At 43.3% G+C, this 144,179-nt stretch overlaps 1 protein-coding gene across 1 annotated transcript; it reads left to right on the top strand.

The window, feature by feature from the left end:
* The first annotated feature begins 9,143 nt into the window (after positions 1-9,143).
* On the top strand, positions 9,144-11,588 carry LOC125520141 (chaperone protein dnaJ 10-like). Its single transcript, XM_048684975.1, has 10 exons — positions 9,144-9,391; positions 9,481-9,540; positions 9,653-9,735; positions 9,831-9,987; positions 10,075-10,204; positions 10,294-10,452; positions 10,532-10,713; positions 10,806-10,886; positions 11,007-11,132; positions 11,221-11,588. The coding sequence occupies exons 1-10, from the start codon at positions 9,305-9,307 to the stop codon at positions 11,293-11,295; spliced, it is 1,140 nt and encodes a 379-aa protein (XP_048540932.1). The 5' UTR covers positions 9,144-9,304; the 3' UTR covers positions 11,296-11,588.
* The last annotated feature ends 132,591 nt before the right edge of the window (positions 11,589-144,179 follow it).

Below are 144,179 nucleotides of genomic sequence, written 5' to 3' on the forward strand. Positions count from 1 at the left end.
TTGGGTGCCAGCAGCTTGACTCGTCGGTCGACGATTATTGCATGCGCCTCAAGAAGCTTGTCGACGAGCTCCGTGACCTCGGCGAGAAGGTCTCTGACGAGCTCCTCCTCAACACTCTCATCGCCGGCCTGAACGAAGACTTCGGGAACGCCGCCTCCAACATCCCTCTCATCACCAACCCGACCTTCCCCAAGATCGTCGCGTACCTGAAGCTGGAGGAGAAGAGGATGCGGATGTCGCGCGCCCGGGCCACCCATACGGCTCTCACCGCCGGAACCCGCGGCGGTGCGCCGCCCACTGCTCCGGCTCCCCCGCCGCGGCCCGCTCAGGGGCCCCTCCACGTGCATCCGCCGCCCGGGTTCCCATATCCCGCGCCGCCGTAGGCCCCTCCGCCACCCCCCGCCGAGCAGGAGCAGTGCCGGGGCGGGCGTCGCGGCCGAGGTGGCCGCAAGCAGCAGCAGCAGCCGCCAGCTGCCCATGGCGGGGCGCCGCGCCAGCCGCAGCACCCGCTCCCGCCGGCGCCTTGGCAGGCCGGCCAGAACCCCTGGACGGGGGTTGTTCACGCATACTTCATGCCCATACCGCGCGCCCCCGTACCCGGTGTTTTTGGCGCCCGCCCGGCCCCTCATCAGGCTCTGTACGCGGCCCCTCAGGCGTATCCGCCGGCGCCGCTCTACGGCCCCTTGGCGGCCTATGGGCTGCCTCCGGCCGGTGGGCTCGTGGCGCCGCCGCCACAGCCTCTGCCGTCGGCCCCGGCCCTCCCGCCGGCACCATGGGACCCCGCGCTGCTAGCGGCCCTCCACACCGCCCCCACGCCACAGCAGTACACCGGCGGTGGCGACTGGTACATGGACACCGGAGCCACGACTCACATGACCGCCAACCCCGATAACCTTCTTATCGCTCACCCTGTTCACACTGCTGCTCGCATTACCGTGGGCGACGGTTCTATCATGCCCATCACTCATGTCGGCCATGCTACTTTTCCTTCTAACTCCGTTCCACTACATCTTTCTAACATACTCGTTTCACCTGACATCATTAAAAATCCTGTTTCTGTTCGTTCTCTTACACGTGAAAATCCTATCACCGTTGAATTTGGCATGTTTGGCTTTTCTGTTAAGGATGCACGTACCCGGATGGTGCTTCACCGATGTGACAGCCCCGACGATCTCTACCCGGTCCACTCCTCCACATCCTCCGTCGCTGCACCCATGGCGCTTTCCGCTGGAGTGGACCTTTGGCATGCTCGTCTCGGTCATCCCAATCCTGCCACCCTTCGTCATATTCTTCGCAGTTTTTCATTCATGTGTAATAAGATCGACGATCACACTTGTCATGCTTGTCGTCTCAGCAAACATACTCGTTTACCCTTTAGCACTTCCTCGCATGTTGCTTCATACCCATTTGAGTTAATTGATAGTGATGTTTGGACCTCTCCTGTTGCAAGTAACACGAGCTATCTCTATTATCTTGTTGTCCTTGATGATTTTTCGCACTATGTGTGGACCTTCCCGTTGCGGCGAAAGTCGGATTCTGTTGACACTCTCACCGCATTCTACTCCTATGTCTCCACGCAGTTTGGTCGCCCCATTCATGCGTTGCAAACAGACAACGAGAAGGAGTTCGATAATCTTGCAATCCGCAACCTTCTCGCCACACACGACACGATTTTTCGTCTCACTTGCCCATACACTTCGCAACAAAATGGCCGCGCTGAGCGCGTGCTTCGCACTCTTAATGACTGCGTTCGCACCCTCCTCTTTCACGCCAATGTGCCACCACGTTTCTGGCCTCGCGGGAATTTTGCTCCTCATCATCTTTTGTTCGGCACGCCACCTTCCTACACCGAGTTTCGCATTTTCGGTTTCTTGTGCTACCCTAGCATCTCTTCCACTACTTCTCATAAGCTCGCACCATGGTCCGTGGCCTGTATTTTTCTCGGCTACCCCCCCAACACCAAAGGCTACCACTGCTATGATCCTACTCACATCGGGTCATCACTTCCCGACACGTTTACTTTGATGAGATGGTTTTTCCGTTTCAGCAGGTACCTTCGGATGTTGCGGCCTTGCCCGCTCTTGGTGACGGCCGCTCGGGCGCTTCTCTCGGGCCGCCTCCTGGCTTTGAGGGTGCCCCCCGTGCCCCGGGTCGAGTTCCTCCCCGGCCGGTTTCCTTAGGGGCTGCACCCCTCCTCGGCACCCCCCGCGCCCTCGCCGGCGGCCTCGCCCACGGTCTCACCCGCGGCATCAGTGGCGGTGGGCTCTTCTTCGTCCTCGCCCGTCGCCCCGGACTCGCTGTCCCGCCCGATGACTCGCTCTTGGGCCGGTACCTTCCGCCCGAGTACGCGGTACACCAGCGATGAGTATCTTCTCGCCGCTTCCGTCTCCGAGCCGTCCCCTCTCCCATCGTCAGCTCGAGCCGCCCTTCGGGACCCTCATTGGCTCGCTGCGATGCAGGAAGAGTTCGATGCGCTCCAACGGAACCGCACCTGGCAGCTTGTCCCTCGGCCACCTCGTGCCAACATCATCACGGGCAAGTGGGTCTTTCGGCATAAGACTCATCCCGACGGGACTCTCGAGCGCTACAAAGCTCGCTGGGTGGTTCGAGGCTTTTGGCAATGTGCGGGCATGGACTTCACCGACACTTTTGCTCCGGTTGTTAAACCGGGCACGATCCGCACCGTGCTTCAGCTGGCCGTCTCCCGAGCTTGGCCCGTGCATCAGTTGGACGTCTCCAACGCCTTCTTGCACGACCACCTCGCCGAGCAGGTGTTTTGTGAGCAGCCCACCGGCTTCGTCGACGCCACACATTCGAACCATGTGTGCTTGCTCTCCCGTTCTCTTTACGGGTTAAAGCAGGCGCCTCGGGCCTGGTACCAGCGCATCGCTGCCTTCCTGCAGATGCTCGGATTTACATCGACCCGCTCTGACGCGTCCCTCTTTGTGTACCATCACGGGGTTGACACGGCCTACTTGTTGCTCTACGTCGACGACATCATCCTGACGGCTTCCACTGTCGCGCTTCTCCAGCGGCTTACTGCTCGTCTTCGCGATGAGTTTGCCCTGAAGGACTTGGGGCCCCTCCACTACTTCCTCGGCATTGAGGTGGTTCGACGGCCAGATGGGTTCTTTCTGCACCAGCAGCGTTACACCCATGAGCTTCTCGATCATGTCGGCATGCTTAACTGCAAGCCTGCTCCCACGCCTGTTGACACCAAGGCCAAGGTTTCAACTCTGGAGGGCTCTCTCGCATCCGACGCGGCCTTCTATCGCTCCATTGTGGGTGCCTTGCAGTACCTCACTCTGACGCGCCCCAACTTGTAGTATGCCGTTCATCAGGCCTGTCTTCACATGCATGCTCCGCGTGACTCTCACTGGACCTTGGTGAAGCGTATCCTCCGTTACATACGCGGCACTACGTCCATGGGACTTACACTGACGGCCTCCGCCTCTACCGACCTCGTCGCCTACTCTGATGCGGACTGGGCTGGCTGCCCGGACACACGGCGCTCCACTTCGGGGTACTGTGTCTACCTTGGGCCGTCTTTGATCTCTTGGTCTTCCAAGCGACAGCCCACAGTCTCTCGCTCAAGTGCCGAGGCAGAGTATCGGGCAGTGGCTAACGCCGTTGCCGAATGCTCTTGGCTTCGTCGGCTGCTCCAGGAGTTGCTTTGTGATGTTCACAAGGCCACACTCGTTGTAACGCCCCGAGACCGATGTGCCAAGTGTCGATCAGTTATTCGCTGTTGTTGCTTTGGCATGGCTTGCGTGTCATGCATTGCATATCATGTCATCATGCGCATTTCATTTGCATACGTGTTCGTCTCATGCATCCGAGCTTTTTCCCCGTTGTCCGTTTCGCAATCCGGCGCTTCATTCTTCTCCGGTGGTCATTTCTACCTTTCTTTTGTGTGTGGGCATTAAACATTTCCGGATTGGACCGAGACTTGCCAAGCGGCCTTGGTTTACTACCGGTAGACCGCCTGTCAAGTTTCGTACCATTTGGACTTCGTTTGATACTCCAACGGTTAACCGAGGGACCGAAAAGGTCTCGTGTGTGTTGCAGCCCAACACCCTTCCAATTTGGCCCAAAACCCACCTAACTCTGCTCCATCATCTCGGTCGTTCGATCACGATCGCGTGGCCAAAAACCACACCTCATTTGGACTCTCCTAGCTCCCTCTACCTATAAAAGAGCACCCCTCCCCGAAATTTCGGATCATTTCGCAGTCTAAACCCTAGATCCACTCCTCCCCGCGCCACCGGACGCGTCCGCGCTGCACCGGACATGTCCGCCCCCGCGCGCCACCTCACTCCAGCCAATCAGAAGGCGTCACATCAGCCCCGCCGCCCCTATCCTCCAATCAGAAGCCGCCACCTCACCTCCCCTACGCCCACTTCGCCGCCGGCCCGCGGGGCCCAGATCTGGCCCGCGCGAGCCCGACCGCGCCGCCACCCAGCCCGAGCGTCGCCCGTCGCCAGCGCCTCGCGCCTCGCTGTCCTTGCTCCACCGCCGTTGAGCTCGCCGGCCGGAGCCGCCGTCTGCCGCACGTCGCCGTACCTCCACAGCCTGGCCCTGGCTGGATCCGGCGCCATCCTCCTCGGATCCGCAGCGCCCCGAGCCCCTCCAGGCCATTCCCGTCCGTCCCTACCTTCCCCGCTCCTGACGCCGGCCGCCGTCGCCGGATCGAGCCACCACCGCCGCCGCCATGGCCTCGCTCTTTCTCCTGTCGAGGAGGACGACGAGCGCGTCCGCCGTTGATCGCGACCTGGTCCGGCCCAGCCTCCGCACCAGGCCCAGCTCCCCTTTGTCCGGCCCTTCATCGCCGGCCTGCTTCCCCGACCAGCGCAGCGCAGCGCAGCGCCAGGCCAGCCGGGCCAGATCCGCACCGCGCCGGCCCAGTCGTCCTCCCCGCGGTCCAGCCTCGCTCGCCTCCGGCCCAGCGCGCCTCCCCTTCGTCAGATCCGGCCTGCCGTGGCCTCTCCAGCGAACCGGGCCAAGGCCCACTGGGTGAGCCGACCCCAGATCCCCCCCTCCTCTATTTTTTTTCCTCGCTGTTGGGCTTCCTCAGATTCGGCCCGATGCATGTTTTTTCCAGCGTCTGGACGATTTGTCTATTATCCTGAGACAGTAGTTTTGCAGTTTAGACCCTCATATTCATGCATTTAAAAACTCACTAACCGTGCATCGGATTAAAATGTTTTATATATGAAACTTGCTCAGAATTTTGTGTAGATTAATAATATCCAACCTTCATCTATGTTTAAAATATTTAAAATGCTGTTTGCATTAATTTGCTCCTATGCCATGTTAAAATGATTTTATTCATAACTAAATAACCGTAACTCGGATTTTAATAATCTTTATATGTAAATGGGGTAGAATTTTGCCTAGTTTAACATGGTGGCATCATCTTGCATGTTTAACAACTCTAAAATTGTGTTTAGGGCAGAACAGTACCAAATTTATAATGTGCTCATGGGGAGTTTCCGGAATTGTTGTTCGTTGCTTCCGGCCTCATTTAACCTTGACTAGATAGGTAGTTTTCATTTGCTTCACCCTCTTGCCCTGTTTAATAACATTTAATATTGTTGGGTACATAAACAAGAGAGAACTAAATAATTGATGTGGTGTTTTGTCAATATGCATCCCGATGCATATTGAGCTCCAATTAATTTGTAGGATTGCTTGTGCACTTTGCCATGACATGCATCATACTTGTTTGTGCATCATGCCATGTCTATGTGGTGGTTGTTTACCATGATTGTTTGCTTCTTTCCGGTGTTGCTTCTTCGGGTTGGTTCCGGTAACGTCGTGTTGTGAGGATCCGTTCGCTACGTCCGTTTATCTTCTTCATGGACTCGTTCTTCTTCCTTGCGGGATTTCAGGCAAGATGATCATACCCTTGAAATCACTACTATCTTTGCTATGCTAGTTTGCTCGCTCTTGCTATGCCAATGCTGCGATGCCTACCATTTGCTTGTCAGCCTCCCAAGTTGCCATGTCAAACCTCTAACCCACCATGTCCTAGCAAACCGTTGATTGGCTATGTTACCGCTTTGCTCAGCCCCTCTTATAGCGTTGCTAGTTGCAGGTGAAGATTGGAGGCCGTTCCTTGTTGGAACATTTACTTACTTGTTGGGATATCACTATATATCTTATTTAATTAATGCATCTATATACTTGGTAAAGGGTGGAAGGCTCGGCCTTATGCCTGGTGTTTTGTTCCACTCTTGCCGCCCTAGTTTCCGTCATATCGGTGTTATGTTCCCGGATTTTGCGTTCCTCACGCGGTTGGGCTATTATGGGAACCCCTTGACAGTTCGCCTTAAGTAAAGCTTTTCCAGCAATGCCCAACATTGGTTTTACCATTCGCCACCCAGCCTTTTCCCCTTGGGAGTCGCGCATCCCGAGGGTCATCTTTATTTTACCCCCCCCCCCCCCCCCCGGGCCAGTGCTTGTCTAAGTGTTGGTCCAAACTAGAGCCCCTTGCAGCGCCACCTCGAGGAAACTCGAGGGCTGGTTTTAGTTGTACGGATTGCTTATCCGGTGTTGCCCTGAGAACGAGATATGTGCAGCTCCTATCAGGATGTCGGCACATCGGGCGGTGTTGCTGGTTTAGTTTTACCCTGTCGAAATGTCTTGTTGTAGCGGGATACCGAGCCTGATCGGAACGTCTCGGGTGGAGGTCTATTCCTTCGTTGACCGTGAGAGCTTGTTATGGGCTAAGTTGGGACACCCCTGCAGGGATTTGAACTTTCGAAAGCCGTGCCCGCGGTTATGGGCAGATGGGAATTTGTTAACGTCCGGTTGTAGAAAACCTGAACTTGACCTTAATTAAAATACATCAACCGCGTGTGTAACCGTGATGGTCTCTTTCCGGCAGAGTCCGGGAAGTGAACACGGTTGTTGGAGTTATGTTTGACGTAGGTAGTCCAGGATCACTTCTTGATCATACTTTTATCGACCATGCTTTGCCTTCTCTTCTCGCTCTCTTTTGCGAATAGATTAGCCACCATATATGCTAGTCGCTTGCTGCAGCTCCACCTCATACCTTTACCTTACCCATAAGCTTAAATAGTCTTGATCGCGAGGGTGCGAGGTTGCTGAGTCCCTGTGGCTCACAGATACTTCCAAAACCAGTTTGCAGGTGCCGATGAGACCGTGCAGATGACGCAATCAAGCTCAGGAGGAGCTCGATGAAGATCTTGTCCTTTGTGTGGTTTCGTTCTAGTTGATCAGTAGTGGAGCCCAGTTGGGGTCGATCGGGGACCTTTTGTCGCATTTGGGGTTCTTCTTTTATTTTGGCTCCGTAGTCGGGCCTTGAGTGTATCTGATTGATGTAGTGCTTTGTTCATGTAATTGGGTGAAGTGGCGATTGTAAGCCAACTATGTATCTCTTTCCCTTATTATATTACATGGGTTGTGTGAAGATTACCTCACTTGCGACATATGCCTTCAATGCGATTATGCCTCTAAGTCGTGCCTCGACACGTGGGAGATATAGTCGCATCAAGGGCGTTACACTCGTCTACTGCGACAACGTCTCCGTCGTGTACCTCTCCGCCAACCCGGTCCATCATCGACGAACGAAGCACATTGAGCTCGACATACACTTTGTTCATGAGCAGGTGGCCCTTGGGCGCATCCGGATCCTCCACGTCCCGACGGCGCAACAGTTTGCCGATGTTATGACAAAAGGACTGCCTACTTCTGTTTTCGAGGAGTTCAGGTCCAGTCTTTGCGTCTCCGGCGACGCTTCGACTACGGGGATTGTTGAATATATGGTTTGTGCATGTATATTGTATAGTCCGGCCCACCTCCTAGTCATTGTATAGTTGAGGTTGTGGCCCACCTTGTACTCCATATATACATGCGCTATGCACCGATCAATACATCGAGTTGCATTGCCAAAATATTCGTTTCCAACACGGATCCCGTGTTTCAAAAGTAGGAACAATTTGGCATGGTTTATCTTGATGAGTTTAGATGTATTAGGGCACGGCGTATTCGATCCGAAGCCCGAATTTCATCCAATGTCGATCCTTATCCGTCCGCGGAGCAGTCCGGATCATATTTTTTTACAAACTGAAACCAAGCGTGGGGGATTGCTAGAGTCCGGACACGAAACACGTCAGACGCTGACACCCCTGGCCCACCCAAAAGGAAGGCGGAGCCCGCACTTTTATAGCTGCCCGCCCTGTTTTCGCAGCAAAACCCCCCACTCTTCTTCCATCTCGCCGCTCTCCACCCAATTCACATCCTTTTATCCTACCTTCCCTCTCACATCGACGCTTGGAATCGGAGCATAGCCTGCCGGAGTTGGAGGTGGTGGAGGTGCAGGAGGATCCGAGCATCACGTTAGGCCGGAAGATCAACTCGGCGATGCGGCAAAATTGTCGTGTCAAAGTGAAGGCCACAAATAAGGAGAAGCTCAAGAAACAAAAGACCGGTGGAGGGCATGCTGGTGGCGGACGTGGCGGTGGGCGTGCTGGTCGCGAACGAGATGGAGGTCGGGGCTCGTGCCGCGGTGCCCCGATAGTGTCGCCCACCGTACATACGCCGCCATGGCTGAAGCATTACAAGGCTCAGTACTTGTACGCTGCCAAGCAGCTTGGTAGGAAGTCCACGACAACATCGTAGTGCAAGTGCCTTACATCACCGACGTAAACGCGGCGCCGCTTCTCTTCTCGGAGTTTTCTTCGCCTCGGCTTGTCCGGATGCGAATGGCGGGCGGGGAGCAGATGAATGCCCGGACTTTACTTGAATTTCAAAATGTCATTTACTGGCAGGCATAGATAAAACTGCATTAGATGGCTGGTTCTCGCATCAGCGTTTGCGGACTGGTCCTTCATTTACGGACGGATGCTGAAGCGATGCCCTTATTATTATTCCTTGCGCACAGCTTCAATTGGTGTATATCATTGGTTTGCAAATAAGTTCTGGTCAAGCAACGACGCATGAATAAGAGTAGAATGAACTCTTGATCCGGTGCTCCCCGGAGAAAGAAGGACATCTCAAGAAATAAAAATGCTATGCCACGTTCCATTCCACCACCACTGCCGCCCGGCGATTTGTTTAATGCTCCCCCCGGCCGCGCCGCGCTGTGCGTCACTGGAAAGATAAAGATGGCCCGGTGGCCTGTGGAGGGTGGCTCCCCACCTCGTTGCGCAATGAATGGTGATGATGCGGCTCTCCTTTACTCTTCTTCCTCCACCAGACCACCACTTCCATCCTCTGCTCTGGTGGTTTCCTGTTCCGTTCCGGGAGAGTTCTTCTTTGACAGGGAGCGGCGGCCGCCATGGCGAAGGAGACCGAGTACTACGACGCGCTCGGCGTCAGCCCCGCCGCCTCGGACGACGAGATCCGCAAGGCCTACTACATCAAGGTCCCCCTTTTACCTGCCTGCCTAGCGCATTGTTGTCGCTTTCCGCTAGCTTGCTGATTTGGAGGTTTTGTTTCCTGTCTTGTCTTCAGGCGAGGCAGGTGCATCCTGACAAAAACCCCGACGATCCGCAGGCGTCCGACAAGTTTCAGGTTCTTGCTACGTCTGGCTCGACTCAACTCGATATTGTAGCAGGATCGGTTGCTTTGATTTCTTTAGTGGGTGGGTGTTGAGCTTCTTGTTGTTATGGTGCTATATATGTAGGCTCTTGGAGAGGCCTACCAGGTCCTGAGTGACCCTTTGCAGAGAAAGGCCTACGACGGCTATGGCAAGACCAGCATATCCAGGTGTCTGCCTGCCCCAGTTGATCCAACCCCAGATGAAACACAGCTCGGAAGCAGCAATTCAAGCTTCACTCTGACAACATTTTTCTGCTTTTCAGGGACAACATTCTAGATGGTGCTCTGGTCTTCACCCTCCTGTTCGGGAGCGAGCTGTTCGAGGACTACATTGGGCATCTTGCAATGGCAACCATGGCTTCCTCAGAGATGGCCAGCGGCGACAACGGCAGCGCCGAGAAGCTCCAGGACAGGCTCAAGGTAGGCACATACGTATCTGTGGTAGACGCCCACTGTTTTGCCCAAACCATTTTGTATCCCACTCTGAAAAACACTGCTCTGATGAAGGGTGTACAAAGGGAACGAGAAGAGAAGCTAGCTAGATTCCTCAATAAATTCCTCTCGCAGTATGTGAGTGGTGACACGGAAGGATTCGTTCATCGTGCCGAATCTGAGGCGAAAAGGCTTTCCAGCACTTGTCAGTATGATGATCCATACAAACTACAGTTGTGTTCTTCTCTTGATGGGTTTCATCTGAATCTTTGTGAAATGCTTTGCTGCTCACAGCATACGCACTGGACATTCGTCGCACCATCGGATACGTTTACTCCCGACAAGCCGCCAAGGAGCTCGGCAAGAAGGCCATGTACCTGGGAGTTCCATTCCTGACCGAGTGGGTGAGGAACAAGGGCCACCTCTGGAGATCACAGATCACGGCAGCGAAAGGTGAAAACTTCCCCAATTGTTGCCATGGCTGTGATGGTTGAAGTTGCCGACTGATTAAGGGGCGAAAAGAACAATGCAGGAGCTCTGCAGCTGCTGCAGCTGCAAGAGGAGGCGTGCCGGCAGAGCGCCAAGGACGGCGGCGCTGCCACCGAGAAGGACGTCGACATGCAGATGAGAATGAACAAGGACCTGATGATGAGTTCAATTTGGAAGCTCAACGTTGTGGATATTGAAGTCACGCTCCTACATGTCTGTGAAATGGTATGTGCGTCTTCCTTACTGAAATACTCCCATATTAATCTGTTACTAGTAGTACAACAATATGATTTGACAAGTTTTTGACTTCTTCACAGGTGCTGCATGAAAATAATGTCAAGAAAGAGGATCTCAAGGCCCGTGCAATGGCCTTGAGAAATCTCGGAAAAATATTTCAGGTACATTTGTTTCACGTTTTCTTTCCGATAATTCCTGTGCTACATGTGTAAATAAACAAACCTGAATTAAGTATATTTCATTTCATAAATTCCATCTTTGATCAACTTGAATGAGAATAGAGGGAAAAGGAGGCATTACCAGGGCCATCAAAGCCAACCATTCTCGACGATGACAGCAGCTCTGATGAAAGTTCAGACGAGGAGGCATCACAGACAGTGACATATCGGACTCCCGCGCTTACTCAGGCAATTTTTCAACAACCATACAAACATATGTATACGTTACACATTCAAATATGTTTAGTGAGATAAGTTCAAAAATGTTGTTGTACAGGGAATTGGCAGGCTATTTAGATGCTTATGCAACCCTGCATATGATGTTGACGATGACTTCGAACCCCGGAAATGAAGCAGGGACACTACGAAACCTTTCGAAGATACCCGAGTTATACCAGATATATGATTCAGAACAGCTGGGGTCATGCACCACCATCCTTCAGTTACCTGAAGGGTATGGATATATGTTTATATGCTGCTTCAGCACTGGTGATCAGACCCAACAATTAAAGCTTTAGATTACCCACTTTTCACTCGCATGACCATAGCCTTTGAAATAGACCATACCTGATTGTGCCGTGCTTTCTGTAATTGTTCTATTTTGGTGTTTCTCCGGAAATAATAATACAAAATCTGTTTGTCTTAGATAAAGGGTCCTTTTTATTGACTCATAATCTAGCGTGAAGGGGATACAAACAAAAGGCCCGGATGGCGCAAACTGGCAAAAGAAACAGTACCACCAAAATCTAACATTGTAGACGTTGTGATGATACCACACCTCCAATGCAAATGTGTCGGTGGTTAACCTGGGCATGGCCGTATGCATCTCCCAGATGTGGCCGTATGCATCTCCCAGATGCAGAGGCCGGGGGTCATCCTTCTTTTCTAAAAAAAAACACCACAAGCCTTCACCGCGGGTTTGGCTCCTCTACTGTTGCGTTAGGGCTACTCTAACCAATTCCTTATATTCGGTTAGGGGAGTAAAAAAACTGTTTTACTCCTCTAACCGGCACCTAGCCGATCCCCAATAGTCATCCTCAGCCATCTCCGCCGCGTCTATTTTTAGTGCCTCGCTCGGCCTTGGAAGAAAAAAAATCACCTCCACTCCGCTGCCTACCCGCCCTGCTCCCGTGCTGCATCTACGTCAGCATCGTCTCTCCCACCCCCGCGTACCACCGCGGATGCCCGTAGATTCCGCCGCGGTCCTTGACCGCCCGGATTTGTGCCTCTCTCGACTCGTCGCCGGCGCATAACCGGTAGGTCTGAGGCTGCGCCGCCGGATTTGACGCATCCGCCCACCACCGTTTGCGCCTTTGCCATGGATTGGTCGGATACAGGACCACACAGCCCCGACAACGCCTCTGCGCCGCATGCAGGTATTGACTCGGCCGTCTCTCCCACCCCCCGCCTGCCACCGCGGATGCCCGTAGACTCCGCCATGGTCCTTGACCGCCTGGATTTGTGCCTCTCTCGACTCGTCGCCGGCGCACAATCGGTAGATCTGAGGATGCCGCCGCCGGATTTGACGCATCCGCCCACCACCGTTTGCGCCTTTGCCATGGATTGGTCGGATACAGGACCATATAGCCCCGACAACGCCTCTGCGCCGCATGCAGGTATTGACTCAGCCTTTAGCCGTTCAGATATCTCCCGTCGGCGGTTCGCCGGCAAAGAAACGCCTGGCCGTCGCTCGGGTTCGGCGCTAGCCCGGCATCTCGTCGGCTCCCCATTGCCGGTCATAAAGTGCGACGACTGCCCGCGACAGGTGGTGCGCCGAGTTTCCGCCGTGCCGGAACATCTCAAATGGGTGTTCTGCAAGTGCAAAAAAGATTGGGTATGTGCTTCTTTTGATTCGGTTGTTCACCAGATTCGGTGCAATTTGGGTAGCTCATTGCTTGCTCAAATTTGTGTGTAGGATGGATGCAAGTTTTGATATTGGGAAGAAGATTACACTGATCCATTGATAGCACAAAATTTAATAGATACTTGTGCATTGGTTGCTAGAATAGAGGCAAGAGATGAGACTAGATGCGAAGCAACGTCGAATTTGTCGGAATCGAGTAAGAAAGAAGTGTGCAATATCGAGTAGCCAATAGAGAGAATCAACAATAAAAACGTAGAGATGATATTAAGCCAACTAGTAGAAGCAATTATGAAAGTTGGATATCTTTTAAAGTGTCTAATTGTGGTTCTTGTTTTCTTTGGTTTTGCTCTCGTAGCGAAGAACTGATGAATTGTGTACTCCAATGTATCAAAATATCGTTAAATGAAATAATAAAGAAGCAAAGAAATGTGTTTCCGTGGCCGAAAATGAAATGCAAAATGAAAAAAACTACTCCATTATATATAGGATTGGTTAGGTCCGGCAAAAAATTAGTGAAATAAAAATACTCCATTATGGATTTATTCTTCGGATTATCCACTATTTTTTAGGGGATCGTTCAGGGTTACCCTTATAACTGTACAAGTGTTGTTGCTCATAAATCCACCGTACGTTTATTCCAAATCCAAAGGCTTTCGTTTCTCTTCCTTCATTTATGTTAGCAATAGAAGAAATGCACCTCTCTGACGGCCACGGCGGTCCTCAAACTCCATACGCACCATCGGTAGGTGATCACATAAACACCCGATTATATCCAAGGAGGATGCATCCGACGCAAATAGTCAAAGGGTGGCCCAGGCCGATGACTTAGAGACCTCCTATAATACGGGGGCATCATCACCTTGAGTATAAGAAATCTATATCTATATTTATTCTATATCTATACTTCTATATCTATATCTATATCTATATATCTATATCTATATCTATCTATTTTTTCAAAAACTTTTATTTTTTTTCAAAATTGTTTGAGATTTTAAAAAGAAAATCGCATTTAAAAAATGCCCCAAATTCGGAAAATATTCTTGTTTTAGTGAAACTTTCACCATTCAAAATAATATTAAAAGATACACATTTTCAAAAAATGTTATGAATTTTCAACACATGTTCCCGTTCTACAAAAATATTCAAAAATTCAAATAATGTTCATGATTTATTAAAAAAAGGTTGGTGTTTTCAACAATTGTTTGTGAATTTTAAAAGATGTTCCTTTTTAAATTTTTTTTTTGCATTTTTCTAAAAGTGTACACAATTTAAAAAAATCTTCAGGATTTAAAAAATGGTTCATGTTTCGTACAATATTCAGAATTTATAATTTTTTCAAGAACTTTTATTGTTTTTCAAAATTGTTTGAGATTTCTAAAAAGAAAAGGGCAATTGAATAAATGCTCCAAATTCGGACAATAATCTTGTTTTAGTGAAATTTTCACAATTCAAAATAATGTTAAAAGATACACATTTTTGAAAAATGTTATGAATTTTCAACCCATGTTCCCGTTCTAAAAAATGTTCACAAATTCAAATAATTTTTGGTGTTTTTAAAAAATGTTTGTGAATTTCAAAAGATGTTCCTGCTTCAAATTTTGTTCGTGTTTTTCTAAAAGTGTACATGATTTAAAAAAAACTATTTAGAATTTTAAAATGGTTCATGTTTCGTACAATACTCAGAAACTTTATACCTTAAAATCTTCTCGATTAAAAGGAAAAAGTAGATTGAATAATTCATGGGCCTTCTCTGGCGTACGATGACGTAACAAAACTGTTAAATGCCCTCGATCAATGAATGAAAAATAGCGGATTGGTTACTTCACACCCCGCGAAACTGAGAAGCTAAATGTTCCTTATTCACATGCACACATGGTTTTGCTTGCACATATAATTCTCACTAACTTTAAATGCATACTATTTTTTCTCCTGTTGCAACGCATGGGCATATGTGCTAGTTACTCCTATAAAGGGTGTTTGAGTACCCGCCTTCTTGGGGCATCCTCACTCGCGAGTGCCCTTCTCACCATTCGATCCACGTGCATCTCGCGTCGATGCATGTCTGGCGCCCTCCCCGCTGTCTGATTGGCCATGGGTGCTCCTCATCGAGCCAAGGTCCTAGGGGGTCCATGACGTGTGGGTTGCGGGCGCGCTCGAGGTCACATTTTGTGGGGGTTTTCATTGTGTTTGCCTGTGCGTTTCGTGCTCTGGTCCGCATGCGTCGGGTGATCCCAGGTCACATGTCAGCATCGTTCATTTCATGTCGTGTTGTTTGGTTTGCGTGAGCCGGATATGCGAATGCACCGAGATCGGATGTTGCATGGCTGCCCTTGCTGTGTGGGGTTGTGAGAGCAGCCCGGGCGACCTTGTGATGCATAATAGACAACTTTATTCTTGTAGACTCGTGTTGGGCCTCCAAGCGCAGAGTTTTGTAGGACAGTAGAAATTTTCCCTCAAGTGGATAACTTAAGGTTTATCAATCCGTGGGAGGCGTAGGATGAAGATGGTCTCTCTCAAACAACCGTGCAACCAAATAACAAAGAGTCTCTTGATTTTTTTAATAGGAACAATAAAAAATAGCAAGGTAGCAAGTAAAAAAAATTGAGCACAAACGGTATTGCAATGCTTGAAAATGAGGCCTAGGGTCCGTATTTTCGCTAGTGCAATCTCTCAACAATGCTAATACAATTGGATCATACAACCATCCCTCAACGTGCGATAAAGAATCACTCTAAAGTTCTTATCTAGCGGAGAAATAAGTAGAAATTGTTTGTAGGGTACGAAACCACCTTAAAGTTATCCTTTCCGATCGATCTATCCAAGAGTTCGTACTAAAATAACACTAAGTTATCCTTTCCAATTTATCTACCTAAGAGTTCGTACTAAAATAACACCATATGATACACATCAACCAACTCTAATGTCACCTAGATACTCCAATGTCACCACGAGTATCTGTGAGTTGATTATACGAGCATCAAACAATTTCAGATTCATAATACTCAATATAACACAAAGAATCTCAAAAAGTGCCCCAAGATTTCTATCAGAGAAACAAGGACGATAATATGCATCAATCCCTATGCATAGATTACCCCAATGTCACCTCGGGAATCTGCGAGTTGAGTGCCAAAACATATATCAAGTGAATCAATATGATACCCCATTGTCACCACGGGTATTCATAGCAAGACATACATCAAGTGCTCTCAAATCCATAAAGTTATTCAGTCTAATAATAACAAAATCTCAAAGGGAAAACTCAATTCGTCACAACAAGATAGACAGGGAGAAACACCATATGATCCAACTATATTAACAAAGCTCGCGATACATCAAGATTGTGCCAAATCAAGAACACGAGAGAGAGAGAGAGATAGATAGAGAGAGATTAAACACAAAGCTACTGGTACAAACCCTCAGCCCCGAGGGTGGACTACTCCCTCTCATCATGGTGGTTGCCGGGATGATGAAGATGGCCACCGGTGATGATTTCCCCCTCCGGCGGGGTGCCGGAACGGGGTCGAGATTGATTTTTCGTGGCTACAGAGTCTTGCGGCGACAGAACTTCTAATCTAGGGTTATTTCTGTTTTTTTTAATATATAGGATTTTTGGGCGTCGTTTTCACGCGAAGATGGGCCACAAGGGGCCCACAAGACAGCAGGGCGCGCTAGAGGGGGCTGGCGCGCCCTGGTGGGTTGTGGCCACCTCGTGGCTCTTCTGGCCCTCCCATGAAGCTTCTGGTGCCTCTTTTGTTCCAAAAAAATCGTCAAAAAGTTTCGTTGCATTTGGAGAACTTTTATTTCTGCACAAAAAACAACACCACAGTAGTTCTGCTGAAAACAACGTCAGTCCGGGTTTGTTCCATGCAAATCATACTAACACAATATAAATTTGTTGTAAACATGTCATGAATACTTCATAAATTATAGATACGTCGAAGACGTATCAGCATCCCCAAGCTTAATTCCTACTCATCCTCGAGTAGGTAAATGATAAAAGAAATAATTTATGAAGTGTGAATGCTAGCAAAGTGCATAAGTTTGATCAATGGTAATTTCAATCACTTTTCCTAGCATCATAACAACAACTCTTTCTCATAAAACTCATGATGATAAATTTGCAATCAATTCACATGTTACGACTCAAACAATGCCTTCTCTTGAAACTTAACAACCTATATTCTTAGTCACCAAACAATTGCAATTCAACTTATTCAACAAAGTCTAAGTAAGAGCTCCACATACTCAATCATAATATAGTCTTCTATGATTGCTAGTACTCAAAACATATTTTTAGAACAAATGGCATCCATCGAACACAGAGAAAGATAGAGGTTGAATGTTTCGCCTCCCAACTCATTTATCATTGAGATAATTGTCAACAATAATAAATCATGATCAAATATATTTGACTGGCCATATGTGCCTAGATCTTTCCCCACCACATGATGCTTGCTAACTAGAGAATAATTGAGGTTGAAATGAGAATGTATACTATTGACTCTTGCATAAAAGTAAACACTGAAAAGTAAAAGATAGGCCCTTCGCAGAGGGAAGTAGAGGTTGTCATGCGCTTTTCATTTTCGGATGCCCAAGCTCTTAATGCAAAGAAATGTCATGTTATATTGCCCCTTATGATAGAAACCTTCATTATGCAGTCCGCCACTTTTATTACTTTGCCATCACAAGTTTGTACAACAGTTATTTTCCCTTACAATAAAAGATCAAACATATTTAGGAGCATTTTTTATTACTTTATGCACCGATGAAAACTTACTTGGAGGATCTTATTCAATCCATAGGTACGTATGATGGACACTCATGGCAAGATACTAGGTTTAAGGGTTTTTGGATGCACAAGTAGTATCTCTACTTAGTACAAATTTTTGGCTAGCAAAAGATCATAAGCAGACACCACATGTTGGAGGATCCATAACAATATAACTTCTATACAAACATACACAACCATAACTCATTACGATGTCTTCCTTGTCCAACTTCAACTAATTTTCTCAAGTTTGAAAATAATTAATGAGTATTCACAATCATAGAAGATGTCCAAGATAATACATTTGTATGTGGAAGTTATCTTCCTTATACTAATCATTCATGAATTGCTTGTATGACCAATTGATAACCCACAAGTATAGGGGATCGCAACAGCTTTCGAGGGTAGAGTATTCAACCCAAATTTATTGATTCGACACAAGGGGAGCCAAAGAATATTCTCAAGTATTAGCAGCTGAGTTGTCAATTCAACCACACCTGGAAACTTAGTATCTATAGCAAAGTGTTTAGTAGCAAAGTAATATGATAGTGATGGTAACAGTAACAAAAGAGTAACGAAAGCAAAGTAATGTTTTTGGTATTTTGTAGTGATTGTAACAATAGCAACGGGAAAGTAAATAAGCGTAAACCAGTATATGGAAAGCTCGTAGGCATCGGATCAATGATGGATAATTATGCCGGATGCGGTTCATCATGTAACAGTCATAACATAGGGTGACACAGAACTAGCTCAAATTCGTCAATGTAATGTAGGCATGTATTCCGAATATAGTCATACGTGCTTATGGAAAAGAACTTGCATGACATCTTTTGTCCTACCCTCCCATGGCAGCGGGGTCCTAATGGAAACTAAGGGATATTAAGGCCTCCTTTTAATAGAGAACCGGAACAAAGCATTAGCACATAGTGAATACATGAACTCCTCAAACTACGGTCATCACGGGTAAGTATCCCGATTATTGTCACTTCGGGGTTAACAGATCATAACACATAATAGGTGACTATAGACTTGCAATATAGGATCAAGAACACTCATATATTGATGAAAACATAATAGGTTCAGATCTGAAATCATGGCACTCGGGCCCTAGTGACAAGCATTAAGCATAGCAAAGTCATAGCAACATCAATCTCAGAACATAGTGGATACTAGGGATCAAACCCTAACAAAACTAACTCGATTACATGATAAATCTCATCCAACCCATCACCGCACAACAAGCCTACGATGGAATTACTCACGCACGGCGGTGAGCATCATGAAATTGGTGATGGAGGATGGTTGATGATGACGACGGTGACGAATCCCCCTCTCCGGAGCCCCGAACGGACTCCAGATCAGCCCTCCCGAGAGGTTTTAGGGCTTGGCGGCGGCTCCGTATCGTAAAACGCAATGAATTCTTCTCTCCTATTTTTTTCTCCCCGAAAGCAGTTATATTGAGTTGGAATTGGAGTCGGGAGGTCTCCAGGGGGCCCACGAGGTAGGGGGGCGCTCCCTAGGGGGAGCGCCCCCCACCCTCGTGGCAAGGGTGTGGGCCCCTAGTCTTCATCTTTGGCGAGGATTTTTTATTATTTATTGTGAGATATTCCGTGGAGTTTCAGGTCATTCCGACAACTTTTGTTTTCTGCACATAAAACAACATCATGGCAATTCTGCTGAAAACAACGTCAGTCCGGGTTAGTTCCATTCAAATCATACAAGTTAGAGTCCAAAACAAGGGCAAAAGTGTTTGGAAAAGTAGATACGACGGAGACGTATCAACTCCCCCAAGCTTAAACCCTTGCTTGTCCTCAAGAAATTCAGTTGACAAACTGAAAGAAATAAAGAATAACTTTTACAAACTTTGTTTGCTCTTGTTGTTATAAATATGTCAGGCTAGCATTCAAGTTTTCAGCAAAGATTATAACTAACCACATTTGCAATAATTCTCAGGTCTCATGATTACCCATATCAATAGCATAATCTACTAGCAAGCCATAATAATAAATCTCGGATGACAACACTTTCTCAAAACAATCATAATATGATATAACAAGATGGTATCTCGCTAGCCCTTTCTGAGACCGCAAAACATAAATGCAGAGCACCTTTAGAGATCAAGGACTGACTAGACATTGTAATTCATGGTAAAAGAGATCCAATCATAGTCACACCCAATATAAATTAACAGTGATGAATGCAAATGACAACTGCGCTCTCCAGCTAGTGCTTTTAATAAGAGGGTGATGACTCAACATAAAAGTAAATAGATAGGCCCTTCGCAGAGGGAAGCAGGGATTTGTAGAGGTGCCAGAGCTCGGTTTTGAAATAGAGGTGAATAATATTTTGAGCGGTATACTTTCATTGTCAACATAACAACCAAGAGATGGCGATATCTTCCATGCTACACACATTATAGGCGATTCCCAAACAGAATGGTAAAGTTTATACTCCCCCTCCACCAACAAACATCAATCCATGGCTTGCTCGAAACAACGAGTGCCTCCAACATACATCAGGTCCCAGGGGGAGTTTTGTTTTGCAATTATTTTGATTTAGTTTGCATAAAGCATGGGACTGGGCATCCCGGTGACCAGCCATTTTCTCATGAGTGAGGAGCGGAGTCCACTCCTCTTGAGAATAACCCGCCTAGCATGGAAGATACAGACATCCCTAGTTGATGCATGAGCTATTCGAGCATACAAAATAGGATGATTATTTGAAGGTTTAGAGTTTGGCACATACAAATTTACTTGGAATGGCAGGTAGATACCGCATATAGGAAGGTATAGTGGACTTATCTGGAATAACTTTGGGGTTTAAGGAATTGGATGCACAAGCAGTATTCCCGCTTAGTACAGGTGAAGGCTAGCAAAAGACTGGGAAGCGACCAACTAGAGAGCGACAACAGCCATGTACATGCATTAAAATTGATAAACATTGGATGTAAGCATGAGTAGGATATAATCCACCATGAACATAAATATCGTGAAGGCTATGTTGATTTGTTTCAACTACATGCGTGAACATGTGCCAAGTCAAGTCACTTAAATCATTCAGAGGAGGATACCACCCTATCATACCACATCATAACCATTTTAATAGCATGTTGGCACGCAAGGTAAACCATTATAACTCATAGCTAATCAAGCATGGCACAAGCAACTATGATCTCTAATTGTCATTGCGAACATGTTTATTCATAACAAGCTGAATCAAGAACGATGAACTCATCATATTTACAAAAACAAAAGAGGTTGAGTTCATACCAGCCTTTCTCATCAGTTAGTCCATCATATATCATCATAATTGCCTTTCACTTGCACGACCGAACGATGTGAATAATAATAAGAGTGCACGTGCATTGGACTAAGCTGGAATCTGCGAGCATTCAATGAACAAGAGAAGACAAAGCAATATGGGATCTTGGTTAAATCAACAATAAAGCATATAAGAGCCACTTCAACAATTTAATCATGGTCTTCTCCTACTGACCCCCAAAGAAAAGAAATAAAACTATTTACACGGGAAAGCTCCCAACAAGCAAAAGAAGAACAAGAAATATTTTTGGGTTTTCTTTTTAATTACTACTACAAGCATGGAAAGTAAATTAATTAAAAGATACAACTAATTTTTTTGGTTTTTTCTTAAGGTTTATTAAACACACAAGAAGAAAGCATAAAAGGAAATAAACTAGCATGGATGATACAATGAAAAAGTATGAGCACCGACATCTAGCAATGAGTGCGTGTGAACATAAATGTAATGTCGGTGAGAAATACGTACCCCCCCCCAAGCTTAGGCTTTTGGCCTAAGTTGGTCTATGGCCACGGCTGGCCTGGCTGATATCCATAATAATAGTTGTTGGGGTCGTACTGCAATGAGGAAGAAGAAGGCTCCGATTGCCACTGGCTGACAATCATCTCCGGATCCCACTAATAGTTAGACTGTCGTGAAGGATCAAATTGTGGTTCCGGTTCTGGCTCCTCGGCTGGTGCAGGGTTCCGGTAGGCGTGAATAGCCGTCAACGGAACAAGGTACGTGCCTACAGTCAAATCAAACAAAGAAGGAGCAGGCAAGGTAATAGTCTCAGGATGATGTTTATTAAAGAACAATTGATATTTAAGCTCTCCTGCCCTATTCTTAACAATAAAATGATGTGCCACCATACTTTTATAATCTAAATAAACACGAGGCAGCACTTTTTCTTCCTTCTCAGCATGCCTAATAGGTATGTTAAAATGTGCAGCTAGGCATGTAGCATAGATGCCTCCAAATATGGGACCCTTAGTACGGTTCATACTTAACCGTCTAGCAATAATGCCGCCCATACTAAAAGTGTTATCACTATATAAACGTTGGAGCAAAATAATAGTATCAGGGATACTAAGGTTTCCACAGTTTCCGCGACCAATTAAGCAACGACTAGCAAATAATGCAAAGTAACGTAAGACAGGAAAATGTATGCTAGTGATTCGTGCGTCGGAAACCTTCCTAGTTTCCCCTACAGTGATAGTATTAATAAATCCCTCCACATCATCACGATGTGGTTCTTTTGTCTTGCCCTCAAAAGGGACTAAACAAATCTGACAAAAATCATAAAGTGACATTTGCTTATGCTCATCATATAAATGAAACTCCACCGTAGGTGGTGAGTTCCTAGAATGAAAATGAAAGTTTTGCACAAAGGTATTTGTGAGTAAGAGATACTGATCACATTGGTCATGGAGGAAAGCGGTGAGGCCTGCATTATGAGCCAATTCATGAAAATCTTCATAAATCCCGGCTGCTCTCAAGAAATCCTCGGAAGGCCACTCACACGTCTGAACCTCCGCGGTGCGCAGCAAATTATACTTAGGCTTCAGTGACTTTTCCTTCGAGCTTTGGCTCGATGAGCCCCTCAATAATCTCCTCATCATTTTCTGAAAAATTCTGAAATTTTTAGTAACTTCAAAATAAAAGTAAACCAAACTCAATAATATTGATAGCAACCACTCCTACAAGTGCCTAGAACCTATATCATGCATCAAAACTACTTGGAACCATATAAATTTGACATGCAAGCTCAAGAACAGGGTCACCTAAGCAACAAAAACTTGCAATGAATAAAGCACTAGAACAAAAACTAATTGGACTAATGGAGGAGTCACATACCAAGGAACAATCTCCCCAAGCAGTTTTATGAGAGGTGCTTTGAGCAAGGAGATCGAAAATTACAGCAAAGAGGGCTGGAACTCGTGCTTGAGTTGGTTTTTCGTGTTTGTGGGAGGAAGAAGAAGAGGATGGGTGCAGGAATAAGTGGAGGAGGGCCACCATGGGCCCACGAGGTAGGGGGCGCGCCCTAGGGGGGTGGGCGCGCCCTCCACCCTCGTGGCAAGGTGGTTGGCCCCCCTGGTGTGTTCTTTGTTCCATAAATCCTCAAATATTCTAGAAAAAATCATATTTAATTTTCAGGGCATTTGGAGAACTTTTATTTTCGAGGTATTTTTATATTGCACGGATAATCAGATAACAGACAGAAGATTATCTATTTTTACTTTAATTCAACTAAATAACAGAAAGTATAGAGAGGGTACGGAAGGTTGTGCTTCTAGTTTCATCCATCTCATGTTCGTCAAAAGAAATCCACTAACAAGGTTGATCAAGTCTTGTTAACAAACTCATTCCGATTAACATGAAACCGGAGAAATTTCGAATAACACTAGGTTACCTCAATGGGGATATGCACATCCCCAATAATAAGTATATCATATTTCTTGTTGACAGTAGGAAGAGGAAATTCAAAACCTCCAAATATAATCGATGGAATTTTTCCGATAGAATTGATACTATGAAGTTGAGGTTGTTTCCTCGGAAAGTGAACCGTATGCTCATTACCATTAACATGAAAAGTGGCATTGCCTTTAGTGCAATCAATAACAGCCCCTGCAGTATTCAGAAAGGGTCTTCCAAGAATAATAGACATACTATCGTCCTCGGGAATATCAAGAATAACAAAGTCCGTTAAAATAGTAACATTTGCAACCACAACAGGCACATCCTCACAAATACCGACAGGTATAGCAGTTGATTTATCAGCCATTTGCAAAGATATTTCAGTAGGTGTCAGCTTATTCAAATCAAGTCTATGATATAAAGAGAGAGGCATAACACTAACACTGGCTCCAAGATCACATAAAGCAGATTTAACATAGTCTCTTTTAATGGAGCATGGTATAGTGGGTACTCCCGGATCTCCAAGTTTCTTTGGTATTCCACCCTTAAAAGTATAATTAGCAAGCATGGTGGAAATTTCAGCTTCTGGTATCTTTCTTTTATTTGTAACAATATCTTTCATGTACTTAGCATAAGGATTCATTTTGAGCATATCAGTCAATCGCATATGCAAAAAGATAGGTCTAATCATTTCAGCAAAGCGCTCAAAATCCTCATCATCCTTTTTCTTGGATGGTTTGGGAGGAAAAGGCATGGGTTTCTGAACCCTGTTGGGGATCGTAGCAGAAATTTAAAATTTTCTACGCATCACTAAGATCAATCTATGGAGTAATCTAGCAACGAGGGGAAGGAGAGTGCATCTACATACCCTTTTAGATCGCTAAGCGGAAGCGTTGCAAGAACGCGGATGAAGGAGTCATACTCGTAGCGATTCAGATCGCAATTGATTCCGATCTAAGCGCCGAACCACGGCGCCTCCGCATTCAACACACGTGCAGCCCGGTGACGTCTCCTGCGCCTTGATCTAGCAAGGGGAGAAGGAGAGTGTCGGTGTCAAAACCGGCGGATCTCGGGTAGGGGGTCCCGAACTGTGCGTCTAGGAAGATGGTAACAGGAGACCGGGGACACGATGTTTTTACCCAGGTTCGGGCCCTCTCGATGGAGATAAAACCCTACGTCCTGCTTGATTAATATTGATGATATGGGTAGTACAAGAGTAGATCTACCACGAGATCAGAGAGGCTAAACCCTAGAAGCTAGCCTATGGTATGATTGTATATTCATCCTACGGACTAAAACCCTCCAGTTTATGTAGACACTGGAGAGGGCTAGGGTTACACAGAGTCGGTTACAATGGTAGGAGATCTACATATCCGTATCGCCAAGCTTGCCTTCCACGCCAAGGAAAGTCCCTTCCGGACACGGGACGAAGTCTTCAATCTTGTATCTTCATAGTCCAGGAGTCCGGCCGAAGGTATAGTCCGGCTATCCGGACACCCCCTAATCCAGGACTCCCTCAGTAGCCCCTGAACCAGGCCTCAATGACGACGAGTCCGGCACGCAGATTGTCTTCGGCATTGCAAGGCGGGTTCCTCCTCCAAGTACTTCATAGAAGATTTTGAACACAAAGGTAGTGTCCGGCTCTGTAAAATAAGTTCCCACATATTGCCATAGAGAGAATAATATTTACACAAATCTAATCTGCTAATGTATTCCGCAGCGTGACATCATACCACGGCCAAGTCTTTATTCGAATCGTTTTACTATCCCACCTCAGCGCGTTTAGTGAGGCGGTTTCCTTGGCACGTCTTGTCAAAGCAGAGATCGTGTCCCCTTATTCCAGGATTCTCATCAATACGGCGTGGGTAACCCAACCGCACCATTGATTACGGCGCTGGGAAGATAAGCGAGTTTTACCAGGATGGTGGGGACGCATAGTCACGTTCGCCCATATAAGGGGATAAGGATCCACCTTTTCATCCATGCCTTCTTCCTCCTTTGCCTATCCATTTCCGCGCACTCGAGCTCCAGCGCCCAAGTCCGCACACCCCATCTCAACCTTCTCCAGCCATGTCCGGAGTGGGAGGCAAGTGGATGGTCTCCTCCATCACGGAGGGACACATAAAAAAACTGAGGAAGGCCGGATACTTGTCTAACGACATTGCGCACCGGCTTCCCAAAGAGGGGCAGCTTATCCCCACCCCTAGGCCCCATGAGAGGGTGGTGTTCCTCCCCCATTTCCTCCGTGGACTGGGCTTCCCTCTCCACCCATTTGTCCAGGGGCTCATGTTCTACTATGGCCTGGATTTCCACGATCTGGCCCCGAACTTTGTCCTCAACATCTCGGCGTTTATCGTCATGTGCGAGGCTTTCCTCTGCATCCGCCCCCATTTCGGCCTATGGCTCAAGACTTTCAATGTCAAGCCGAAGGTGGTGCGCGGCACCCAGGCGGAGTGCGGAGGCGCCATGGTGGGCAAGATGCCCAACGTCCTATGGCTCGAGGGCTCCTTCGTGGAGACCCTAAAGGGGTGGCAATCGGGGTGGTTTTACATCACCGAGCCGCGCGACCCTGAATGGGTTGCAGCCCCCGAGTTCCGATCCGGACCCCCTACGCGGCTCACCTCCTGGAAAGAGACGGGCCTGTTGTGGGGTAAAAAAGGAGAGCTGACCGGACTCCAAACACGCGTCCAAACCCTGATGGACAAGAAGCTCAAACTTGTCAACGTAGTCCAGGTTATGCTCATCCGCCGGATCCTCCCGTGTCAACAACGGGCTTTCAACCTGTGGGAGTTCGACCCGGCGCAGCACCGAACTCTGAGCAGGCTCTTCGACACGACGTACGAAGATGCCTGGAAGGTGCTTTTCAAGGGCGCCGAGGCCCCCGCATCCACTACCGAGGATCGCGGATTCAGCACGCAGTGTCACGCTAGCGCGGTAAGCTGTTTTTACCTTTTACAGGGTATTAGATTTTCATAGTTTGACTCCATGCGGGATCTAAGCTCCCTTACCTTTGACAGGATTGGGAGGAGACGTCTGGACAGATCAACTGTCCGGCTCCTTTGCTCGAAGGCCCAGCGGACGCTCGCTTGGCGAAGCTGCTGGCTCCGGCACCCTATGTGGTGCCGGAGAAGAAGGCCAAGAAGAAGGCCATGGGGACTCGAAAGAGTGCCCGGCACCTGGAGGTGTCGGATTCATCATCCGACGACTCCAAGACGCACTCCTCCCGTGAAGACGAGGAGGAGGAAGAAGAGACCTCTCCCCCTCCAGCGGGGGGAGGGAAGAAAAGGAAGGCCGCCCCAACTGGGGAGGCCGAAGGGTCCAAGAAGGGGAAGACCCTTCCTCCGGACTGCTCCACCAACGCCGACGATGGCGAAGAGGAGTGGCCGCACAGGGCCAAGCCCCTGGCGAGATCGTAAGTATTCGGACACCAGAGCAATTCATGGTGTTCCTTTCTTGCACAGCCCCTCCTTACGCCGAATATGACTATGTAGTCCGCCCAAGGCCGGGCTCGACGAGTCGTCGAGTGGCTCCCTGGATTCATCGCACGTGAATTCTCCTCCGCCCGCTACCTCCCCCCACCCTACGGACGACGCCGAGGTGCTGTCCCAATAGGTTCCAAGCCAGGAGGAGGTGGTCCTGGAGGCGCCGCAAGGCGACCTCCCGGACTCCAGGCGCAAAGGGGATAAAACCCCCAAGGGCTCCGGGTTTGGCCTTGAGCCGGACACCGCGCCGGAACCTTCAACGGTTCCGGACTCCGGTCGGCAGCCTCCTTCCAAGAGGAGAAAGCCTACCGAGCCGGTGACCTCCGTCCAACCGGAGGCACCGGACAATTTGCTGGAGGTGCTTAACGGCGCCTCCATCGATGAGGAGCACCGCACTATTATGAGTGCGGTGATCCAGAAGGTTCAGTCCGCCAAGAGCGGACTGACTGAAGCCTGTGCCAGCCTTCTAACAGGCTTTGAGGTAAGTAAAAGATATGTAAAAATATTACCGCATAGACAGTAGCCCCTGATGCTCTGTTCGACGTTCGGAAAGAAAAGCCGAATAGAGGATCCACTAACATTCGCAGGAGTCTAACATAATCAAGTCAATATGCGTATGCAGGCTTCGCTGCTGGCCTCCGCCGCACTGACTGCGGAGGTGGATACGCTGAAGCAAAACCTCGCGCGGTCCGAGAACGAGCTCGGCCATGCCAAGAGGCAACTTGAGGAGAAGGAAGGTAAGTAATACCTTGCGCAAGTATATAGAGAAGATGTGGTTGCAAAAAATGACAGGATCAACGTGCTATTATAGGGGCCACGACCGAGGTGGCAACCCTTAAGAAAGCGCTGTCCGAGGCCGAAAACAGAGCGGTCGCGGAGCGCACAGAGAGAGGGAAGCAGGAGGCGCGGGTGGAAGAGGTGCAGAAAGAGCTCCAGGCTCTCGTGAAAAAACACGAGAGTTTGGAGCTTGACTCAAAGACGCAAGCGTTCGAGCTTGCGGCAGCCCTCGAAAGCGCGAAGTCTGCCAAGGCCGAAGCCCAGAAAGCCCTCCAAGAAATTGAAGCGATGAAGAAGATAGCGGCGGGTAAGGCATTCCTTATGCAAAGCAAGCACGTGAAAGTGAATTACTTGTTACTTACCCGAGTCCGGAGCTCTCCAGGAGCATTCGCAGATTTGCCCTGCAGTGCGTCTGATGCCGCCGCCTACTACCGAGCCAAGGAGGGGAGCTCGACGGAGAAGGTGCTCTGGTCTCAGTATGCTGAGGCCGGACACCTGGTGCCTTTGAGTGACTAGCTGAAGCAAATGGTCGAGCTCCACAAGGTGGCCGAACAGGCCATAAAGGGCCTCATAGTTCGGCTTTGGCCTAGAGAGGCTCTACCTGGGAGCTACTTCGGGCTGGTGAGGCGGCTGGTGGATGCCTGTCCATGGCTTGAAGTAATCAAGCGCTCGTCTGCATCGAAGGTGCCCGTAGGGCGCTTGCCCATGCTAAAGTGCACTGGGGCAAGATGGATGCGGAGAAGCTGGTGAAGGACGGGCCGCCGCCGGGCAAGGAGCATCGCGTACTGGAAGCGTATTATGAGGGCGTCCTGAAGGGTGCCCGCCTTATAGTGGATGAATGCTCCAAAGATGTAATTTTTGAGTAAGCTCGCATTTGTGATCCTGTACGCTGAAAACTTGTTCATATGCGCTAAGCAACGCTTTTGAATTTAAAATATTACCTTCTGTGTGGCCGTTTATCAAATTTGAGAGATGGCGAGTCGTCGGCTTCTGCCCCCATGCCACGAGTGCTGGGGTGTTCGGGATAAACATGAGCGCTCTTTTTCCCATTCTTGGGTCCTTCGAGGGAGGTTCTCAACACAACGAACAAGGCAATCGTACTATAATGCTTGAACACTCTCACTTAGCCATATAATTCTATAATTTTAAATTTCGGCGAAGCCCCTAGTGTTCGGAAGACCGAGTTCGGGGCGCTATCCACGCCTAGGCCGGACAAAGCTGACTCCTCGCTCTAAGCGGCATAAGTCTTTAGGGACTCAAAAACCTCTCGAACAGCGACCAGCTCTCGCCTCATCATGATGGTCAGTTTTAGCTTTCTCTACTGAGGTGCTTAGCCCAGCTCAACTGGGGCACAATAGCAGTAGTTCTCCTAGTGCTACCTTAGCCAATATAACGGAACGTAAGGTACCAAAACATAGGAGCCGGGCAAACCCAACTATTGACCCAAGACATGATTCGGAGCCGATGCATATAATGCTATAAGTTCGGGGTGCCGCACTTGTGAAAGTGTTCAGACTTCTCACACCGTATTGTGGGGTACTTAAGCCCCTGGCGTATTGGCCGTACCAAAGTGTACGGGTGCAACATGTCATTAATGAACATATATTCGTAAAAAAGAGTAATGCAATAATAAATGAAAGCTATGCATTGTTTATTTAAAAAGGCTGCGATCAAAGCAGAACGATACAAATGGTGCGATAAGAAAAAGATGGGACTATTTAACATGTCCTTTCCAGGGGCGAGCTGCGGAATGGTATGTGAAACAGGTATACTGCTCGTTATAGAGACCACCTTAGAGTTCCGTAGTGCGGCGTAGCTTTCTTCTCCCCTGGTTGTTGTATCGTTTGTGCGGCAATTGTACTGCCGGACAGGCCTTCCGAAGAGTGGAGTCCTGAAAGTAAGAGAAAATGAAGAAGTCGGCAGCCCCTAGTGCGGTTTAAGCCGTGTTTTGGGCGTGCCGTGATGGTGCCCCTCCCCCTTTGCCCATGGTATTTCCAGAGCGTAGTTATGTACGGCAACACTGGTTTCGCAAGTTCGCGAGGGCTGGGGTTGGGGCCGCATTGCTACGCTTGCTCAAAATGTGCCAGGTGGTCTTGTTGTAGGTTACTCCGGGCGCGCTTGACGGTGTCCAGACATTTAATGGCCGGACTGGAGAATTGCCTTGAGAGGCTGCTTTGTACTTCCGCTCCGATAGCCGTCGTATGCTCCTTCGTCCAGAGAGAGCGTTCGGTGTTTCCATTGACCGTGATGACTCCTCGAGGGCCTGGCATCTTGAGCTCGAGGTATGCATAGTGCGGCACCGCATTGAACTTGGCAAATGCGGTTCGCCCGAGCAGTGCGTGATAGCCACTGCGGAACGGGACTATGTCGAAGATTAACTCCTCGCTTCGGAAATTATCCGGAGATCCGAAGACCACTTCAAGTGTAACTGAGCCTGTGCAGTTGGCCTCTACACCTGGTATGATGCCTTTAAAGGTCGTTTTAGTGGGTTTAATCCTCGAGGGATTGATGCCCATTTTCCGTGCTGTATCCTGGTAAAGCAGGTTCAGGCTGCCGCCGCCGCCCATATGGACTCTAGTGAGGTGAAATCCGTCAATAATTGGGTCTAGAACCAATGCGGCGAATCCGCCATGATGGATGCTAGTGGGGTGGTCCCTTCGATCAAAACTGATCGGGCAGGAAGACCATGGGTTGAACTTTGGGGCGACTGGCTCCATCGCGTATACGTCCCTTAGCGCACACTTCCGCTCCCTCTTGGGGACGTGGGTTGCGTATATCATGTTCACCGTCCGCACTTGTGGGGGAAAACCTTTCTGTCCACTGTTGTTCGGCGGCCGGGGCTCCTCCTCGTCATCTCTATGCAGCCCCTTGTCCGTGCTTTTGGCATTTAACTTGCCTGCCTGCTTGAACACCCAACAATCCCTGTTGGTGTGATTGGCTGGTTTTTCGGGGGTGCCATGTATCTGGCATGAGCGGTCGAGTATTCGGTCCAAACTGGACGGGCCCGGAGTATTTCTTTTGAATGCCTTTTTCCGCTGACCGGGTTTAGAGCCTCTGAATCCGGCATTAACTGTCGTATCCTCAGCATTGTCGCCGTTAATGCGGCGCTTTTGCTTGTTGCGACGCGACCTGCCACTGCTGTCCTTGGTATCCGAATTACCAGGGCTCTTGGTCATGTTATTGTTGTGAGCTAGCCAGCTGTCTTCTCCCGCACAGAAGCGGGTCATAAGTGTCGTGAGGGCTTCCATAGATTTTGGCTTTTCCTATCCTAGGTGCCGTGCAAGCCAATCATTGCGGATGTTATGCTTGAAGGCTGCTAGGGCCTCTGCGTCCGGACATTCAATGATTTGATTTTTCTTGGTTAGGAACCGTGTCCAGAATTGTCTAGCCGATTCCTCTGGCTGCTGAATTATGTGGCTGAGGTCATCGGCGTCTGGTGGTCGCACACAAGTGCCCTGGAAATTGTCGAGGAATGCGGTTTCCAAGTCCTCCCAACAACCAATTGATTCTGCTGGCAAGCTATTAAGCCAATGCCGAGCTGGTCCTTTAAGCTTGTGTGGGAGGTATTTGATGGCGTGTAGGTCATCACCGCGGGCCATGTGGATATGAAGGAGATAGTCCTCGATCCATACTGCAGGATCTGTTGTGCCATTGTATGATTCGATGTTCACGGGTTTGAAACCCTCGGGGATTTTATGATCCATTACTTCATCTGTGAAGCATAGTGGGTGTGCGGCGCCTCTGTATTGGGCTATATCACGGCGCAGCTCAAACGAGCTTTGTCTACTGTGTTCGGCCCGGCCGGATTTACTGTATCCGGAGTGACGATTACAGTCTCGTACCGTGGGGCGCCCACGTGATCCGTAGATCGATCTTGTTTGCCTTGCCTTGTCCTCCAATATATCTCGCAGGTCTGGCGTGTTTTCCCGTGCCTTGGTATTTTTTGAGCGGCTCCGGGGTGCGGCTTGAGTGGAGGGCCAAGAGGCCTCTCTGTCGCGGCCACGGGGTGGCCGGTCGGCCGCATCATGCACTGGTGATGTAGGTTTAGGTGCTTCCTCCTCTAATCGGGGTAGCAACCTGCGCTTTGGGTAGCTCTTGGAGGGGCGTTCGAGTTATACTCTTTGGCCGCAAGGACTTCAGTCCATCTGTCGGCTAGCAAATCTTGATCAGCTCTAAGCTATTGCTGTTTTTTCTTGAGGCTGCTCGCCGTGGCCATAAGCCTACATTTGAAACACTCTTGTTCGACAGGATCCTCCGGCACGACAAATTCGTCATCGTCGAGGCTTGCCTCGTCTTTGGAGGGAGGCATATAATTATCGTCCTCGACCTCTCTGTCTGCCGCTCTCTCATGAGGGCTGGCTTCTCCATCCTCCTGTGCTGAATCTTGCTGGAGGTGGTTGTCTTCGGCACTGTCCGGGGTGTTATTATCTCCTGTGTCGGAATCACCGTTTTTTCTTTGACGGGATTTAGGGCGGCGCCGCAGACGCTGGCGCTTAGGATGCTTCTTGGAGGGGTCATCCTCCGCTGTTCCATCGCCATTGCCTTCTTTTGGGGTGTCCACCATGTATATATCATACGACGAGGTGGCTTTCCAGTGCCCTATAGGCACTGGTTCTTGATCGTCTCCTGCATCGGCGTCCATACCATCGATGTCTTCGGAGTCGAAGTCGAGCATGTCGGTTAAATCATCGACAGTGGCTACGAAGTGGGTGGTGGGTGGGCTTTGAATTTCTTCATCATCCGCATCCCAACCTTGCTGACCATAGTCCGGCCAAGGCTCTCCTGATAAAGAGAGAGACTTTAGTGAATTCAGAATATCGCCGAAGGGCGAGTGCTGAAAGATGTCCGCGGCGGTGAACTCCATGATCGGCGCCCAATCGGGTTCGATCGGTAGGGGCGCAGAGGGCTCGGAGTCTGGAGAGGAGTCCGGCTCCTTGGAGTCACGGGCTTCGCAGAGAATAGGGCTGGTGTTCGGCTTGATCGCCGTAGAGATTGCAGCCCCCGAGGCGGTGTCCAACCACCCATCCTTGATTGGCGCAGTTGGCTCCGAATTAAGGGTCGGAGCTGATGCGGGTGCGGCCTCCAGGGCACTGTTCGGCGGCAGAGCTAGATCATGCCCATCGTGACAGTGCGGTGCGCTCGGCTGCGGCTCGAATCTGTCGAAGATCAAATCTCCGCGGAGGTTGGCCGTGTAGCTCAAACTTCCAAATCTGACCTGATGGCCAGGGGCGTAGCTTTCGATCTGCTCCAGATGACCAAGCGAATTGGCCCGCAGTGCAAAGCCACCGAATACGAAGATCTGTCCGGGGAGAAAGGTCTCACCCTGGATCGCATCGCTGTTGATGATCGGAGAAGCCATCGGGCCTAAAAGTGACGACACAGAGGAACTCTCAATGAAATCACCAATGTCGGTGTCAAAACCGGCGGATCTCGGGTGGGGGGTCCCGAACTGTGCGTCTAGGCGGATGGTAAGAGGAGACCGGGGACACGATGTTTTTACCCAGGTTCGGGCCCTCTCGATGGAGGTAAAACACTACGTCCTGCTTGATTAATATTGATGATATGGGTAGTACAAGAGTAGATCTACCACGAGATCAGAGAGGCTAAACCCTAGAAGCTAGCCTATGGTATGATTGTATATTCGTCCTATGGACTAAAACCCTCTGGTTTATATAGACACCGAAGAGGGCTAGGGTTACACAGAGTCGGTTACAATGGTAGGAGATCTACATATCCGTATCGCCAAGCTTGCCTTCCACACCAAGGAAAGTCCCTTCCGGACACGGGACGAAGTCTTTAATCTTGTATCTTCATAGTCCAGGAGTCCGGCCGAAGGTATAGTCCGGCTATCCGGCCACCCCCTAATCCAGGAATCCCTCAGAGAGGTTGGGAAGACTCCGTCCAGCAGCAGCACGACGGCGTGGTGGTGGTGGAGGAGCGTGGAACTCCAGCAGGGCTTCGCCAAGCACTACGAGAGACGAGGAGGGAGAGAGGTAGGGCTGCGCCAACAGGTGAAGAACTTCGTGTGTTGGGCTGCCCCTTTGCCTCCAATATATATAGCGGGAGAGGGAGGGCTGTGCCCCCACCTAGGGTTTCCACCCTAGGGGTGGCGGCAGCCCCAATCCCCATCTGGGGTGGCGGCCAAGTGGGGGGAGAGGGAGGCGCACCAGGCATGGGCCTTAGGGCCCATCTGCCCTTAGGGTTTGCCCCCTCTTCTCTCTAGGCGCATGGGCCTTGGTGGGGAGGCGCCCCAGCCCACCTAGGGGCTGGTCCCTTCTCACACTTGACCCATGTATGCCTCCGGGGCCCGTGGACCCTCCCGGTGGACCCCCGGACCCCTCCGATGGTCCCGGTACACTACCGGTGATGCCCGGAACACTTCCGGTGGCCAAAACCATACTTCCTATATATCAATCTACCTCCGGACCATTCCGGAACTCCTCGTGACGTCCAGGATCTCATCTGGGACTCCGAACAACATTCGGTAACCGCGTACATACTTTCCCTATAACCCTAGCGTCATCGAACCTTAAGTGTGTAGACCCTACGGGTTCGGGAGTCATGCAGACATGGCCGAGACAACTCTCCGGTCAATAACCAACAGCAGGATCTGGACACCCATGTTGGCTCCCACATGCTCCACGATGATCTCATCGGATGAACCACGATGTCAAGGATTCAATCAATCCTGTATACAATTCCCTTTGTCTATCGGTACGATACTTGCCCGAGATTCGATCGTCGGTATCTCGATACCTTGTTCAATCTCGTTACCGGCAAGTCTCTTTACTCGTTCTGTAACACATCATCCCATGATCAACTCCTTGATCACATTGTGCACATTATGATGATGTCCTACCGAGTGGGCCCAGAGATACCTCTCCGTTTACACGGAGTGACAAATCCCAGTCTCGATTCGTGCCAACCCAACAGACACTTTTAGAGATACCCGTAGTGCACCTTTATAGCCACCCAGTTACGTTGTGATGTTTGGCACACCGAAAGCACTCCTACGGTATCCGGGAGTTGCACAATCTCATGGTCTAAGGAAATGATACTTGACATTAGAAAAGCTTTAGCATACGAACTACACGATCTTGTGCTAGGCTTAGGAATGGGTCTTGTCCATCACATCATTCTCCTAATGATGTGATCCCGTTATTAACGACATCCAATGCCAATGGTCAGGAAACCGTAACCATCTATTGATCAATGAGCTAGTCAACTAGAGGCTTACTAGGGACATGGTGTTGTCTATGTATCCACACATGCATCTGAGTTTCCTATCAATACAATTCTAGCATGGATAATAAGCGATTATCATGAACAATGAAATATAATATAATAATAACTAATTTATTATTGCCTCTAGGGCATATTTCCAACAGTCTCCCTGTCACAGCCCTAGAGTACCTGAGTGAAATTGTTGCATCTGCACTCATGCATTATGTCTAAAATTTCTGAAAGTTGAATTGAGGTTTGTTGAAACCCTCAGAAACCAGTTCAAAAATAATCAACATTAAAATGTCTTCAAAGAAGTCCAAGAAAATGTTCCTCTTAGTCTCTGAAAATATTGGCAAGAGGTAAAATTCAAACCAATGTTTTTGGTATCTCAGAAACATTTATTTTGGGCCTTTGAATTAATTCAATAACTATTTGCATTGGATATATATTCTTTATATAATTAATATATGTCCAATAATTCTGGAACATTTTATGTGGTTTTGGATATTTTAGTTCTAGCCACATAATTATTTTCAGGATTTCATAAAATGGTTTGGTGTTAAAACTAAACCCAAAACAATTACAGAAAAATAGAAAACAGAAACAATTTAGAAAACAGAGAAGAGAGAGAGAGCTTACCTAGGCCACTGCTGGCCCGACACTGTGCCAGCCCAGCCGATTGGCCAGTGCCAGTCACCCCCTACCTCGCGCCAGAAGGCAGGGGCGCGTGCTCGCCGCACGCCGGCCACCTCCTGCCTCCCTGCCTGCCTCCTCGTCGCTCTGGCCCTCCCTCGCGACGCCACGCATCCTCCGACCTCTCTCGCACTCTCCCTAGCCCTCATCCCCTCCTCTGTCTCTCTCTCACGCGCACGACCGAACGCGGCCGCCGCCGCCGACGAGAACCACCACGGCCACAGCTACCCCCTCGCCCCTCGGTTGTGCCCACGAGTTCCACGACGTCGTCCTCGACCCCCTCACCGAACCATGCCCCGCCGGAAGCCCTGCAGCGTCGCCTTCGAGCTCTTCTTCAACCTTCGGCCGCCGGCGACTTCGTCGTCGATTCGCCGGACCCCGTGCCTCCCCTGCCTCGCCAGCAGCACCAGAAGAACTGCGGTGAGCCTCTGCACCGTTTCCCCCATGCCCCGTTGCCTAATTTGCGCCCTAGCTAGCTCCACCACCCTGCCCGAAAGCTTGCTCGCCGCCGGCCATGTCGCCGCCGTGGCTAGAGCCCACAAACGTCGCGTCAGAGCATGTTTTCGTCCTCAGCGCATTCCCAGGAACCCAGAACACCTACCCACTCGTCCTCCCGTGCACCGTAGCACGCTGTCCATCTTCACCGAACTCCGGCCGCCGCGGAAGCGGACACCGCCGTCGATCTAGGTCGTCTCCGGCGACCCCGCTAGCACCAGCCGACGCGGACGAGGCTCAGGGTCCCAACGGTGCCATCCGCGCCTCGAACCATGGCCTGTGCTGCGATTCCGCGCATCGTCGCCGTCTCGGACCTCGCCGGCGGTTAGTCGCCGGCAGGTTTGACTGAGTTGACCCGGGGGGTTGACCCCGTCTGACCAGGGTTTGACCACCCTGGGTCACTGACGCGTGGGGCCAGCCCTGCTAATTAACCCAGGTTAGTGTTAATTTATTTAGTTAGTTTAATTAGCCTCTGACATGTGGGCCCAAGCCCCTAATTAGTTAACTCGAGATTAAGTAGAGCTAACCAATTTAGTTAACTAAACTAGACACTGACATGCGGGCCCCGCCCTACTAACAGCCTGGTTAGGGTTAGTTTAACACTAACTAACTTGGTTAGTTGACTGGGTCACTAACCAGTGGGTCCCACTGGTCAGGTTTGACCTGGCCGACCAGTTGACCCGCTGACATCACCCTTGCGCAATGCTGACGCTGTAAAGCTTTTCTGGGATTTTAAATAAATCAGAAATGATTTATTTATTTCAAAAAATAGCTAAAACTTCTAAAAATCATAGAAAATCAACCGTAGCTCCAAATGAAATAAATTATATATGAAAAATTATCAGAAAAATTCAAGGAATCCATTTGTGCCACTTTCATGCATGTTAGATCAACTTATACCTGCTGATCATGTCAAATCAATTAAATGGCATTTGAATTTCACATATGGAGTTTGAATTTGAACCTAGGGTTCAAACCAACTCCATTTAACATGTTGCTAGTTGCATTAGCTCAAAACATAGCATATTGACATGTCATGATCATGCATCATATTGTGCATTGCATTGATTGTGTTCTTTCTCTGTTGCCGGTGGTTGTCCCCTCTCGATAGACGTTGTACCGACGCTGTGATCGTTGACACTGATGAAGACCCAATGATATATTCAGAAGTGCCAGGCAAGCAAAACCCCCTTGTTCATTCCGATACAATCCCACTCTCTCGCTCCTGCTCTCTTTTACCGCATTAGGACAACAACGATTCAACTGTTACATGCTGCGGTAGTTGAACCCCTTTCCTCTGCATGACCTGTCATTGCCATCGTAAATAGTTGAAACCCACTAGCATGTGTAGGATCTGATTGAGCCATGTTGTGTTCTTGCCATGCCATGCCTGCTATTGCTTAGAGTTGTGTCAGGTCTGATTCATCGGGAATGAATTGGAGTGGTACGATATGTTCTGGTGCTGAGAGTTAAGCGTGTGAACATGATTTGGTAAAGGTAGCGGTGAGAGGCCATGTAGGAGTACATGGTGGGTTGTCTCACTGGAACCGTCCTTAAGAACTGAGTTTTGTGTAAGTTGTCCAATGACTAGTTACTACCACACATTGGGCTCCGGGCGCTCCAAGCTCTCTCGATTTATTAGCTAACTTGATCTCTGTCCAGGAGTTGCAAATAGTTTCTGGTGTTTGTAGGTATTGTTAGTAGTCTACCAAGTAGCACCCGACCAGGTGGGCTTGGGACAGGCTAGGCACAAGTGGCACGGTGTACCAAGCGTAGATCCATCCGGCGAGGTGGGCTTGGGAACCCTGCACACATCATTTGGGGCCGTGAGCGACACCCCGGCCGGATCTCCTTGCGGATGGAACCCGAATAGGTGATAAACCTGGACCAGAGTCTTGTGTGGTTAGTCAGGTCGTGGCCGACACCCTCGCCAGGCTTCCGCTTGAAGGTTGCCGAGATACATGACGTGTACATGGTGATAAGTGGTGAGAGCGTGTGTGAAGAAGTACACCCCTGCAGGGTTATCATGATCTATTCGAATAGCCGTGTCCTCGGTTATGGACTTCTTGGATGCTTACGTGGTACATAGACAACTTGAAGTGGATACTCTAAAATGCTCAAGACAAGTGTGAGTTCCATGGATGGCCTTCTCGTAGGAAGACGGGAATGAATCCATAGTAGTGTATTGACGTGGTGATTAGTGGACTCGTGTGCGCCACCTCAAAAGAGTTGCTTGTAGTTGTAGTTCAGGTTAGCCACTGAGTCAAAGCTGGCTTGCTGCAGTTAAACTCCACCACCCCCTTTGTTGATACCGATGCATATGTAGTTAGTTCTGATGTAAGTCTTGCTGAGTACAATTGTACTCACGTTTGCTTAACTTATGTTTTGCAGAGAGGTTTCAGTCTCACTAGTAGTTCCGCGTGGACTTCGACGTTTAGCTTGATACCTCAGCTACGATCTTGTGCCCTCGGCAGGATCTGGTAGATAGTCAGGCTTCTTAGCCTTTTTCATTTGTAGATGTCTATTCTCAGACATGTTAAGCTTCCGCATGTGCTTTGACTTGTATGCTATGATTGTTGGGTCATGAGACCCATGTTTGTAATATCTCGCTCCTCGGAGCCTAATGAATAAATACTTGAGTTGTAGAGTTATGTTGTGATGCCATGTTGTATTTACACATATCGAGCATATTGTGTGTATGATTGAAATGCTTGGTATGTGTGGGATCCGACAATCTAGTTGTTTATCCTTGGCAGCCTCTCTTATGGGGAAATGTAGTCTAGTGCTTCCATGAGCCATAGTAGTCCGCTACAGCCCGGTTCACCGGAGTCCTGTTAGCCCAGCACTACTGCTCAGGACACTTGACTGGCCGGCATGTGTTTCACTTCGTTCCTGTGTCTGTCCCTTTCGGGAAATGTCACGTGGTGACATCCGGAGTCCTGCCTAGCCTGCTATAGCCCGGGTTCCCGGAGTCCTGTTAACCTAGTGCTACAGCCCGGATTTACACGCTGCTGACCGACATGCTTGATGTGATTCATGTATGCCTGTCCCCATAGGTTAGTGCCGCTTTGGGTTCACGACTAGCCATGTCGGCCCGGGTTCTCTGTCATATGGATGCTAGCGACACTATCATATACGTGAGCCAAAAGACGCAAACGGTCCCGGGCCATGGTAAGGCGACACCCGTGGGAATACCGTGCGTGAGGCCGCAAAGTGATATGAGGTGTTACCGGCTAGATCGACGTGACTTGGAATCGGGGTCCCGACACTCCCACTTGCACTAGTCAATAATCTAGTTCACATTGCCATTTGATTAACACTCACAGGTCACATCGCCATGTGACCAACATCCAAAGAGTTTACTAGAGTCACTAATCTAGTTCACATCATTATGTGATTAATACTCAATGAGTTCTGGGTTTGATCATGTTATGCTTGTGAGAGAGGTTGTAGTCAACGGGTCTGCAATATTCAGACCCCTATGTATTTCACAAAACTTTATGTCATATCGTAGATGCTGCTACCACGTTCCACTTGGAGCTATTCCAAATTGTTGCTCCATTATACGTATCCGGTATCTCTACTCAGAGCTATCCGGATAGGTGTTAAGCTTGCATCGACGTAACTCTTTACGTCGAACTCTTCATCACCTCCATAACCGAGAAACATTTCCTTATTCCTCTAAGGATAATATTGACCGCTATCTGGTGATCCAGTCCTAGATCACCTTTGTACCCTCTTGCCAGACATGTGGCAAGGCACACATCTGGTGCGGTACTCAGCATGGCATACCGTATAGAGCCTATGACAAAAGCATAGGGGGTGACCTTCGTCCTTCCTCTTTCTTCTGCCGTGGTCAAGCTTTGAGTCTTACTCAACTTCACACCTTACAACTCAGGTAAGAACCCCTTCTTTGACTGATCTATTTTGAACTCCTTCAAAAACATGTCAAGGTGTGCGTTCTTTGAAAGTATCATTAGGCGTCTTGATCTATTTCTATAGATCTTGATGCCCAATATGTAAGCAGCTTTATCCAGGTCTTCCTTTGAAAATCACTCTTCAAACAATCGTTTATGCTTTCCAGAAATTCTACATTATTTCGGATCAACAATATGTCATCCACATATACTTATCAGAAATGTTGTAGTGCTCCCACTCACTTTCTTACAAATACAAGTTTCTAGCAAACATTGTATAAACCTAAAAGCTTTGATCACTCCATCAAAGCATATATTCTGACTCCGAGATGCTTGCTCTAGTCCATAGAAGGATCGCTAGAGCCAGCATACCTTTTAACATCCTTAGGATCGACAAAACCATTTATTGTATCACATACAACTTTTTCTTACGAAAACTGGTAAGAAAACTTGTTTTGACATCCATCTGTCAGATTTCATAATCGAAAAATACAGCTAATGCTAACATGATTCCGACGGACTTAAACATCTCTATGGGTGAGAAAATCTCATCGTAGTCAACTCCTTGAAGTTGTGAAAAGACTCTTTCCCACAAGTCGAGCTTCATAGACGGTAACATTACCACCCACGTCCGTCTTCTTCTTAAAGATCCATTTATCTCAATGGCTTGCCGATCATCGGGCAAGTCCACCAAAGTCCATACTTTGTTCTGATACATGGATCCTATCTCGGATTTCATGGCTTCTAACCATTTGTCGGAATACGGGCCCACCATCGCTTCTCCATAGCTCGTAGGTTCATTGTTGTCTAACAACATGATATCTAAGACAGGATTACCATACCACTCAGGAGTAGTACATATCCTTGTCGACCTATGAGGTTCGATAGCAACTTGATCCGAAGCTTCATGATCACTATCATTAACTTCCTCTTCAATAGACGTAGGCGCCACAGAAAACATCTTTCTGTGTTGCATCACTCTCTGGTTGAAATAAAGGTTCGACAACCTCATCAAGTTCTATCTTCCTCCCACTCAATTCTTTCGAGAGAAACTCCTTCTCGAGAAAGGACCCGTTCTTAGTGACAAACAATTTTCCCTCGGATCTGAGATAGAAGGTGTACCCAACTGTCACCTTTGGGTATCCTATGAATATGTGTTTGTCCGCTTTGGGTTCGAGCTTCTCCGGCTGAAGCCTTAAGCATCGCAGCCCCAAACATTAAGAAACGACAACTTTGGTTTCTTGCCAAAGAAATGTTCACACGATGTCGTCTCAACGGACTTAGATGGTGTCCTATCTAAAGTGAATGCAGCTATCTCTAATGCATAACCTCAAAATGAAACGGTAGATCGGTAAGAGACATCATAGATCGCACCATATCTCATAAGGTTCGATTATGATGTTTGGACACACCATAACCCAGTGGTGTTCCAGGTGGCTTCAACTGTGAAACAATTCCACAATGTCTTAAGTGATTGCCAAACTCATAACTCAGAAATTCTCATCGATCAGACCGTAGGAATTTGATCTTCTTGTTATGATGGTTCTTAACTTCACTCTGAAATCGCTTGAACTTTTCAAACGTTCCAGACTTGTGCTTCATTAAGTAAATATACCTATATCTACTCAAATCGTCAGTGAAGATGAGAAAATAGCGATATCCACCGCACACTTCAATTCTCATTGGATCACTCGCATCAACATGTATGATTTCCAACAAGTCACTTGCCCGTTTTATTTTACCTAAAAATGGGGTCTTAGTCATCCTGCCCATGAGGCATGGCTCGCATGTGTCAAGCGATTCAAAATCAAGTGACTCCAAACATCCATCGACATGGAGTTTCTTCATGCATCTTACGCCAATATGACCTAAGCGGCAGTGCCACAAGAAAGTGGTACTATCATTATTAACTCTACATCTTTTGGCGTGAACATGTGTATTACCACGACCGAGATTCAATGAACCATTCACATAGGGTGCATGACCATGAAAGGTATTATTCATGTAAACAGAATACCATTATTCTCTAACTTAAATGAATAACCGTATTGCAATGAACATGATCTAATCATATTCATGCTCAACGTAGACACCTGATAACATTTATCTAGGTTCAATACTAATCCCGAAGGCAGATGGAGCGTGCGATGGTGATCTCATCAACTTTGGAAACACTTCCAACACACATCGTCACCTCGCCCTTAGCCAGTCTCCGTTTAGTCCATAGCTTTTGCTTCAAGTCACCAATAATAGCAACTGAACCGGTATCCAATACCCAGGTGCTACCAGGAGTACTAGTGAGTACACATTAATAACACGTATATACTTTGTTGAAGTTGCCAGCCTTCTTATCTACCATGCATTTGGGGTAATTCCGCTACCAGTGACCGTTCCCCTTATGATAGAAGCACTTAGTCTCGGGTTTGGGTTCAACCTTGGGTTCCTTCACTTGAGCGGCAACTGGTTTGCCATCCATGAAGTTTCCCTTCTAGCCCTTGCCCTTCTTGAAACCAGTGGTCTTGTTAAACCATCAACACTTGATGCTCCTTCTTGATTTCTACCTTTTGCGGTCTTAAGCACCGCGAACAGCTCCGGGATCAACTCCATCCCTTGCATGTCATAGTTCATCATGAAGATCTAGTAGCTTAGTGATAGTGACTAGAGAACTCTATCAATCACCATCTTATCTGGAAGTTTAACTCCCACTTGATTTAAGTGATTGTAGCACCCAGACATTCTGAGCACATGCTCACTAGCTGAGCTATTCTCCTCCATCTTGTTGGCAAAAGAACTTGTCAGAGGTCTCATACCTCTCAACACGGGCATGAGCCTGAAATCCCAATTTCAGCTCTTGGAACATCTCATATGTCTTATGGCGTTCAAAACGTCATTGGAATCCTGATTCTAAACCGTAAAGTATGGTGCACTAAATTATCAAGTAGTCATCAGGATGTGTCTGTCAGGTGTTCACAACATCCACAGACGACGTTGTAGGGGTTTGCACATCGAGCGGTGCATCAAAGACGTAAGCCTTTTGTGTAGCAGTGAGGACACTCCTCGGACTACGGACCTAGTCTGCATCATTGCTTTCAATATCTTTCAACTTAGTCTTTCTCTAGGAACGTATTGAAACAGGGAGCTACAACGTGAGCTATTTATCTACAACATATTTGCAATGACAATTTAGACTATGTTCATGATAATTAAGTTCATCTAATCAAATTATCCAATGAACTCCCACTCAGATAGACATCCCTCTAGTCATCTAAGTGAAACATGATCCGAGTCAACTAGGCCGTGTCTGATCATCACGTGAGACGGACTAGTCAACATCAGTGAACATCTTCATGTTGATCGTATCTTCTATACGACTCATGCTCGACCTTTCGGTCTTCCGTGTTCCAAGGCCATGTCTGTACATGCTAGGTTCGTCAAGTCAACCTAAGTGTATTGCGTGTGTAAATCTGGCTTACACCCGTTGTGTTCGAACGTTAGAATCTATCACACCCGATCATCACGTGGTGCTTCGAAACAACGAACCTTCGCAACGGTGCACAGTTAGGGGGAACACTTTCTTGAAATTATTGCGAGGGATCATCTTATTTAAGCTACCGTCGTTCTAAGCAAATAAGATGTAAAACATGATAAACATCACATGCAATCAAATAGTGACATGATATGGCCAATATCATTTGCTCCTTTCGATCTCCATCTTCGGGGCTCCATGATCATTGTTGTCACCGGCATGACACCATGATCTCCATCATCATGATCTCCAGCATCGTGTCTTCTTGAAGTTGTCTCGTCATCTATTACTTCTACTACTATGTCTAACACTTTAGCAATAAAGTAAAGTAATTACATGGCGTTTATGTTGACACGCAGGTCATAAATAAATTAAGACAACTCCTATGGCTCCTGCCGGTTGTCATACTCATCGACATGCAAGTCGTGATTCCTATTACAAGAACATGATCAATCTCATACATCACATATATCATTCATCACATCCTTTTGGCCATATCACATCACAAGGCATATACTGCAAAAACAAGTTAGATGTCCTCTAATTGTTGTTGCAAAATTTTTACGTGGCTGCTATAGGTTTCTAGCAAGAACGTTTCTTACCTACGCCAAAACCACAACGTGATATGCCAATTTCTATTTACCCTTCATAAGGACCCTTTTCATCGAATCCGATCCGACTAGAGTGGGAGAGGCAGACACCCTCTAGCCACCTTATGCAACTAGTGCATGTCAGTCGGTGGAACCTGTCTCACGTAAGAGTACGTGTAAGATCGGTCCGGGCCGCTTCATCCCACGATGCCGCCGAATCAAGATAAGACTAGTAATGGCAAGTAAATTGACAAAATCGACGCCCACAACAACTTGTGTTCTACTCGTGCATAGAAACTACGCATAGACCTAGCTCCGATACCACTGTTGGGGATCGTAGCAGAAATTTAAAATTTTCTACGCATCACCAAGATCAATCTATGGAGTAATCTATCAACGAGGGGAAGGAGAGTGCATCTACATACCCTTGTAGATCGCTAAGCGGAAGCATTGCAAGAACGCGGATGGAGTCGTACTCGTAGCAATTCAGATCACGGTTGATTCCGATCTAAGCGCCGAACCACGGCGCCTCCGCGTTCAACACACGTGCAGCCCGGTGACGTCTCCTACGCCTTGATCCAGCAAGGGGAGAAGGAGAGGTTGGGAAGACTCCGTCCAGCAGCAGCACGACGGCGTGGTGGTGGTGGAGGAGCGCGGAACTCCAGTAGGGCTTCGCCAAGCACTACGAGAGAAGAGGAGGGAGAGAGGTAGGGCTGCGCCAACAGGGGAAGAACTTTGCGTGTTGGGCTGCCCCTTTGCCTCCACTATATATAGGGGGAGAGGGAGGTCTGCGCCCCCACCTAGGGTTTCCACCCTAGGGGTGGCGGCAGCCCCAATCCCCATCTGGGGTGGCGGCCAAGTGGGGGGGAGAGGGAGGCGCGCCAGGCATGGGCCTTAGGGCCCATCTGCCCTTAGGGTTTGCCCCCTCTTCTCTCTAGGCACATGGGCCTTGGTGGGGAGGCGCCCCAGCCCACCTAGGGGCTGGTCCCTTCTCACACTTGGCCCATTCATGCCTCCGGGGCCCGTGGCCCCTCCCGATGGACCCCCGGACCCCTTCGGTGGTCCCGGTACACTACCGGTGATGCCCGGAACACTTCCGGTGGCCAAAACCATACTTCCTATATATCACTATTTACCTTCGGACCATTCCGGAACTCCTCGTGACGTCCGGGATCTCATCCGGGACTCCGAACAACACTCGGTAACCGCGTACATACTTTCCCTATAACCCTAGCGTCATCGAACCGTAAGTGTGTAGACCCTACGGGTTCGGGAGTCAGGCAGACATGGCCGAGACAAATCTCTGGTCAATAACCAACAGCGGGATCTGGATACCCATCTTGGCTCCCACATGCTACACAATGATCTCATCGGATGAACCACGATGTCAAGGATACAATCAATCCCTTATACATTTCCCTTTGTCTATCGGTACGATACTTGCCCGAGATTCGATCGTCGGTATCTCGATACCTTGTTCAATCTCGTTACCGGCAAGTCTCTTTACTCGTTCCGTAACACATCATCTCGTGATCAACTCCTTGATCACATTGTGCACATTATGATAATGTCCTACCGAGTGGGCCCAGAGATACCTCTCCGTTTACATGGAGTGACAAATCCCAGTCTCGATTCGTGCCAACCCAACAGAAACTTTCAGAGATACCCGTAGTGCACCTTTATAGCCACCCAGTTACTTGTGACGTTTGGCACGCCCAAAGCACTCCTACGATATCCAGGAGTTGCACAATCTCATGGTCTAAGGAAATGATACTTGACATTAGAAAAGCTTTAGCATGCGAACTACATGATCTTGTGCTAGGCTTAGGATTGGGTCTTGTCCATCACATCATTCTCCTAATGATGTGATCCCGTTATCAACGACATCCAATGCCCATGGTCAAGAAACCGTAACCATCTATTGATCAACGAGCTAGTCAACTAGAGGCTTACTAGGGACATGGTGTTGTCTATGTATCCACACATGTATCTGAGTTTCCTATCAATACAATTCTAGCATGGATAATAAATGATTATCATGAACAACAAAATATAATATAATAATAACTAATATATTATTGCCTCTAGGGCATATTTCCAACAAACCCAAGGTTATCTTTCTTTACCATATTTCCTAGCAACAAAGTCTTTCTTATCATAACGTTGATTCTTTGATTGTGGGTTATCAAGATCAACAGCAGGTTCAATTTCTACATCATTATCATTACTAGGTTGAGCATTATTATGAACATCATCATTAACATTTTCATTAGGTTCATGTTCATTGCCAGATTGTGTTTCAGCATCAGACATAGAGATATCATTTGGATTATCAGGTGGTTCAGCAATAGGTTCACTAGAAGTTTGCAAAGTTCTATCATTTTTCTTTTTCTTCCTTTTAGAAGAACTAGGTGCATCAATATTATTTCTCTGAGATTCTTGCTCAATTCTCTTAGGGTGGCCTTCCGAATACAAAGGTTCCTGAGTCATTCTACCAGTTCTAGTAGCCACTTTAACAGCATAATCATTTTTCTTACTATTCATCTCATTGAGCAATTCTTTTTGAGCTTTAAGTACTTGTTCTACTTGAGTGGTAACCATAGAAGCATGTTTGCTAACAAGTTTAAGTTCACCTCTAATATTAGCCATATAATCACCCAAGTATTTAATCATATTAGCATCTTGTTTTAATTGTCTACCAAAATAAGCATTGAAGTCTTCTTGCTTAAACATAAAATTATCAAACTCATCCAAGCATTGACTAGCAATTTTAGTAGGAGGGATTTCAGCTTTATCATATCTATAGAGAGAATTTACCTTTACTACCTGTGTCGGGTTATCGGGGTCTGGAGGTTCTTCAGTAAATAAAGGATCAAGATCATATGTTTCTTCGACAGGCGGTAAATTAAGACCATGTATTTCTTCAATAGGAGGTAAATTCTTAACATCTTCTGCTTTAATACCTTTTTCTTTCATAGATTTCTTTGCCTCTTGCATATCTTCGGGACTGAGAAATAGGACACCTCTCTTCTTTGGAGTTGGTTTAGGAATAGGATCATTAATTGGAGCAGGAGCTGGCTCAGGAGGTGCCCGATTATTTTCATTTGTCAACATATTATTCAATAAGGTCTCTGCTTCATCCGGTGTTCTTTCCCTGAAAAGAGAACCAGCACAACTATCTATGTAATCTCTGGAAGCATCGGTTAGTCCATTATAAAAGATATCAAGTATTTCATTTTTCTTAAGAGGATGATCAGGCAAAGCATTAAGTAACTTGAGAAGCCTCCCCCAAGCTTGTGGGAGACTCTCTTCTTTAATTTGCACAAAGTTGTATATTTCCTTTAAAGCAGCTTGTTTCTTATGAGCAGCGAAATATTTAGCAGAGAAGTAGTAAATCATATCCTGGGGACTGCGCACACAACCAGGATCAAGAGAATTAAACCATATCTTAGCATCACCCTTTAATGAGAACGGAAATATTTTAAGGATATAAAAGTAGCGAGATCTCTCATCATTAGTGAACAAGGTGGCTATATCATTTAATTTAGTAAGATGTGCCACAACAGTTTCAGATTCATAGCCATGAAAAGGATCAGATTCAACCAAAGTAATTATATCACGATCAACAGAGAATTCATAATCCTTATCAGTAACACAGATAGGTGAAGTAGCAAAAGCAGGGTCAGATCTCATCCTAGCATTTAGAGATTGCTTATTCCATTTAGCTGTAGCGACCTGACCCGAATGGATCAAGTCTCTGTGCTTAAGTGTCATCCCTGGATCGGTATGCTGACACACACAGTACTCGAGGATTTATAACAGAGGTAAATCACATGTATAAGTAATGTAAAATACCATTACCTCAATCCAAAATAGCGGAAGTAACAAGGTTGTGGATTACCATCAACACCAACGGCAAAGTTGAGTGTAGAAATCGTAACCCTAACGTATCACTTACTCGTCGTAAGATAAACCTGCAACATGAGACGTTGCAACCACAAAGGGTCAGTACATTGAATGTACTGGAAAATTCACACCATAGAGAATGATGAACAATGGCTATCACTACATGCATATTTGGCTGGTGGAAAGGCTCTAAGGTTATAATGTTTTTGCGAAAAGCCAATTTTTCCCTACAGCAAAGGAATACATTTTAATTAACTATCATGGTGGTTGTTGAACATTGAGAATGGTTGACAGCATTCTCAATCCCAGTTAAGTAACATCATTAAACCCAACAACTTAATTTAAAGTAACATGATGAGATTCACATGATAATCCACGTACTAGATACTCAAAACGTCCATAACCGAGGACACGGCTAATCATGATTAGTTTATACACTCTGCAGAGGTTTGCGCACTTTTCCCCACAAGACTCGATCTCCTCCGTTGGATTTCTCGCACTACATGGTGTTTGAGAAACGGATGACCGAGACATAGTCTTTCAGAAGCATTTGCACCTTACGATGGGTAGACCGTACCAATTACAACCCCTACATCTGCTAGTCTACCACTGTAAGAGTTCACACGACTTAATCAACTATGGTAGAGCCCATAATAGCTTGTGGCTGCACACGGAAGTTTCTAGTATGAATAGTCTCATGATCCCTTTGAGCCTGGGTGGCGGTCCAAAAGAAAACAGGCAAGTCCTGGAATACCCAGGTGCCTCAATCCACCCAGATGTGTGTTTAAGTTGCCACCTTAGATAAACCATTAATTAACAATCTCACATCTGTCATGGATATCACTCACCCAATCCACGTCTACTAGCATAGCATGGCATAATAAGCAAACGTAAAAGTAACTCCCAAAGGTTTGATAATAAACAAGTAATAGGTACTACCTTAACTACTTCCCATCCCACAATTTAATTAGATCCTAATCATGCAATGTGTGAGGATTGATCTAATGCAACAAAATTGGGTAGTAGGAAAGGTATGATCAAAGTGTTACTTGCCTGCAAGTTGATGAAGATGATTCGCACTCAAAACTCTTGATAGCTCTACTCGTCACACTCTGGTCAATCTATCTTAATCAAGCAATAGTAACCACACATAAGCAATCACTCAAAAGATCAAAAACAACGAAGAAGACGATTCGAAAAACTTCAAAACCAAGCAAATAAATCTTGCAACATAAAACAATTTCTAACAGTACCAAAATTATGTGAATTTGGCCTTATTATAATGTTTAGGTCAAGAGCTTCGATTTGTAAAAAAATCAACTCAAACAGAGCTACAGAACTCAAGTTATGATCAAACGAAGTTTGAATTCAAATCCGATCTAATTCAAATTTTAAAATTTCCAAAAACATGTTTGGGTTGGATTATTGGATAGAGCAGATCATAATGAAGAAGTGGGCGTTGGTTTCGTGTGATTTGGATCAACGAGTAAAAAGTTGTGCTTGTTTGAAGAACAGGGACTATTCTGTAAATAAAGTACTCACATCTAGGTCCCTGGCCAAAATTACAGAAAAAGAAAAAAACTAAAAGGCGAACGTTCGTTTATAAGATCTAAACAGCGGACGTTCTCTATATAATTAAACCTAAACAAAACCGGTTTTAAACGAAAACTAAACTAAAAGAAAATCGGCGGACCGGGCGGTTTTACTCGGGTTATACCGGTTCGGGGTAAAAGTCCGGCGGCGGCGGCGGTTAACTCCGGCGGTCGGCGTGGCGAGACGGCGGCTCCGGCGCGGCAGCAGGCGACGGCGGATGCGGCGCGGGACGGCAGCGGCAGCGAGGCGAGTAGGCGGGGCGCGGTGCGGTGGCGGTGGTGCAGCGGCGGAGCGCAAGCGCCGGCAGCTTTCGGCGGCAGCGGCGGATTTGGCCGCGGCGGCGGCGATGCGAGATGCGGGCGAGGCGAGGCGGCGCGAACGGCGAGGAGGAGAGAGAGGGGGTCCGGGCGGCGCTATAAAAGGAGGGGAGGAGGCGGCCTTGGAGGAGGGGCGACGACGCCGTGGAGAGGCCGGACTCCGGCGAGTCCTGCTGAGGCACGCGAGGAGGAAGGCGGCAGCGCGCTGGCTGGGCTGGGCCGTGGCCTATTGGGCCGGCCCAGCTCGGCGGTGGAGGAGAGAAGTTTTTTTTAACATTATTTTCCAGACAACAAAAATAACAAAACCAAAATAAATAAAAATATTATATAGGCATATAATATATCAAAATTTTCAGAAAAATATTTTCTACACGGTGAACATTTTTATAACTTCAAATAAAATCCACACAAATTCAGATAAATCAAAGAGTGCCACTGGTCTATTAAAATCTAACAAAATCATTTAAAAAATACCAAAATGATTTCAAATTAATTTTTCTCCAATTTTCTGTTGTAGGGAATCATGTTACCCTATTTTCCATATATTTTATTTTTGGAGAAAAATAATTTGAATAAAACTCAAATAACTCCAAATTGTAAATAATTTCCAAAAGGACTTTGAATTTGATCCTTTTAAACTTCCAACTCATATTTCATATGTTTTGAAGAAGTCATTTTATCTTCTCTCATGAAAATCATTGAGTTGCTTGAAGTTTATGAATTTGAAATATTTTCAAACGAAATTCAAATCTTTTTCAAAACCCCTTTTCATTTATTTTAAATGGAAGAAGTCATGTCATCTTCTCTCTAGGGTTTTGTGTTGAAAAGAATTTGAATTCATGGAGATCACGAATGAAAGATGAAAGTTTGGGGAAGTCCTTTTATTCTCTCTCATTTAAATTTCAAAAAGTTTCGAATTTCACTCACTTTCAGTCAATCAATCAAACAGTCAATCAAATCTATCTATTTAATATAACATTCCAAAATTTAGAATTCTGGGATGTTACAAACCTACCACCCTTAAAATGAATCTCGTCCTCGAGATTCGGAGAGGCTAGCAAGAAATGGGTTAGGGTTTGGGGGTCTCCTCAAAATCCATCAATCATCACCGGGGTCTGGGGTGCTACCACCCTTAGAAGCATGGTTACGGTTCCATCAAAACTCATATACTTCATCCATATTGTTAACAGTGTCGGTCTTCTCAGATCGTAAGGATAATTCCTTCTTTGGGCTCTTCCGGTAGTGGCATAACCTTTTTCCTCAATTCTTTTGTATCCTTTCATCTTGGTAAGGTTATTCCAAAACTAGGTCTTCTTAGCTGACGGGTCTGGCGCCAAAACTAAACAACTATCGATATCTTATGGTGGTCAACAATTTATGGTTTCTCCTGCAGGAAATGGGTCTGGGTTGATCCTCACCGTATAACCTACGGTTGGCAAAGCTGCCTTGTACAAGGGAAAAAAATACATATACCATTCTAAGGCTTAAACAAGGTTTTGATCGTCGTCTCTTTACTATAGGTAAGTCACTCAGATTTACCATCCCATATAGCAAGGCGAATAATAAGAGTAAGTCAGTATGGTGATCAATCCATCCCGCACCCAAATCATTACCATGTATACAGTTTAGCGAATCTCGCATACTAACACTCAGTCATCCTCACAAGCATTGCAGAATTTCTCTTGTCGACGAACTAAGTTCGGACAATTCCATGGATTCTGCAAGCCAAACAAACATCTATCGTTCCTTCACAACTCTCAGGTTTTGCGTTAACTCCTATAAAATTGTCTGCCGATAACGTCGTATCTTCCTCCAGGGTTCTTCCTTCAGCAAGGATGTGCTTGCTTCTTGGCAGGTCCTGGGCCTGTGGGTTATGGCCCATCTTATTACTTGTAATCTTTGAACTCATCCTCGGGTAGCTGATCGTTATTCCAACATCCAACTTCCAGCTTCCAAGCGTACTTAAAATCCATCCAATTGTATTGTCTTTCTTCCTTCTATTGGCACCAAACTAAGACATGATTACTCAGACTCATCATGGAGTTTCCATTGATCCATATTTCTGACATCATACCTCCTTTATCTCCAATAGTAACTTATCTCTTCATCCTCGTGGAATATCCCACTTACCGAGATAAAAACTTATACTTATGCAATCCATATTCCACTTCGTGGAACATCATTATCCTTTCCAGGGTCAAGCGTCCTTACAGGGGAATATTGGCCATCTCTACATGGCACTTCTTCAACTGGGAAACGTGAAACACATCATGAACTCCTGACAGTCCTTCGGGTGACTCCAACTTGTTGGCCACTTCTCCCATACGCTCCAAAACTCGGTATGGTCCTACAAATCTCGGGGCTAACTGTCCCTTAACTCCAAATCGTTTAGCTCCTCGCAGAGGGGGCACACGAAGACATGCTCTGTCTCCAATTTTCATAGACTACCTCCTTGCGTTTTTGGGTCTGCATAACTCTTCTGTCTAGACTGAGCTACCTTCAGTCTATCTTGAATCAACATAACATTCTCTTCTGACTCCTTGATCACATTTGGTCCAAACAACTGACGGTCTCCAACTTCATCCCACACACTCTTGGGGTATCACACATATCGAGACAAAACTCGTATTCATTTTGTCCAAAATCCACTCAGTGGAGTATCCTTATCTTTTCCAGGGGTCAACGGTTCTTACAGGGTACTACCACCCTTAAAATGCACAAATCTTCCATAGACCATATTTCTCTTATCCTCAAAAATGGTCAAAATCCTTCTTCATAGAGTAACAACTCATGAAATCCCTATCAGTACCAATGATGCTAACTTTATTTATTCTCCAATGATTACAATCTCTCGCTCTTCCATTACATGTCTCAACTCAACACCTTGATACAAAAGAGTTGTTCTCACTTCTACTACTATACTTCTCACAGACTCAACTATTTATCACAAGTCTCCTTCTCTTTGGGACAATCTCTGGCAAAGTGCCCTGCTTCATTACAACGAAAACATATTACTTCTGACAAGTATCGAGGTTTCCTTTTTGGGCAATTGTTGAGGTAGTGCCCTGACTCCTTGCATCTGTAATAGGTGATATGACTCAGGTCCTTTCTGGACTTTTCCGTTCCAATCATGGATTCTATTTCTTGTGGGTCATACTCTACTTCCTCCGTCGGGAATTCTACTAGATCTCCATTCGAACAATTCTGGGAGATGTGTCCTTCTTCTCCACATGAATAGCATGACTTGGTGCAGGGTTTAATTGGTTCTTCTTTGGGTGTGTCCCCGACATCTTCCTTCATCACGGGTTCTTCTAAAATTTCCATAAGGGCTCCTTTCTTTACTTATTTCTTCTGCGGTGCGGTTCTTCGTATCATGGGGTAAATGTGACACTGAGAAGGATAGTGGGTAGTCCCTTCACACAAGAAACAAGTAATCTCCCTAGTTGGGCATTCTTCAACTCGGTGACTTCCTTCACAATTAGGGCATTCCTCCTTGTGTTCTTTATGGGTGTGTCCTATTTCTCCACAAATCTTGCATGCACAAGGTTTCCTCATATCCTTTCCATAAGGCTTCAACTTCTGGGACACAAGGTGAGATCTTTGCAGAGTCAACTTAAATTCTCTCCAAGTGGTTACTCCTTGCCATCCATTCATGGTTTGGTACATTCTCCACCAAGTAGAAGCACCTCTTTCAAAGCACTGAAAAGCATGCTGGGTCATATCCTTTTCGACTACAGGGTTATTCTTCATGTGATCCTCCATGTTTTGAATCCATCGGTCTGTCTCCAACTGACTCATCGGTCCAGAAAATACAAGCTCATCTTCATTCATCCTCTATTGGGTCCATGGGTTTGGGGTGAGATAAGAGAGATAGAGAGGGATACACACAATACAAACAAAAGTTTTGAAAAGACAGATTTTATTTGTGGCTGTCAGGAAAAACATCAAACAATTGACAGCTCACAAACATCGCATCTAACGTAGGTACATAACAGGGGTTTGGTCTTCTAAAGGTCAATAAATCTTCAACGTCGTCTAACTCTACGAGTCTTGTTCATGCCTCCAATGGCTTCTTCCGATCATGCTTGTCTTTCTCAAGTTCTTTTGCCAGATCAACTCTGTTGACGCGAAGTCTCTCGTGACGTCCTTTAATATTCTGGAGTTGCGTTCCAAACTTCTGGTTTCAACATTCTTCACATGAACCATGGTCATACTGTCCTTCAGTTCCTAACAAATCTCCGGTATCTCAAGGTTGTAGCTCCTCCAGCTTGGCTACTTTTAGCTTTTGGTTCCTGAGTTCTTCACGAAATGCTTCCTTGTCTAATACGGCTTCATGGAGCTCCACCTTAAACTTCTTGATGTACTACTCCAGATCCTGGTGATACACCGGCTAAGGTTAAAACTTCATCTTACTAATAGGTGCTCCATCAGCCTTCTCCATCAAATCCATTCTGAAGAAAGCATCAAGTCCTGGAATACCTAGGTGCCTCAATCCACCCAGATGTGTGTTTAAGTTGCCACCTTAGATAAACCATTAATTAACAATCTCACATCTGTCATGGATATCACTCACCCAATCCACGTCTACTAGCATAGCATGGCATAATAAGTAAACGTAGAAGTAACTCCCAAAGGTTTGATAATAAACAAGTAATAGGTACTACCTCAACTACTTCCCATCCCACAATTTAATTAGATCCTAATCATGCAATGTGTGAGGATTGATCTAATGCAATAAAACTGGGTAGTAGGAAAGGTATGATCAAAGTGTTACTTGCCTGCAAGTTGATGAAGATGATTCACACTCAAAACTCTTGATAGCTCTACTCGTCACACTCCGGTCAATCTATCATAATCAAGCAATAGTAACCACACATAAGCAATCACTCAAAAGATCAGAAAGAACGAAGAAGACGATTCGGAAAACTTCAAAACCAAGCAAATAACTCTTGCAACATAAAACAATTTGTAACAGTACCAAAATTATGTGAATTTGGCCTTATTAGAATGTTTAGGTCAAGAGCTTCGATTTGCAAAAAAAAAATGGAGCTACGGAACTCAAGTTATGATCAAACGAAGTTTGAATTCAAATCTAATCTAATTCAAATTTTAAACTTTTCAAAAACATGTTTGGGTTGGATTGTTGGATAGAGCAGATCATAACGAAGAAGTGGGCGTTGGTTTCGTTGGATTTGGATCAACGAGTAAAAAGTTGTGCTTGTTTGAAGAACAGGGACTATTATGTAAATAAAGTACTCACATCTAGGTCCCTGGCCAAAATTACAGAAAAAGAAAAGAACTAAAAGGCGAATGTTCGTTTATAAGATCTAAACAGCGGACATTCTCTATATAATTAAACCTAAACAAAACCGGTTTTAAACGAAAACTAAACTAAAAGAAAACCGGCGGACCGGGCGGTTTTACTCGGGTTATACCGGTTCGGGGTAAAAGTCCGGCGGCGGCGACGGTTAACTCCGGTGGTCGGCGTGGCGAGATGGCGGCTCCGGCGCGGCAGCAGGCGATGGTGGATGCGGTGCGGGACGGCAGCGGCAGCGGGCGAGCAGGCGGGGCGCGGCGCGGTGGCGGTGGTGCAGCGGCGGCGAGCGCAAGCGGCGGCGGCGTTCGGCGGCAGCGGCGGATTTGGCCGCGGCAGCGGCGATGCAAGATGCGGGCGAGGCGAGGCGGCGCGAACGGCGAGGAGGAGAGAGAGGGGGTCCGGGCGGCGCTAAAAAACTCCAAATTGTAAATAATTTCCAAAAGGACTTTGAATTTGATCCTTTTAAACTTCCAACTCATATTTCATATGTTTTGAAGAAGTCATTTTATCTTCTCTCATGAAAATCATTGAGTTGCTTGAAGTTTATGAATTTGAAATATTTTCAAACGAAATTCAAATCTTTTTCAAAACCCCTTTTCATTTATTTTAAATGGAAGAAGTCATGTCATCTTCTCTCTAGGGTTTTGTGTTGAAAAGAATTTGAATTCATGGAGATCACGAATGAAAGATGAAAGTTTGGGAAAGTCCTTTTATTCCCTCTCATTTAACTTCCAAAAAGTTTCAAATTTCACTCACTTTCAGTCAATCAATCAAACAGTCAATCAAATCTATCTATTTAATATAACATTCCAAAATTTAGAATTTTGGGATGTTACATTAGCTAATAACCTTTTGAGTTCATATCTATCTTTGCAAGCTAAAATAGCTAAAGAAGCTTCTTGATCAAATAAATAACCCTCAGGAATAACAAGTGATTCTTCATCATCATAATCAGATTCAATATTTTCAATCTCTCTATCCCTAGCAAGTCGTTCCTCGAGAAAATCACTAAGTGGCACAGTAGTATCAAGCATAGAAGTAGTTTCATCATAAGTATCATGTATAGCAGAAGTAGCATCATCAATAACATGCGACATATCAGAATGAATAGTAGAAGCAGGTTTAGGTGTCACAAGCTTACTCATAACAGAAGGTGAATCAAGTGCAGAGCTAGATGGCAGTTCCTTACCTCCCCTCGTAGTTGAGGGATAAATTGTTGTCTTAGCGTCTTTCAAATTCTTTATAGTGTCCAGCAAATATAAATCCCAAGTGACTCAAAGAATAGAGCTATGCTCCCCAGCAACGGCGCCAGAAATTAGTCTTGATAACCCACAAGTATAGGGGATCGCAACAACTTTCGAGGGTAGAGTATTCAACCCAAATTAATTGATTCGACACAAGGAGAGCCAAAGAATATTATCAAGTATTAGCAGCTGAGTTGTCAATTCAACCACACCTAGAAACTTAGTATCTGCAGCAAAGTGTTTAGTAGCAAAGTAATATGATAGTGATGGTAATGGTAACAAAAGAGTAACAAAAGCAAAGTAATGTTTTTGGTATCTTGTAGTGATTGTAACAATAGCAACGGGAAAGTAAATAAGCGTAAACCAGTATATGGAAAGCTCATAGGCATCGGATCAATGATGGATAATTATGCCGGATGCGGTTCATCATGTAACAGTCATAACATAGGGTGACACAGAACTAGCTCCAATTCATCAATGTAATGTAGGCATGTATTCCGAATATAGTCATACGTGCTTATGGAAAAGAACTTGCATGGCATCTTTTGTCCTACCCTCCCGTGGTAGCGGGGTCCTAATGGAAATTAAGGGATATTAAGGCCTCCTTTTAATAGAGAACCAGAACAAAGCATTAGCACATAGTGAATACATGAACTCCTCAAACTACGGTCATCAGTGGTAAGTATCCCGATTATTGTCACTTCGGGGTTAACGGATCATAACACATAATAGGTGACTATAGACTTGCAAGATAGGATCAAGAACTCTCATATATTGATGAAAACATAATAGGTTCAGATCTGAAATCATGGCACTCGGGCCCTAGTGACAAGAATTAAGCATAGCAAAGTCATAGCAACATCAATCTCAGAACATAGTGGATACTAGGGATCAAACCCTAACAAAACTAACTCGATTACATGATAAATCTCATCCAACCCATCACCGTCCAGCAAGCCTACGATGGAATTACTCACGCACGGCGGTGAGCATCATGAAATTGGTGATGGAGGATGGTTGATGATGACGAAGGTGACGAATCCCCCTCTCCGGAGCCCCGAACGGACTCCAGATCAGCCCTCCCGAGAGGTTTTAGGGCTTGGCGGCGGCTCCGTATTGTAAAACGCGATGAATTCTTCTCTCCTATTTTTTTTCTCCCCGAAAGCAGTTATATAGAGTTGGAGTTGGAGTCGGGAGGTCTCCAGGGGTCCCATGAGGTAGGGGGCGCGCCCTAGGGGGGGGGAGGGGCCCACCCTCGTGGCAAGGGTGTGGGCCCCCTGGTCTTCATCTTTGGCGATGATTTTTTATTATTTATTGTAAGATATTCTGTGGAGTTTCAGGTTACTCCGAGAACTTTTGTTTTCTACACATAAAACAACATCATGGCAATTCTGCTGAAAACAGCGTCAGTTCGGGTTAGTTCCATTCAAATCATACAAGTTAGAGTCCAAAACAAGGGCAAAAGTGTTTGGAAAAGTAGATACGACGGAGACGTATCACCAATATTGTGATTATCAAGCTTCAAAAGATTTCACTTTCTAAACCCAATGTGATGCTACTACTAGGCATGATATGAACATATAATTCCAACTTCATGATATTCAATTCATTCAACAATTACTCTTAGTATATACGTGAAGCACAAGAGTAGATGACAAACTACTCCAAAAAGATATAAGTGAAGATCAAGCGAGTAGTTAAGTAAATGGGTAGCTATTTGAGGACTCTCTCTCTCATTTTAAAAATTTAAGATCTAAGTATTTTATTAAAACAACAAGCACAACAAAATAAAATGACATTCTAAAAATAGCACACATCATGTGAAGAAGCAAAAACTTAGGCTCAACCGAGACTAACCGATAATTGTTGATGAAGAAAGGTGGGATGCCTACTAAGGCATCCCCAAGCTTAGATGCTTGAGACTTCTTGGAATATTATCTTGGAATTCCTTGGGAATCCCCAAGCTTGAGCTTTTGTGTCTCCTTAGTTCCCTTTATATCACGGTTTCCCTAAATCTCAGAAACTTCATCCACACAAAACTCAACAAGAACTCATGAGATAAGTTAGTATAAATCAATGCAAAACCTTACCATTCTCTCCTGTAGAAAATCACTAAAATTATTATTTAACATTGCATACTAAATGCCTATACATATTTAATACTCCTATCCCCAAATAGAATCATTAAACAAGCAAACAATGCAAACATAACAACAATCTGCCAAAATAGGATAGTCTGTAAAGGATGCAAGAAGAATCATAGTTATTTAACTCCAAAAATTCTGAAAATTTACCACACTGTAGGAATTTTTTCATACCTTATTGTGAAAAAAAATCAAAATTTATCACATTCTGACTTTTCTCAAGAATTCACGCACTAGCGTGGAACTTTCTGTTTTCAAACAGCCACATATAGACTTGCAAAATAAGCATGGTAAAGGCTATACTTGACATTTTTATTTAAATGAAAGATACAAAACATTATTATAAATAACAGCAAGCAAATCCTCACAAAATAAAATGATGCTCCAAGAAAACACATATCATGTGACGAATAAAAATATACCTCCAAGTGAGGTTATGAATAATGTTGGAGACGAAAGAGGGGATGCCTTCTGGGGCATCCCCGAGCTTAGTTGCTTGTATCTTCCTTGAATATTACCTTGGGATGCCTTGGGAATCACCAAGCTTAGGGTATTTTCACTCCTTATTATCCTCATATCGACATCTCACCCAAAACTTGAAAACTTCAACCACACAAAACTTAACGGAATATCGTGAGATAGGTTAGTATGATAAAGACAAATCACTCACTTTGGTACTGTCAAAGACAAGATCCATATTTTTTTCTCACACAATGCCTAATGTACCTTATAATTTCCACAATTTATATTGAGCAATATAAGCCATAGAAACTAGGAAACAAGCAAACTATGCATTGGAAACAGAATCTGTCAAAAACAAAACAGTCTGTAATTATCTGGACAATGACCATACTTATGTAAATCCAAAAATTCAAAAACAATTAGAACAACGTAGGAAATTTGTATATCAATCATATGTAAAAAGTTCATAATTTTATCATGCTCCAGTGAATTTAAACAATTATGTTACTGGAAGCAAAAATTTCTGTTTTTGTAGGGAATCAAGTCAACTATCATCCACACTATCCCAAAGGCTTTACTTGGCGCTTTATTGAAAAAAAAACTATAAAACATGATTACTACAATAGCTTAATAATCTTAATACACTAAAATAGTAGGTAAAAGTGTTGGGTTGTCTCCCAACAAGCGATTTCCTTTAATGCCTTTTTAGCTAGGCATGATGATTTAAATGATGCTCACATAAAAGTAAAGAATTGAAACATAATGGGAGCATCATGAAGCACATGACTAGCACATTCAAGTCTAACCCACTTACTATGCATAGGGATTTTGTGAGCAAACAATTTATGGGAGCAAGAATCAACTAGCATAGGAAGGCAAAACAAGCAATACTTCAAAACTTTCAACACAGAGAGGAAACTTGATATTATTGAGATATGTTCCTCTCTAATAATAATTTTAAGTAGCATCATGAATGAATTCAACAATATAACTATCACATAAATCATTCTTTTCATGATCTACAAGCATGGAAATTTTATTACTCTTCACATAAGCAAATTTATTCTCATGAATAGTGGTGGGAACAAACTCAACAAAATAACTAACATGTGATACTTGATTTACATAATCAATTTGAGCACTAAAATCATGATGACAAGTTTCATGGATATCATTATTCTTTATAGCATACATGTCATCACCATAATCATTATAGATAACAACCTTTTTATCATAGTCAATTGGAACCTCTTCCAAAATAGTGGATTCATCATTACATAAAGTCATGACCTCACCAAATCCACCTTTATAAACATAATCATCATAAATAGAGGCATGCTATCATCATAATAAATTTTCTCATCAAAACTTGGGGGACTAAAAATATCATCTTCATCAAACATAGCATCCCCAAGCTTATGGCTTTGCATATCATTAGCATGATGGATATTCAAAGAATTCATACTAGCAACATTGCAATCATGCTCATCATTTATGCCAAACATTTTATTGAATTCTTCTTCTATCAATTGAGCATAATTTTCTGATCCATCATTTTCAAGAAAGACATTATAAAGATGAACAATATGAGACCACCTCAATTCCATTTTTGGTAGTTTTCTTTTATAAACCAAACTAGTGATAAAACAAGAAACTAAAAGATTCAGTTGCAAGATCTAAAGATATAACTTCAAGCACTCACCTCCCCGGCAACGGTTCCAGAAAAGAGCTTGATGTCTACTATTCAACTTTATTCTTGTAGACTCGTGTTGGGCCTCCAAGCGCGGAGTTTTGTAGGACAATAGCAATTTTCCCTCAAGTGGATGACCTAAGGTTTATGAATCCGTGGGAGGTGTAGGATGAAGATAGTCTCTCTCAAACAACCCTGCAACCAAATTGCAAAGAGTATCTTGTGTCCCCAACACACCAAATACAATGGTAAATTGTATAGGTGCACTGGTTCGACGAAGAGATGATGATACAGGTGTAGTAATGATAGTAGATATTGATTTTTGTAATAGGAACAATAAAAAATAGCAAGGCAACAAGTAATAAAAGTGAGCACAAATGGTATTGCAATGCTTGAAAATGAGGCCCAGGGTCCGTAGTTTCGCTAGTTCAACAGTTCATTCCGTGAAAACACAACCAGCACAACTATCTAGGGAGTCCCTAGAAGCATCGGTTAGTCCATTATAGAAGATATCAAGTATTTCATTTTTCTTAAGTGGATGAGCATGCAAAGCATTAAGCAAGTGGAGAAGCCTCCCCCAAGCTTGTGGGAGACTCTCTTCTTCAATTTGCACAAAGTTAAATATTTCCTGTAAGGCAGCTTGTTTCTTATGAGCAGGAAAATATTTTTTAGAGAAGTAATAAATAATATCCTAGGGACTACGCACACAACCAGGAGCAAGAGTATTGTACCATATCTTAGCATCACCCTTTAATGAGAACAAAAATAATTTGAGAATATAATAGTAGCGAATTTTACCATCATGAGCAAAAAGGGTGGCTATATCATTTGATTTGGTAAGGTGTGCCACAACAGTTTCAGTTTCATAGCCATGGAAAGGATCAGATTCAACCAAAGTAATTAACTCTGGGTCGACAGAGAATTCATAATCCTTATCGTCAACAAAGATAGGTGAAGTAGCAAACTTAGGATCACATTTCATTCTAGCATTCAAAGATTTTTCTTTTAGTTTGCTTAATAATTTCTTAAGATCATCTCTATCATTGCAAGCAAGAAAATCTCTAGTTGTCTCCTCATCCATAACATAACCTTCAGGTATTTTAGGTAATTCATATCTAAGAGAGCTAGGCCTAGTACGTGTTTCAAGATTTTCAGTTTCAATAATTTCATCAGTTTCAACATTCTCAATATCTTTAGCTCTAGCAATTTGTTCATCAAGAAATTCACCTAGTGGCATATTATCATCAAGCAAGGTACTAGCATCATCATGAGTAGCATTCATAGAAGTAGCATCATCAATAACTTGCGACATATCAGGATTAATAGCATGTGGTGGTGTTGCAAGTCTACTCAAAATAGAAGGTGAATCAAGTGCAGAGTGTGATGGCAGTTCCTTACCTCCCCTCGTTCTAGAGGGAACAATCTTGGTTTTTGTATCCTTCAGATTCTTCATAGTGATAAATAGATAATAATCCCAAGTGACTCAACAAATATAGCTATGTTCCCCGGCAACGACGCCAGAAAAAGGTCTCGATAACCCACAAGTATAGGGGATCATAATAGTTTTCGAGGGTCGAGTATTCAACCCAAATTTATAGATTCGACACAAGGGGAGCCAAAGAATATTTGCAGGTATTAGCAGTTGAGTTGTCAATTCAACCACACCTGGAGATTAAATATCTGCAGCAAGGTGATCAACAACAAAGTAATATGATAGTTTTGATAGTAATAGTGACAACAATAGTAACGGTAACAGTGATAGCAATGATTTTGTAGCAGTTGTAACAGCAGTAGTAGTAGCAGTAGTGAAGGAAATATGACCTAGAGGCAATAATAAAGTTATTATTTATTTCCTTATTTCATGATAAATGTTTATTATTCATGCTAGAATTGTATTAACCGGAAACATAATACATGTGTGAATACATAGACAAACAGAGTGTCACTAGTATGCCTCTACTTGACTAGCTCGTTAATCAAAGATGGTTATGTTTCCTAACCATAGACAAAGGAGTTGTTATTTGATTAACGGGATCACATCATTAGTTGAATGATATGATTGACATGACCCATTCCATTAGCTTAGCACCCGATCGTTTAGTATGTTGCTATTGCTTTCTTCATGACTTATACATGTTCCTATGACTATGAGATTATGCAACTCCCGTTTGCCGGAGGAACACTTTGGGTGCTACCAAACGTCACAACGTAACTGGGTGATTATAAAGGAGCATTACAGGAGTCTCCAAAGGTAGATGTTGGGTTGGCATATTTCGAGATTAGGATTTGTCACTCCGATTGTCGGAGAGGTATCTCTGGGCCCTCTCGGTAATGCACATCACTTAAGCCTTGCAAGCATTGCAACTAATGAGTTAGTTGTGGGATGATGTATTATGGAACGAGTAAAGAGACTTGCTGGTAACGAGATTGAACTAGGTATTGGATACCGACGATCGAATCTCAGGCAAGTAACATACCGATGACAAAGGGAACGACGTATGTTGTTATGCGGTCTGACCGATAAAGATCTTCGTAGAATATGTAGGAGCCAATATGGGCATCCAGGTCCCGCTATTGGTTATTGACCGGAGACGTGTCTCGGTCATGTCTACATTGTTCTCGAACCCGTAGGGTCCGCACGCTTAAGGTTTCGATGACAGTTATATTATGAGTTTATGAGTTTTGATGTACCGAAGGAGTTCTGAGTCCCAGATGAGATCGGGGACATGACGAGGAGTCTCAAAATGGTCGAGACGTAAAGATTGATATATTGGAAGCCTATGTTTGGATATCGGAAGTGTTCCGGGTGAAATCGGGATTTTACCGGAGTACCGGGAGGTTACCGGAACCCCCCGGGAGCTATATGGGCCTTAGTGGGCTTTAGTGGAAAGGAGAAAGGGGCAGCACAAGGTGGCTGTGCGCCTCCCCCCTTCCCCTAGTCCTATTAGGACTAGGAGAGGTGGCTGGCCCCCTCTCTCTCTTTCCCCCCTCAAGTAGTCCTATTCCAACTAGGATTGGGGGGGGGATCCTACTCCCAGAGGGAGTAGGACTCTCCTGGCGCGCCCTATGTGGCCGGCCAGCCTCCCCCCTTTGGTTCTTTATATACTGAGGCAGAGGCACCCCAGAAACACACAAGTTGATCCACGTGATCTATTCCTTAGCCGTGTGCGGTGCCCCAGCCACCATAGTCCTCGATAATACTGTAGCGGAGTTTAAGCGAAGCCCTGCTGCTGTAGTACATCAAGATCGTCACCACGCCGTCGTGCTGACGGAACTCTTCCCTGACACTTTACTGGACCGGAGTCCGTGGATCGTCATCGAGCTGAACGTGTGCTCGAACTCGGAGGTGCCATAGTTTCGGTGCTTGATCGGTTGGATCGCGAAGACGTACGACTACTTCTTCTACGTTGTGTCAACGCTTCCGTGTGCGATCTACAAGGGTACGTAGATCATACTCTCCCCTCTCGTTGCTATGCATCACCATGATCTTGCGTGTGCGTAGGAAATTTTTGAAATTACTACGTTCCCCAACAGTGGTATCAGAGCCTAGGTTTTATGGTTTGATGTTATTTGCACGAGTAGAACACAAGTGAGTTGTGGGCGATATAAGTCATACTGCCTACCAGCATGTCATACTTTGGTTCGGCGGTATTGTTGGATGAAGCGGCCCGGACCGACATTACGCGTACGCTTACGCGAGACCGGTTCTCCCGACGTGCTTTGCACAAAGGTGGCTAGCGGGTGACAGTTTCTCCAACTTTAGTTGAACCGAGTGTGGCTACGCCCGGTCCTTGCGAAGGTTAAAACGGAGTCTATTTGACAAACTATCGTTGTGGTTTTGATGCGTAGGTGAGATTGGTTCTTACTTAAGCCCGTAGCAGCCACGTAAAACTTGCAACAACATAGTAGAGGATGTCTAACTTGTTTTTGCAGGGCATGTTGTGATGTGATATGGTCAAAACGTGATGAGATATAAGTTGTTGTGTGAGATGATCATGTTTTGATAAAGTTATTGGCAACTGGCAAAAGCCTTATAGTTGTATCTTTATTGCACAAGATGCAAGCGCCAAATAATTGCTCCCTGAGTATGCACCGTTGCGAAAGTTCTTCGTGCTGAGACACCACGTGATGATCGGGTGTGATAGGCTCTACGTTCAAATACAACGGGTGCAAAACAGTTGCACACGCGGAATACTTAGGTTATACTTGACGAGCCAAGCATATACAGATATGGCCTCGGAACACGGAGACCGAAAGGTCGAGCGTGAATCATATAGTAGATATGATCAACATAACGATGTTCACCATTGAAAACTACTACATCTCACGTGATGATCGGTTATGGTTTAGTTGATTTGGATCACGTGATCACTTAGAAGATTAGAGGGATGTCTATCTAAGTGGGAGTTCTTAAGTAATATGATTAATTGAACTTTAATTTATCATGAACTTAGTCCTGGTAGTATTTGCATATCTATGTTGTAGATCAATAGCTCGCGTTGTTGCTTTCATATGTTTATTCTGATATGTTCCTAGAGAAAATTGTGTTGAAAGATGTTAGTAGCAAAGATGCGGATTGGATCCGTGATCTGAGGTTTATCCTCATTGCTGCACAGAAGAATTATGTCCTTGATGCACCGCTAGGTGACAGACCTATTGCAGGAGCAGATACAAACATTATGAACGTTTGGCTAGCTCAATATGATGACTACTTGATAGTTTAAGTGCACCATGCTTAACGGCTTAGAATCGGGACTTCAAAGACGTTTTGAACGTCATGGACCATATGAGATGTTCCAGGAGTTGAAGTTAATATTTCAAGCAAATACCCGAGTTGAGAGATATGAAGTCTCCAACAAGTTCTATAGCTAAAAGATGGAGGAGAATCGCTCAACTAGTGAGCATGTGCTCAGATTGTCTGGGTACTACAATCGCTTGAATCAAGTGGGAGTTAATCTTCCAGATAAGATAGTGATTGACAGAATTCTCTAGTCACCATCACCAAGTTAGTAGAACTTCGTGATGAACTATAATATGCAAGGGATAACGGAAACAACTCCCAAGCTCTTCGTGATGCTGAAATCAACGAAGGTAGAAATCAAGAAAAACATCAAGTGTTGATGGTTGACAAGACCACTAGTTTCAAGAAAAGGGCAAAGGGAAGAAGGGGAACTTCAAGAAGAACGGCAAGCAAGTTGCTGCTCAAGTGAAGAAGCCCAAGTCTGGTCCTAAGCCTGAGACTAAGTGCTTCTACTGCAAAGGGACTGGTCACTGGAAGCGGAACTGCCCCAAGTATTTGGCGGATAAGAAGGATGGCAAAGTGAACAAAAGTATATTTGATATACATGTTATTGATGTGTACTTTACTAGTGTTTATAGCAACCCCTCAGTATTTGATACTGGATCAGTTGCTAAGAGTAGTAACTCGAAACAGGAGTTGCAAAATAATCAGAGACTAGTTAAGGGTGAAGTGACGATGCGTGTTGGAAGTAGTTCCAAGATTGATATGATCATCATCGCACACTCCCCTATACTTTCGGGATTAGTGTTGAACCTGAATAAGTGTTATTTGGTGTTTGCGTTGAGCATGAATATGATTTGATCATGTCTATTGTAATACGGTTATTCATTTAAGTAAGAGAATAAATTGTTGTTCTGTTTACATGAATAAAACCTTATATGGTTACACACCCAATGAAAATAGTTCGTTGGATCTCGATCGTAGTGATACACATAATCATAATATTGAAACCAAAAGATGCAAAGTTAATAATGATAGTGCAACTTATTTGTGGCACTGCCGTTTAGGTCATATTGGTGTAAAACGCATGAAGAAACTCCATGCTGATGGGATTTTGGAATCACTTGATTATGAATCACTTGATGATTGCGAACCATGCCTCATGGGCAAGATGACTAAGACTCCATTCTCCGGAGCAAGCAACTGACTTATTGGAAATAATACATACTGATGTATGCGGTCCGATGAGTGTTAAGGCTCACGGCAAGTATCGTTATTTTCCGAACTTCACAGATGATTTGAGCAGATATGGGTATATCTACTTGATGAAACAAAGGTCTGAAACATTTGAAAAGTTCAAAGAATTTCAGAGTGAAGTGGAGAATCATCGTAACAAAAATGAAAGTTTCTACGATATGATCGCAGAAGTAAAATATTTGAGTTACGAAGTTTGGTCTTCAATTAAAACAATGTGGAATAGTTTCACAAACTCATGCCACCTGGAACACCACAGCATAATGGTGTGTCCGAATGTCATAACCGTACTTTATTAGATATGGTGCGATCTATGATGTCTCTTACCGATCTACCACTGTCGTTTTGGGGTTATGCATTAAAGACAGCTGCATTCACGTTAAAAGGGCACCATCTAAGTCCGTTGAGACGACACAATCTGAACTGTGGTTTGGCAAGAAACCGAAGTTGTCGTTTCTTAAAGTTTGGGACTGCGATGCTTATGTGAAAAAGCTTCAACCTGATAAGCTCGAACCCAAATCGGAGAAATGTGTCTTCATAGGATATCCAAAGGAAACTATTGGATACACCTTCTATCACAGATCCGAAGGCAAGACTTTTGTTGCTAAATTTAGAAACTTTCTAGAGAAGGAGTTTCTCTCGAAAGAAGTGAGTGGGAGGAAAGTAGAACTTGACGAGGTAACTGTACCTGCTCCCTTACTGGAAAGTAGTACATCACAGAAAGCTGTTCCAGTGACACCTACACCAGTTAGTGAGGAAGCTAATGATGATGATCATGTAACTTCAGATCAAGTTACTACCGAATCTCGTAGGTAAACCAGAGTGAGATCCGCACCAGAGTGGTACGGTAATCCTGTTCTGGAAGTCATGTTACTTGACCATGACGAACTTGCGAACTATGAGGAAGCGATGATGAGCCCAGATTCCGCGAAATGGTTTGAGGCCATGAAATCTGAGATATGATCCATGTATGAGAACAAAGTATAGACTTTGATGGATTTGCCCAATGATCGGCAAGCCATATAAAATAAATGGATCTTCAAGAGGAAGACGGACGCTGATAGTAGTGTTACTATCTACAAAGCTAGAATTGTCGCAAAAGGTTTTCGACAAGTTCAAGGTGTTGACTACGATGAGAGTTTCTCACTCGTATCTATGCTTGAGTCTGTCCGAATCATGTTAGTAATTGCCGCATTTTATGAAATCTGGCAAATGGATAAACAAAACTGCATTCCTTAATGGATTTATTAAAGAAGAGTTGTATATGATGCAACCAGAAGGTTTTGTCAATCCAAAAGGTGCCAACAAAATGTGCAAACTCCAGCGATCCATCTGTGGACTGGTGCAAGCATCTCGGAGTTGGAATATACACTTTGATGAGTTGATCAAAGCATATAGTTTTATACAGACTTGCGGTGAAGCCTGTATTTTCAAGAAAGTGAGTGGGAGCACTACAGCATTTCTGATAAGTATATGTGAATGACATATTGTTGATTGGAAATAATGTAGAATTATTCTGGAAAGCATAAAGGAGTATTTGAAAGGAGTTTTCAAAGAAAGACTTCGGTGAAGCTGCTTACATATTGAGCTCCAAGATCTATAGAGATAGATCAAGACGCTTGATAAGTTTTTTCAATGAGTACATACCTTGACAAGATTTTGAAGTAGTTCAAAATGGAGCAGTCAAAGAAAGAGTTCTTGCCTGTATTACAAGGTGTGAAGTTGAGTAAGACTCAAAGCCCGACCACGGTAGAAGATAGAAAGAGAATAAAAGTCCTTCCCTATGCCTTGGCCATAGGTTCTATAAAGTATGTCATGCTGTATACCAGATCTATTGTGTACCCTGCACTGATTTGGCAAGGGAGTACAATAGTGATCTAGGAGTAGATCACTGGACAGCGGTCAGAATTATCCTTAGTGAAATAAGGATATGTTTCTCGATTATGGACGTGACAAAAAGGTTCGCCGTAAAGGGTTACGTCGATGCAAGTTTTGACACTGATCTGGATGACTCTAAGTCTCGATCTAGATACATATTGAAAGTGGGAGCAATTAGCTAGAGTAGCTCCGTGCAGAGCATTGTAGACATAGAAAATTGCAAAATACATAACGGATCTGAAAGTGAAAGACCGTTGACTAAGATTCTCTCACAAGCAAAATATGATCACACCTTAGTACTCTTTGGGTGTTAATCGCATAGTGATGTGAACTAGATTACCGAATCTAGTAAACCCTTTGGGTGTTAATCACATGATTATGTGAACTATCGATGTTAATCACATAGTGATGTGATCTAGATTATTGACTCTAGTGCAAGTGGGAGACTAAAGGAAATATGCCCTAGAGGCAATAATAAAGTTATTATTTATTTCCTTATTTCATGATAAATGTTTATTATTCATGCTAGAATTGTATTAACCGGAAACATAATACATGTGTGAATACATAGACAAACAGAGTGTCACTAGTATGCCTCTACTTGACTAGCTCGTTAATCAAAGATGGTTATGTTTCCTAACCATAGACAAAGGAGTTGTTATTTGATTAACGGGATCACATCATTAGTTGAATGATCTGATTGACATGACCCATTCCATTAGCTTAGCACCCAATCGTTTAGTATGTTGCTATTGCTTTCTTCATGACTTATACATGTTCCTATGACTATGAGATTATGCAACTCCCATTTGCCGGAGGAACACTTTGGGTGCTACCAAACGTCACAACGTAACTGGGTGATTATAAAGGAGCATTACAGGTGTCTCCAAAGGTAGATGTTGGGTTGGCGTATTTCGAGATTAGGATTTGTCACTCCGATTGTCGGAGAGGTATCTCTGGGCCCTCTCGGTAATGCACATCACTTAAGCCTTGCAAGCATTGCAACTAATGAGTTAGTTGCGGGATGATGTATTACGGAACGAGTAAAGAGACTTGCCGGTAACGAGATTGAACTAGGTATTGGATACCGACGATCGAATCTCGGGCAAGTAACATACCGATGACAAAGGGAACGACGTATGTTGTTATGCGGTCTGACCGATAAAGGTCTTCGTAGAATATGTAGGAGCCAATATGGGCATCCAGGTCCCGCTATTGGTTATTGACCGGAGACGTGTCTCGGTCATGTCTACATTGTTCTCGAACCCGTAGGGTCCGCACGCTTAAGGTTTCGATGACAGTTATATTATGAGTTTATGAGTTTTGATGTACCGAAGGAGTTCTGAGTCCCAGATGAGATCGGGGACATGACGAGGAGTCTCAAAATGGTCGAGACGTAAAGATTGATATATTGGAAGCCTATGTTTGGATATCGGAAGTGTTCCGGGTGAAATCGGGATTTTACCGGAGTACCGGGAGGTTACCGGAACCCCCCGGGAGCTATATGGGCCTTAGTGGGCTTTAGTGGAAAGGAGAAAGGGGCAGCACAAGGTGGCTGTGCGCCTCCCCCCTTCCCCTAGTCCTATTAGGACTAGGAGAGGTGGCCGGCCCCCTCTCTCTCTTTCCCCCCTCAAGGAGTCCTATTCCAACTAGGATTGGGGGGGGGGGAATCCTACTCCCAGAGGGACTAGGACTCTCCTGGCGCGCCCTATGTGGCCGGCCAGCCTCCCCCCTTTGGTCCTTTATATACTGAGGCAGAGGCACCCCAGAAACACACAAGTTGATCCACGTGATCTATTCCTTAGCCGTGTGCGGTGCCCTAGCCACCATAGTCCTCGATAATACTGTAGCGGAGTTTAGGCGAAGCCCTGCTGCTGTAGTACATCAAGATCGTCACCACGCCGTCGTGCTGACGGAACTCTTCCCCGACACTTTGCTGGATCGGAGTCCGGGGATCATCATCGAGCTGAACGTGTGCTCGAACTCGGAGGTGCCGTAGTTTCGGTGCTTGATCGGTTGGATCGCGAAGACGTACGACTACTTCTTCTACGTTGTGTCAACGCTTCCGTGTGCGATCTACAAGGGTACGTAGATCATACTCTCCCCTCTCGTTGCTATGCATCACCATGATCTTGCGTGTGCGTAGGAAATTTTTGAAATTACTACGTTCCCCAACAAGTAGTGGTAGTAGTGGTAGTGGTAGTGGTAGTGGTAGTGGTAGTGGTAGTGGTAGTGGTCGTGGTGGTGGTGGTGGTGGTGGTGGTAGTGGTAGTTGTGGTGGTGGTGGTGGTAGTGGTGGTGGTAGTGGTGGTGGTAGTGGTAGTAGTGGTAGTGGTAGTAGTGGTAGTGGTAGTAGTAGTAGTAGTAGTAGTAGTAGTAGTAGTAGTAGTAGTAGTAGTAGTAGTAGTAGTAGCAGTAGTAGCAGTAGTAGCAGTAGTAGCAGTAGCAGTAGCAGTAGTAGTAGTAGTTAGCAAGAACAATATGTAGGAAATTCGTAGGCATTGGATCGGTAGATTCATTGGATGATATTCGTCATATAACAGTCATAACCTAGGGCGATACAAAACTAGCTCCAGTTCATAAATATAATGTAGGCATGTGTTCCGTAAATAGTCATACGTACTTATGGAAAGAACTTGCATGACATCTTTTGTCCTACCCTTCCGTGGCAGCGGGGTCCATAAGGAAACTAAGGGATATTAAGGCCTCCTTTTAATAGAGAACCAGAACAAAGCATTAACACATAGTGAATACATGAACTCCTCAAACTACGGTCATCACCGGAAAGTATCCCGATTATTGTCACCCCGGGGTTTACAGATCATAACACGTAATAGGTGGATCTATAACATAGATATAATGGTGAAAATATAAACGGTTCAGATCTGAAATCATGGCACCCAGGCCTAAAGTGACAAGCATTAAGCATGGGAAAGTCATAACAACATCAATCTCAGAACATAATGGATACTAGGGATCAAGCCCTAACAAAACTAACTCGATTACATGATGGATCACATCCAACTCCTCACCGACCAGCGAGCCTACGAAGGAATTACTCACTCCCGGTGGGGAGCATCATGGAATTGGCGATGAAGGAGGTTGGTGATGAAAAATATCGAAGATCCCCCTCTCTGGAGCCCAAAACGGACTCCCTATTTGGCCTCCCGATGAAGAACAGGAGGTGGCGGCGGCTCCGTATTGTGAAACACGATGAAACTTCCTCCCTGATTTTTCTCTCCAACTAAGGGATTTTATAGAGTCGGGATCAGGGTCTGCGGGGCCACCAGGCGGGCACAACCCACCTGGGCGCGCCTGGAGGGGGGCGCCCTGGTGGGTTGTGCTCACCCAGGGGCCCCTGATACGTCTCCGTCGTATCTATAATTTTTGATTGTTCCATGCAATTATTCTACAACTTTCATATACTTTTGGCAACTTTTTATGCTAATTTTGGGACTAACATATTGATCCAGTGCCTAGTGCTAGTTCCTATTTGTTGCATGTTTTTTGTTTCGCAGAATATCCATATCAAACGGAGTCCAAACGGGATAAAAACTGACGGAGATTTTTTTGGAATATATATGATTTTTGGGAAGAAAAATCCACGCGAGACGGTGCCCGAGGTGGCCACGAGGCAGGGGGCGCGCCTGCCCCCCTGGGCGCACCCCTGACCCTCGTGGGCCACCATAAGGCGGTTGATGCCCTTCTTTCGCCGCAAGAAAGCTAATTTCCGGATAGAGATCGTGTCAAAATTTCAGCCCAATATAAGAAACGGTGAAAGGGTAGAATCTAAAAAACGCAGAGACAGAGAGACAGATCCAATCTCGGAGGGGCTCTCGCCCCTCCCATGCCATGGAGGCCATGGACCAGAGGGGAAACCCTTCTCCCATCTAGGTAGGAGGTCAAGGAAGAATAATAAGGAGGGGGCTCTCTCCCCCTCGCTTCCGGTGGCACCGGAGTGCTACCGGGGGCCATCATCATCACCGCGATCTACACCAACACCTCCGCCATCTTCAGCAACATATCCATCACCTTCCCCCCTCTATCTACAGCGGTCCACTCTCCCGTAACCCGCTGTACCCTCTACTTGAAACATGGTGCTTTATGCTTCATATTATTATCCAATGATGTGTCGCCATCATATGATGTCTGAGTAGATTTTCGTTGTCCTATCGGTGGTTGATGAATTGCTATGATTGATTTAATTTGCTTGTGGTTATGTTGCTGTCCTTTGGTGCCCATCATATGATTGTGCGCGTGGATCACACCCTAGGGTTAGTTGTATGTTGATAGGACTATGTATTGGAGGGCAAGAGTGACAGAAGCTTCAACCTAGCATAGAAATTGATGCATACGGGATTGAAGGGGGACCAATATATCTTAATGCTATGGTTGGGTTTTACCTTAATGAACGTTAGTAGTTGCGGATGCTTGCTAATTGTTCCAATCATAAGTGCATACAATTCCAAGTCAGGGATGACATGCTAGCAGTGGCCTCTCCCACATAATACTTGCTATCGGTCTAGTAAAGCAGTCAGTTGCTTAAGGGGCAATTTCACAACTCCTACCAACACTTTTCCACACTCCCTATATTTACTTTATTGTTTCTTTACTTAAATAGCCCCTACTTTTTATTTACGTACTCTTTATTATCTTGCAAACCTATCCAACAACACCTACAAAGTACTTCTAGTTTCATACTTGTTCTAGGTAAAGCGAACGTCAAGCATGCGTAGAGTTGTATCGGTGGTCGATAGAACTTGAGGGAATATTTTTTCTACCTTTAGCTCCTCGTTGGGTTTGACACTCTTACTTATCGAAAACTATTGCGATCCCCTATACTTGTGGGTTATCAAGACCTTTTTCTGGCGCCATTGCCGGGGTGCAATAGCGTGGGGTGAATATTCTCGTGTGTGCTTGTTTGCTTTATCACTAAGTAATTTTTATTTGCTGTTCTTAGTTGTTCTCTATCTTTAGTTATGGATATGGAGCACGAAATACCAAAAAAAATAGGTGTACTTGCTACTCATGGAGATGGGGAACCTCCTAAAACCCTCGATGCTGGTTATGTGAAAAATATTATGTACTACTTTAATAACCCTGAGAAAACCCCATTCAATTATGTAATGGGAGTAATGTTCGATCAACGTGAATACTTTAGGGATTACCGCTTGACACAAAAAGGGAAACTATTATGGGATCAAATTCATATATTGAATTGGTATGCTAGGCAACTATGCTTGAGATATGATTATACTTGTTGCTCTAAGATGAAGGCTCCACACCTTCCCTTTTTATGCGAATTTAATGATAATAGAACCTTAGCTTCTTGTGCTAGAGGTATATATGATTACTATGATGTGGAACAAATAGAAGAATTTGTTGCTTTTATGGGTGCTTATGAAATTGAATCTATGTTTAAAGAGTTTGAAGACTATGATGATTCGGTTTATAGACCTGAAAATTTAGCTATCCTTAAATATTTTTATGAGAATTATGAATACAATTATGATATTAATGCACTTATTGATAAAGTCTCCGCTGTCCAAGAAGAGACTAATATTTTGCAGGAGTCTATGGAAGAAGAAATTGATGAAACTGTGAGCTCATTGGATGAAAAAGATGAGGAGGAGAGTGAAGAACAAAAGGAGGAAGAGCGGATTAGCTACCCGTGCCCACCTTATAATGAGAGTAACTCTTCAACTCATACATTGTTTAATTTCCCTTTGTGCTTACCGGAGGATGATTGCTATGATGATTGTTATGATCTCGTTGGTTCTTTTGAAATATCCCTTTTTGATGATGCTTGCTATGCTTGTGGCCAAGATGCCAATATGAATTATGCTTATGAAGATGAACTTGCTATAGTTCCTTATGTTAAATCTGAAATTGTTGCTATTGCACCCACGCATGATAGTCCTATTATCTTTTTGAATTCTCCCGACTACACTATATCGGAGAAGTTTCCACTTATTAAGGATTATATTGATGGGTTGCCTTTTACCGTTCCACATGATGATTTTGATTAATATAATATGGATGTGCTTTCTGCTCCTACTTGCAATTATTATGAGAGAGGAACTATATCTCCACCTCTCTATGTTTCCAATATGATAAAATTGCAAGAAACTGTTTATACTATGCATTGGCCTTTACTTTGTGTGCATGAATTGTTTTTATGACATGCCGATGCATAGGAAGAGAGTTAGACTTCGTCATTACATGATATATGTTACCTTGTGCTCACCACTAAATTACAAATCATTGTTAATTAAAATTGGCTTTGATATACCTTGGGATCCGGGTGGATCCATTACTTGAGCACTATATGCCTAGCTTAATGGCTTTAAAGAAAGAGCTGCCAGGGAGACAACCCAGAAGTTTTAGAGAGTCATTTTTTTCTGTTGAGTGCTTTTATATATTTTAAAAACAACAAAAATAAAGAGGGGAACCCAAAACTTTTTCAAAAAGGTAAGCGAAAGTGAGAAAGACAAGCATTGTTGAAGTGGGAGCTAGCCTTGAACTTTGTTCATGCTCACAGAAAATTTGTGAATCTTGATTACAGAAAATTTTCAATAAAAATAATTATCCCCTTGTACAATTCCATTGTATTATAAAAATAATGAGCCAAGGTTTGCCTTTAGGATGTTTACATTTGCTTGATGGTTTGTACGGTGCAGGACAGAAACTTTGGCTGTAGTGCGCGATTTTACATTTTTTTGGAATGTCAAATGGTTCTGATTCTTTTTGCACTGTCTTACTATACAAATTGTTTATTTTTCCTAATTTTGGTAGAATTTTTCAAGTATCATAAGTATGGTGAATGTCCATATTATTACAGACTGTTCTGTTTTAGACAGATTCTGTTTTTGATGCATAGTTTGCTTGTTTTGATGAAACTATCAATTCATATCTGTGGATTAAGCCATGAAAAATTTATATTACAGTAGACACAATGCAAAAACAAAATATAAATTGGTTTTCAACAGTACTTAGAGTAGTGATTTGCTTTATTATACTAACGGATCTTACCGAGTTTTCTGTTGAAGTTTTGTGTGGATGAAGTGTTCGATGATCGAGAAGGTTTCGATGTGAGAAGAAGGAAGAGAGGAAAGAGATCAAGATTGGGGATGCCCGAGGCACCCCAAGTAAATATTAAAGGATACTCAAGCATCTAAGCTTGGGGATGCCCCGGAAGGCATCCCCTCTTTCTTCAACAAGTATCAGTATGTTTTCAGATTTGTTTCGTTCATGCGATATGTGCAATCTTGGAGCGTCTTTTGCATTTAGTTTTCATCTTTCTTTTATGCACCATGCTGGTATGAGATAGTTCTTGGTTGATTTATAGAATTCTCATTACACTTCACTTATATCTTTTGAGTATGGCTTTATAGAATGCTTCATGTGCTTCGCTTATATCATTTGAAGTTTGGATTGCCTGTTTCTCTTTACATAGAAAACCGCCATTTGTAGAATGCTCTTTTGCTTCACTTAGATTTGTTAGAGCACGGGCATATATTTTGTAGAAATAATTAAACTCTCTTGCTTCACTTATATCTATTTAGAGAGATGACAGGAATTGGTCATTCACATGGTTAGTCATAAAATCCTACATAAAACTTGTAGATCACTGAATATGATATGTTTGATTCCTTGCAATAGTTTTGCGATATAAAGATGGTGATATTAGAGTCATGCTAGTGGGTAGTTGTGGATTGTAGAAATGCTTGTGTTGAGGTTTGTGATTCCCGTAGCATGCACGTATGGTGAACCGTTATGTAACGAAGTCAGAGCATGATTTATTTATTGATTGTCTTCCTTATGAGTGGCGGTCGGGGACGAGCGATGGTCTTTTCCTACCAATCTATCCCCCTAGGAGCATGCGTGTAGTACTTTGTTTTGATGACTAATAGATTTTTGCAATAAGTATGTGAGTTCTTTATGACTAATGTTGAGTCCATGGATTATACACACTCTCACCCTTCCACCATTGCTAGCCTCTCTAGTATCGCGCAACTTTCGCCGGTACCTTAAACTCACCATATATCTTCCTCAAAACAGCCACCATACCTACCTATCATGGCATTTCCATAGCCATTCCGAGATATATTGCCATGCAACTTCCATCATCATCATATACATGACTTGAGCTTTCATTGTCATATTGCTTTGCATGATCGTAAGATAGCTAGCATGATGTTTTCATGGCTTGTCCGTTTTTTGATGTCATCGCTACGCTAGATCATTGCACATCCCGGTACAACGCCGGAGGCATCCATATGGAGTCATACTTTGTTCTAGACATTGAGTTGTAATATTGAGTTGTAAGTAAATAAAAGTGTGATGATCATCATTATTAGAGCATTGCCCCAGTGAGGAAAGGATGGTGGAGACTATGATTCCCCCATAAATCGGGATGAGACTCCAGACTTTACAAAAAAATAAAAGAGGCCAAAGCAGCCCAAATAAAAAAAGATGCCACAGAAGCCCACCAAAAAACAAAAAAAACAAAAGAAATGAGAGAAAAAGAGAGAAGGGGCAGTGCTACTATCCTTTTTCCACACTTGTGCTTCAAAGTAGCACCATGTTCTTCATATAGAGAGTCTCTTGAGTTATCATTTTCATATACTAGTGGGAATTTTCATTATAGAACTTGGCTTGTATATTCCGATGATGGGCTTCCTCAAATGCCCGAGGTCTTCATGAGAAAGCAAGTTGGATGCAAACCCACTTAGCTTTCAGTCTGAGCTTTCATACACTCATAGCTCTAGTGCATCCGTTGCATGGCAATCCCTACTCACTCACATTCATATCTATTGATGGGCATCTCCATAGCCCGTTGATACGCCTAGTTGATGTGAGACTATCTTCTCCTTTTTGTCTTCTCCACCATCATATTCTATTCCACCTATAGTGCTATGTCCATGGCTCACGCTCATGTATTGCGTGAAAGTTGAAAAGGTTTGAGAACGTCAAAAGTATGAAACAATTGCTTGGCTTGTCATCGGGGTTGTGCATGATGTGAATATTTTGTGTGGTGAAGATGGAGCATAGCCAGACTATATGATTTTGTAGGGATAACTTTATTTGGCCATGTTATTTTGAAAAGACATGATTGCTTTATTAGTAGGCTTGAAGTATTATTGTTTTTATGTCAAATGATAGAATATTTCTTTGAATCACTCGTATCTTAATATTCATGCCATGGCTAGATTACATGATCAAGATTATGCTAGGTAGCATTCCACATCAAAAATTATCTTTTTTATCATTTACCTACTCGAGGACGAGCAGGAATTAAGCTTGGGGATGCTGATACGTCTCCGCCGTATCTATAATTTTTGATTGTTCCACGCCAATATTCTACAACTTTCATATACTTTTGGCAACTTTTTATACTAATTTTGGGACTAACATATTGATCCAGTGCCTAGTGCCAGTTCCTGTTTGTTGCATGTTTTTTGTTTCGCAGCCCCCCTCTGGTGGTTCTTGGCTCCAGTATCTTTTATATATTCTGAAATAATTCTCCAAAAAGTTTCGTTCCATTCCGAGAACTTCTATTTCTACACAAAAATAACACCATGGTAGTTCTACTGAAAACAGTCTTAGGCCAGGTTAGTTTCATTCGAGTCATGCAAATTAGAGTCCCAAACAAAAGGAAAGTGTTAGTAAAAGTAGATACGACAGAGACATATCATTGCCCTGCGGGTGGGGTTGCGATGGGCTTGTCTGTTCAGCCTTGTTTGTGTATGGCCGGATGGTGGATGGTGGGTGTTGTCAGGGTTGATGCAACGGCTGTTATTGTTTTTGTCTGCTTGCGTGTGTGGGTTGTTGTTGGCCTTTTTTCGTGTGCTCGGCTGTTGGATGTTGTCGGCTCCTTGCATGCGCGGGTGGGTGTGTGAGGAGGACTGGATGCGTGCTCAAGCTTTTTGTCTAGCCGGTTGTTGGGCTCCCCTTGCCACATGCTTGTTCCGCGCTGGCGTGTCCACTCATCTGCTCGTTGTTCCTGGAGTTAATTGATATTTTGAGTTTGTTTCCTCTACAGTTACCTGGATGCCAAGGATGCTTGTTCGGTGGAGTAGATCTCGCTGGTGCACCTGGCTATTGTACGTTGATGGGGTATCTAGATGGTGGAGACTATTTTTTGTTTCATTTGTCAGGCTCTTTGTAATCCGTGGATGGACGATGATGTCTTCTACACACTTCTTTTCTTGAAGGCTTTGTTTGGCCTGGATAACCCACAAGTATAGGGATCGCTTATAGCCTTTTTCAACAAATAGGAGTGTCAAACCCAACGAGGAGCTAATGGTAGAACAAATATTCCCTCAAGTCCATCGACCACTGATACAACTCTAGCACACTTAACGTCCGTTTTCTGGCCCTTCACCGTTTCTTAAATTCCTGATACGTCTCCAATGTATCTATAATTTTTGATCATTCCATGCTATTATATTATATGTTTTGGATGTTTTATATGCATTAATATGCTATTTTACATTATTTTGGGACTAACCTATTAACCTAGAGCCCAGTGTCAGTTTCTGTTTTTTCCTTGTTTTTGAGCTTCGCAGAAAAGGAATACCAAACGGAGTCCAAATGGAATAAAACTTTCGCGATGATTTTTCTAGGACCAGAAGACACCCCAGAGACTTGGAGTTCAAGTCGGAAGAGCCACGAGGCAGCGACAAGGGGGGAGGGCGCGCTCAGGGGGGTAGGGCGCGCCCCCTACCTTGTGGGCCCTCGCTGACCCCCTAACCTAGATCTTCCTCCTATATATTCACATATATTCCCAAACCTCCAGAAGCATCCACGAAAACACTTTTCCACCGCGGCAACCTTCTGTTCCCGTGAGATCCCATCTTGGGGCCTTTTCTGTCATCCTGCCAGAGGGGGATTCGATCACGGAGGGCTTCTACATCAATTCTATTGCCCTTCCTATGAAGCGTGAGTAGTTTACCATAGACCTACAGGTCCATAGCTAGTAGCTAGATGGCTTCTTCTCTCTCTTTTATTCTCAATACCATGTTCTCCTCGATGTTCTTGGAGATCTATCCGATGTAATCTTCTTTTGTGCTGTGTTTGTCGAGATCCAATGAATTGTGGATTTATGACCAGCTTATCTATGAATATTATTTGACATACTTAAATATTGCTATGAAAACTATGCTCACAATGCCTATGTCAAAGAATTTGGAAGAAAATAATGATATGCATGAATGTATAGATAGTTATGATTCCGTTGATTTGATTGAAATATCCTTGATGAACACGATGCTTGCTATTCTTGTGGCCAAGATGCCAGTATTTATGGAGATGAATTTGCTATAGTTCCTTATGTTAAACATGAGATTATTGCTATTGCACCCATACTTGATAGTTCCTTGAATCAAAAGCATGATTGCAATGATGTTATTATAAATTCGATTAATGTCAATTGTGCTAATAATATGCAAAACTCTAAGATTGGGGATGCTAGTTTTTCTATGCCTGCTACTTATTGCAATGATCATGATTGGGGTGATAATGCTTCTTATGATCTTGAAAATTTATTTAAGCCCCGTGATGAATATGAGATTGATAATAATGTTTGCAATAATGTTGAAAGTGGGTATGGAAGAGTGTCAACTTTAGGTCCCACATATTTGGAGAATGTTCAATCTTAAGATTTTTTTTGATAAAAGTGGGTTTGGAGAGGTCATGGCTTTAGTTAATGTTGATCCCACTATTTTGGAAGAGTGTCAACTTGGCATGCATATGGATCGTGTTGAGAATATGTTATGTGATAGATATAGTATTGAATTTGATTATGACCCTACATATAATTATTATGAGAGAGGAAAATATGGTTTTAGAAATTTTCATGTTACTAAATTACCTCTCGTTATGTTGAGATTGCTATTGTTTCTTTCTTCTTCCTTGCATATGCTAGATCTTGCTTGTCTTGCTAATTTGTTTTCCTATATAATGCCTATGAATAGGAAGTATGTTAGACTTAGATGTGATTTTCATATACTACATGATGCTCTCTTCATGTTTCAATTGCTATCTTTCATGTGGGCATCATTAAAGTTATCGATGCGTAGCTTAAAGGCTTTAAAGAAAAGCGCTTGTTGGGAGACAACCCAATATTTTTATTTTTTGTTTTGCAATAAATAATTCATCTAGCCTCTGGTTAGATGTGTTTTTGTGTTTTAATTAGTGTTTGTGCCAAGTAATACCTTTGGGATGGCTTACAATGATAGTTGATTTGATCTTGCTGAAAAATAGAAATTTTTGCGCCCAGGAAAATAATTCTCTTTTTTAATAGAAGCATGATAAAATACTGATTCCTTTGCCAGAATATTAAGATAAAAATTTCCCAGGTTGTCCTAATTTTTCAAAAAAATTAGAGTTACAGAAGTATTCAAAATATTCAGATTACTACACACTGTTCAGTTTTTAACACATTTTGTTTTCTATGTGTTGTTTGCTTATTTTTATGAATCTATGGGTAGTATCGGGGGTATGAACCATGGAAAAGTTGGAATACAACAGATATTACACCAATATAAATAAAGAATGAGTTCACAACAGTACCAAAAGTGGTGACTTATTTTCTTATACTAACGGAGCTTATGAGATTTTCTGTTGAGTTTTGTATTGTGAAGTTTTCAAGTTTTTGGTAAGGATTTGATGGACTATGGAATAAGGAGTGGCAAGAGCATCAGCTTGGGGATGCCCAAGGCACCCTAAGGAATATTCAAGGACAACCAAGAGCCTAAGCTTGGGGATGCCCCGGAAGGCATCCCCACTTTCGTCTTCGTCTATCAGTAACTTTACTTGAGGCTTTATTTTTATTCACCACATGATATGTGTTTTGCTTGGAGCGTCTTGTATGATATGAGTCTTTACTTTTTAGTTTTCCACAATCATCCTTGCTATACACACCTTTTGAGAGGGACACACATGAATCATGATTTATTAGAATACTCTATGCGCTTCACTTATATCTTTTGAGCTAGGCAATTTTGCTCGAGTGCTTCACTTATATCTTTTTAGAGCATGGTGGCGGCTTTATTTTGTAGAAATTATTAAACTCTCATGCTTCACTTATATTATTTTGAGAGTCTCTAAACAGCATGGTAATTTTCTTTGGTTATAAATTTAGTCCTAATATGATAGACATCCAAGAGGGATATAATAAAAACTTTCATATAAAGTGCATTGAATACTATGAGAAAGTTTATTCCTTATGATTGTTTTGAGATATGAAGATGGTGATATTAGAGTCATGCTAGTGAGTAATTGTGAATTGTAGAAATATGTGTGTTAAGGTTTGTGATTCCCGTAGCATGCATGTATGGTGAACCGTTATGTAACGAAGTTGGAGCATGAGGTATTTTTGATTGTCTTCCTTATGAGTGGCGGTCGGGGACGAGCATGTTCTTTTCCTAACAATCTATCCCCCTAGGAGCATGCGCGTAGTACTTTGTTTCGATGACTAATAGATTTTTACAATAAGTATGTGAGTTCTTTATGACTAATGTTGAGTCCATGGATTATACACACTCTCACTCTTCCACCATTTCTAGCCTCTCTAGTGCCGCGCAACTTTCGCCGGTACCTTAAACTCACCATATATCTTCCTCAAAACAGCCACCATACCTACCTATCATGGCATTTCCATAGCCATTCCGAGATATATTGCCATGCAACTTTCCACCGTTCCGTTTTATTATGACACGCTCCATCATTGTCATATTGCTTTGCATGATCATGTAGTTGACATTGTATTTGTGGCAAAGCCACCTTTCATAATTCTTTCATACATGTCACTCTTGAGTCATTGCACATCCCGGTACACCGTCGGAGGCATTCATATAGAGTCATATTTTGTTCTAAGTATCAAGTTGTAATTTTTTTGAGTTGTAAGTAAATAAAAGTGTGACGATCTTCATTATTAGAGCATTGTCCCATGTGAGGAAAAAAATTAAAAGAGTCTAAAGAAGCCACCAAAAAAGAGAGAAAAGAGAGAAGGGGCAATGTTACTATCCGTTTTCCACACTTGTGCTTCAAAGTAGCACCATGATCTTCATGACAGAGAGTCTCCTATGTTGTCACTTTCATATAATAGTGGGAATTTTTCATTATAGAACTTGGCTTGTATATTCCAACGATGGGCTTCCTCAAATTGCCCTAGGTCTTCATAAGCAAGCAAGTTGGATGCACACACACTTCGTTTTCTTTTGAGCTTTCATAAAATTATAGCTCTAGTGCATCCGTTGCATGGCAATCCCTACTCACTCACATTGATATCTATTGATGTGCATCTCCATAGCCCGTTAATATGCCTAGTTGATGTGAGACTATCTCCTCTTTTGTAGCGACCAGACCTCAAACAGTCTGATCTCTGTGCTCCGGTGTCATCCCTGGATCAGTAATGCTGACACCACACAGTACTCGGAGGATTTATAGCAAAGTAGCAATCACACACTTATTACATCAAGTGTCTCAAAAGAGAACTTATTACAATAAATATGGCTTAAGGCCATCTAATTACGATAACAGCGGAAGGCTTGGAAGATAAGTGAGTCCATCAACTCCAACGGCATCACTGAGTATAGAACCACGACCTAAAAACTCCTTAATCGTTGTCTGAAAAGTCTGCAACATTAACGTTGCAGCCCGAAAACGGGTCAGCACATGGAATATGCTAGCAAGGTAACACATAGAGAGTAGTGGAATGCAACAGCTATACTATATGCATATTTGGCTGGTGGAAAGCTCTATGGTTACAGTTTTGCATAAAGCCAATTTTTCCCTACTTCAAAAGGAATAAATTTAATTACTATCATGGTGGTGGTTAAACATTGAGAATGGTTCACAGCATTCTCAATCCCAATTAAGCATCATCATTAACCCAACAACATTAATTTTAGAGTAACATGTTGAGATTCACATGATAATCCAGATACTAGATACTCAAGATGTCCATAACCGGGGACACAGCTAATCATGATTAGTTTGTTACCCTCTGCAGAGGTTTGCGCACTTTTCCCCACAAGACTCGATCGCCTCCGTTGGATTTCTCGCACTACATGGTGTTTGAGAAACGGATGACCGAGACACAGTCTTTCAGAAGCGCTAGCACCTTACGATGGATAGACCGGTACACCTACTTTCCCCTACATCTGCTAGTCTACCCTGTAAGAGTTCGCACGACTTAATCAACTATGCCAGAGCCCATAATGGCTTGTGGCTGCACACGGAAGTTTCTAGTTTGAAAAATCTCATGATCCCTTTGAGCCTGGGTGGCAGTCCAAAAGAAAACAGGCAGGTCCTGGAATACCCAGGTGCCTCAATCCACCCAGATGTGTGTTTAAGTTGCCACCTTAGATAAACCATTAATTATCAATCTCACATCTGTCATGGATTTCACTCACCCAATCCACGTCTACTAGCATAGCATGGCATAATAAGCAAACGTAGAAGTAACTCCCAAAGGTTTGATAATAAACAGGTAATAGGTACTACCTCATCTACTTCCCATCCCACAGTTTAATTAGATCCTAATCATGCAATGTGTGAAGATTGATCTAATGCAAAAAAAACTGGGTTGTAGAAAAGGTATGATCAAAGTGTTACTTGCCTTGCTGATGATCCGTGAAACCTAATGATTCGAAGTAACAGGCGGCGCACCCCGGGTACTCTATCGCAGGCAAACAAACAAGCATACAATAAGTACTCATCTAATGCACAGGTAAAACTCAAATAAGAGATCTAACCAGAAGGTTCAACTTAAGAACTCCGGTTGGCAAAAAGAATCAAATCGAACGAAGCAAAGAAAGTCAAACGGCGAAAGAAAACAACTTCCTTCTAGTAATCTGAACCTAAGTCAAATTTTACAGTAAAAAAAACTTGTTTAAGTTGATTATTCGGATAGAGGGTTTTGAGATGAAACTCCAGGCGCTTGAATCGCCTGATTCCGATAAACGAGCGAAAAGAAAAACTAAAACGAAAATCGGATCAGAAATCGCGATCAGAAAATAACCGCGGAAAAATCTGACGAAAAAGAAAAACAACGAACGGATATTTTTTAAAACGCACGGATTTCGAGGTGCGGCGAACCTCGGGCGACGCGCGGCTCCGGCGGATCGGCGGCGGGGCGGCGGCGGCGGCGGCTGGCGGCTGGCGGCTAGGGTTAGGGCGCGGCTAGGGTTTCGGGGCGGCTGGGCCTTCGGGCGGGCTTGCCCCGGCTTATAAAGGCCCCAGCCAGGCGGAGTCCTGGCCGAGTACGGCCCATAGTCGGTTCCGTTTTTTTTCGCTTGGAAGAAAAAAAATAAAAAGAAATACTAAACGGACTCCAAAAATCCTAAAATAAATTTTCCCGGGATTCTAAAATCAAGCCCGACAAAGTGAACATTTATTTGGGCCCTAAATGCAATTTTGAAAAACGCGCATTTTTCCTAATTCAAATAAAAACAAAAAAACTCGGAAATAAAACTATTTGATTTTTTTATTAAATCCTCAATATTTCTATATTTTTGGAAAGTCATTTTATTCCCTCTCTCATATTTTTGTAATAGAAATAATTGATGATAAAATAAATAAAATCAAATGATCCTATTCTCAAAATTTGAGAAAAAACTCAAATATGAATATAACGAAATCCCCAACTCTCTCCGTGGGTCCTTGAGTTGCTCAGAATTTTCTAGGATCAAAACCCAAAGCAAATAAAATATGATATGCATGATGATCTAATGTATAACATTCCAAATTGAAAATTTGGGATGTTACATCTTTTTGTCTTCTCCACAACCACCATATTATATTCCACCTATAGTGTTATGTCCATGGCTCACGCTCATGTATTGCGTGAAAGTTGAAAAGTTTCGAGAACATCAAAACTATGAAACAATTGCTTGGCTTGTTGATACGTCTCCAACATATCTATAATTTTTTATTGTTCCATGTTGTTATATTATCAATCTTGGATGTTTTATAATCATTTCATAGTCATTTTATATCATTTTTTTAGTACTAACCTATTGACATAGTGCAACTGCCAGTTACTGTTTTTCCCGTGTTTTTTACATCGCAAAAAATAAATATCAGACGGAGTCCAAATGCCACGAAACTGTACGGAGATTTTTTATGGGCCAGAAGGAACATGTTGGGCCCTGGTTGCACCTGGGGGGAGTCCCGAGGAGGGGACAACCCACCAGGGCGCACAGGAGGCCCAGGCGTGCCCTGGTGTGTTGTGCCCACCTGAGGTGCCCCCTGGACCACCTCTTTGCTCTATAAATACCCAAATTTTCCCAAAACCCTAGAGGAGTCAAAGAAATATTCATCCAGCCGCCGTAGAGTCCAGAACCACCAGATCCAATCTAAATACCATCTCGGATGGGGTTCACCACCTCCATTGGTGCCTCTATGATGATGCGTGAGTAGTTCTTTGTATACCTTCGGGTCCGTAGTTAGTAGCTAGATGGCTTCATCTCTCTCTTGATTCTCAATACAATGGTCTCTTGGAGATCCATATGATGTAACTCTTTTTTCGGTGTGTTTGTTGGGATCTGATGAACTTTGAGTTTATGATCATTCATATCTTTTTATATCCATGAAAGTTATTTGAGTTTCTTTGATCTCTTATATGCATGATCACTTATAGCCTCGTATTTCTTCTCCGATATTTGGGTTTTGTTTGGCCAACTTGATCTATTTATCTTGCAATGCGAAGAGGTGCCCGGTAGTGGGTTCGATCTTACGGTGCTTGATCCCAGTGACAGAAAGGAAACCGACATGTATGTATCGTTGCTACTGAGGATAAAAAGATGGGATCTATATCTACGCAATAGATAAACGGATCTTGTCTAAATCATGTCATCGTTCTTATTGCATTACTCTGTTTTTCCATGAACTTAATACACTAGATGCATGCTGGATAGCGGTCGATGTGTGGAGTAATAGTAGTAGATGTAGGCAGGAGTCGGTCTACTAATCTTGGACATGATGCCTATGTAATGATCATTGCCTGGATATCGTCATAATTATTTGAGGTTCTATCAATTACCCAACAGTAATTTGTTTACCCAGCGTTTGCTATATTTCTCGAGAGAAGCCACTAGTGAAACCTACGGCCCCCGGGTCTTCTTCCTCATATATTTGCTTCCGATCTACTTTTCCTTTGCATTTTTATTCATATGTATTAAACTAAAACTAAAAAATACTTCGCTGCACTTTATTTTATTTGCGATCTACTATTTCAATCTACTAAAATTTTTTGGCATCGTTACCCGAAAGGGATTGACAACCCATTTAACATGTCGGGTTGTGAGGTGTTGTTATTTGTGTGCAGGTGCTGTTTACGTTGTGTTGCTTGGTTCTCCTACTGGTTCGATATGCTGCATCATCCCTTCCTCTTTGGGGAAATACCAACTTAGTCCTAGCAGACAGGAGCTTTTCTGGCGCTATAGTCAGAGAGCAATCAAAAGGAATTTCTGGAGCTGTTACCGGGGAGGATCTTCTTCATATACCAGGTTCCTAATCACAAATCTCATCTCCTCGCAATTTACATTATTTCCCATTTGCCTCTCATTTTCCTCTCCCCCACTTCACAAAAATTTGCCGTTTTATTCGCCTCTCTTTCTCGTTCGTCGTTTTCTTGCCGGATCTGTTTTTGTGTGCACTCTTAATTGCGTAATCATGATGCCTCAAAAAAATATTATGATGTTCCTTACCCAAATATTTTTCTTGAAATTGAGAAAAGTACTAAGGAATATATGACTACACAATTTGAGCATAATAAATATTTTATTGAAGAACTTAAGGAGCACTCTGTTGTGCTTGATGCGATTACAAAACAGCTTGATGATGTCAGTAGAGAAGTTTGCAATCTCCGATCTAAGTATGCTTTTGCCAAAAGTTTGCTAGAAAAAATATCCGATGCACAAGCTACCTTAGTAAATCAAATGGCCGCTAAACCAATCTCACTAGAGGATAAAAGTGATGAAGATCTTAAAATGATTGGTGTTTCTTCTATTGATTCCTTGTTTAGTAAAGTTAATATTGATGAAAAAGGGACTAGAGAAGAGTCAACTTTAGGTAGAAGGCATCCCAATATTTCGGAGGGTGAAAATCTTGTTGAAAAAAATTGATGAAAGTGAGTTTGAAGAGGTCAAAACTTTAGCTAGTGATGTGCCCACTCTTTTGGATTACAAAGACTTTAATTGTGATAGTTGCTCTTTGATTGATTGTATTTCTTTGTTGCAATACATGATAAATTCACCCCATGCTTATGAACAAAATAAAGCTTTTACTAAACATATTGTTGATGCTATGATGAAAGCTCTTGAAGAAAAATTGGAATTAGAAGTTTCAATTCCTAGAAAATTTCATGATGAATGGGAACCTACTATCAAAGTCAAGATTAAAAATTATGAGTGTTTTGCTTTGTGTGACTTGGTGCTAGTGTTTCTACAATTCCGAAATCTTTATGTGATGTGCTTGGTCTTACCGATCTTGAATCATGCTCTTCAAATTTGCACTTGGTGTATGCTACTATTAAAAAGCCTATGGGAAGAATTAATGTAGCGATCTGACCTCAAATGGTCAAATCTCTGTGTATAAGTGTCATCCCTGGATCGGTAATGCTGACACAATAGTACTTGAAGGATTTATAACAGAGTTCAATCACACACTTATTACATCGAATATCTCAAAGAGAGTACTTATTACAATAATATGGCTGAAGGCCATCTAATGAAGATAATAGCAGAAGCTTCGAAGGTAAAATGAGTCCATCGACTCCAATGGCATAGCTGAGTGCATGACAACGACCTAGCGCACCTTACTCTTTGTCTAAAAACTCTGCAACATAATACGTTGCAGCCTGTGTAAGTCAGCACATGGAATATGCTGGCAAGATAACACTATAGAGCAATGAACAAGTAACAGCTACAACTATATGCATATATGGCTGGTGGAGGCTCTACGGTTATCATTTGCATAAAGCTAGTTTTCCCCTACAACAAAGGAATATACATTATTTAACTACAAAGTTTGTTGAAAACATTGAGAATGGTAACCCCATCTCAATCCCAATTAAAAAATAATCATCAAACCAACAAATTAATTAAATTAGAGTGATGAGATCAACATAGTAATTCAAGCACCGGATACTCAAGATGTCCATAACCGGGGACACGGCTAACCATGATTAGTTTATACACTCTGCAGAGGTTTGCGCACTTTTCCCCACAAGACTCGATCTCCTCCGTTGTATTTCTCGCACTGCAATGATGTTTGTGAAACGGATGACCGAGACACAGTCTTTTCGAAGAGGTCCCCTTAACCGATAGATAGGTCGATACACCTACAATCCCCTACATCTGCGAGCCCATCATGGAAAGGGTTCCCACAACTTACTCAACTATGCCAGAGCCCATAATGGCTTGTGGTTGCACACGGAAGTTTCCAACATGAATAACATAATGATCCCTTTGAGCCTGGGTGGCGAACCATAGGAAAAATCACACGGATACCCCGGGATTCTCCTTTGGAGAGCACTGGATTCCCCGGGTGCCCACAAACCAATCCACCCAGATGTGTGTTAAAGTAGCCACCTTAAGTTTAACCATTAATTAGAACTCTCACATCTGTCATGGATCACTCTAACCAAACCACGTCTACGAGCATAGCATAGTAAAGTATAATAAGCGTAACGTAGTAACTCCCAGGGTTTGAATATAAGGGCAATAGGTACTACCTCAACAACTACTTCCCGAAACCCACATGTTAACAAGTCCTAACCATGCAGTGTTTGAGGAGTGAGACTAATGCATAAAAACTGGGTAATAAGGGATATGATCAAAGTGTTACTTGCCTTGCTGACGATCTGAAAACCCTAGTGACTCGTAATAGCACGCTTCGCACTCCGGAAACGCAATCATGAACAAATAATAACATACATAAGCAATCAAGCATAAGATTCAAGGGTAAAACTCAAATGAAAAGATCCAAACTGAAAGGTCAACTGAAGAGCTTCGATTTGCAAAAAGAATCAACCGAATCGGAGCTATGAAACTCAAACTGCGGTCAAAAGAAGTTCGAATTCAAATCTGCTTGCAAACAAATTTTAAATTGTCAAAACCATGTTCAAGTTGGTTATCTAGAAAGAGGGGAACAAGACAAAGATTTTGGCGTTGGTTTCACTAGATTTGGACAAGCGAGCAAAAAGTTGCGAGGGTTTGAAGATCAGGGGCTAATCTGCGATAAAAATAATCGTGGATAGGTCCCTGGCCGAAAATAAAATGAAAAGAAAAACCCAACGAACGAACGTTCTCTATCAGGAACAAACAGACGAATAAGTCCGCTAACAGTGATGTTCGAGTGAACGTTCGCTAATTAGTGAAACCGAAAAAACGACAAAACCGATCTAACGAAAACCAAAAAAACCGGGGCGTCGGTTCGACGGTCTTTACCGGTTCTTAAAAAACCAGCGGGTCGACGGCGGTGGGATCCAGCGAGTCCAGCGAGGCGGCGTCGACGGTGGCTCGCTGTGGTGGGGCGAGGCAAGCGGGCGGCAGCGCGGCAGCGCGAGCGGGTAGCGGCGGCAGGTGGCGACGGCTGCGGCGGTGGGATGGGGTGAGGAAGGAGGCGGCGGGGGCGACGCCTTATAAAGGCCCGAGGGGGGGTTCCTTGCAGGAGGGGGCGCGTATCCGGCCGGGACACGACGGCGGCGGCGAGACTCGAGTCGGAGCAGGAGGCGGCGCGGCTGGTGCGCCGGCCTGCTCGGCTAGGCTTCGGCCCGGTCGGGCGGGAAAATATTTTTTTAATACAATTTCGCCCAAAGAAAAATCCTAATAAAATATAAAAGAAATTCTAAAAATACCAGAAACAATTTTCACCATCTAAACCTATTATTTAGAACAAAGTGAACATTTTTCTCGCCTAAAAAGCAATTTTTAAAAATGCATATTTTTTAATTCAAATAAAATAGCAAATAAAATCCAAATGAAATATAAATTTGATTTTAAATTTTCTTCTCCAATATTCCTGTCTTTTGAAGAGGTCATGTTATCTTCTCTCTTTTATTTTAAATATTGGAAATAATTGGGGAGAAAATATTAAAACCAAATTGATCCTCTTTTCAAATTTGAGAAAATTCAAATATGAAAATTTATGAAATCCCCAACTCTCTCCTTGGGTCTTTGAGTTGATTAAGATTTCTAGGATCACTACCAAATATGCAAATAAAATATGATATGCATATGATGACCTAAGTATAACATCCAAATTGAAAATTGGGATGTTACAATTAATGATGTTCCTATTCTTGCAAATAGGAATTATGTCCCCATAGATTTTATTGTTCTTGATATTGATTGCAATCCGTCTTGTCCAATTATTCTTGGTAGACCGTTTTTACGCACTATCGTGTCGTGATTGATATGAAAGAAGGCAATATTAAGTTCCAATTTCCTTTGAGGAAGGGTATAGAACACTTTCCTAGAACTAGAATTAAGCCATCCTATGAATCAATCATGAGGGCATCTTATGGATCTCGAACCAAAGATGACAAAACTTAGATCCTTGCTTTATGCCTAGCTAAGGGCGTAAAACTATAGCGCTTGTTGGGAGGCAACCCAATGAATAAAATTTATTTTTGCTTTTTGCTTCCTGTTTTGTGTGTTAGCACAATTATGCTACTGTTATGATTGTGTTTTTTACGTTTTAATTAGTGTTCGTGCCAAGTAAAGCCTTTAGGATCTTCTTGGGTAATAGTTGTTTGATCTTGCTGGAAAAAACATAAACTTTTGCTCTCACGAAATTAATTTTCATTTTTTACCAAGGAGCGATAAAATACCAATTCCACTTTCGGTAGATCAATATACAAATTACTCAGGTCGTCCTAATTTTTTAGAATTTTTGGAGTTACAGAAGTATTCGAAATAGTCAGATTGCTACAGACTGTTCTGTTTTGACAGATTCTGTTTTCTTTGTGTTGTGTGCTTATTTTGATGGCTCTATGGTTTTCTTTGATGAGTTTTTGCCATAGAAAAGTTGGAATACAGTATATATAATACAAAAACAAAATATGAATTGGTTTGATACAACACTTATAGTAGTGGTTTATTATTCTTATACTAACGGATCTCGTGAAGGTTTTGTTGAGTTTTGTGTGATTGAAGTTTTCAAGTTTTGGGTTATCTTACGATGGATGAAGGAAGGATAGAAGAGCCTAAGCTTGGGGATGCCCCGGCATCCCAAGATATTATCCAAAAATGAGCAACCTACTAAGCTTGGGGATGCCCCCAAGTGGCATCCCCGCTTTCTACCAACAACTATCGATATTTTACTCGAGACTATATTTTTATTCGTCACATGATATGTGTTTTGCTTGGAGCGTCTTGTATGATATGTGTCTTTACTTGTTTTACTTTGTGTTTTATGTCATCAATCCTTGATTGACACACCTATTCGAGAGAGCCAAAATTATGTCATGACTTGTTAGAATTGCTCTCTATGCTTCACTTAAATCTTTTATGAGCTAGGACTTGCTCTAGTGCTTCACTTATATCTTTTTGAGCACGATGTGCTTAGTATTTTTGAAGAAATGCTCTCTTGCTTCACTTAGATTTATTTGAGAGTTAGTAAAATTTTGAAGAAATTCTCTCTTGCTTCACTTAAATTATTTTGAGAGAAAGAAATATTATGCTCATGATCTTCACTTATATTTGTTTGAGCTTATGAAAAGAAACACATGAAAATTAGTCCCAAAGTGATAGATATCCAAGGATAAAGAAAATAAAAATTTCATGAAGATCATTGGACAAAATAAATTTGATTCTTAGTAATAGTTTTGAGATATGATGATGTGATATGTGAGTTATGTTGATGAATAATTATGCTCTAGTAGGAATATTGGTGTTAAGGTTTGTGACTCCCGAAGCATGCACGTATAGTCTCTCGTTATGCTATGATGTTGGAGCATGATTTAGTTTTGATTGTCTTCCTTATGAGTGGCGGTCGGGGACAAGCGATGGTCTTTTCCTACCAATCTATCCCCCTAGGGGCATGCATAGTAGTACTTTGCTTCGAGGGCTAATAAACTTTTGTAATAAGTATATGAGTTCTTTATGACTAATGTGAGTTCATGGATTATACACACTCTTACCTTTTTGCAATTTGCTAGCCTCTACGGTACCGTGGATTGCCCTTTCTCACATTGACACGTGGTGCAAACTTCGCAGGTGCATCCAAACCCCGTGATATGATACACTCTATCACACATAAGCCTCATTGTATCTTCCTCAAAACAGCCACCATACCTACCTATTATGGCTTTTCCATGGCCATTCCGAGATATATTGCCATGAAACTTCAACCTCTTCCGTTTGATGACTTGAGCATTCATTGTCATATTGCTTTGCATCATCATATAGCTGACATAGTGTTTATGGCTCAGCCACCGTTCATCATTTTTCATACATGTTACGCTAGATCATTGCACATCCTGGTACATGCCAGAGGCATTTATATAGTCATATTTTTTCATAGGTATCGAGTTGTAATTTTTATTTCTTTTGAGTTATAAGTAAATAGAAGTGTGATGATCATCATTATTCATTTTTAGAGCAGTGCCCCAGTGAGGAAAGGATGATGGAGACTATGATTCCCCCACAAGTCGGGATGAGACTCAGGACAATGAAAGAAGAAAAAAAGAAAAAAAGAAAATAAAGAAAGAAAGAAAGAAAAAAGAGAAAAATAAACAAAGAGAGAAGGGGCATTGCTAGTATCCTTTACCATGCTTATGCTTCAAAGTAGCACCATGTTTTTCATATGGAGAGTCTCCTATGTTGTCACTTTCATATACTAGTGGGAATTTTTCATTATAGGATTAGATGCACACCCACTTAGTTTTCATATTGAGCTTTCATACACTTATAGCTCTTAGTGCATCCGTTGCATGGCAATCCCTACTCCTCACGTTGATATCGATTGATGGGCATCTCCATAGCCCGTTGGTTAGCCGCATCGATGTGAGACATTCTTACTTTTTTGTCTTCTCTATATTTACCCCTATCATACTCCATTCCACCCGTAGTGCTATATCCATGGCTTGCGCTCATGTATTGTGTAAGAGTTGAAAAAGATGAAGCACGTTAAAAGGTATGAACCAATTGCTTGGCTTGTCATCGGGGTTGTGCATGATAAATACTTTGTGTTAAGAAGACACAACATGACAAGACTATATGATTTTGTAGGGATAACTTATTTTAGCATTGATATTTTGAAACACATGGTTGCTTGTTGATATGCTTGAGAATCTAAATCATCATGTCAAAACTAGACTATTACTTTGAATCACATAAAAAGTCCAATTATCCATGCTATAAAGAAAATAATATGATATGACATGTTAAACGGCACTCCACATCAAAATTTCTGTTTTTATCACTTACCTACTCGAGGACGAGTAGGAGTTAAGCTTGGGGATGCTGATACGTCTCCAATGTATCTATAATTTTTTATTGTTCCATGTTGTTATATTATCAATCTTGGATGTTTTATAATCATTTTATATCATTTTTTGGTACTAACCTATCTACATAGTGCCAAGTGCCAGTTCCTGTTTTTTCCGTGTTTTTACATCGCAGAAAATCAATATCAGACTTTTGGGAGAATTTTTTATGGACCAGAAGGAACATGTTGGGCCCTAGTTGCACCTGGGGGTAGTCCCGAGGAGGGGACAACCCACCAGGGCGCGCCAGGAGGCCCAGGCGCTCCCTAGTGGGTTGTGCCCACCTCGGGTGACCCCCAGACCGCCTCTTTGCTCTATAAATACCCAAATATTCCCAAAAACCTAGGGGAGTCGACAAAATATTCATCCAGATGCCGCAGAGTCCAGAACCACCAGATCCAATCTAGACACCATCTTGGATGGGGTTCGCCACCTCCATTGGTGCCTCTCTGATGATGCATGAGTAGTTCTTTGTAGACCTTCGGGTCCGTAGTTAGTAGCTAGATGGCTTCACCTCTCTCTCTTGGTTCTCAATACAATGGTCTCTTGGAGATCCGTATGATGTAAGTCTTTTTGCGGTGTGTTTGTTGGGATCTGATGAACTTCGAGTTTACGATCAGTCATATCTTTTTATATCCATGAAAGTTATTTGTGCTTCTTTGATCTGTTATATGCATGATCTCTTATATCCTCGTATTTCTTCTCTGATATTTGGGTTTTGTTTGGCCAACTTGATATATGTATCTTGCAATGGGAAGAGGTACCCGGTAGTGGGTTCAATCTTACGGTGCTTGATCCCAGTGACAGAAAGGGAACCGACACATAAGTATCGTTGCTACCAAGGATAAAAAGATGGGATCTATATCTACGCAATAGATAAACATGTCTTTTCTACATCATGTCATCGTTCTTATTGCATTACTCCGTTTTTCCATGAACTTAATACACTAGATGCATGCTGGATAGCGGTCGATGTGTGGAGTAATAGTAGTAGATGCAGGCAGGACTCGGTCTACTAATCTTGGACGTGATGCCTATGTAATGATCATTGCCTGGATATCGTCATAATTATTTGAGGTTCTATCAATTGCCCAACAATAATTTGTTTACCCACCGTTTGCTATCTTTCTCGAGAGAAGCCACTAGTGAAACCTATGGCCCCCGGGTCTTCTTCCTCATATAATCTTGCGATCTACTTTTCCTTTGCATTTTTATTCAGATCTATTAAACTAAAACTAAAAAAATACTTTGCTGCACTTTATTTTATTTGCGATCTACTATTTCAATCTACTACAATTTTCTGGCATCGTTACTCGAAAGGGATTGACAACCCCTTTAACACGTCGGGTTGCGAGGTCTTGTTATTTGTTTGCATGTGCTGTTTACGTTGTGTTGCTTGGTTCTCCTACTGGTTCTATAACCTTGGTTTTTTCACTGAGGGAAATACCTACCGTCGCTGTGCTGCATCATCCCTTCCTCTTTGGGGAAATACCGACGTAGTCCTAGTAGACAGGAGCTTTTCTAGTGCTATAGTCAGAGAGCAATCACTTGTCATCGGGGTTGTGCATGATTTGAATATTTTGTGTGATGAATATGGAGCATAGACAGACTATATGATTTTTTAGTGATAACTTTCTTTGGCCATGTTATTTTGAGAAGACATAATTGCCTTGTTAGTATGCTTGAAGTATTATTGTTTTTATGTCAATATTAAACTTTTGTTTTGAATCTTATGGATCTGAACATTCATGCCACAATAAAGAAAATTACATGGATAAATATGTTAGGTGGCATTCCACATCAAAAATTCCATTTTTATCACTTACCTACCCGAGGATGAGTAGGAATTAAGCTTGGGGATGCTTGATACGTCTCCAACGTATCTATATTTTTTGATTGTTCCATGCTATTATATTATCTGTTTTGGATGTTTTATATGCATTAATATGCTATTTTATATTATTTTTTGGGACTAACCTAGCCTAGAGCCCAGTGCCAGTTTCTGTTTTTTCCTTGCTTTTGAGCTTTGCAGAAAAGAAATATCAAACGGAGTCCAAACGGAATAAAACTTTCGCTGTGATTTTTCTTGGACCAGAAGACACCCCAGAGACTTGGAGTTCAAGTCAGAAGAGCCACGAGGCGGCGACAAGGGGGGAGGGCACGCCCCCACTACCTTGTGAGCCCCTCGGTGGCCCCCTAACCTAGATCTTCTTCCTATATATTCACATATATTCCAAAACCTCTAGAAGCATCCACGAAAACACTTTTCCACCGCCGCAATCTTCTGTTCCCGTGAGATCCCATCTTGGGGGCTTTTCTGGCATCCTTCTGGAGGGGGATTCGATCATGGAGGGCATCTACATCAACTCTATTGCCCTTCTAATGAAGTGTGAGTACTTTACCACAGACCTACGGGTCCATAACTAGTAGCTAGATGGATTCTTCTCTCTCTTTGATTCAATACCATGTTCTCCTCGATGTTCTTGGAGATCTATCCGATGTAATCTTCTTTTGCGGTGTGCTTGTCGAGATCTGATGAATTGTGGATTTATGACCAGCTTATCTATGAATATTATTTGAATCCTTTCTGAATTCTTATATGCATGATTTGATATATTTGTAATTCTTTTCGAACTATCGGTTTAGTTTGGCCAACTAGATTAGTTTTTCTTGCAATGGGAGAAGTGCTTAGCTTTGGATTCAATCTTGCGGTGTCCTTTCCCAGTGACAGTAGGGGCAGCAAGGCACGTATTCTATTGTTGCCATCGAGGATAAAAAGATGGGGTTTACATCATATTGCTTGAGTTTATTCCTCTACATCATGTCATCTTACTTAATGCGTTACTCTGTTCTTCATGAACTTAATACTCTAGATGCAGGCAGGAGTCGGTCGATGTGTGGAGTAATAGTAGTAGATGCAGGCCAGAGTCGGTCTACTTGACACGGACGTGATGCCTATATTTTGTAATCATTGCCTTAGATATCATCATAACTTTGCCCCTTTTCTATCAATTGCTCAACGGTAATTTGTTCACCCACCGTATTATTTTCCTTCAAGAGAGAAGCCTCTAGTGAAACCTATGGCCCCCAGGTCTATTTTTCCATCATATAAGTTTCCAATCTACTATATTGCAATCTTTTACTTTCCGAACTATAAACCAAAAAAACCCAAAAATATTTACTTTACCTTTTGTTTAGTTTCATCTATCTCTATTAAATCTCACCTTTGCAAGTGAGCGTGAAGACATTGACAACCCCTTTATCGCGTTGGGTGGAAGTGTTTAATTGTTTGTGCAGGTATTGGTGATTTGTGCGTTGTCTCCTACTGGACTAATACCTTGGTTCTCAAACTGAGGGAAATACTTATCTCTACTTTGCTGCATCACCCTTTCCTCTTCAAGGGAAAAACTAACACAAGCTCAAGAAGTAGCAATTCCTGGAGATCCGTAACTCCGATTGCGCTGAAATTTTAACACGATTTTTTCCCGGATATAAGCTTCCTTGCGGCCGAAGGAGAGCCCCAACCGACTTACATTGTGCCCACTAGGCATCACCGTGCGCCAGGGGGCAGGCCGCACCCTGGTGGGTTGTGGAGGCTGTGGGCCTCCGTTTGGGTTGATTCCACCTCCCAAAAATCACATATATTCCAAAATAAATCTCTGTAATTTTTTATTGCCTTTGGACTTCGTTTGATATGGATATTCTGTGAAACAAAAACATGCAACAAACAGGAACTGACACTGAGCACTGGATCAATATGTTAGTCCCCAAAATAATATAAAATGTTGCTAAAAGTATATAAAAGTTGTAGAATATTGGCATGAAACAATCAAAAATTATAGATACAACGGAGACGTATCATGTCAGGAACGCAGTATTTCAAAAAAAATACCTACGATCACGCAATATCTATCTAGGAGATGCATACCAACGAGCGGGGAGAGTGTGTCCATGTACCCTCGTAGACCAAAAGCGGAAGCGTTTAGTAACATGGTTGATGTAGTCGAACGTCTTCTCGATCCAACCGATCCAAGTACCGAACATACGTCACCTCCACGATCAGCACACGTTCAGCTCGGTGACGTCCCTTGAACTATTCATCCAGTTGAGGCCGAGGGAGATTTCAGTCAGCACGACGGCGTGGTGACGATGATGATGAAGTTCACTGCCACAGGGCTTCGCCTAAGCACTATGACGATATGACCGAGGTGTGTAACTATGGAGGGGGAGGAGGAGGCCGGCCAAGGTGTGGCGCGCCAAGGGGGGGAGTCCTACTTGGACTCCCGGTCAACTAGGATTCGCCCCCCCCCCTTTTCCTATTCCAAGAAGGAGAAGGGGAAAAGAGAGGGAGGATAAGAAAGAAAGCCCCCCAACCCTAGTCCAATTCGGATTGGGCTTGGGGGGGCGCCTCCACCTGGCCGCCGCCTCCTCTCTTCCACTAGGGCCCATGAAGATCCATTAAACCCCGGGGGGGTTCTGGTAACCCCCCGGTACTCCGAAAAATGCTCGAACATAACCTTCCAATATATCAATCTTTATGTCTCGACCATTTCGAGACTCCTCGTCATGTCCGTGATCTCATCCGGGGCTCCGAACAAACTTCGGTTCATCAAAACACATAACTCATAATACAAATTGTCATCGAACGTTAAGCGTGCGGACCCTGCGGGTTCGAGAACTATGTAGACATGACCGAGACACATCTCCAATCAATTACCAATAGCAGAACCTGGATGCTCATATTGGCTCCTACATATTCTACGAAGATCTTTATTGGTCAAACCGCATAACAACATACGTTGTTCCCTTTGTCATCGGTATGTTACTTGCCCGAGATTCGATCATCGGTATCATCATACCTAGTTCAATCTCGTCACCGGCAAGTCTCTTTACTCGTTCCGTAATGCATCATCCCGTGACTAACTCATTAGTCACATTGCTTGCAAGGCTCATAGTGATGTTCATTACCGAGAGGGCCCAGAGATACCTCTCCGATACACGAAGTGACAAATCCTAATCTCGATCTATGACAACTCAACAAACACTATCGGAGAGACCTGTAGAGCATCTTTATAATCACCCAATTACGTTGTGATGTTTGATAGCACATAAGGTGTTCCTCCGGTATTCGGGAGTTGCATAATCTCATAGTCATAGGAACATGTATAAGTCATGAAGAAAGCAATAGCATAAAAACTAAATGATCATTATGCTAAGCTAACGGATGGGTCTTGTCCATCACATCATTCTCTAATGATGTGATCCCATTCATCAAATGACAACACATGTCTATGGCTAGGAAACTTAACCATCTTTGATTAAGGAGCTAGTCAAGTAGAAGCATACTAGGGACACTTTGTTTGTCTATGTATCCACACATGTACTAAGTTTCAGGTTAATACAATTCTAGCATGAATAATAAACATTTATCATGATATAAGGAAATATAAATAACAACTTTATTATTGCCTCTTGGGCATATTTCCTTCATATCAGGCCTCCAAGCGCAGAGTATTGTAGGACAACATCGAATTTCCCTCAAGTGGATGACCGATGATTTATCAATCTGCGAGATCTGTAGGTTAGAAGTAGTCCCTCTCAAACATCCTGCAAACAAATACAAGTAGTCTCATGTGTCCCCAACACATCCAATACAATCATTAGTTGTATAGGTGTACTAGTTCTATGAAGAGATTGATAATTTGGGTGATAGACTGATAGTTTGGATGGAAACAATATTTTCTATTTTCAAAATAAAAAAGGACATCAAGAAAAAAGTACAAGTGAGTAAAATAGTGTCTCGATTCTTGAAAAGCAGGCATATGGTTCATACTTTCACTATGGCCAACTCTCAACATCATTAACATAGTTAAACAACATGATATGCCCTCAAAAAGTGCAATAGAGAATCACTCCAAGTTCCCTCTTTTGTGGGATCAACGTAGGATGAGATCGTGTAGGTGCACTAACATCAAACGACCTGAAAGTTGTCTTCCTATTCTTAATATAATGAACCACCACAATACCACCTCAGCTAGCCCTAGATATTATACCACGACAACATCATATAGTCTTGATCGTTCTACTATAATGCGTATATGAAAGTGCAACTAATCCCTGGGTGGTTTTGGTAATTATTAACAACATATAGCTCATTGAACTAATATCCATTCAAGATAATCTTTTCAGAAAGTTCAATGATTGTCATGGCATGACCTAGAGATGTGGACCCCTCAAAATTCTAAGGACACATATTGGCACGAGCTCAAGACTCTACATTTTCATTTTTAGTGATCCAAGATCACATTGAGTCCATAGGAAAAGCCAATTCTACTAAAAGGGGATGAGGTGTTGCTTATGGCATGCTTGCTCAAAATGCTTAGTGATATGCTCCAAAAGCCCTCAACCACTTTCTCATTTCCACATATGTCCCAAACCAAAAGTCAAACTCGGCCCCACCGATTTGATCTATTCGGCACCACCGAGTTCACTTGACATAGCCAGAAACCCTAATCAGTTCGGTCTCACCGATAGGGATCTCGGTCTCACCAAGATGGGATTGCAAACTCTCTGTTTCCCTTCGTAACATTTCGGTCTAACCGAGATGAACGATCGGTCCCATCGAGTTCGCAATGCAAACTCTCTGTTTCCTTTTTGTAACGTTTCAATCTTCCCGAAATGAGCGATCGGTCCCACCGAGTTTGCTTGACCAACTCTCTGTTTGCCTATTACTGAAATCAGTCTCACCGAGTTCATGTGATCGGTCTCACCGAGATTAAGTTATTCCCTAATCCTAACAAAATCGGTCCCACCGAGTTGATCGTGTCGGTCCCACCGAAATGCCTAATGTTCACATTTTGAACTAAATCGGTCTGACCGAGTTTCACTATTCGGTCCCACCGAGTTTGGTAAATTATGTGTAACGGTTAAATTTTGTGTGGAGGCTATATATACCCCTCCACCCTTCATCCATTCGTGGAGAGAGCCATTAGAACGTGCCCACACTTCCACTATATTCATTTTCTAAGAGAGAACCACCTACTCATGTGTTGAGACCAAGACATTCCAATCGAACCACAAGAATCTTGATCTCTAGCCTTCCCCAAGTTGTTTTCCACTCAAATCATCTTTCCACCATATCCAAATATGTGAGAGAGAGTTGAGTGTTGGGGAGACTATCATTTGAAGCACAGGAGCAAGGATTTCATCATCAACACACCATCTATTACCTTTTGGATAGTGGTGTCTCCTAGATTGGTTAGGTGTCACTTGGGTGCCTCCGTCAAGATTGTGGAGTTGAACCAAGGAGTTTGTAAGGGTAAGGAGATCGCCTACTTTGTGAAGACCTACCCAAGTGAGGCAAGTCCTTCATGGGCGATGGCCATGGTGGGATAGACAAGGTTGCTTCTTCCTGGACCCTTCGTCGGTGGAGCCCTCCATGGACTCACGCAATTGTTACCCTTTGTGGATTGAAGTCTCCATCAACGTGGATGTACGATAGGACCACCTATCGGAACCACGCCAAAAATCTCCATGTCTACATTGCGTTTGCTCCCCTCAAACTCCTCCCATTTACCTTCATATGCAATGATTTACATTCCGCTGCTATACTCTTAGAATTGCATGTGTAGGTTGATTGCTTGACTTGTGATAAGTTGCTAAAATCTACCAAGACTTAAAATTGGGAAAAGGCTAGATTTTTATTTGGTCCAGTTGTCTAATCACCCCCCTCTAGACATACTTTCGATCCTACAAGTGGCATTAGAGCTTTGGTCTCCATTTGCCTTGATTTCCATAGCTTTGGTGATCATAGCCTTGGTTTCACAGCCAAGGAGAGTATGGCGTCTAGCGAGGGGAATTACCACTATAGAGGTCCTTACTTTGATGGTACTAATTTTGCTAGTTGGAAGCATAAGATGAAAATGCATATTCTTGGACATAACCCCGCCGTTTGGGCTATTGTGTGCATTGGCTTGCAAGGTGAATTCTTCGATGGGAGAGAATCAAATCGCAAAGCTACCACGGAAGAATTGAAGATGCTGCAATACAATGCTCAAGCTTGCGATATCCTCTTCAACGGATTGTGCCCCGAAGAATTCAACAAAATCAGCCATCTTGAGAATGCAAAGGAAATTTGGGATACTTTGATTGATATGCACAAAGGTACCAACTCCGTCAAGGAATCCAAATTGGATGTGCTTCAAAGTCAACTTGACAAGTTCAAAATGAAGGATGGTGAAGGTGTCGCTGAAATGTACTCTAGGCTTGCTCTCACCACAAATGAGATTGTCGGCTTAGGAAGTGAAGAGATGACCGACAGATTCATCATCAAGAAGATCCTAAGAGCCTTGGATGGAAAATATGACACCATGTGCACATTAATCCAAATGATGCCCAATTACAAAGATCTCAAGCCAACGGAAGTCATTGGTAGAATTGTTGCTCATGAGATGTCACTCACGGATAAAGAAGAGCTTCACCAACAAGTCTAGTGGTTCTTACAAAGCCTCATGTGATGCTCCTACATCATCAAGTGATAAACAAGTCTTCAATGAGGAATTGAGCTTAATGGTGAAGAACTTCAAAGTTCTACAAGAGTAGAAGCAAAGAAAGAAGTTCCAAGTCAAGGTCCTACAATGACAAAAGATCTTCTAGTCGTGAACGTAACTGCTACAATTGTGGAAGACCCGGACACTACTCCAATGAGTGTATGGCTCCCTACAAAAGAAAAGAAGACTCACCTAATAGGTGAAGTAGAAGAGAAGAATCACCTCCAAGAGAGAGAAGGAGTAGAGATGATCGTTATGAACGAAGAACCTATCGCAGAAGCAAGGATTCGGAAAGGAAGGACAAGTCATCAAGGAGCTATACAAAGCGAATACATCAAGTTCATGTTGGTGAATGGGTATCCGGCTCCGACTCCGACCACCACTCCGAGAGAAGTTATCACTCCGACTCCGAATATACTCAAGATGAAGGTGTTGCCGGTCTAGCACTTGTGTCAACCAACACCTATGACATATTTGACCCACCAAATGAAGGAATTGGACGATGCTTCATGGCTAAAGGCCCAAAGGTATCACACCCCGAGTATGTTGATTTCAATAGTGATGAAGATGATTTGCTAGGTCATGATGATTGATAACCCACAAGTATAGGGGATCACAATAGTTTTCGAGGGTAGAGTATTCAACCCAAATTTATAGATTCAACACAAGGGGAGCCAAAGAATATTTGAAGGTATTAGCAGCTGAGTTGTCGATTCAACCACACCTGGAGATTAATTATCTGCAGGAACGTGATCAATAGCAAAGTAATATGATAGTTCTGATAATAGTAGCAGTAGTAACAATAACAGTAACAGTGATAACAGTAATTTTGTAGCAAGTGTAATAATGATGATAACAATAGTAACTTAGCAAGAACAATATAGGATAAATTCGTAGGCATTGGATCGGTGACTTGTTGGATGATATTCATCATGAGACAGTTATAACCTAGGGTGATACGGCACTAACACCAGTTCATCGATATAATGTAGGCATGTATTCCGTAAATAGTCATACGTGCTTATGGAAAGAACTTGCATGACATCTTTTTTCCTACCCTCCCATGGCAGCGGGGTCCTATTGGAAACTAAGGGATATTAAGGCCTCCTTTTAATAGAGAACCAGAACAAAGCATTAACACACGGTGATACATGAACTCCTCAAACTACGGTCATCACTGGGAGTGGGCCCGGCTATTGTCACTCCGGGGTTGCTGGATCATAACACGTAATAGGTGACTATAACTTGCAAGATCGGATCTAGAACATGGATATAATGGTGATAACATAAATGGTACAGATCTGAAATCATGGCACCCAGGACCAAAGTGACAAGCATTAAGCATGGCAAAGTCATAGCAACATCAATCTAAGAGCATAGTGGATACTAGGGATCAAGCCCTAAGAAAACTAACTTGATTAGATGATGAATCTCATCCAACTCCTCACCGACCAGCGAGCCTACGAAGGAATTACTCACTCCCGGTGGGGAGCATCATGGAATTGGCGATGTAGAAGGGTTGGTGACGACAAAGAACGAAGATCCCCTCTCCAGAGCCCCAAACAGACTCCAGATCTGGCCTCCCGAGGAAGAACAGGAGGTGGCGGCGGCTCCGTCTCGTGGATTGCAATAATTCTTTCTCCCTGATTTTTTTCTGGAAAATAGGATTTTATAGCGTCGGTTTCATGGTCTGCAGGGCCACCGGGTGGGGACAACCCAGCTAGGCGCGCTAGGAGAGGGGGGCATGGTCGGTTGTGCCCACCCAGGTGCCCCTCTCCGGTAGGTCTTGGCTCCAGAAATTCTTATTTATTATATAAAAATTCCTCGCAAAGTTTCGTTCCATTCCGAGAACTTTTATTTCTGCACAAAAACAACACCATGGTAGTTCTGCTGAAAACAGCGTCAGTACGAGGTTAGTTTCATTCAAATCATGCAAATTAGAGTCCAAAACAAGAGGAAAAGCATTAGGAAAAGTAGATATGTTGGAGACGTATCAACTCCCCCAAGCTTAAACCTTTGCTTGTCCTCAAGCAATTCAGTTGATAAACTGAAAGTGAAAAAGAAAAACTTTTAAGAACTCTTTTGCTCTTGTTTGCCTAAATCAGCTTAAACAACACCCAGGTTTTCAGCCAACATTATAACTAACCATGCCGACAATAACTCTTAAAGATTATATTAACTCATATCAATGACATAATCAGCTAGCGAGCAATAATAAGACATCTCAAACGGCAACATGTTGTCAAAACAACCATGATATAACATGACAATAGTGATATCTCGCTATCCCTTTCTGAGACTGCAAAACATAAATGCAGAGCACCTCGAAAGTCCAAGCAGCGACTAAACATTGTAATTCATGGTAGAAAAGATCCAGTCATGATGCACCCAACATTAGCTACACACAATGCATAAGTCATGACAGCTGTGCTCTCAGGTTCTAGCGCTTGTTTTAGAAGGTGATGACACAACATAAAAGTAAATATATATAGTCCCTTCGCAGAGGGAAGCAGTGATTTGCAGAGGTGCCAGAGCTCAAGTTTTTAAAATAGAGATAAATGATATTTCTAGACATGCACCCTTCTCATTTACTTCACGACCATCAGTTATCAATATCTCCCATGCTAAACAAGCTAGTGGCGGTTCCCAAGCGATAAAAAGAAAAGGTTTTGACTCCATTGAGAGTTTTTGTTTGATTATTTGAGCGATTAACTCTTTTTGTGTTTGCAGTTTGTGATTGGGCATCCCTATTACCGCCCTTTTCTCGTGCGATGGCGAGTGAATAAACACTCGACTTGAGAATAACCGGCTTAGCATGGAAGATACCGACCACCTCCCATCGTTCCATGAACGATCCAGGCACACAAAACATATATTTTTTTAGAAGTTTTTAGAGGCAGCACATGCAAATTTACTTAGGACGACAGGGTAATACCGCATATAGGTAGGTATGGTAGACTCATCTGGAATAACTTTGGGTTCAAGGTTTTTGATGTACAAGCAGAATCCCCACTTAGTACAGGCGAAGGCTAGCAATTAGATTGAGAAGCGACCAGCTAGAGAGCAACAACGATCATGATCATACATTATGCATAAGTAACATTGGACACTAGCATGAGTAGGATATGATCACCATGAACATAAATATCATAGAGGCTATGTTGGTTTTGATTCAACTACATGCATGAACATGTGCCAAGTCAAGCCACTCGAACATTCAGAGGAGGATACCATATCATCATACTACATCACAATCATTTTAACGCAATGTTGATATCCAAGATAAATCATTATTCACTCCCAGCTACTTATGCATGGCATGAGAACTATAATCTCTAATTGTCATTGCAAACATGTTTAATCATAATGGGCTGAATCATGGATACTAGGATAAACATATTTACACAAACATGACAAGTCGAGTTCATACCAGTTTCTCTCTGCCACGACCAGTTCATCGAATATCGTCATTATTGCCTACTAGGATAAACATATTTACACAAACATGACAAGTCGAGTTCATACCAGTTTCTCTCTGCCACGACCAGTTCATCGAATATCGTCATTATTGCCTTTCACTTGGACGGCCGAACAATGTGAAAATAATAATAGTGCAAGAGTGCTATGGACTAAGCTAAAATCTGCAAAACATTTTATTCCACGGGAGAAGACAAGGTAAAATGGGCTCTTTATTAGTTCAACAATTATTCATATGAGAGCCACTCAACATTTTCATCGTGGTCTTCTCCTTGTTACAACTTGAATAAAAGAAGAAAAATTCAAAGAAACACATTGAAATATTTTTGGAGTTTTTGGTTTTCTTGAACAAGCAAATAAAAGGGAAAAGCAAAAAATGAGAAAAACTATTTACACGAGAAAGCTCCCAACAAGCAAAAGAAGAACAAGGAAATATTTTTGGGTTTTCTTTTTAATACTATAGCTAAGAATGCATGGAAAGTAAACTAGCTACAACTAATTTTTTTTGATTTTTCTAAAGTTTTTCAAACACATAAGAAGAAAGCAAAAAATAGAATTTAAGCATGGATGATACAATGGAAAAGTGTGAACACCAACAAGATGAATAAGTGGACATGAATGTAATGTCGATGAGAAACACGTACTCCCCCAAGCTTAGGCTTTTAGCCTAACTTGGTAGTCGATCAGAAGTCTGGATGGTAGTAGGGGTACTAAGGAGCGGGCATCCACTGATCCCACTGCTAAGGCTCCTCCTTTGCCTCCTGCGTTCCTGTAGGCGATGATGTCCGCAAGCATGATCCTATATCCACCCCTGGCAACAGAATCAAACAAAGCAGGAGCAGGTAGTGGAATAATATCATGAGTTTCAATACTAAAAACCAGGTTATAAGGAATAGGAATGTCAGGAGATCTATCATCAGTAAAATGGTTGTGATCCATGGCAGCACGGTCTAGGTAAACCTTGGTCAAAGGGTAATCATGAGGGTGTATCTTAACCTCAAAGTGAGCCGCCAAACAAGTAGCATAAATCCCACCATGAACTTTACCCTTGGATTTATTAAGGTGGAAGTGACGAGCCACAGTAGCTCCCAAGCTATAAGTGTTGTCGCCCTCTAATGCACGATGCACAACAGTAAGGTATGGTGAGTGATGACCCACAAGTGTAGGGGATCTATCGTAGCCTTTTCGATAAGTAAGAGTGTCGAAACCAAGGAGGAGCAGAAGGAAATGATAAGCGGTTTTTAGCAAGGTATTCTCTGCAAGCACTGAAATTATCGGTAACAGATAGTTTCGTGATAAGGTAATTCGTAACGGGTAAAGAGTAATGAAAGTAAATAAGATGCAACAAGATGGACCAATCCTTTTTGTAGCAAAGGACAAGCCTGGACAAACTCTTATATAAAGGAAAGCGCTCCCGAGGACACATGGGAATTATCGTCAAGCTAGTTTTCATCATGTTCATATGATTCGCATTCGGTACTTTGATAATTTGATATGTGGATGGACCGATGCTTGGGTACTGCCCTTCCTTGGACAAGCATCCAACTTATGATTAACCCCTATTGCAAGCATCCGCAACTACAACAGAAGTATTAAGGTAAACCTAACCATAGCATGAAACATATGGATCCAAATCAGCCCCTTACGAAGCAACGCATAAACTAGGGTTCAAGCTTCTGTCACTAGCAACCCATCATCTACTTATTACTTCCCAATGCCTTCCTCTAGGCCCAAACAATGGTGAAGTGTCATGTAGTCGACGTTCACATGACACCACTAGAGGAAAGACAACATACATCTCATCAAAATATCGAACGAATACCAAATTCACATGACTACTTATAGCAAGACTTCTCTCATGTCCTCAGGAACAAATATAACTACTCGCAAATCATATTCATGTTCATAATCAGAGGGGTATTAATATGCATAATGGATCTGAAAATATGATATTCCACCGGGTAAACCAACTAGCATCAACTACAAGGAGTAATCAACACTAGCTACTAGCAACCCACGAGTACCAATCTGAGGCTTTGGGACAAAGATTGGATACAAGAGATGAACTAGGGTTTGAGAGGAGATGGTGCTGGTGAAGATGTTGATGGAGATTGACCCCCTCCCGATGAGAGGATCGATGGTGATGACGATGGTGATGATTTCCCCCTCTCGGAGGGAAGTTTCCCCGACAGAACAACTCCGCCGGCGCCCTAGATTGCTTCCGCCAAGGTTCCGCCTCGTGGCGGCAGAGTTTCTTCCCGAAAGCTTGCTTATAATTTTTTCCTCCACAAAAGACTCCATATAGCCAAAGATGGGCATCAGAGGGCTGCCAGGGGGCCCACGAGGTAGGGGGCGCGCCCAGGGGGTAGGGCGCGCCCCCCACCCTCGTGGACGGTGGGTGGCCCCCCTCTGGTACTTCTTTCACCAAATATTTTTATATATTCTGAAACGTGCTCCCGTGAAGTTTCAGGACTTTTGGAGATGTGCAGAATAGGTATCTAATATTTGCTTCTTTTCCAGCCCAGAATTCCAGCTGCCAGCATTCCCCCTCTTCATGTAAACCTTGTAAAATAAGAGAGAATGGGCATAAGTATTGTGACATAATGTGTAATAACAGCCCATAAATGCAATAAATATCGATATAAAAGCATGATGCAAAAATGGACGTATCAACTCCCCCAAGCTTAGACCTCGCTTGTCCTTAAGCGAAAGCCGGTATCAAAAAATATGTCCACATGTTTAGAGATAGAGGTGTCGATAAAAATAAAATATGGACATGAGGGCATCATGATCATTCTTAGAACAACAACATATACATATATTGTCATATGATCTCTTATGCTAAAGTGACAATTCAATCACAATTTCAAGTATGAATCAGAAACTTTATTGAGAACCAACAAACTATAATCTCAGTCATTGAAGCAATTGCAATTTATCATAACATCAGAAAGAGTTAATATAAGAGCTTTTCAGCAAGTCCACATACTCAACCATCATTTAGTCTTTTACAATTGCTAACACTCACGCAATTTTTATGGTTATGAAGTTTCAATCAGACACAGAGAAAGATAGGGGCTTATAGTTTTGCCTCCCAACCTTTTACCCCAAGGGTAATGTCAACAATAATAGTTCATGAAAACTTACATCCAATTAGCTATATATATCAGGATCTTTCCAACACATTGTGCTTGCGAAAGGATAAAATGTAAAAAGGAAAGGTGAAGATCACCGTGACTCTTGCATGAAATATAAGACAAGAATAAAACATAGTCCCTTCGCAGAGGGAAGCAGAGGTTGTCGTGTACTTTTATGGTTGGATGCACAAAATCTTAATGCGAAAGAACGTCACTTTATATTGCCACTTGTGATATGGACCTTTATTATGCAGTCCGTCACTTTTATTTCTTCCACATCACAAGATCGTATAAAGCTTATTTTCTCCACACTAATAAATCATACATATTTAGAGAGCATTTTTTATTGCTTGCAACGATGACAACTTACTTGAAGGATCTTACTCAATCCATAGGTAGATATGGTGGACTCTCATGGAAAAACTAGGTTTAAGGATATTTGGAAGCACAAGTAGTATCTCTACTTGGTGCATAGAATTTGGCTAGCATGAGATGGAAAGGCAAGCTCAACATGTTGGATGATCCATGACAATATAATTTATCTCAGATGTAAGAAAACATAACCCATTACGTTGTCTTCCTTGTCCAACATCAACTCTTTTAGCATGTCATATTTTAATGAGTGCTTAGAATCATAAAAGATGTCCAAGATAGTATACTTATATGTGAAAACCTCTCTTTCTTTATTACTTCCTATTAATTGCAACGATGACCAAAACTATGCTTGTCAACTCTCAACAATTTTTATTCATCATACTCTCTATATGTGAAGTCATTACTCTCCATAAGATCCATATGATCTATTTATTTATTTTTATTCTTTATCTTTTATTTTATTCCCTCAAGATCATAGCAAAATAATCAAGCCCTTGACTCAACACTAATCTTTATTATATATAGCTCACGGACTCGATTACATAGAAGGGTCATAAAGCAAAACTAAAAACTAGATCATACTAAAACTTTATTCTACTAGATCAAGATATTACCAAAAGGATCGAACTAAGAAAAACGGTAAAGATAAAAGGGTGATGGTGATACGATACCGGGGCACTCCCCCAAGCTTGGCAGTTGCCAAGGGGAGTGCCCATACCCAATGCTCAGTTCTTCTTTGTTGGTGAAGAAGGTGTTGGTGATGATGGATAGTCGCACATCGAGCGTAGGAGATCCTCCAATTTGTGGATAATGCCCTTGAGTGTGATGATATGCTCCTTCAACAAAATATTTTCACTTGTGAGATACTTGTTTTGAATGCGAGCTAACTCAATCATCTTGAAAGCTTCAATCTCCGTTGAGGTAACGAGATTGTGGTGAGGTGGAAGGATGTATTCTTCTACTACTGCCGGAACTTGACCCCCCATGGCCGTCTTGATCCCATCATCCTTGTTGATCTCTTCGGGCTCATCTCTCTTCAACTCTATCTTCATTAGCCAAGAATCGTTGCCCTCATTGTTGGAGGAGGAGGGAGACGACATGATGCCTGGCCTTGACAACCCTGGCAGAAAACAGCTCGAAACAAAAAACAAGAGATATTTGCGTGATACAGTGGTCAAAACCTTCGGGAGATTATATAATGAATTTTTACTCACCAAAAGAAGTATCATGCAAGAAAACGGAGTCCGAAGGGCACACGAGGTGCCCACGAGGCAGGGAGCGCGCCCTCCACCCTCGTGGACGCCTCATGTCCTTCCCGGACTACTTCTTATTTTTCTATTTTCTTAAATATTCCAAAACGGAGAAAAATTGCTATTAGAACTGTTTTGTAGTCGGTTTACTCATTGTACCACATACCTATTCCTTTTCAGAGTCTGAAACATTCTGGAAAGTGTTCCTTATGTATTCCTCCGGGGTTACGGTTTCAATAACATTAGTTTCAACATTTATGGGATTACCTGAGATATAATGTTTGATTCTTTGACCGTTCACCACCCTCGGATTTGTGCCTTCGAAGTTGTTGATTTTTATGGCACCGGAACGGTAGACCTCCTCGATAATGTAAGGACCTTCCCATTTAGAGAGAAGTTTGCCTACAAAAAATCTTAAACGAGAGTTGTATAAGAATACATAGTCACGTACATTAAACTCACGTTTTTGTATCCTTTTGTCATGCCATCTTTTAACCTTTTCTTTAAATAGTTTGGCATTCTCATAGGCCTGGGTTCTCCATTCATCAAGTGAGCTAATGTCAAAAAGCCTCTTCTCACCGGCAAGTTTGAAATCATAATTGAGCTCTTTAATGGCCCAATATGCCTTATGTTCTAGTTCAAGAGGTAAGTGACATGCTTTACCATAAACCATTTTATACGGAGACATACCCATAGGATTTTTATATGCAGTTCTATAGGCCCATAATGCATCATCAAGTTTCTTGGACCAATTCTTTCTAGATCTATTAACAGTCTTTTGCAAAATTAATTTAAGCTCTCTATTACTCAATTCTACTTGACCAGTAGACTATGGGTGATAAAGAGATGCAATTCTATGATTAACGTCATACTTAGCAAGCATTTTACGAAAGGCACCATGAATAAAATGTGAACCACCACCAGTCATTAAGTATCTAGGGACTCCAAACCTCGGAAAAATAACTTCTTTAAGCATCTTAATAGAGGTGTTATGATCAGCACTACTTGTTGGAATAGCTTCTACCCACTTAGTAACGTAATCAACAACAACTAAAATATGAGTATACCCATTAGAGGAAGGAAACGGTCCCATATAATCAAAGCCCCAAACATCAAATGGTTCAATAACAAGTGAATAATTCATAGGCATTTCTTGACGTCTACTAATATTACCAATTCTTGATATGCTACTAGAGGAGCCCGAATGGCGCTCCCACCCCCCACCACGGCTCTCCCACCCTCTCCGGCGATCTCCCTCTTCCTCCACTAAGTTGTGGATTCTCACCGATCATCTGCTCCGGCGTCCTCTTTGGATCAAGGAAATACCCATCTCCAATGGATTCTTCTGGTGGATCTACCCTTGGCTTGGATTTCTCCAAGGGTAGGGTTTTTGCAGATGAGGTTTTCAGATCTACTAGGCATACAGTCCATCCTTCAGGACATAGGATGTCATTCATCTTAGTGTTTTCATTCAGCCGCCATGCCTTTCGTCTCTCGGAGGATTCTGTGGCCGCGGTTTTGGAGGCAGTAATTGGAGGTTCGGCAATTGATCTTCATGTTGATCACATCAAAGATAAGGTTTACTCCTTTCATGTATCTTGCAAGCAAGTTGGTTTTCTTATTATGGATCTCCGTTCCTATGCATGTGATCTGTTCAAGTGCTATTTTCATTTGTGGGGAAATGGGGGACCTAATTGGATTAGAGAGCTCCGGATCTGTAGGAAGGAATGTGACGCTGAATGGATTCTAGTTAGTCCTACTAAGTGTCGATCATCTTTAGGTCTTTTGGCCATGAATAAGCCTCCGGTTAGATCAGCTATTAAGACTGCTGCATCTGCTCATAAAAAGCTTTCTTTTGCCACGTTTGAGCGATACTCTGCTTGCAAGGGATATAGATATCCGGCTACGCAAGAGTGCATTGACATCATGACAGATGCGGGGTATGATCTTCCTGCTCATGAACGTGTAGTCATACATCAATCGCCACCCGCGGACTTGTTTTGGACGGTGGCTCGTCCACCTATTGTTTTTGGTACAGTCACTCCTTTGCCGGTGTTGAGCCGTCCGGAATCTTCTTCACCGGTAATTGATCCAGTTTCGGAGGAACTTTCCCCTGTGCATGCGGAGATTTCGCCCGTAAGTTACGCACAGGCGGGATTGTCACCCATTCAAAACAATTCTCAGGTTTCTGACCCAGTGGCTTTGGAGGCCCGTCAGGTCAATACCCCACCGTTGCTTCTTAGCCCATCTGCCTCTGGGCCTTCCACGCCTCCGGTCCCAACTCCTCTGGGCCATTGTCTAGATATCCCTACATCTCAGGAGGCTGCGAGGCAGTTTGAAGCTATGGTCGATGACACGGTGGACCGTGTGGTTACCTGCACTATTTGTTCTCAGAAGGGCCACTTGTCAACGACTTGTGGAATGCGAGTAGTCTGTACGGCTTGCTCTCGTCCTGGTCACTCTAGCCATGACTGTAATGATTTCGCGCGCTCCAATGGATTGGTTTGGAGGCCAATTTCGGTGCAACAAAAAATGAGTTTATTGGAATCTGCTGCTTCTCATGGGAACAGAGCCGGAGTTATTGGGATAGACTGTCCAGTCCCATCGCCGTCGCCTCCATTGCATCTTCCCTCTCCCCAAGCCAAAGAAAACCCCCGACAAGCTTCTGGCTCTTCCATGGCGAACTACGAGCTCGATCCACAATGCTTTGTGCCCCCTGGCCACCACATCATTGACGGTGGCGATCGTCGGCTACCACGCACCTTCTTCACGCCCGCCGCACGTCCGCTCCGTCGGCATGAGGACTTCATGGCTGCCGAGGTGATGCCGGCGCCGGAGGGGCCATTCGGCCCGGTGCGGGAAGAAGTTGTCCAGTTTCTGCAAAACAGAGGTATTTTGGTCCGATCTGCTCAGCCGTGGTTCCATGGGGTAGGGCTGTTTCAAGTCAGGGATCCGTCAGTTAGGTATACCTTGGTTCAGCATGCACCTTTTCCATTGGGCAATGATCGTTTTGTCAGATTTATGAAGCATGATGAGGGAGAAAATTTCAAAGGAACACATGGTTTTCGCAAGGGTTGGTTAATGTTCATTGGGATTCCCCTGGATTACCGCACCACTGAATACATCTCGCAGGCCGTAGGCACTTTTGGAAAGTTTATTTCTTGGGATAGTGAGGATCCTTATCTTGTCCGGACTTTGGTTGAAGCTAGTTTCCCTGACACGCTGTTGGTTCCAAGAGATGTTGTGTTTGGTGATTATGCGGAGTATGGAGGTGCTCAAGTGTCTTGGACTGCTGCTTGCTATGTTCTTGGCGCAGATTTTGCAGACCAGATGCCAAATGATGAAGACCCTATGCCCTTGGATGGAAACCCTCACCCTTTGCCTGGTAATCTGGTTCCAGATAATTTGATGTTTGTCTTACCACCATACCCAATGTTGGGTTGGAATGATGCACCTGTCGCTCCACCTCCTCCACCGGTGAATGATGAAGTGCCTGGTTGGGGCAATGCCATGTGGGGAGATGAAGTTGGGAATGAGCAGGCCCCACACCCTGCTGCTCCCAAACAGGATCAAGTTTCAATAGTGATTGATCAGCCCGAAGGATCTGCTTCTGTAGAGCAACAAGAACAAGAAGTTGAAATCCAACAACAGCATGATTTACCACTTCCAGAACTTCAGCACCCTGTCTTTGAGGAGAATCAGCTTGCCATTGTGCCCTACCATCCTCCTGTGATTCAGCAGCAGGAAATCTTTATTGGCATGGCACGCATTGTGGCTGGACCTCCTCTTCCCCCGGAGATGGTTTGGAAAAGGTCTTTCCAGAACTTTATGTTCGATTTCTCAGTAAAGGAAGTGCCAAGGTCTATCTTCTTCAAGCCGATGGGCACAATCATTTACTCCAAGAGGTCGTGGTCCATTGCTTTTGACGAATCAAGGATGATTTCTTGTTTGGCTGCTTCTCTGCCTGTGGTTCCTGCTGTCAGAAAACCTGTCATAGTGAAGCGCCCGGTGGCCAGAGCTTTATTTGAGGCGCTGCCGGCTGTTTCAGATTCTGTTTCTGAAGAAGTTGGGTCTGATAGTTCTGCTGTTCCTGTATCGGTTCAATCATCACCTTTGGTTTTCTCTGTGGAACAATCCTTTGCGCGTAAGCGAAGAGAGAAGAAGAAGGCTCCTGTTGTCGATACGTCACTAAGGCGTTGCACTCGGAGCGTGGCAAAGTTGGATGGCTACAAAAACGTGGTTTTTGAGCAGCTTTCTCTACAGCCATCTAAGAAGCTCCCCCGTGCAAAGCCCATGGAGGACAAGGCCCAGCCCACTTCTGTGGATGATTCTGAAGATGCTCTGCCTATTGCACCACCACACACCCCACTTCATGTTCTCCAAGCTGTGGGAACAGAGCTTGAGATTGATCCTTCGCTTCTATCGGTGGACAAGCTTATGGCTAATCCATAGGAGGACTTGTCTGCATCTTCTGCTTAGTATTTATGTTATCTTCTATGTCGAGGCCGAGGGTGCCTGTTATGCTTGTCTTTTTTTTCTGTTGAACTGAGTCCGGTCTGGGATGTGGCACATTGGGGTTCTGAACTTTACTTTATTTTGGATGGTATGGCATTATGTGCCATGCTCTTTTTGCTACTCTACGCAATGGTTATTCATGAATCGTGTTACAACGCGTAGTTGGAAAGTTTTATGTTGGAATGTTCGCGGTCTGAATTTGGATGCTAGGCAGCGCTCTGTCAGGGAGAAAGTGATAGAGAGTCAGTGTTCAGTGTTTTGTTTGCAAGAAACTAAGCTATCCTCTTGCTCGCATTCAATCATGAAAAGCATTTGTCCTCATGGGTTTGATCAATTCGCTGAGTCTCCCTCTAGTGGAGCCTCTGGGGGTCTTTTAACAGCGTGGCGATCTGATGTGTTCTGTGGCACCCTGCTCGAAGTCAAACCCTACGCTATCGTTATGCAATTTACCTCGGTTCATAATAATGAGCAATGGTTTCTGGTTAATGTGTACGGTCCATGTCAGGGTGAGTTGCGCGATGAGTTTGTTTCCTGGATTTACAACTTGGACATTGATCCGGATCAGATGTGGATGTTGATGGGGGACTTCAACTTCATCCATTCCATTAATAATAGGAATCTCCCCGGGGGCGATATAAATGATATGTTTATTTTCAATGAAATAATTGGCCATTTGGGCCTGTTGGAACTTCCTCTAGAAGGACGAAAATTTACTTGGTCTAATATGCAGGACAGGCCTCTTCTGGAACAATTGGACTGGGTTTTTACTTCTGCAAGTTGGATTAACATTTATCCCATGACCCAACTGACCCCTTTGGCCAAGACTACGTCTGATCATGTTCCTTGTCTGGTGACCATCAGTACAGCAATTCCAAAAGCACATATCTTCAGGTTTGAATTTTTTTGGATCCATCAGGCTGGTTTCATGGAGTGTGTTCAGGAGGTTTGGAATCGTCCCCCTCGTAAGACCCATATCTCGGCAATAATTGTTGACAAACTAAAGGCGTTGAGGTTTGCATTGAAGAAATGGTAGAAAGGTTTATCACATATTAAAAGGTTAATTGAGAAGTGTAACTGGGTAATTCTTTGGTTGGACAATCTTGAGGATAAGAGATCTCTGTCCAGGCCTGAGTTTAATTTCAGGAAAATCACAAAATTGTACCATGAACATCTGCTTCACATGCAATATATGTACTGGAGGAAGAGATGTACAATTAGGTACATCAAAGTGGGAGAGGAAAACTCTAAATTCTTTTAGGCCATGGCAACTGAGAGATATAGAAAAAACTCTATTGCTAGCTTGTTGCTGTCTGATGGATCAGTAACGTCAAACCATGTGGAAATGGCCAAAGAATTCTTGTCATCCTTCAAAAGCAGAATGGGGATAGTTAAGTCAATTTCTTTGGATGAAAACTTATTGTCTCTAATACCTAGGGTCCAGGGTTTGGAGGTGCTCACAAAACCGTTTGAATTAAAAGAAATTGAGCAGGTTATTAAGGACTTGCCTATTGATAAGGCCCCTGGACCTGATGGCTTTAATGGGCTTTTTTTAAAAAGTGTTGGCATATAATTTCTGCTGATTTTATACAGCTGGTTAAGGAGTTTCATGCTGGAACAGTGCAGTTAGAAAATTTGAATGATGCATACATTACCCTGATTCCAAAGAAGCAGACACCTGAGTGTGTGGGAGACTTTAGGCCAATTTCACTAACCTCTGTTGGTCTGAAGTTCCTTACAAAGCTTGCTGCTAACAGATTCCAACAGGAGATCACCAAATGTGTGCATAAAAATCAATATGGTTTCATAAAATCGAGAACAATCCAGGATTGTCTTGCTTGGACCTTTGAGTATATCCATCAGTGCAATCAGTCTAAAAGGCCCATCCTTTTGCTTAAGTTAGACTTTGAAAAGGCTTTTGATTCTATCCAGCATGAGGCTATCATAAAGATTTTAATTGCAAAAGGTTTTGATGAACGATGGATTATTTGGATTAAGCAATTGCTGTCTTCTGGCACTTCTTATGTCCTTCTGAATGGAGTCCCTAGTAATCACTTTAAATGCAAATGTGGAATCAAGCAAGGGGACCCAATTTCTCCTTTGCTCTTTGTTATTGCGGCTGATCTCTTGCAGACATTGATTAATAATCTTCTTCACCAAGGTTTAATAAGCAGGCCTCTGCCTACCCATGATCCTGATTTCCCAGTGGTCCAATATGCTAATGATACACTGCTTTTCTTAAATGCTGATAAAGATCAATTGGGGGCTCTGAAATCAGTTTTACATTCCTTCTCACAGGAAATTGGACTTCAGATTAATTTCCATAAATCCTCCATGTATCCCATTAATGTAAGTGATCAAGATGCTTCTGACCTTGCTGCCTATTTTGGTTGCAAATTAGGCAATATGCCTTTTACTTATCTGGGTCTGCCAGTGGGGACCACCAGGCCCAAAATTGTGGACCTTCTTCCCCTTGTGGATTGTATGGAGAGAAGATTGATAGCAAGTTCTTGGTTCTTGCCTCAAGGGAGCAGATTGCAATTAGTTAATTCTGTCATTTCTTCATTGCCTATCTTCTTCCTTTGCAGTTTGTCAATTCCTCAGGGTATTTTGAAACAATTGGAAAGAATCTAGAGGCAGTGTTTATGGAGGAAATATGGTCAGGAAAGGGGACATTCACTGGCGTCTTGGCCACTTGTTTGCAGGCCTAAGTCAAAGGGGGGGCTTGGAATCTTAAACCTTGGCTTGCAGAATGATGCTCTCCTACTGAAACATCTCAATAAATTTTATAACAAGATGGATGTGCCCTGGGTGCAGTTAGTTTGGGGTTCTTACTATTTTGAAAGGATTCCACATGATACTGTTCTTTGTGGCTCTTTTTGGTGGAGAGATGTCTGTAAGTTGATGGATAATTTCAGGGCAGTTACTTCGGTTGATGTTCATAGTGGAGATACGGTGCAGTTCTGGTCTGACTATTGGCAAATTGGAAACAGTTCTGTCCCTCTGCAAGATCGATTTCCTAGGCTATATTCTTTTTGTCTACACAAAAATCTCTCAGTCAAGGAAGTCTTTGAGGCTAGTAGTTTCCAGGACCTTTTTTACTTGCCTCTTACTGAACAAGCTTTTCAGGAACTACAGCAGCTTTCCTCTTTAATGGGGTCTTTCCATTTGGACAGTAACTCCCATGACCACTGGGGATGGAGGCATGGCAAGAAATCAGAATATACTGCAAAAAGGTTTTATGATTTTGTCTATCAGCCAATGGTATCAAACCCCATTCTGGGGTGGATATGGAAAAGTTGCTGTACTATGTCGATCAAGATGTTTGCTTGGCTTGTTATAATGGACAGGGTTAACACCAAGGACATGATTCAGAGGAGGCATTGGAGGATTAATGAAGGACCAGAATGTGTTCTTTGCCTGACTGGAATACTGGAGGACAAAAATCACCTCTTTTTCCAGTGCACTTTTAGTGTTCGCGTGTGGAACTATCTGCAAATTGAATGGAAAGATTGTGATGATATGGTGGAAATTGCTTGTCATGCTAGGAAGGATTTCAACAAGCCTTTCTTTGGGGAGGTGGTTTTCACGGCCTGGTGGAATATTTGGAAGATCAGAAATGATAGAGCTTTCAGGAACATTCAACCATCTTTCAGGACATGGAGGAATGGATTCATTCATGATCTTACTCTGCTCTCTCATCGAATCAAACGGAAATATAGAGACGCCCTTCTTAAGTGGATTGATTTTCTTCCTCCTTGAGGAGAGTTGCTTCTTTGTTTCTTTGTAATTAATAGGTATAGTGCACCCCTTCTCTGTATAGCCTTCTTTAGAGCCTTCCCTCTTTTCTTTTATTCTTTTATTTCTTTCCTCATCTTGAGGAAACCCTGTATGCCTTTTGCTTTATTAATAAAATGTTGTGGGGTGCAAGCCCTGCAGTCTTCATGGTCAAAAAAAATATTACCAATTCTTTGACATTCATCACAAGACAAAACAAACTTACGGGCATCCTTGAAGAGAGTAGGCCAATAAAAAATGGATTGCAATACCTTATGTGCAGTTCTATCTCCAGCATGGTGTCCTCCATAAGCCTTGGAGTGACACTTGCGTAGGATCTATTCCTGTTCATGCTCAGGTACACAACGTCTAATAACACCAACTACTCCTTCTTATAAAGGTGTGGGTCATCCTAGAACTAATGTCTTAAATCATAGAAGAACTTTTTCTTTTGCTGGTATGTGAAACTAGGTGGTATAAACTTAGCAACAATATAATTAGCATAATCAGCATACCATGGAGCAGTACGAGAAGCATTTATCACAGCTAGTTGTTCATCAGGGAAGCTATCATCAATAGGTAGTGGGTCATCAAGAACATTCTCTAACCTAGACAAGTTGTCTACAAAGGGGTTCTCAGCTCCCTTTCAATCAATAATATGCAAATCAAATTCTTGTAGTAGGAGAACCCATCTAATAAGTCCAGGTTTAGCATCTTTCTTTTCCATAAGATATTTAATAGCAGCATGATCAGTGTGAACAGTTACTTTAGAATCAACAATGTAAGGTCTGGACTTATCACAAGCAAATACAACTGCTAAAAATTCTTTTTCAGTAGTAGCATAGTTTCTCTGGGCACTGTCTAGAGTTTTACTAGCATATTTAATAACATTTAATTTCTTATCAACTCTTTGTCCCAGAGCAGCCCCTACGGCATAATCACTAGCATCACACATGATTTCGAATGGTAAATTCCAATCAGGAGGCTGAACAATAGGTGCAGAAATCAAAGCTTTCTTAAGTATTTCAAATGCTTCTACACAATCATCATTAAAAACAAAAGGAACATCTTTTTGTAAGAGGTTAGTCAGAGGCCGAGAAATTTTAGAGAAGTCCTTAATGAACCTCCTATAAAAACCGGCATGACCGAGGAAGCTTCATATACCTTTAATGTCCTTAGGACACATTATCTTTTCAATAGCATCAACCTTAGCTTTATCAACTTCAATACCTCTTTCCGAAATTTTATGCCCCAAGACAATACCTTCATTAACCATAAAGTGGCACTTCTCCCAATTCAAGACAAGATTAGTTTCTTCACGTCTCTGCAAAACTCGATCAAGGTTGCTTAAGCAATCATCAAAAGAAGTTCCATAAACAGAGAAATCATCCATGAAAACCTCAACAATCTTTTCACAAAAGTCAGAGAATATAGCAGTCATACATCTTTGAAAGGTAGCAGGTGCATTACATAAACCAAAAGGCATACGTCTATAAGCAATGGTACCGAAAGGGCAAGTAAAAGCTGTCTTTTCTTGATCCTCTTTTGACACAGGTATTTGAGAGAAACCAGAATAACCATCTAGAAAGCAAAAATGTGTATGTTTGGATAATCTTTCTAGCATTTGATCAATAAAAGGTAAAGGGTAATGATCCTTTTAGTAGCTTTATTTAATTTGCGGAAATCAATTACCATTCTGTAACCTATAACAATTCTTTGTGGGATCAATTCATCTTTATCATTAGGAACAGCAGTAATACCTCCTTTCTTAGGGACACAATGGACAGGACTTACCCACTGACTAACAGCAACGGGATAAATTATACCTGCCACTAGAAGCTTTAGTATTTCTTTTCTTACCACTTCTTCCATCTTAGGATTTAACCGTCGTGGTGATCAACAACCGGTTTCGCGTAGAGTGGGACTAATGCCCTTAAGATCATCAAGAGTATATCCAATAGCAGCACAGTGCTTCTTCAGATTTTTCAATAATTTCTTTTCTTCATGCTCTGAAAGGTTAGCACTAATAATAACAGGATATATCTCTTTCTCATCAAGATAAGCATATCTAAGAGTATCAGGTAAAGGTTTAAGCTCAAACACGGGATCACCCTTGGGTGGAGGGGGATCCCTAGAATTTAAACAGGCAAGTTATGTTTCAAAATAGGTCCCTATTTAAAGAATACTTCATCTATTTCCCTTCTTTCATTCATAAACATATCATTTTCATGGTCTAGCAAATATTGTTCTAAAGGATTACTAGGAGGCACGGAAATAGAAGCAAGACCAATAATTTCATATTTACAAGGCAATTTTTTATCATGGGGTTGTCTACGAAATTTAGCAAAATTAAATACATGAGATATATCCCCTAAACCAACAGAAACAATATCCTTATTGCAGTCTATCTTAGCATTAACAGTATTCAAGAAGGGTCTACCAAATATAATGGGATAAAAGTCATCTTGTGGGGAACCAAGAACAAGAAAATCAGTAGGATATTTAACTTTCCCACACAAGACTTCAACATCTCTAACAATCCCAACTGGTGAAATAGTGTCTCTATTGGCAAGCTTAAGTGTAACATCAATCTCTTCTATCTCAGCAGGTGCAATATCATGCATAATTTATTTGTATAAGGAATGAGGTATTGCACTTGCACTGGCACCCATATCACATAAGCCATGATAGCAATGGTCTCCTATTTTAACAGAAATAACAGGCATGCCTACAACAGGTCTATGTTTATTTTTAGTATCGGGTGTAGCAATTCTAGCAGCTTCATCACAGAAGTAAATAACATGTCCATCAATATTATTAGCCAAGAGATCTTTAACCATAGCAACACTAGGTTCAACTTTAATTTGCTCAGAGGGTGTAGATGGTCTAGTATTACTCTTACGAACCACAGTTGAAGCTTTAGCATGATCCTTTATTCTAACAGGGAAAGGTGGTTTCTCAATATAAACAGTAGGAACAACAGAATCATTATAAGTGATACTCTTTTCTTCAACTTTAATAGGTTCAACTACTTTTACTTCAATGGGAGAATTATATTTAAACCACTTATCCTTAGGGAGATCAACATGAGTAGCAAAGGATTCACAGAAAGAAGCTACTATCTCAGAGTCAAGTCCATATTTAGTGCTAAATTCACGGAAAGCATCGGTATCCATAAAAGATTTAACACAATCAAACTTAGGTGTTATACCTGACTCCTTACCTTCATCGAGATACCAATCTTCAGAGTTGCATTTAATTCTTTCCAATAAATCCCATTTGAATTCAATAGTCTTCATCATAAAAGATCCAGTACAAGAAGTATCGAGCATGGAGCGATTACTGAGAGAAAGCCGAGCATGAAAATTTTGAATAATCATTTCTTTGAGAGCTCATGATTGGGGCATTAATATAACATTGACTTAAGCCTCCCCTAAGCTTGAGCTATGCTTTCTCCTTCGCGAGGCCAAAAATTATATATATAATTACGATCACGATGAACAAGATGCATAGGATAAAACATCTGATGAAATTCCAATTTCAATCGGTTGTAGTTCCATGATCCCATATCATCGCATAGCCTAAACCATGACAATGACTCTCACTTCAAAGATAAAGGGAAGACCTTCTTCTTGATAACATCCTCGGGCATACCTGCAAGCTTAAATAATCCACAAACTTCATCCACATAGATTAGGTGTAAATTGGGATGTAATGTTCCATCACCTATGAAAGGATTAGCTAGCAGTTTCTCTATCATACCCGAAGGAATTTCAAAGTAAACATTTTCAGTAGGTTCAGTAGGTTGAGGTAAATTTCAGCATGCTATATAAATTTTTCCTTACCAAATTCCACCTACCAAAGGCGCTTCACTCCCCGGCAACGGCGCCAGAAAAGAGTCTTGATGACCCACAAGTGTAGGGGATCTATCGTAGCCTTTTCGATAAGTAAGAGTGTCGAACACAACGAGGAGCAGAAGGAAATGATAAGCGGTTTTCAGCAAGCTATTCTCTGCAAGCACTGAAATTATCGGTAACAGATAGTTTTGTGATAAGGTAATTTGTAACGGGTAACGAGTAATGAAAGTAAATAAGGTGCAGCAAGATGGCCCAATCCTTTTTGTAGCAAAGGACAAGCCTGGAAAAACTCTTATATAAAGGAAAGCGCTCCCGAGGACACATGGGAATTATCGTCAAGCTGTTTTCATCACGTTCATATGATTCGCGTTCGGTACTTTGATAATTTGATATGTGGGTGGACCGGTGCTTGGGTACTGCCCTTCCTTGGACAAGCATCCCACTTATGATTAACCCCTATTGCAAGCATCCGCAACTACAACAGAAGTATTAAGGTAAACCTAACCATAGCATGAAACCTATGGATCCAAATCGGCCCCTTATGAAGCAACGCATAAACTAGGGTTTAAGCTTCTGTCACTCTAGCAACCCATCATCTACTTATTACTTCCCAATGCCTTCCTCTAGGCCCAAACAATGGTGAATTGCAATGTAGTCGACGTTCACATGACACCACTAGAGGAAAGACAACATACATCTCATCAAAATATCGAACGAATACCAAATTCACATGACTACTTATAGCAAGACTTCTCCCATGTCCTCAGGAACAAACATAACTACTCGCAAATCATATTCATGTTCATAATCAGAGGGTTATTAATATGCATAATGGATCTGAACATATGATCTTCCACTGGGTAAACCAACTAGCATCAACTACAAGGAGTAATCAACACTACTAGCAACCCACAGATACCAATCTGAGGCTTTGGGACAAAGATTGGATACAAGAGATGAACTAGGGTTTGAGAGGAGATGGTGCTGGTGAAGATGTTGATGGAGATTGACCCCCCTCCTGATGAGAGGATCGATGGTGATGACGATGGTGATGATTTCCCCCTCTCGGAGGGAAGTTTCCCCGGCAAAACAGCTCCGCCAGAGCCATAGATTGGTTTCGCCAAGGTTCCGCCTCGTGGCGGCGGAGTTTCTTCCCAAAAGCTTGCTTATGATTTTTTTCCTCCATGAAAGACTCCATATAGCCAAAGATGGGCATCAGAGGGCTGCCAGGGGGCCCACGAGGCAGGGGCATGCCCCCACCCTCGTGGACGGTGGGTGGCCCCCCTCTGGTACTTCTTTCGCCCAATATTTTTTTTATATTCTAAAACGTGCTCCCGTGAAGTTTCAGGACTTTTGGAGATGTGTAGAATAGGTCTCTAATATTTGCTCCTTTTCCAGCCCAGAATTCCAACTGCCGGCATTCCCCCTCTTCATGTAAACCTTGTAAAATAAGAGAGAATAGGCATAAGTATTGTGATATTATGTGTAATAACAGCCCATAATGCAATAAATATTGATATAAAAGCATGATGCAAAATGGACATATCAGTGAGCTAAGCACACCCACCTTCTCCCTAGCAAGCAGGCATTTTGCAATGAAAAAGACCAAAGTAATGAACCGCGGGAAAATGCAAACCAGCGGCAGTGATAGCTGACACCCCTCTCTCATCTCCCACTGTTAAAGTGCGATAAAAAGTCTCAAACTCCGTCGGCTTAGGCTCGGCTAAGCTCCAATCAGAAGGGATCATGCATATGTCACAAAATTCAGTAAGTGGTATCTGATGGTTTTCTGCATATAAATCAAAACTCACTTCAGGAGGATTATTTCTATGAAGGAAAGTAAAACTTTGAACAAAGATGTTTGTGAGGATTTGGTGCTGTTCACACTCATCTGCGATGAAGTCAGTGAGGCCGGCATTAGCAGCATATTGTGTGAACTCCTGAAGGATTCCCGCCTCTTCTAGGAACAGGGTGTGCGGCCATTCACATGGTCGTACTTCCACCAACCTCCGAGGATGAACATCACTATCAGATGACTCCCTAATAACACCCTTGGAGTTCTTCTTAGAGCCAAACTTCCTAAAGATATTCATGGTTTTCCTATGAACAAAATTCTAAAATTTATTAGCCCAAAAATTTTTCTCAACAGAACTTCACAAAAATGATACCAACTACTCATAGGGATACATAGAGGCCATAGCAAGCATTCAAACTACTTACAATACTAAGAATTCAAGATGCAAGCTCATCTACAGCAGCACCAAGAGTAGCTAATTATTCAAAATATAAACCACTAAAACAAAAACTAATTGGACAAACGGTGGAGTCACATATCAAGCAACAATCCCCCGAAACAGTTACAAAAAACGAGCTTCGAGCAAGGAGATCGAAATCCGCGGGTTTGAGAGCAAGAACACGGGAGAGAGAACAATGGAGATTTTTTTCTAGAGGTAGGTGATGATGTGGTATGAAGAGATAAGTGAGGGGGCCCATGTGGGGGCCACAACCCACCAGGGCGCGCATGGGGGTCCTGGTGCGCACAGGTGGGTTGTGCCCACCTGGTGCACCCCTCTGATGTTATTTGCACAAAAAAATCTTAAATATTCAGAAAAAAATCATCTTAAATTATCAGGGCATTATGAGAACTTTTATTTCTGGGTCATTTTTTATTGCACGACAAATTCAGAAAACAGACAGAACATGGCATTTTATTTTATTTAACTAATAATAACAGAGAATAAAAAGTAGGGATAGAAAGTGGTTCTTACTAAATTCATCAACTTCATACCGCTAAAAATGATCCATTAATAAGGTTGATCAAGTCTTATTAACAACCACTTTTCAATTAGCATGAAACCGAAGAACTTATGTAAATCACTAAGTTACCTCAATGGGGATATGAATGTCCCCAACAATAGGAGTTTCATAGTTCTTTTGATAGTAGGTAAGAGTATTTGAAAACTTCCAATAGTGATTGTCGGAGATTTTTCAATAACATTAATACCATTCACTTGGAATTGTTTCTTCGGAAAGTGCACCGTATGCTCATTACCATTGATATGAAAAGTGATCTTGCTTTTATTGCAATCAATAATAGCCCCTGCAGTATTCAAGAAGGGTCTACCAAGGATAATCGACATGTTGTCGTCCTCGGGCATCTCAAGTATAACAAAGTCAGTCAAAATAGTAACATTAGCAACAACAACGGGCACATCCTCACAGATACTGATAGGTGTGGCAGTTGATTTATTAGCCATTTGCAAAGATATTTCAGTAGGTGTGAGTTTATTCAAATCAAGTCTTTTATATAAAGAGTAAGGCATAACACTAACACCAGCTCCTAAATCACACAAAGCAGTTTTCACATAATTCTTTTTGTTAGAGCAAGGTATAGTTGGTATTCCCGGATCTCCAAGTTTTTTAGGTACTCCATCTTTAAAAGTATAATTAGCAAGCATAGTGAACATTTCAGCTTCTAGTATTTTTCTCTTATTTGTGATGATGTCTTTCATATACTTTGCATAAGGAGGCATTTTCAAGATATCAGTCAAGTGATTACGCAAAAAGACTGGCCTCAACATTTCAGCAAAGCATTCAAACTCTTCATCATCATTTCTTAGTTGACTTAGGTAGAAAGGGCATAGGTTTTTGAACCCACGGTTCTCTTTCTTTACCATGTATTCTAGCAATGAAGTCTCTTTTATCATGTCTTTTATTCTTTGGTTGTGGGTTATGAAGATCAACAGGTGGTTCTATCTCAACATCATTGTTTGGTTCTTTATTATTTGGTTGAGAGTCTTCATGAACATCAGCATTATATTTTTCATTATCACTAGGTGAGTGTTCATTACCAGACTGAGTTTCAGCATCAGAGATAGAAACTTCATTATCATTGTCAGGAGGTTTCTCTATTTCAGGTTCACTAGGAGCATGTGAAGTCCTATCATTTTTCTTTTTCATTTTCTTTTTAGAAGAACTAGGTGCACTAGTGTTGGCTCTTCCTGAATCTTGTTCAATTCTTTTTGGGTGTCCCTCGGGATAAAGTGGTTCCTGGGTCATTTTACCTCCTATAGTTGCAACTCTAACAGCAAAGTCATGGATATTATTATTCATTTCATCAAGCAACTCTCTTTGAGATTTAGCAACTTGTTCTAACTGAGTTTGAACCATAGAAGCATGCTTTCCAAGACCTCTAACATCATTTGATATTCTAAATAACAAGTCACTCAAGCAAGCAATCATATCAGAATTGTATTTTAATTGTTTCATAACATTTGCATTGAAGTGATCTTGTTTTCTAATATATTTTTCAAACTCATCAAGGCATTGACTAGGATGCATATTGTGAGGATTATCATTATCATTGAACTTCATAAGAGAATTTACCTCTACCACCTTAGGCAGTTGTGGTGTATTAATCCCATGTATTTCTTCAATACGAGGTAAATTTTTAACATCCTCAGCTTTAATACCCTTTTCCTTCATAGATTTCTTTGCCTCTTGCATATCTTCATGACTGAGATATAATATACCCCTCTTCTTCGGAGTGGGTTTAGGCGGTGGTTCAAGAAGAGTCCAATCATCATAATTTTTTATATATTATTCAATAATTCTTCATCTTGTCCAACGGTTCGTTCCCTGAAAACACAACCGGCACAACTATCTAGGAAGTCACTAGAAGCATCGGTTAGTCCATTATAGAAGATATCAAGTATTTCATTTTTCTTAAGAGGATGATCAGGCAAGCATTAAGTAATTGGCAAAGCCTCCCCCAAGCTTGTGGGGGACTCTCTTCTTTAATTTGCACAAAGTTAAATATTTCATGTAAGGCAGCTTGTTTCTTATGAGCAGGGAAATATTTTTCAGAGAAGTAATAAATCATATCCCGGGGACTACGCACACAACCAGGAGCAAGAGTATTGTACCAAGCCTTAGCATCACCCTTTAATGAGAAAGGAAATAATTTGAGAATATAGTAATAGTGAGTTTTCTCATCATGAGTAAAAAGGGTGGCTATGTCATTCAACTTAGTAAGATGTGCCACAACAGTTTCAGTTTCATAACCATGGAAAGGATCAGATTCAACCAAAATAATTAACTCTGAGTCGACAGAGAATTCATAATCCTTATCATCAATAAAGATAGGTGATGTAGAAAACTTAGGATCATATTTCATTCTAGCATTCAGAGATTTTTCTTTATACTTGCATAATTATTTCTCTAGATCATCTCTATCTCTGTAAGCACGAATATCTCTAGTTGTTTCTTCACTCATAACATAACCTTCTGGTACCTTAGGCAATTCATATCTAGGAGGGCTAGTTCTAGTAGGTGTTTCAGGAGATTCAGTTTCAAGATCATCATCAGATTCAACAACATCATGTTGTATAACTCTAGCAATTTGTTTATCAAGAAATTCACCAAGTGGCACATCATCATTAAGCAAGGTACTAGCATCATCGTAAGCATTATCCATAGCAGAAGTAGCATCACCAATAACTTGCGACATATCAGAATTAATAGCATGTGGTGGTGTTGCAAGTTTACTTATAACAGAAGGTGAATCTAAAGCAGAACTGGATGGCAGTTCCTTACCTCCCCTCGTCTTTGAGGGAAATATCTTGGTCTTAGCATCCTTTAGATTCTTCAAAGTGATAATATGATAATAATCCCAAGTGACTCAACAAATATAGCTATGCTCCCCGGCAACGGCGCCAGAAAAAGGTCTTGATAACCCACAAGTATAGGGGATCACAAAAGGTTTCGAGGGTAGAGTATTCAACCCAAATTTATAGATTCGACACAAGGGGAGCCAAAGAATATTTGAAGGCATTAGCAGCTGAGTTGTCAATTCAACCACACTTGGATATTAATTATCTGTAGCAACATGATCAATAGCAAACTAATATGATAGTTTTGATAATAGTAGCAGTAGTAACAGTATCAGTAATAGTAACAGTGATAGCAGTAATTTTGTAGCAAGTGTAACAATGATGATAGCAGCAGTAACTTAGCAAGAACAATATAGGATAAATTCGTAGGCATTCGATTGGTGACTTGTTGTATGATATTCATCATGAGACAGTTATAAGCTAGGGCGATACGGTAGTAGCTCCAGTTCATCGATATAATGTAGGCATGTATTCCGTAAATTGTCATACGTGCTTATGGAAAGAACTTGCATGACATCTTTTTTCCTACCCTCCCATGGCAGCGGCGTCCTATTGGAAACTAAGGGATATTAATGCCTCCTTTTAATAGAGAACCGGAAAAAATCATTAACACACGGTGAATACATGAACTCCTCAAACTACGGTCATCACCGGGAGTGGGCCCGGCTATTGTTACTCTGGGGTTGACGGATCATAACACGTAGTAGGTGAATATAACTTGCAAGATCGAATCTAGAACATGGATATAATGGTGATAACATAAATGGTTCAGATCTGAAATCATGGCACCCGGGCCCAAAGTGACAAGCATTAAGCATGGCAAAGTCATAGCAACATCAATCTAAGAAGATAGTGGATACTAGGGATCAAGCCCTAACAAAACTAACTCGATTACATGATGAATCTCATCCAACTCCTCACCGACCAGCGAGCCTACGTAGGAATTACTCGCTCCCGGTGGGGAGCATCATGGAATTGGCGATGGAGAAGGGTTGGTGATGACGAAGAACGAAGATCCCCCTCTCCGAAGCCCAAAACGGACTCCAGATCTGGCCTCCCGAGGAAGAACACGAGGTGGCGGCGTATCCATCTTGTGGATTGCGATAATCCTTTCTCCCTGATTTTTTCTGGAAAATAGGATTTTATAGCGTCGGTTTTAGGGTCTATGGGGCCACCACATGGGGACAACCCAGCTGGGCGCGCCAGGAGAGGGGGGCGCGCCCTGGTGAGTTGTGCCCACCTAGGTGCCCCTCTCCGGTAGGTCTTGGCTCCAGAAATTCTTATTTATTATATAAAAATTCCTCGCAAAGTTTCGTCCCATTCCGAGAACTTTTATTTCTACACAAAAACATCACCATGGTAGTTTTGCTGAAAATAGCGTCAGTCCGGGGTTAGTTTCATTCAAATCATGAAAATTAGAGTCCAAAATAAGAGGAAAAGCGTTAGGAAAAGTAGATACGTTGGAGACGTATCAATGATTTACTTGTTGACAACTCTAGTGATGAAAACTATGATGAACTTGCTATTAATCATGCTAATCAAGATAAAGCGAATGATGATGATAAGAAGGTGATTGAGCTTCTAACTAGAGAACTAAACACTCTTAAGTTAGCTCATGAAACTACCTTAGAAGATCATCGAGAACTTTTAAAGACTCGTGAGAAGCTACGCTTTGAAAAGCTCAACCTAGAGCAAGAGCATGGGTTCTTAAAAGCAATAAATGATGATCTTCGTAAGAAAAGTTCTTCTTACATTGCCAAGCGTTTACTCTTGTCTACTTACATGCCACAAGTAAAATCTAGCAACAAGAGTAAGAAAGATTCTTGTTCTAGTAGTAACAATAATAATGCTAAATCCAATGTTGTTGCTTCTAGTAGTTCTCTTGATTCCACTAATGATTCTCTTAGCCAAATTATAGTTGAGCAAGAAAATAGCTTATTGAAGGGAATTAAAGGTGTTTACAAGAGCCTTGCCGGAAGTAAGCAATTTGAGGAAATTGTACGCAGGCAAGGAAGGCAACAGAAGAATCAAGGTGTTGGTTTTGAATGAAAGTTCAATGCCAATGGAGTTGAGTGGGAAGAAGATCAATACCCCAAGATGAAGGTTGTTCCTCAACAAGAGAAGTATGATCCTACTTCCTTCAAGGGAACACAAGCTCAAGATGATCTTCCACCACGAGACCACAAGCTAAAAGGCAAGGACAAGCTTCAAGAGGAGATTGATGCATTTGAAGAAGCTCCTAAGGCCTTGGTCAAGTGGGTTCCCAAGACTACATCAAGTTCCGCTTCATCAAGTACTACTACAACTCTAAGGATTCCCATCAAGATGATGTGGATCCCGAAGAAGAAGAGCTAGAGAGTTCTTGAGGGTGACTCGACCAACATACTTCACTCATATTCAGTTTGGCAAGAACAAGTGCAAACAACCTCCACATCTTGCACTAGTTCAAGGAGTCACAAACCCTCTTATTGGTAAGACAAGGGACAAGGTAACCTAATGCTTTCATGGACATCATCTTGTGTGTACTTCACTCTATGTCTATGGATATCCTTGTTTGTTCCTTGTGGGGCTAACCCATGTAGGTATTGAAAGTGCACTCACTCCAATAGATTGCTCCAAATGATCTACATCAACATTGAGCATCCACATCTTCAACATCTACATGAAGTCATCATCGACAAAACCCAAGGTTAGTTCATCCCTCTTAGGGGGGATATCACATCTAGGGGGGAGCTTTACTCTAAGAATTGAGCTAAAGCTACTCTAATGGTGTGAACACAACAATGCTTTATGTAAAAGTGGTAACCCCACTTGTGCTTAAACGGTGAGTATGACCTACGATCAAATGTTCTCATTTGACTCCTCAGTCAATATACTCATATATAGATGACCTAGTCATCACCAATTGCTTGATAGATGATAGAGTGTTTGTGCATGCTTTGCCACATATTCCATTTTCCATCTTATTGTGTGAGCATGTTGATTGCATATTTTTCTCATTCCAGGACATCTATTTGTTGCTTTGATTGTTTGGTCTTTTTCTTTTGCCAAATGGATGGACAAGAATGCTTAAGTACTCCCTCTAGCTATCTATGCTTTTCTCGTCTCAAACTCTATTCATGCTACATCACAAAGTTTCATCAAGTCAGATTCGAACCCTCTTGGTGAGGAGCACTTGGAGCCACTGATTCGTCATAGACTTAAAACTTCCAAAACCTATATGTGTATCTCGGTCTAACCGATTCATATCTTTCGGTCATACCGAGTTCATTGAGTTGATCTAGGTTTTCAATCTCGGTGCAACCGATTTGAACAGCTCGGTCACACCGAGTTGTTGTAACCTCTTGCGATTCTGCATCTCGGTGCCACCGAGTCGTTCCACTTGTTTACATCGACAGGGTCGGGATATATATACTCACGAGTCAAGTTTTGGAAATTCCTCCGAAACCTTTTGCCCGCGCGTGTCCTATTCTGCTGACTCAGGTCTCCCAATCGTATCCTCATCGCCAGCGACCTCCCGCCGCTGGTCTCCGTCGCCGTCAACGGGAATCTTCACCGCCGTTGCCCGCCGTAGCGAGTTCACCGCCGAGTTAGGGTATGAAATCGACCCCTATGTGCAACGTTAACCTCTGATTCCTGCACTTAGGTCATTGCCATGATTCTTACCATGTATGAGATCACTCTATCCAGCTAAAACTTCCTTTAGATTAGTTTTGATTCGAAAATTTAGGGTTAGATTTCCGCCGAACTCATCTCGGACCGAGCGAGTTGTAGAAATTGGTCTCACCGATTTGGCTTAGGCCATTGCACTTGTGATTTTTGGTCTGACCGAAACTTGCAAATCAGTGTGACCGAGTTCGATTCTCAGTGAAACCCTAGCAATCTCGGAGCCACCAGACTGTGTCTCGGTCTGACCAATTCCACCAGTTCAGACTCCGATGTTGCTTCGGTGGCATCGAGTTTAACAAATCGGTAGCTCCGAAATGCTTTCTGTGGAAAACTAAAACTAAGTTTTTTGACTCAATTGTTTGCAAAATCTCTGCACTTTGTGATGCTCATCCACTCTATCTCAACTATATCTATTCACAGGGTTAGCTTTCAGTTTGCAGTGTCAGCAATGTCTGATCAGAGTGACAGCCAGAACAAGTCTGAGGAGCAAGTCAACTTGAGTGAGGGCACTAGTCCCTCTGACAACTATGATGATGGAAGCAGAAGCACCCCAAGCAACTTGCCCAAGGCAGCAACCAGGACAAGGAGAAAGAGAAACTATGAATCCGAGGATGAAGATTATGTTGCTGTTGAGGAGGAGGTCAGCTCTAAGAAGAAAGTTGTCAAGAAGGAATTTGGCACAGCAGCTTCAACCAAACCTGGTATGCACAAGAAAGCTCCTGCCAAAAGGGTGCCCATGTCAAAGGCCAGAGCCTCAACTCTTGAAGCCTCCAAATCAACTGAAGAAGAGGATTCCGGTGAGGGAAAGAAAAGGAAAGAAAGGGCCAAAAATACTATGGCAAGAGTTATTGGAAAGCCCTCAATGATGATCCAATCAGATGAGGAAGAGTAAGAAGAGGATGTTGCACCAGCATCAAAGACTCAGAAGCTGATGGGGGCTGCCATCAAGTGTGGGGCTGCTCCATCAAATCCCAAGACTGCCCCCAAAGCTACTACTCAAGCTTCAAAGGCTGCACCAAAGAGATCCACCAGGAATATACCAGCTGCTGAGAAAAACAAGGCCCCAGTGCCTAAAATAGAAAAGGAAGATGATGACGAAGCTCAAGTGCTCAAAAAATTGAAGCCAAAAATTCCGACAATCACCCAGAGAAAGGATGCAGGTCACAGGTTGTGGAGACAATCAGACCCTTATGCTGTGAGGAGAAGGACTGTTGTGGACTACAGATTTCACACCAAGGAACAGCAGGACTTCTATGAGACAATCATTTTGGATAAGAAGCCCATCATGTGTGACATGAAGTGGGTGGATTGGAAGTACATTGACAACAATGAAGATCACTTCCCTGGAGTGCATGAAAGTTTGAGACTCAATGGAGTAGACACCTTTGTTGGTCAGAAATTGACCAAGTGGAATGATGAGCTTATTATGCATTTCTATTCAATAGCTCATTTTTATCCAGATGGGAGAATTGTATGGATGACTGAAGGAACAAGGTATTAGTCTACTGTTGCTGAGTGGGCCAAGCTTATCAATGCCCCTGAAGAGCATGAGGATGACATTGATGTCTATGCTAAACCTAGGAAGCGTCACAACTCCAGGGCCAACATGTACAAGGAGATACCTGACAAGGCCTTGGAGACACACAAGATAGGCTCAGTGTATTATCTGTTGTCTGGACTCGCCACCATGAACACCATATTGAGGCACACCTTGCTGCCCAAATTAGGAGATCACAGGATGATCAGAGGCCACTCCATCAACTTGCTTCAGATGTTTGATGTGCCCCAGAAATTTAAAGTGATGAGTTTGATTGCTGAAACCATCAAGAGAACTGCAGCAGACCAAAATAAATCATGTGGGTATGCTCCACACATTCAGATGCTCATCAACTCCAAGATAGGCAAAGGCATGTATCTCTTGGACAAAGAGCACCTTCCCTCGAGGCCTGATCGTGAGGACAACACAGTTGTTATGGATGCTTTAGATCCTACATCTGTAGAGGCTCAAGAGAAGAGAGAGAGAAGGCAGCCAAGATGCCAAGTGTTGAAGAGCTTCACACGTTTTTCTCAAGTCAAAAAGAGACCAACTTGGCTATCTCATTCAGGCTACTTTGAGGATTGAGAAAGGTTTGGCCAACCTGACTCAAAATCAAGAGAGTCTTGAGAGAATTTTTTAGACAAAACTTCATGACTTGGATGTCAAGGTGATAGAAATTTAGACATTAGTGGAGAAGATCCAAGAAGAGCTTGAGGATAGGGGTGACAAGACCACTACTGATGCCTATCAAAGGGTTCCTAGGAGGCAGAGGTCTGCAGCAGTGCCAGTGACAGATATTAGAGCTACAACTTCAGCTCCTGTAGCCACAACTTCAGTTGCCCCTCTAGTTGCAACTCCACCAGCTCCTACAACCTCTACACATGCATTTGTTGCAGGACTCCTCTCCACGCCACCTTCGCACTCCGAAGGTCCCAAAGATCAAGCTTAGAGAGCCGCATAACATAAAGCATTTTCAAGCTTTTTGGTAACTTGTTGCCAAAGGGGGAGAAAGTGTATAGATCATAGGCTTCGAGAGAGAGACACTACTGCAGGATGCTGCTAATGCGACACTATGATCAGAGACCCTTCGACGAAATTGTGTGCGATGCCATAATCGCGAACAGTGGTGTAAAAAATGTCAAAAAGGTGCAAAACATTTGCGATGGAGGATGCATCAAACACGGTTCAAATTTTAGTTGCGTGTGCAATGCAGGGTATACGGTTCAGCTCAATTAACTGTTTGCGATGAGGAGGGAAACGGGCAGCCAGATGAAGGTGTGTGCGATGTACAGCATACGGTTCACTCAGATGAACTGTTTGTGATTAGGAAACACAAAATAAACGGTCAGCCAGATCAAAGGTGTGTGCGATATATGGCATGCGGTTCACTCGGATGAACTATTTGCGTTGAGACATGAGAATAAAAATGGTTCAAATGAATAAGATGTGTGTGATACGCGGCAAACAGGTCTGTAATCGAAAACGTGTGTGAAGACCGATAACAACACAGACGATTACTACTAACAAGCCGTGTGTGTTGTGAGCAAACGATTGCTGGTATACAATTGTGAGTGATTGATGAAAACATCACCGACGAGTTCCATTGCTTAGTCCGTGTGCGGTGTGATTTTCTTTGTCCGCACAACATCTACGCTCTATCTACAGAGCATCAACATATATACTTAAAAAGACAGCATTGCATAACCAAATTAAGCATACAATTACACAAGTGACTACACACATAACATTTCCACACACCAAAGTAAGCAATTACATGCATACTAACGTAGGAGAAACGAGGATCTAATCGTCTACTTATTGTTGCGACGACGCTTGCCATTGCTCTTCTTCCGGTTGGATCCCTGGCCATTTTGGGGAAGGAGGCACTTCCTCATGTCAACGATCTGCCTGTACATGTCGTAGCTCGTGTACACCTCATTGGCCGCGTACACGATGTGAGATTTGTCGAGTTTCTCCATCCAGGCCGAGTGCCAGGCATGCTTGTCCTTGTTGCACGAATCCTTCATGTCTCTGTAGTAGGGGTCGATGATGGCCTCGACGAGGTGAACCAGTGAGTCCTTCTCATGCTCCTTGTTGCCCCAGATCTTGTATTGGCCCTGGATGTCGACAAGATTCTGGCAGGCAATGCCCGAATTCTCGAGCGCCTTTACATTGTTGGTGATGTCCACCGTAGCGAACATGTAGTGGGGGCTGTTGAAAAACCTGGAAAAAAGCTCGCAAGGTCTTGTGGCGAGGTAGTAGTGGTAGACGACGACATGGTGGTGGCAAGATACCCTCTAAGAATTTCTCATGGTGGGTGTGCTTCTTGCAATGGTGGGGCGCGATCGAAAGGTTGAAGAGACACAAGGATTAAATGGCCACTGTAATAAATGGGGGTCGGCCGTCCTGTAATCGTCACGTCTTGTCACGGCGTTCATCGAGGAGGATTCTAGTGCAGCTTGACAACATCGCACCGCACGCATGGGCTCGAAGAGGAGCCAAATGTATCGTCAGTGAGCCTCTTCCCGTGCTACCGCGCTGTTTACCGCGCAAGCTTCCCGCCCGGCTAGTTTGGCCATGCGTCGGCTAGAAGAGGGACAAATCGTGGGCGTTTATTGGCAAAAGCTTTGTAAAAATGAAGTGTGTGGAATGACTTCGATCATAAGTTTACCCGTGGGTGATGAGGTCAAAGTTACACAGAAGGGTGATGATGGACACTCGAGTGCGATAATTAATTATGCGCTCTACAGTGCACACGGTGGAAGAAACCAACTGTGTGCAATAATGTCGAAGATCGCAGTCGAGTTAGCTATACAGACCGTGTGTTGTGAGATCGACAAGGTAAACTAATTCGAGAATGGTTAATAAAATCTAAGACCATTGCATATTAAGGTCAAAATAGTGCTAGCAATATATGAGTCTCATACGATGCCATTTCAATGATTGTACCACAAAAGCTCTAAATGTTACAAGGTTCAAATTCCAGAGTTATATGGCTCAAATTCGAAGATTACAAGGTTCAAACTGATATTAGAAATGAAATTCAGCTCATCAGCTACAAACGCTCGCGCTGATCCACTGAACATGGATATCATAGAGGTTCAAACTAATATCACCACCTCTAAGTCTGGTTTCGGAACCTCACAATTTTTGCAAAGGGGTCAGCCACTGAGAAGTCATGTATGGGGTTGACACGATGACTTCCGATTACTCTGTCATCTGAAGGCCCAAAATGGAATTCGGCATTTTTGGAGCCTACTCCATTCTGCCGCAGGCGCCGGCGCTGATCAACAAACCGCGAAATAAATGTAGGGCAAACCTCATTTCCTTCAACACCCTTGCTCTGGGAACAAAGAACCTGGCGAATATAATCTCCGGTAAGGTCCCTCGGTAGGAGTTCAAAGTAATTTCTGAGAGATGCAGATCTAGGCATTCGACATGATTGTTATATTGTATCACATTATCCACCACTGGGCCTAATCTTATCTGCAAAAGAAGAAAATGTGTTAGTGCCTACATGCATTTTTGAACATTACTACAGGCCTATTTGGTTTGCAGGATTTGTAAAATGCACTAACATGCCATCTTCGATCTGACATGATTAACATGGGCATTTGATTACATTCTAGAAAAATGTAGCCTTCTTCACAAGAGGTTGGAGTGGATGAAAAGTTCCCTAAGAAAACTATTACAGATGAATCCAAAGGAGAAATGCTTATTGATTGTAACCATATGGATCAAGCAACCAATATGGGGGGACATGTATGTACTAAAATCCTCCAAAAGAACCTTCAGAAATCATAGTACATTTTCATTATAAACTTGGAAAAAGGTGTCACAAATTGAACACCCTTATGGTTAACATTTAACAGGAAATGAACATCACCTCAATATATAGCTTCTCCAGGCATGGAAAGCATCTCAGGAAACTGACAACTTGCTCCAGGTTGGGGCCGATAGATTCTAGTGCCAAGACCTTCACTGTGCACAATTTTGGGGTCAAGATTGTCGGAATCATTTTCTGAATGACAGGCGAACACACATCTTCAAAATTAGAAATAATGTTAATTTGTAGAAGGAGAGGTAGAAGGCGGCTGTTGTACCTAAACGGGTGTGGATCCAATAACAAGTTCGGAGTATTTGTGAGACGAGTAGCCCACCACTGTCAATTTCGGCGTAGAAATGACATTGATTCTTGTTGGACCTTCTTGATCAACTACAAGTAATCTCTCAAGTGCAGGTGTGTCCTCAGTGACCATACCGTGGTACACATCTTATGATGTCTTCCTGCCGCACCAGCAATACACATAAATAGTCCGGAGAGTCATGGAGGTGATGTGGAAGGTACTCAACACATTGATCGCCTGAAGACGAAGGTACTCGAGTGCAGTACAGCCATGGAGCAGGCGCTCCATGTCACCGTTTGAGAGGCAGATGATGTCTACTACACAACCTTCTTCTTGTAGACGTTGTTGGGCCTCCAAGTGCAGAGGTTTGTAGGACAGTAGAAAATTTCCCTCAAGTGGATGACCTAAGGTTTATCAATCCGTAGGAGGCGTAGGATGAAGATGGTCTCTCTCAAGCAACCCTGCAACCAAATAACAAAGAGTCTCTTGTGTCCCCAACACACCCAATACAATGGTAAATTGTATAGGTGCACTAGTTCGGCGAAGAGATGGTGATACAAGTGCAATATGGATAGTAGATAATAGTTTTTGTAAGCTGAAATAATAAAAACAGCAAGGTAGCAAGTGATAAAAGTGAGCGTAAACGGTATTGCAATGATAGGAAACAAGGCCTAGGGTTCATACTTCCGCTAGTGTAAGTTCCCTCAACAATACTAACATAATTGGATCATAAAACTATCCCTCAACATGCAACAAAGAGTCACTCCAAAGTCACTAATAGCGGAGAACGAACGAAGAGATTATGGTAGGGTACGAAACCACCTCAAAGTTATTCTTTCCAATCAATCCGGTGGGCTATTCCTATAAGTGTCACAAACAGCCCTAGAGTCCGTACTAGAATAACACCTTAAGACACAAATCAATCAAAACCCTAATGTCACCTAGATACTCCAATGTCACCTCAAGTATCTGTGGGTATGATTATACAATATGTGTCACACAATCTCAGATTCATCTATTCAACCAACACAAAGGACCTCAAGGAGTGCCCCAAAGTTCTACCGGAGAATCACGACGAAAACGTGTGCCAACCCCTATGCATAGGTTCCCAATGTCATGAAACCCGCAAGTTGGTCACCTTAACATACATCAAGTGGCACGTGCTATCCCATTGTCACCACAGATATCCACGGCAAGCCATACATCAAGTGTTCTCAAATCTTTAAAGACTCAATCTGATAAGATTACTTCAAAGGGGAAACTCGATTCATTACAAGAGAGAAGAGGGGGGAGAAACATAAGATCCAACTATAATAGCAAAGCTCGCGATACATCAAGATCGTGCCAAATCAAGAACACGAGAGAGAGAGATGAAACACATAGCTACTGGTGCATACCCTCAGCCCCGAGGGAGAACTACTCCCTCCTCGTTATGGAGAGCACCGGTATGATGAAGATGGCCACCGGTGAGGGTTCCCCCCTCCGGCAGGGTGCCGGAACAGGGTCCCGATTGACTTTTGGTGGCTACGGAGGCTTCTGGCGGCGGAACTCCCGATCTATGTTGCGTTCTGGAAGTTTTAGGGTACGTGGAGTTATATAGGCGGAAAAAGTACGTCAGGGGAGCCACGAGGGCCCCACGAGACAGGGGGCGCGCCCTAGGGGGGGCGCCCCCACCCTCGTGAGCACCTCGTTCCTTCCTTGACGTGGGGTCCAAGTCCATCAGGTGTGTTTCCTTCCAAAAATAACTTCTCTAGTTGATTTCGTTCCGTTTCGACTCCGTCTGATATTTCTTTTCTTCAAAACACTGAAATAGGCATAAAACAGCAAATCTGGGCTGGGCCTCCGGTTAATAGGTTAGTCCCAAAAATAATATAAAAGTGGATAATAAAGCCCAATATTGCCCAAAACAGTAGATAATATAGCATGGAGCAATCAAAAATTATAGATACGTTGGAGACGTATCAGCAGACGGCGACGAGCTCGAGGTGCTTCAGTCGTGGTAGAATAAGAGCGGGCGCATAAGGGGGGAATGGCAGTTCCTAACCTTGGCGACGCGTAGCGTGGGCGCGAGGCAGAGTGCGGACGTTGGCAGCGACCGCATATGCCCATCATCAAAAGTGAGCTCCTCGAGCTGATCTAGGGCGGGGGATCGGAACCAGTTGTCAAGCTTGGCTCGGTCCTTGCCGTTGAAATGGAACTTGCCCATTCTAAGGCCTTTGGTTGGGCCAAGGTGACTGCCGAGGATCTTGGAGAATGCATCCAAGCTTTTGCGATAGACATGGCAGAGCTCGTGGGTGTCGGTGAGGTCGAGAGGGCTGCAGTTCCATAGGGGGTGCCACCGCCGGGAAAGGACGGCTGTATGCGCCCCATATTTGATTGGGAGGAGGGAGATGATGACTCTCAACATATCATCGGGGAGGCTGTTGATGAAGTCTAGGCCTGCTGGAGTCACTTGCGGTTCTATCTCGCCCCGCCTCTGCTTGTTGGCAGCCCCGATCTCCACCTCCGGAGTCTCCTTGTCAACGGCGCTTTCTGATAAATATGGGAGTACAGGGAATATTTAGTTAAAACAGGGCAATATAAAAGTGTATTGCTAACTAGAAGTTATTAGGTAGGAATATAGTAAGAAAAGGGAATAGCAATTGGTTGCTTAAATACTACACAATTCATTTGACATTGCTGGATAAGTCAACATGCAGATAGTTGAAAAGAAAACTTACTTCGAAGAAAGTCTGGACGGATGATTTTGTCGGGGAAGTTAGCATATATCTCATGACCAGGCCCTTTTATGTGTAGTGCAATTTTAGTGCCAACTTTCAGTACATAAAACTTAGAAATTTCTTTCCAAAAGCCAGTGCCAAAATAGGAGTCACCATGTTCATCAAGTCTTACAGTAGCAACCATTGTAAATCCATGGTTTGTGTGCAGTATGACATCGATGGAGCCTTGATCTATGTAAAGGGAAAAATTGTGCACTACATAATCTATTGCATAGCAAGGGATGTGCTACAGAAAATGGTAGGATTGTTAAAGAAAATACGGTAACATGCAAATATGGGCCCAAATTGAAAGAATTGTACAACAGTTGAAATCGAAGGACAAAAATCTATAATTAAACAGATAGGGTAAACATAATGTCATGGAAATATGAGAGTAATCGAAAGAACAACACATCATTAATTTTCCTAATATAGAAATAAGAGGGGGGAAATCCCCTTTGACGTATATGGTGCATGTGGCACCTTTTATCCAAATGTAGCAATATTTAGAATATGTTCAGGAAAGTAGGCCATGGCCGATTTAGGGTGAGATTGAACATACCGCACGCGTCATCAAGTTATCTAGTACGATGAGATGGAATATCTGGCGGAGGTCGCAAAGTCCTAAAGTGTCGGCGCACTGTACATTTTATGAATGAAAGAAAACCCTCAAATCAGCTCGAATAAAAATGAATTCATGGTGATTTCTGTCGGGTGATTAAAGGAGGCAGATTAACTGGGATAAGAGATGAGATAATATCTCATTAAATTAGTTACCTTGTCATCCATGAGAAAGAACCCTCAGTACGGCAAATTCCCCAACCGAGCGGAGCTGGATCGACCACGAGCAGCGTCGACAAAGTCGATGGCGATAGGCGACGGCAAGCGGAAGTGGCGAAATGCGGTGGACTTTGCCGGCAGCCTGGCGGCGGTGGCGGGCGTCGAGCTAAGTGTTTACCGCCGCGATAGGCGGTGCCATGGCATAGACGCGGAGGGGCTTGTGCAGGTGTGAATGGGGAACGTACCTGAGGGGGTGGCGGGCGGGGTGAGGGTTTTATGACGTGGGGATGGTGAGGGTTTTCTTTTTTCTTTTTTGAATTGGGTGGTGAGGGTTTTCTGTCCCACAAAGAATTTTGGGGGCGACAGTTTGCTAGAGCGAACCGTGTGTGATTGACGCAACAGGCAAAATGAAAGTCATTGCACACGGTTCCAATTTTGGGAACCGTGTGTGATTGATGTACTACCTCCGTCCTGGTTTATTGGTCCCCCTTTGTATTTTTTACCAAATTTTGACCAAATATTTAACATACTCAGACATAGATAATAAGCGTACACGTACATAAGAGTTCAACCATAAGTACATAGCTCAACCGTCATTAAGCATACTCAAGCGTACATAGTTCGATCCATCCCACATCTCATCTCACATGCCGGCACGATCCTGAATCTTCTCTAGGTACTCGGCGTACGCGTCGTACGCCACCCTGCGAGAATACTTCTGCTTGAAGGAGCCAACGGCCCGTCCTCTTGCTTGCGCCAGAACACTTAGATACGCGTCATGAAGCTTCTGGTTGCAAAATGGGCATCCATATCCGTCGTTCCAGGTCCTAATATGCCTGTTATGCATTCCCGCATAAAGCTCCCTCGGGATTTGCCTCTTGTACCTCCTCTGGCCATCTTCATCCTCGCTGTCCACATCGTAGACAGCACCTATACAAATAGTAAAACAAATTTGGCATCAAATCAATGATTACATGCTGTGAAGTAGGATTAGGAATTTAGGGCTATTTATTTATACATATCCGGAGATTATGGTTCGATTTTTAAGCACGGTCGTCTATGTACAGACCAATCTTGAAGAAAATAATGGCACAAACATATGTAGGTCATTCAAAATCAATTGTTAAGTCCTGGTTAGGAATTATTAGCATGAACACTAACCCTAGTCAGATTACTAGCAGAAATCATTTGCATAGATGAAACAACTAATCACTTATCACATGTAGCATTCAAACAATCAATACACTACACGGATCTAATGAAACTTACTCAGATTTCATGGATTAGGAGAACATAACCATAGGATTTCTATTCCAAAAAGGGGGAGGCAGGAGTAACCAGAGAAACCCTATGATCTATTTGACACATAAATGGGTACAGATGACTAACCAGCTGTCCGTCGTCGCCGGAGTGATCGTCGAAGTCGGTGTGGAACTCTGCCTCCGGCTATGGAAGCTCGACGCCGTCGACGACGTTAGGGTGTAGCGATAACTCGCCGGCGGTGACAACAACCTCTGTCTCCATCTCCACGCCGTGCTCCGGTGCTTTAGCAACCCTGACATCGCCACTCCCCCCGATGGGGCACTTCGGTGGCATCCTCATACACTGACGGCTTTGAGGACTCAGAGTGGCATCGAGGATGCAAGCAGAGAGAGAGAGGATTGTGTGTGTGTGGCGAGGATGGGGGGTGCGGCCGCTCGGGCGCACCATTAATATGGAGTAGTGGGAGTTGTGGGAGAGAGTGGGTGGCAGTCAAACCGATGGCTCATCTCCTGGTGAGCCTGCGCACTGGCTGCTGGCATGCCTACCAAAGTTTCACACAGCTACTCGCACGCTTCTCGATGACACTGTGCAGCGAGCACGCCTCCGTCAATTCACAAACCTGCACGCACGCCTCCCCGTCTGCCTGCGCGGCGGACTGCTCGCATGCATCCTGTCAACTCACGCCTGCTCGCATGGCACACGGGTTGCGCGGCAGCACGTATATTGTTTTTCTATTTGGATGATTAATGTTGCCGCTTTATTGCTTAACCGAAGCATGGCACGTATCCATTGTTGGTCTAATTCTCACGGGTCGAATAAATAATCCGTTTGGGATATTGGTTCCCAATTATTAATAATCTCCCGTCTGTAATTAGATAAAGATTACATCAAAACTGGTCTCAAATTTGACAAAAAAGTACAATGCCACTTTGTATTGGTGTCCATATGACAACACGATAAGTTTCATGAACTTCAAATAAGTTTTGGATGTACTAGAATTTAAAAATCAAGATTCTCAATGTTTGAAATTTGTTGCACACGGAGTAAACATGCACCCAGTGAGACACATGTGTTTTTGCAATCCATTTAGGTGCACTGTCACATGTGCATGTAGCTCAAATTTGATTTTTGCACATTATACCCGTAGAAAATCAATCAATTAATGTACTAAAACGTCTTAATGACCTCTGTGATTTTTTTGAAATTAAAACGTCCCTCCTTTGATAACATATATGTTCACCACGGGATAATTAATTTAACATGCATCGTAGTTGCGGTGGATTCGCGGTGTGTGTGTGGGTGGGTGCGTCTCAGGGTGGCGGGTGGCTCACAGTACACTATGAGTTGTGAGCCACCGTGTGGGTTGGCCGTTTTGTTAGGCAGGCCAG

This window comes from Triticum urartu, chromosome 7, assembly GCF_003073215.2.
Source record: "Triticum urartu cultivar G1812 chromosome 7, Tu2.1, whole genome shotgun sequence".
In the NCBI taxonomy this organism is placed as follows: domain Eukaryota; kingdom Viridiplantae; phylum Streptophyta; class Magnoliopsida; order Poales; family Poaceae; genus Triticum; species Triticum urartu.

Coding starts and splice junctions, on each gene's coding strand:
- LOC125520141 (XM_048684975.1), top strand. CDS start 9,305: ATGGCGAAGGAGACCGAGTACTACGACGCGCTCGGCGTCAGCCCCGCC. Junction 9,541..9,652: donor AGGCGTCCGACAAGTTTCAG/GTTCTTGCTACG, acceptor CTATATATGTAG/GCTCTTGGAGAGGCCTACCA. Junction 9,988..10,074: donor AGCTCCAGGACAGGCTCAAG/GTAGGCACATAC, acceptor GCTCTGATGAAG/GGTGTACAAAGGGAACGAGA.